The following is a 144179-nucleotide window of genomic DNA, read 5'->3' as shown; positions in this document are numbered from 1 at the left end:
TTATTGCCTGTTATTCGACTACGCTTTTGGATCCGATTTTGTACTTTCGCTGCCCAACCGTTGTGACACGGATTTCTGACAATTCCTATTGTGTTTGTTTGTCTTGTCTTTTGTTTCATGTATCCAGGCCAGTTGCTCGCTGCCATTTCAGGGCAGATTGTGGCAAGTAGGCAGGGACAGTGGGCAGGGCTGAGCTTAGGGCTCACTGTCTCTGTGTGTTTGGTGCAACTGGTCTTGACAGATCTGCTGTGAGTCCTGAAAGTGTGAATGCAGCCTTAGGCCACTTTCGGACAGGAGCATTTTGGTCAGTATTTTGCATCAGTATTTGTAAGCAAAAATTAGCATGGGAAGGATTTGAACCTCTTGTGTGGTTTTGGACTTACAGTTTTGGCTAACAAATACTGTTGTAAAAAGCCACTGGTCAAGCTATAGTCAGTGTCCCTTGTAAGAACTTGTAATACCAGGGAGTAAGTGATATTCTACCACTACTAGTCTAGGATGTTACACTGTTGACCATTACAGTAAGTAAACCACAGCAGTGGCCCAAAGCATAATAATAAACTTTTAAAATTAGGATGCGTTAATGTGAAAACAAATATGTATTCTCTTGTTCATTTAATATCTAGATATTTAGTGATGCTCAATACTTGATTGTTTTATTAGAAGGTTGAAAGACTGGTAGAGGCTTTGTAGTGGGGCCCAAAATTAAAAACCTGGTAGTAATTCTCTGATTTTCACAAAAATGTCTCAATGGAGTTGCACCTCTAGGTAGGAGGATTTATTGTACAGGCTAGAAGATGTTACTAAAAGATACTTTGCTGTGTTCATTTATCAAGCAGCAAATAGTTACAATTTTAGTGGTGTCTTTAGGCCTTTTTTGAGATGGGGAGACTTTTTGACACACAGGAACATATGGGTATTTTTTGGTGTTTATGGCCAATGGTGGGGTTTTTTTTTGCTTATAAAAAGCTGAGCATTTTTTAAAATTTTTAGGGGTATTTTATGTAGTTTATTTTACACTCAGTCTAAATAGAGTTTTTGTGGATACAAAGAATAGATCAACAAAGCAATTCTGAAATATTCCATCAAATATGATAAGGTGTTGCTAGTTATAATAAAAAGAATGTAGAAAAAACTTAAATATTTTGGAACACACTGGTCAACAAACTTAAAAATGCAGCTATTACAAATCAGTTTAATTAGGCTGGGTTCACACTATGTATATTTGAGGCTGTATTTGTGAGGCTGTATAGCAACCAAAACCAGGAGTGGATTGAAAACACAGAAAGGCTCTGTTCACATAATGTTGTAATTGAGTGGATGGCCATCATTTAATGGCAAATATTTGCTGTTATTTTAAAACAACGGCTGTGGTATTGAAATAATGGCCGTTATTTACTGTTATATGGCGGCCATCCACTCAATTTCAACATTGTGTGAACAGATCCTTTCTGTGTTTTCAATCCACTCCTGGTTTTGGTTGCTATGAGGACCTGACATGAGGACCAAATACAGCCTCAAATATACATAGTGTGAACCCAGCCTAAGGGTGCGTTCACACCTACAGGATCTGCAGCAGATTTCATTTAAATAACTGAACACAGCATCAAATCTGCTGCAGATCTGCTGCAGATCCTGTAGGTGTGAACGCACCCTAAGGGTGCCAAGTGACTTCAGGACACAAATAAAGAGTCTGCATTATTATTCTTTATTCTTATGTAACAGATGGTGACAGTCTCAAAAAAAAAAAAAAAAGTCTTTTTGGTGAATGAGTGCACCATTTACACCCGGTTTCCTTTCCATTTGTACAATTTTTTCTGTAGGGAAACATTTGTTCGGCACAGGGACATTTTTGCTTCAGGAGGGAATTATTTTATCTGCAAGACTCCCTGGTGATCAAGCTGACTTGGAACTGCTGCTAATCAGCCTGTCTGACAGGGTGACTTGAATAATACTTCCCATGATGCTTTGTGCGTTTGTCTTAATTCTTTCCTTTTGAACTCGCCATGACTTATAAGTGTCTTTTCTTCCCCTTTTGTGTGTCTGAAGTTATCCCTCTATTAGTTTTAATTGGAAAGGTACCTTTCATTCTTCTAGTGTAGTCATTGACTGGCTTCAGAACTCTCTAGACTTAAATCTTTGAGGCAGAAGTCAAGAGTTTTTTTTTTTTTAAATCTGTCCCTTCTGCCATCCTATTTCCATCTCCTACCCAATACCCTCTCTGGTCCAGTTGTTTTCATTATTTGTGAACTTAAAAGCATTGAGCAGTTTTCCATCTGTGCGGATAAATGCAAGAAAAAGACAAAAATAATACCCTCTCCTTTACTGTGGACTTAAACAATAGGTTTAAAGAAATTGGAGAAGCAACACCTTTTCTTAATAAACAAAGGGGTGAAACTGAACTAATTCCCAGGAAGGAAGCACTAACTTAACATGTCGATGTATATAAATGAGAAAAATACCACAGTGAAAAATATTGGCACTTCAGTGAATCATTTGAATAGTACCAGCATAAGAAACTAGTTATCCAAATGCAACTCAAAAAACTACCAACTGCATTACTGAACATAAAATCTACATTTTACTAACAAAAAAATAAACCATGGAATGAACACATAAAAGCACATAAAAGCAGACTTTTCATAATAGCTTCTTATACTTTAGAGCAAATGAAGAAGGAAGCCAGCAAAATTTTACATGTTTTAGTCATTTGGCATCAAATTGGAAACACTTGGAAACTTGGTACAACAAACATCTAAACAATAGCAGATGTCCAGCGTACAAGGGAAGGTTTGCCGAGCATGACCAGGAAAAAAAAAGAAGCAGACATTTAGGGCAAAAGGGTTTCCCATAAAGAAAGTGGATAGAATATATCTAAATCCAACAGAGCAGATAATGATCTACCATAAAAGAGAGGAGATAGAAGAAAAAGAGGTCAGTAAGCAGAAAGGAGGAGACGAAACTGCTCAGACATGATAAGTAAAACCCCTAAAAGATGAAGTTCTATCATTGTTAAGAGCTGATTCATGTTCAATATTTTTTACTCACCCCTAAAAATGAACATGTTGTACTAAAAGGAGAAAAAAAATCATCTTCTGTTATATACCTTATATTATTTTCTATGAAGTTGGTGACACGGTTGCCCTTAAAGCTAAATGAGGTGCAAAGATTCAAAAATTTTCTAAAGCCAAAATTTCTACAGAAGCTCTTTGTCTACATCTGGTAAAGAAATTCTTAATGTTAAATGAATAGAGCAAAAGGGAAGATAGAGATTTTTTTATATGTGTTTTTTTTTTAAATGAGAAAAGTATATGTGATTAGTAAAACTGTGTCAAAACAATATAAAGTTATAAAAGGCATAGTTTATAGCTTAACCCTGGTAAGATCGAAAATTCTTGAAATACCTATACAGTGATATGACCATCACATACATGGAAAAACATACAACTGTGTCAAATTCAGAGTATTTAAAAAATGGCAGCTCTTGTGGGAAGTTCACAGTATGCTGTGGTTAGTACTTACTTAAAGTTGTCTTAGGGTCCTATTCCACGGGCCGAGGAGGGCCCCGATAAACGATGTAAACGAACGGCGATCTGCTAGATTGCCGCTCGTTTACTGGGCCTATTCCACGGCCCGATGATCGTTGAGCAAGGGCTGCAAGGACATCGTTACTGATGTCCTTGCAGCCCTTGCAGCATCATACATTACCTGTCCAGGCTTTTTCTCTGCGCTGTCTTCATCCCCAGGTCCTGCGTGCTCTATCTTCAGAATGGCGGTCCTGGCCTGTGATTGGCTGAGCGCTCCGTCAGCTGACCGGCCATTCTGAAGATAGAGCGCGCGGGACCCGGGGATGAAGACAGCGCGGAGAAGAAGCCTGGACTGGTAATGTATGCTGCTGCTGCTTGTCAAATCATCGGTCGCTCGCCACGCACCGCTATTCAACCGTAGCGATGCGCGGTGGGGGAACGATGATTTTAGGTCTGGCCCTAAATGACACGATCATCGGCTGATTGTTCTCTCTATTTCACCAAACGATAATCGGCCAAATCGGGCCAATCCGGCCGATTATCGTTACTGTGGAATAGGGCCCTAAGAAGGAACAAATACTGAACCCACAACATGAAAAATGAGGGGCAAACCATCTGGTACACTCCCACAGAAGAGCTAAAGAGCTACCAAACACAAACTGCTGAAAGAGCTAATGTTGGCTATGATAGAAAGGTTGCCAAAACACACAGTGCATAGCTTTGTGAGTATTGGGTAACTTGGCTAAACACCAGTCCCAGTACCCATACTATCTCTTTTCCATCCTCGACACTGGCTGCTTGAGCACCAGAACTGGACCATGGAGTAATGGAAAATGGAGATCTGGGCAAAAACATGTCTTCTTTTACATCATGTGGCCTTTTAAAGCAATGTAATTTTGTAATAGTAGTGTAAGGATAAAGCATATAACCACACTGCAATGTTAATGCTGTCTCTGCTGCTGCTTTTGTGAAGTGTGTGAACATAGCCCTAAGGGTGCGTTCACACCTACAGGATCTGCAGCAGATTTGATGCTGTGTTCAGTTATTTAAATGAAATCTGCTGCAGAAAATCAGCTGCAGATCCTGTAGGTGTGAACGCACCATTAATGTGTATCAGGTTTTTAAACAGCATGAGCCACTGTGATAAATCTGGCAAACTTCTAGACTTTCCAGCCCAAGTAAAATAAAAACTTGCATCAATTGGATATCTAATTGTGGGTGCTTGGTAGCTCTTTTACTCTATTGATAAGCAAATGCAGCTTAGCTACATTTTCCTACAGAATTCAGAGATTTTAAAATGAACCTGCTATCATCAGAAGCTTAAAGGAGTTCTCCGTCAACCTGTAAAAAAAAAAGTCCTGCAGAGTGGCGGGTTCTTTCCTCTGTCCCCCCATAAGCCTTTTAATGTGCCTCTTTCTCTTGGTTCGTCTCCTGAAGCAGAGTTTTGTCCGCTCTGTCTCTGTGCCCAAGCATCTTCCTGCACACTGCTGTTAAACTACATTTCCCTGTACTCTCTTTAGGGCATGCACTCAGAACAGCTATTGGCAGCAGTGCGGGTCATGTAATGCAGTAATGTCACGCTAGAGGTGTGGCTTCCAGCCATGATGCATGGAAGTGGCATAGCCTTCCAGTATAGTTAGGCGTGATGCATGAAACAGGTGTAGTTTCCTGCTGCAAGAGCTGAAGGGGCGCGGCTTCTTGACATGAAGAATAGAAGGGCGTGGCTTCCAGTTGTGATACGTGGAAGGGATTGACATGATCTTCGTCAGTCGTCATCTTAGTCAGAGTGGATCGTATTCTGGCCAGTTTCAGTCATTTCCTGGTGGTGAGTGCATTGCCAGTGCAGCAGAATGGTGTAGAACTGATGGTAATTTATATTTTCTAGTTTATTTAACTCCCTATGTAGGGTTTAAATAGCCACACTTTTTCCTATCTGGAGTTCCCCTTTAAGGTACTTCTCTGTCTATGACTTATGCTTTACAATCCCATCTCTGCTGATTAGAAGTCAATGGAAAACTGCATCATTTATTAGAATTTTGTAGAAAACGGAGCAGGAGTTATGTACTTTTCTACATTGTTGCCTCTGGAAAAGATGGAAAGAGCCATGCAATATATGCCATAACTGTCTAAAGGGAATAAAAAATGACGTGGCTTCAAAATCTTTTTAGTGAAGCAATGTTTTTCTGTCCATTACATTCACTTGCAAGACCTAAAGCCTTTCACTATTATTACTTATAATACTGCTAGTAGATTTAGCTACATGAAACAAACCATCCAAAATGTATTGGTAAGTATTCCACCAGATTTTATAGTATATCCATGTGAATAAATCAAGTAAATGCGTAAAATGTCAACACAGATTAAACCAAGTAAATGTATAATATATATAGGCCTCCTTCAAGTTTCTACGAAAACTATTACATCTTCTTACGTTTCACCTTCTGTCGGAAGAACGCGGATAATCTGCTCCCTAATTACGCTAATGGAGCAATCTTTTTTTCCCCCTCTGACAAAATAATAGGCTGCATATTTCACTCTTTTTAATGAAGGGAACAATTGTGTCTTTCAGTAGTCAGTTAGGCCTCTCTTTCGCTATTGCCTGCAAGTGCTTTACAAAGGGTTGTAGTTGGGTTCGTGCCAACGGTCCCAATCAGCGAATTCTAAACCTGCTCTTAGAATCAGTATCTATAAAGCCATCATACTTAGACTACTAAGCTCTGCTTATCCAAGGCATAAAATGCATATCAATCTCATATGAATTCTACAGGGAGAAAAATAGTCTGGCACTACAGGCAAATGACTATCTTTAAGAAAGTCAGAGTAAAGAATGAGAAGTTTATAGTTTCATGGTGCCCCCAGTATAAACAGTACGAGCTTCAGTAAGTACACACAATAGTCTCAACAAGAGAGACAAGTCATTGATAACGTGTAGAACGTGGACCTATTCTCTCTACTTTTCATTGCATAGTAAAAATCTGAATAAATTGCAATATTTCATGTATTTTTTAAAGGAAAACATTTTTTGCTAGTTACTTAGCATCTGGTGTTTAAAAGAGTACCATTTGGTAAAAAAGCATTGGTTGGTTGGTTAAATTGGTTAAATGTCATACACATTGGCTTTGTGATGGATCAGAGTTAGATCAATAATACAACACCTATAGCCATAGCATGCAAAGCATCTTTGCTATATCGCTGAATTACTTAAACAGGGTTCTTTATTCCTCTTGGCATGGTTCATCCCATTCTGTATAATGAAGGTATTTTGATGGTGAATACAGCGCCTCATACAGCTGCTACAAGTCCTTCATTTAGATTGATAGGTACTCTATATACAGGGTCTGTTAAAAGGTGCAGTGCAATATGCAACATGGATGCAATAAAGAATGCAGTAAAGAAATCACCAGGTGAAACAGCCCACCTGCCACATCCTGCAATATGACAGGCCAGACAACCTGAAGCAAATCAGCTTACAAAGACCAAGCTTTAAAGTCGACCTCCCCTTTTAACATTTCACACCACATAAAATGTTGGGTGATATTACATACTGATGTTGAGTTGTGTTATATAATTGATGTACTCAAATCCATAGCTGCTTTTAAAATTTACTGGTTGCCAATGGGAAGAGACACATAGTTATCTCCATACAAGACATGTTTCAATGTACTGCTCTTTGGTAACAGGAAACCAATAGACGGTATCTTTAAATGTAGATGGAGAAGATGGCATCATAAAAAGGCATCATAGATCTTTGACCAACTTTTGGCTTCCTTTCCTGCTTTAATTTCATGTCAGGTTTCTGTTCTTCGGCAGCCCAAATACTAATTATTACAGTGTTTATTGTGCAGGGCAAATAATGTAATATTCTAATAGTTTGGACATTTGTATTGATAAAAATATATGATTGGGTGGTGTTTTGAATTGTTATTTTAAATTTTTTTAATTTATTTGCGGAGTGAATGTGATGCCTTAATAGTTTGCACAGTGCACTGCAATACTAATGTATTGCAGTGTGCTGACATTTTAGGGATCTCCAATTAAGTCCAGCCTAAGGTTGCCATATAGAAGTAAAATTGTGGCAGGTTTGAAGTCCTTCACTAGGCCCCTGGCTACCATGACAACCTAATGGCACCCTGCAATCACATAACACATAAACAATGACTGTTTTACTAACACTTAATGTCTTAATGCCTAGAGGCCACAGCCTATAGCGACTATAACATCTTGGCCCCTTTAAATAAAAGTAAGGTAGCAATATTAGTGCAACTCTTTTGTGCCACTGTTGCTTTATATGTATGTAAGAAGTGTTCCCAATTCTTGCCTTTGGAAAATGTCCACTGCAGAAATCCTCCATAGTATTTATGTATTTTTAACAGTGGCTATAACATCAATGATGTTTTATGAAGTTAATAAGGGTATGGTAATGACAGCTGGAAAATGCAACTTCTGTGAGATCAGTTTCCTCCTCTCATCTTTGTGATTTAAGGAACATATGCTTTTATCAGTAGACTTTCCATATATAACATTTTATTAGACTCCTGTATATTCTTTTATTTTATTCTAAGGTTGTTAAAAGGCTGTTATGAACCACAGACTGATTTAAAGCCTCAAAGAAAGTTGTACATCCTCCAAGTGAGGCTTTTCAGTACAATTACAACTATATTTGTAGTATTTAATAGTGACCAGACAAGGTTAAAACTGCTTTGTAAGGAGTTTGATTACATGACCTTCCTGTAGACAGCTTCAATCTCAGGTGTGCTATGTTGGAGAAGTCTTCCTGTTTCATTCATTTCCCAGGTAAGAACCTATCCAAACCTGCCTTTCCAGATGGATAGAACATTTTAGTTAGCCCTGGTTTCATCAGGGGATTAAGAACGGGATTATGAACGGTACAATCACTAATGGTTAGACGTCATATTTCTTGACTTCCTTTATTACACGAGAAGTACCAGGTAACAGGCTGTGTGTCTGTTCATCTAGGAGGCTAAGTTGGCGTTGCTTCCCCTGCCGCACAATGTTTTGAAGGGTGGAGCCCTCATACTCATGTATGCAGGTGGAAAGTGCCTAGCCCACTAAATACTCACTCTAGACGCTGCCATTTTACAAGTCAGATTTTGTTTGCATATTTTAAAAACATGCACAAATAGCACAGTATTATTTATGTACAACATATATAATATTATCTATCTATCCATCTATCTTCACATATATGTATACATAAGGAAGTATTAAAAATAAGGCACCCCCTACCCTAAACCAGAGCACTCCCCGAAAGTAAGGCACCCCAAAAGTAAGGCGGCCTGCTGCCACCCACCGCCACCCCTAATCCCCTGATGGAGCTTTACTTCCGGCGCTGCAGGCAGCTTAGTCCATGGCCTCCAACGTCCTCTGCGCGTCTTGCCGCACAATGCCGCCGCACGTCCTAACGTTCAACACTGCGGCATGTCCCAACGCACAACGCTGCACGCTGCCGTCAATCCCGCCAGCACGTTCCACTGCATGACGCCACCCGTTCCGCAAGCATGTAAGTATTCTGGGGAGGTGTCTTATTTCTCTCCCCCGGCCGTGGAGAGAAATAAGACATACCCCAAAATAAGACAAAGGGGGAGATTTATCAAAGGGTGTAAAATCTAGCCTGGTGCAAACTGCCCACAGCAACCAATCACAGCTCAGCTTCCAGCTCTGGTGAAAGAAAAGAGGAGCTGTGATTGGTTGCTGTGGGCAGTTTGCACCAGGCTAGATTTTACACCCTTTGATAAATCTCCCCCATAGTGCTTATTTTTGAGTAAAACTAATTTAAGGCACTGTCTTATTTTTGGTGAAACACGGTATTAAAAGTATAAAACCTTTACCTGATATATTGTAACCATGTGTGGGATGGCAGAACATCTCACCCTTAATGATGGATGAGTAGTGCTGGCATCCCAAACATGTGTAGGTGCGTTTTTTGTCTCCTCCTGCTTGGCACTATACAAAACATAAAGCCTACTTAGTTTCCAGTTCCCAGTAAAATATGCTACAAGCAAGATACCAATTACATGCATGCTGCAAAATTACCAAACATCCTCCTCAAGAGAAGGAAAGTTGAGCCAGGACTCGCCTACAATGCTTCATGGGAAGGCTTCATCAGAAAATTACTTATCGTTTAAAGTTTTTATTATTTTTTAAATAATTTGTGTTTTTTTTCTATTTGCTATTAATATTATAAAATAATTCTGAAATCTTCCAGTTTTCAGTCTAGCTTCTAGGCCTAAAACTTCCTGTGCTGTCTGTGAGTTTAAGGAAGCATTACAGCAAAAGCTGACACCAGTAGATAGAGAAATCAATAAATTTGGCTCACACCTTCCAGTGGAATGACCTCTGTAAAGGTTTCATAGTATACCCAGTAACGTTTCCCATTCATGTCAATGGGACAAGTCCTTTTCATTGTTGTCTATGTTCATGAGACTTTTAACTGTTTATGGCTTACAGCCATAGTAGGTGCAAAACAAAATACAACAGGTTATTCCAGCATACATCCCTCTGAGGGTCATAAACTAAGCAAGCCATATTTGAAGTGTTCTTCAATAAACTACATTGAAGCTTGCCAAATCTGTGGGGCCCTCTACAGCAGCAGAGTCTACTCTGATTGGACTGCATGCATTCATGACCACTAGCAACACTAAAGTGCTGAAAAGTATAATCAGAGACTTTTATTCAGGAAACCTGCTTAAAGGGATTGCCCAGAGAAAATCTTTTTCTTTCAAATCAACTGGTATCAGAAAGTTATACAGTTTTGTAATTTACTTCTCTTTAAAAATCTCAAGTCTTCCCATACTTATTAGCTGCAGGAAATGTTTTCTTTTCATTCAGACACAGTGCTCTCTGCCGAAACAGGAGCTGTCCAGAGTTAGGAGGGGTTTTCTATGGGGATTCATAGAAAACCGAGACAGAGTTCCTGTCTCGGCCAGAGATGTCAGCAGAGAGCACTGTGTCAGACTGAAAATAAACAGTTCCTGCAGGACATATTGCAGCTAATAAGTATGGGAAGACTTAAGATTTTTAAATAGAAGTAAATTACAAATCTATATAACTTTCTGGCTCCAGCTGACATGAAAGAAAAAGATTTTCGCTGGACAACCCCTTTAAGAAGCAACTACTAAAGAGTACTGTGACCTAATTCCTAACATGTATTTCAAGTATTGGAATTTCACACCCTCTGCTGTATGAGAAGTCATTGTTTGGATTTCTGCACAGTGAAGTCCAGTAAAGTGTTAAAGTTGTTTCACAGAATTCTAGTGTTCAGGAGTCTTTCCTAAAGCAACTATTTTGACAAAGGGCAGAGTTGGGCCCCCACACCACCCTGTCACGTGACACAGCATGCCCCTTTAAATAGCACAGTATTATAAACAGATAATGTTGCACAATGATATTTAAAAAAAAAAAAAAAAAGTTTTTTTTCCCCGCAAATAGATGGAATCCAATAATAACCTGGAGTTATACAGAACACTTCCCTGGGTATGCCTGCAGGATCTATCAGCAGATCATATAATGCAGTGTTTGCAAGGCATTGTAGCCTTTCAAGGCCCTGCAGACACAGGCTGTCATAAACTCAGGACGGGTTTTACATCAACCTGTTTCTGCTGTGCAGTGAGAGAATACAAACGGCCATAAATTAATCATTTTCGGCAAGCTGCTGGTTATTTTTACATTTCTCTTGCATGTAAAGGATGGCAATTCCTAAAATAACAATGTATCATAGACACTTTGCTTACAGTGGTCTATAAGAAATCAGAGCTTTTGGCAGATGAGTTGTGCAGGCAGCCAGTCACTGGTTACTCTATTGTACTGTATGAAGCAGAGAGACCAGGACAAACTCAGGACATCTGAAAATCATGGAACAGAAGTCCCATTTCAGTTCCGGTTAATATGTTTTGTATACATCTCATACAGTCAAAATACAAAAAAGAGATTGGAGTGCCTCTTAGATTTGGAACTTTTGTCTATAGGGTTTTTGGTGTGCTAGCCTTCAGAAAGATATAAAATACAAGTAAGAATCTTCAACAATTTACAGTTCTAAAATTTCCAGTGTTTGGCTATGTTCACACAACGTCAAAAATATTGAAAAGGCAGCCAATTTTCACATTTAAAAAAAAGTCAATTTTTGCCAAGATTTACCTGACTGCAATAGCAATGAATTGAAGTCAATGGGAAGACAGACGTCCAATGCAGACAGTGTATTGAATAACGGACGTTTTTGCCACGGGCGTCAAAATAATGAACAGGATAATTATTTTCGGACGTCTTTTGCAAACAGTGGACATTTTTTATTTGTAGGTCACACACAGTTTTTCTTTTGTCACCGTTCTTTCTCCGTTTTTACTATTAAATTCAATGGACTTTTCAATTAAGCCACATCCAAAGTCCAATTAGTAACCTAAACTAGTATAATGTACAAACACCAGTCATTTCACTAAGGGGAGGCCAGACAGCTAAATAACGTACGTTATTTTAGACTCAAAATGCCGGACATCATTTTAAACGGAGCTGAGCGTTGTGTGAACGTTTGAGAGTTTAAGCTTAAGTTTAACCCCTTCACGTCAGCAATCTGTATATATACGTTCCTACTGCACATACCGAGTGCAGTAGGAATGTATATATAAGTTTCTGCTCTGACGGGGGTTAATTATGTGAGCTGAAGTGCTGCAGAGAGAGCGATCTTGCTCACATCAATGTCCGGGGCCTGGAGGTAATGAGAGTCAGCTGCAATCTTGCAGCCGACTCTCATTAATCCCTAAATTCCGTGATCTATAGTGATCACCGCTTTTAAAGGTGCTCAGCGACAGATTAATTATCTGTCACTGGGTGATCAGGACCCCCACAGCGGGGGTCCCGATTGCATGTGCGACAGGCAGGGGTAAGCTTCTTACCTCTGTCCTGTCGGTTCGGTGATCCATGTATAGAGTCTGCTCTCAGGCAGGCTCTATACATAGATCGCCAATAACACTGATCTATGCTATGCTATGGCATAGCATAGATCAGTATATGCAATCTAATGATTGCATATTTTACTGTGATAAAAGCGTAAAAACAAAAAAAAGTAATAAAAAAGTTTTATACAAGTATTAAAAAACACCTTATAAACCCCCCCCCCATAAAAGTTTAAAGACCCCCTTACACATTATAAAAATATAAATAAATAAATAAACATATTACATATCGTAGCGTGTGGAATTGTCGGATCTATTAAAAAATAACATTGCAGTTCCCGCACGGTGAACGGCCTAAACGGAAAAAAAAAACGTACCAGGATTGCTGATTTTATTAAATTATATATCACAATAAAAATATTTAATTAAAAGCGATCAAAATTTTTCTGTTACACCTATATGATATTTATAAAAACTAGAGATCATGGCGCAAAAAATGACACCCCAACCAGCCCTGTAGGTGCAAAAATAAAAGCGCTATGGCTCTTAGAAGGTGGGGAGGAACATTGAATTAATTTGACCCGGACTTTGGTCTTGAAGAGGTTAATGAGAGTTTAAGTGTTTGATATCTGTACTCCTGCCTCAAAATGGTCTAGAATTTCTTCAATTCACCAGTTAGTATAAACACTAAAACCTTGTCTTCTTTAAGTTCTAGAGTAAGTAATTACATAGTGCACCTCCTTTTCTGTCATTAGTATATAACATACATAGCTGTGGATAAGGAAGAAAGCACCATACAATGGCGACTTGCAGTAAAAAAAAAAAAAAAAATACTATGCTTGCGCTGAAAGTTTGGAGGGATAGTCCTCAATATGTGACACTTTACTAGTACAAAGAATATTTCAGCATAAAATATACTTTTTCAGCAAAAAACTACTTATGTAAATCACTATAAATCATAATTGAAAATAAAACTTTAGTTTGGGGCTCACGTTTGAAAAAGGCTCAACTGTGATCATATCTTACTAGTGTTCTACAGTAAGGGCAGTATTACACAGCCAGATGTTGAGAAACAAGTGATTGACGGCACGTCAGGTCAGTGCTTACTTCCCCTCGTTCCCCATTCGCTCATAAAGTGAGTGGGAGGAGCAGGGGGGGCACAGGGATCTGCAGAAGGAGCTGCCCGGACAACACTTAGATCGTCAGAGTGACCCATTGAAGTCAACGCCACCACTCCTGTTACATGGAGCAATGTGCAGCAGACTGTCACTATCGTTATCGTTGTTTTGAAACATGTTGAAAGACAACGAACAACAGACATCGTGCATGTCGGCTGATCACTGCTTCTTGACGTATTATACCAATTAATTATTGGCCAGAACAGTAATTGGCCAATTGGCTTAAATACCGCTGGTTATATGATCATCATTGTTCAATGCTGGTTAGAAAAATTTATTATTCCCATTTTACACTTTTTAAATAATCTTGTAAGGTTGATTTCTTTTCTAACTAAAGCTACAGTGGGTAGACATGTTTATGTGCTATGTCTGTAGGGTGAAGACCTACAGACATAACACAGAGAAAGAGCCAAGTAACGATTCCTTCATGTTCATTTGACTAATACTGGCGCTCCAACAAAATTGCAGATGACAAGTTCCTTTGGCCAAAATCTGGTAGAAATTTTAATTGATATAGATTGTCTGGAACAAAAGGCTCCTTCATTGAGCCTACTGTTAATTAAAATCTCAGGATCGGCTCGGTGAAAGAAAAATGACTATGTTTACAGAAATGTTGTATACTTGGACTTGGCATACATTGCAGAGTACCATTAGTGGTTAAACTATCTTTATAATATAACATTTTTAGAACCCTAATGGATTTTTTCCCTGGAATTATTTTGATTAAGTTAGGTAAAGCAATCCAAGTTTATATAGCTTCCCTGAATTATATATTCCTAATAAATCTTTGTTTTTCCATTTTAAGAAAAAAAAAACTGTTTTAAGAAGTATTTTATGTTACTTTTAACAAAGTTTATGTTCCTTTTCTCCTCAACAAATTTGGCTTCCACAGTATGCGTAGAATAGGTATGTATACTCTCATAGACCAATTACCCAAAAAGATAACAAAAAAAAAAAAAAAATTTAATGCTGATTGGTGGCAACAAATACATTGCTGTGAAAAATCCATTTGTGCATATATTAGACCAAAATAACCAAGTAAACACAAAATGCTATTCTTATATGATGACTTCAGTTATTAAAGGTAAAATGTGGTTCAGCCCTACTTGGTCCTATGTGAAAAATACTTAGCTCATTAGCTGTTAAATCAGCCAGTTAACCAAATTCAATTGACAACTGGGTTTAATTTTACCAGCCACATCCAGGAATGATTACTACCAGACCCATTGAATCTACACATCTCTTACTGGAAACCTGTCATCACTTCATTCTGTCCAAACCACAAGTCATGAGGGGGCAGTCCCCAGTGGTTTCTCTCCATCCCACCGGCCGTGATTGATAGACTCTCTCTGTTTGTGTATAAGCAGAAGCCACCCCAATGACTTATAGTTTAGGCAGTATGAAAGTGATGACAGGGTTCCTTTGTAAAGGACCTGTCGGGCAATGTGATGCAGACTATAAGGTCTCAAAATTTCGAAATAGAGATGCTAAATAAAATCATGGAAATCTACCAGTCTTGAAAAGGTTACAAAGCCATTGCTAAGGCTCTGAAGCTCCAGTAAACCACAGTCAACTTAAAACACTAGTGAAGATTCCCAAGAGTTGCTGGCCTAGAAGCACTTCTCCAAGAGCTTTTTGACAATTCAAACAGAAGAACCCAGATGGCTATCTAAAAATTTGCAAACCCCATCGCTGCTATTTAAGTCGTTCGTCTCTCAAACGACTTACTACTCAAACTCAAACGACTTACTACTAGGCAAACTACTCCAACGATCAGCCGACATCGTTCATGTCGGCTGATCGTTGTCTTCTATTACAAAAGATGATTATTGGCCGTAACGGCCGATATTGGCTGCCTACGGCTGATAATGGTTTCGTGTAAAAGGACCTTTAGTTAAAGAAGCATTGTCATGGAAAAAACAAACTGTCCCCCGACAGGTCAAAGTTTTTTCTTTAAAGTCAATGTCCTCCAATTTACAATAAGACATTTTGCAAAATAGCATCCAAAGGAGAGTTGTAAGGTGCAAATCACTTATAAGCAAAAAGAACACAAAGGCTTGTCTCACATTAACAAAAAAAAACAAAACTATCTTTAGGAGAATATTCTGTTGACTGATGAATAAAAGGTGGAAATTTTGGAAGACAAAGGTCCCTTTACATCTAGTGTAAATATACATGCATCACTCTCTGTATGAGGAGAGAGGGGTTACAGCTATGAAGAGATTACCTCAACAGTCCTGTCCCCTGATGTAAGCCCCAGCCTGATGTGGATTCTGCTATTATTTGGAAGGTGGGGGAAACTTCCTGGGTCAGAGTACAGGGCTGTAGACCCCGCTATGCAGCCCATGTTCCTCCCCAACTTGCGGTCTTACCTAGTACAGGGAGCTCTAGAACCAAAGCAATGCTCTTAAACCAAGTCACAATTTAGAAAAACTGTGAGCTCTTAAACTAAAACGCTCTTAAACCAAGTTACTCTTAAACCAAGGTACCAATGAATATATATATATATATATACAGTGGTGCCTTGGATCATGAGCATAATTAATTCCGGGACTGTGCTTGTAATCCAAATCCACTCTTAAACCAAAGCAAATGTTCCCATAAGAAATCATTGAAATGCAGACAATTGTTTCCCCTCCAAAACAATGATTTTTCATTCTGAAAAACATGTAAAACAAATGAAACAAAGATTTAGAAACAGCTGGATATTATAAGTTACTGTACAGTATAGCAATCAGCATGTGGTATATATTGTATAGTAAGTGCATAAACCTGAAAAAACAGCAGCAGTTTGTAGATACAGGATGGAACTGCAGATCCCCATAATGGAGAGGATGGAAAACACAAGGACTGATAGAGACTGCAGGGAGCATGAAGGAATGAGCAGGTTATAGGGTGGGCACAGTATAACAGCACTCTCTGTCCGGGGAGAGAGGGGTTACAGCTATGGAGAGATTACCTCCACAGTACTGTCCCCTGATGCAAGCCCCAGCCTGACATGGTTCTGATATGATTTGGAAGATGAGGGAGACTTCCTGGGTCGGAGTACAGTACTGTAGACCCCGCTATGCAGACCCTGCCCCTCACCCGCTCGCCCTCCTACCCAGTACAGGGAGCTCTTAAACCAAAGCAATGCTCTTAAACCAAGTTACAATTTTGAAAAACTGTGAGTTCTTAAATCAAAACGCTCTCAATCAAAGTTACTCTTAAACCAAGGTACGACTGTATATATATATATATATATATATATATATATATATACCGTGTGTTATAGTCATACAGATAGATATATACCGTGTGTTATAGTCATACAGATAGATATCCAGGAATAGAGTTCTCTCTGTTGCTAAATCTTTCTCAATGGCAAAAAGTGTAATTTCCACAGGGGTATCCCCCCAAAAATCATTTTTTGAATAAAAGCTTTTCATCTTTTCAATATAAAAGCTGGGTGACCGCCATTATACTGACTACTATACAAGATGCTGGGAAAGCTTGGTGACCATCAATATACTGATTACTATACAAGATGCTAGGAAAGCTGGGTGACTACCATTATACTGACTACTATACATGATGCTAGGAAAGCTGGGTGACTACCATTATACTGACTACTATACATGATGCTAGGAAAGCTGGGTGTCCTCCATATACTGACTACTATACAAGATGCTAGGAAAGCTGGGTGACCTCCATATACTGACTACTATACAAGATGCTAGGAAAGCTGGGTGACCTCCATATACTGAATACTATACAAGATGCTAGTAAAGCTGGGTTATCGCCATTATACTGACTACTATAGAGGATGCTAGGAAAGCTGGGTGACCTCCATATACTGACTACTATACAAGATGCTAGGAAAGCAAGGTGATCCCTATTATACTGACTACTATACAAGATGCTGGAAAAGCTGGGTAACCTCCATTATACAAGATGCTAGGAAAGCTAAGTGACCTCCATTATACTGACTACTATAAAACATGCTAGGAAAGCTGAGTGACGCACAACTGGCGTCACTGCCACCTCAACTCTGCTACGTCACAACCGCCTCAACTCTGCTACATGACTGCCGACTCAACTCTGCTACATCACTACCTTACTACCTCAACTGTGCTACATCACTACTTAAGTACCTCAGCTCTGTTATGTCACTATCTCAACTCTGCTACCTTAGTTATCCATTAAAAGGAATGAAGTATTTTACTCTCTTTTTTTACTCTCTTTTACACTCATTTTGCTGTCATTTTTAGAGCCAAATTTTCTTCACTAAGTTGTTCTATGTATCCAGTTTATTCTTCTGGATGGTAATTCCAGCTTCTCCTCACCTGTATTGGTATAAAAATTTACCTGAACATCTCCCATTGACTTTAATGGGGTTCGAGTTCGAGTCGAACCTCGAATCGAACATCACTACTGTTCGAGGTTCGACTCGATCTTGAACATTTTACTGTTCGCTCATCACTACTGTTAAATTATGTGATTTGGGTTTACATAATATAGCAACATCCACACAGAGATGCAAGCGCCACATAACAGATGATGGTTATTTCATCATGGCCCTACAAGGGCACACTTTTACCGGTGCCGTATCAAACCATCAGACACCTCACAATCATTTACCATTTTACATGGAATCTTGATAAAATCATATATATCATATCATATATAGATATACATGAACATACTGTCAAAAAAGGAATGCAGGCATATAGCAAGACGCACAGCAGTAGGTTCATTCACTTAATAGAGACAATTGTATGTTATTTTCTTCACTCTCGACAACCCCTTTAATTCGACCTCTATTGGCGCATACATCTAAATTCCTTAGCATGCCATATAGTCATCCAACCATATGGTGGCAGTATTTTGGTTACAAATTGACACAGGAAAGAACATTTTTCATATATATATATATATATATATATATATATATATATTTATATATATAAATTAAATTACCAAGCAAATCTGGCTATATTGCTTTATGGCACAGACCTAATGGAAATAAATTTAATGTAGAATTCTTTTTTTCCTGTATTTGATTTTCATTTGTTTTTATTGGCAAAGTAACCTAATAAAAGATTTACAGTTTAACACAAGGAAGTTTGCTAGTTGTCTTTGGACAGAAAGAAGCTTTTCATTTATTACTGTTATTTCAAGAACATTGCAGTGTTAGTCCCTGGAGTTTGGTTATATGTGGAAAAAAGTGGAGCCCTGCTATAAGTACTTCCTAATCATCCTTCAATTTATGTGCACCAACTATCATAGCGAGTTATTACTTGGTTAACTTGGACAGGAAAATACGTCAGTGTAAATGCATTTTATCTTAGCACCAACATAAAAGAATAAGACTTTTTTTTGTGAAACTAGAACTACTTCTGTGTGTCTGTAGTAATTGATCCTCTGTCTCCACATTGCTAATAATGGCTTTCCCTGGTTTAGGCAGGTCCCACATTCAGGGTCGGATATAATAGCCCTGCAAGAATACACAGACACTATCACAGTAAGAGACGTATCACATGGCATGATCTTTCCTGCTCGCTGCCTGTGCTATTACACACACAGACACCGAGTGGGGGGGAGGGGGTGCGGGGAGCTGTGGGATGGGCTGCTGGCGCCACTGCCAATACACAGAGAGATGCGCAGCAAACCGTCACTGTGGTTATTGTGATTTTTAAACCTGTTGAAAGACTATGATCAGCCACAGTCGTACATTTCGAGGTCTTTTAACAGGCGCCATTACACCAAATGATTATCGGACGGTAATTGGCCAAGTTAGACTGTTCAGTGCTGCTCTGAGAACTTTTAAAGTTTTTTTTCGAGTAAGGTAGGATTACAGGATCCCATTTTTAGGCCATGTTCCCACGTAGTAAGACACCGTCCATTCCGTGACCCGGCCGTTCTTCACTGACACTGAATTAGGATGCAGGCGTCAGTGTGCGCCCGCATCCAAATTCCCCGCTGCACACAATGGAGCATGCGGCCGCAGCAGCACGCTCTATTGTGTTCACTGACATGTCAGTTTTTTGCGGTGCAGCTATGGTCCCGGCCGGAGCGTATACTATGTGTTTACACTCTGGCCAGGATTCCATAGAGGGCAGCACCACGTAAGTTCCGTAGTAATTATGGTTGTTGTCACAACAACGGCCGTGATTACTATGGAACTTATGTAGTGTGAACATAGCCTTAGTGTGTATATAGTGTACAGGAGCCAACACAAAAGCTAGTCTGCATCAACACTGCAGATCAGCATAGGGAAAGACAACAGAGAAAAAAAGTTTGCAGGGTGGAAACTAGGGCACAAACTAGTGATAGAATTGCCAGATATAGTCCTGCTTCTAATATACATACACAGGACAGCTTATGCTGGAAAGTCCCCTTACATGAATGTTACACTTTAAATAGAAATTACTGTCACTTACTCAATAAAGTTCCTGTTGTGATAGTGATACACCCACCCCCTGACGACAACCCAGAATAGGCTGACTCCTTTTACATAGTCAAAAGGTTGAAAAAGTTCAACTTATACTTTACTATGTTTATCCAGGGGAAGGCAAAAACCATCATGAGGCAGGTGCCGATTGCCCCATCACACGGAGAAAATTCCTTTTACACTCCAATGGCAAACAGAACAATCCCTGGATCAGTTTCTTGTCACATGTAATCTATTGCCCATAACTTGTAATATTATATTTTTCAAGAAAAGCATCCAGGCCTCCCTTGAACTTATTTAATGAATCGGCCATAATAACATCATGTGGCAGAGAGTTCCACAGTCTCACTGCTCGTACAGTAAAGAATCGGTGTCTGTGATGATGGTGATTAGCACAGCAATGCCTCAATAAAAGTAGTCTTCTGGCTGAAACATGGATGGAAGTAGTGTGGATAGCACTGACACAAAGGCTCTATGGCGGTCACATTTAGGCTATGTTCCCATAATAAAAGCGATGCCTTTATCATGTTCTTTACCCCCCACCCCACCCCTTCAAAGGCTATTATTCGTGGGATACATCCATAATGCGTTGATAACGCATCTTACCCTGAACAAGAGACTCCCTGTCCTGGGCCTACATCGATAGCGCACCCCCGCGACCTCACTTAGTAGAGCAATAGTGTATCCCCCCCCCTCCCAGTCCTCACTCAGCAGGGCAAGCAGCACTAGTCGATTACTGCTACTCTACAGAACGAGGTCTGGGGGGGATGCTATAGATCGACTGCCAGGACAGGGAGCCTCCAGTTCAGGGGTCCCCTAGAAGGGGCACAGCAGAACAGGGGGCATTAACTATGGAGGCATAGCAGGGCAGAGCAGCCAGTTTTGACAGTATTGCCTTAATAATCTATAATACATTTTTTTTAAAGCTGTCATTAGAAGCCTTATTCTATGTGGTGAGACTAGAATAAGCCATCATGGGTCTTGTCTGCTGAAGATAGTAAGGAGCAGACTAGACCAAGCAGTCTTCTATGTTTCTAAGGCTGTGTTCACTCAGTGCAATGATTTTCTGTGATTTGGGAGAAATTGCGGCAAAAATAGTTATATTTATCTGAAATTGTGGCAAAATCACAAAAACACCAGGTGTGAACACAGCCTAATTACAGGAATTTTTTGATTTTGGCAGGATCTCCTATCACCTATGGCACCTATTTGCTGTTCGCATATGGTGCCATAAAAAACGATAATGTACGTGACTGTCAGGGTGTACACATAGCTGGTCACATACATAGCTCTATGTTATTGCTTTGTTAACGTGAGAGGTTTGGCACTGGCTACAACTGTGCATGTAGGGTGGGCCACTAACATATTCCTGGTGGACCCAAGATACCCTAGTCCGATGCTAGCTTTCTGTCTGCAGGGCCGTCATCAGAGCTGTAAGAGGCTGCTAGAACTGCCCACAGATGCATTTACCTCTGTATTCCCCAGCAGGGCCGTTCTTTAGAAAATCAATGTAGCCTCCCCCATCAGCAAACTCACAGGTCGGCGGTCATGCCGCTGACGGACCCTCCCCCTCCTCTGTTTTGGTGAGATAATCTGCATATCCCTGTTTGATGAGAGGAGGTGGTACAGCACATGTATAATGGTGAGATAATCTGCAGAGCCCTGTGTGATGAGAGGAGGAGGTAGATCAGATGTATCATGGTGAGATAATCTGCATATCCCTGTGTGATGGGAGGAGGCGGTAGAGCAGCACATGGATGATGGTGAGATAATCTGCATATCCCTGTGTGATAGGAGGAGGGGGTAGAACAGCACATGGATGATGGTGAGATAATCTGCATATCCCTGTGTGATGAGAGGAGGAGGCAGACTGTGTGAGGGGAAGTACAGAGAAGAATTTCCCCCCCTACACATACCGCAAATGTTTTTCACCTGTTCCTCACATTTCCAGTGTGTCTATCCTCCTTCTCTGCCCTTCTCCCCCAGAGTCTTTAGTCATCCCCCCTAAACTACTAATTCCTTGAGTTACACAGTGGTTTGGGCTATAAATTGCTGTGTCGCTATGCAGAGGATCATGTTTTGTTAATGTTAAATGGGCACTGTCACAACAAATAACTGAGGGGGGCGCAAAACTGAATGTTTGCCCTGGGTGCAGGAAAGGCTAGCTACGCCTCTGCAGTCAATCATTAAATTTCCGCCATGGACAGCAGTGGACCTTGGTTGATAAGCAGTGTAATATCAATTTTCTCCCAGGACAGTAGTAGATATTGGTAAATGAGCGGTGTAAAAGGACAGTAGATGCTCTTCGACCCTGAGGCACCTAGCACAGACAGTTGGCGGTGGTAACTTTAGGGGGACGTTCATTTTTTCTTTAAAATATAAGTGATAGGAAAGCATGCCCACAATGAATAGACACACACAACCTCTTTTTTTTTTTTTCAACTTGTCAAGTAAAATTACTGTTATCTGACAGTTGAGCTGAATGGGCCATCTAACCAGGCTCAGACTGGTCCACAGGAGATCAGGGGAATCCCCCGGTGGACGCTACCCCTTGGTGGGACTCTGGCAGGAGGTGGGCCTCCCTGTCTGACTCTTTCTACCAGAAAACAAAAACACAGTGTCAGCAGTTTGGAACATGAATTACAACTGACAAAAGTCTCGTAACAAATGATAGTCAGGCAGTGGAGTGCAGGAATATAACAAAGAAACTATACTCACCAGTCCCTGTGCTCCTGGACCGTTCTCTCTCCCATAGCGACTGGAAGTAATTTTCAGTCATTTTCGACCAGGTTCTGTGTAAGTCATGGCCCCAGCTTAATGTCACATACTCGGTTGATGTACTGCCTGCTCAGCCAGTCAATGACTGCAGCGGTGTCCAACCCCAGTCAGTGATTGGCTGAGCAGGCGATCCATCAGCCGAGTATGTGGTGTTGCAGCTGGAGGAGTTGTAGGAGGCTGGTGGCAATTGGATATCATTAACGAAGAGCTTCGGTGGCACAGGGATGGGTAAGTATACTTTCTTTATTATGTTCCTGCACCCCCTGCCTGCCTGAGATTTGTTAGTTTTATGGGATGTCTTCTTTCAAGAAACTTAAGTGGCAAGTTATGCTGTTCGCATAGAGTGACTGACAAGTTACTATTAGTGAGCTAGCATCGCTGGTCACGTACAAAGCTCTGTGCAAAGTTGTTATAGTAATGTAAAAGTAAAAGTTTTGGTGCTTGTTATATCTGGTGTAAGTAGTGTGGGCCCCAAGAATCAAATTCCCAGGTGGGCCCAAGGTACCCCAGTCTGACACTGGCAAGCTGGTGCTCCCCCTAAATTCCATAGGATAGGGGATATCAAGCAAAAAAAAATCTTTCAAATCAACTGGTGTCAGAAAGTTATATAGATTTTTAATTTACTTCTACTAAAAATTTTCTAGCCTTCCAGTACTTATCAGCTGGTGTATGTCCTGCAGGAAGTGGTGTATTCTTTCCAGTCTGACACATTGCTCTCTGCTGCCACCTCTGTCCATGTCAGGAACTTACTTTGGAAAGTTCCTGACATGGACAGAGGTGGCAGCAGATATCACTGTGTGACTGCTTCCTGCTGAACATACAGCAGCTAATAAGTACTGTAAGACTGGAGATTTTTTCGATAGAAGTAAATCACAAATTTTTGGCACTAGTTTATTTGAAATAATTTTTTTATGGTGTTACTCTTTAATACTGTGGACTAATTTCCTTTTAAACAACTAGAAGACCCCTTTTGTACAGTCAATGCTGTTTCTCCATTGATCAACTAATCGGGTGATCACTGATTTCCTATGAAAGCCTGGGAACTGTAGTTTAACATGCCACCCATACTTCTTGTCTTTACTCTGGAGGATTTCCAGGTGGAGATCCCCTCCTTTTCTATTCATTTCAGAAGCTTTATTTATCATACTCTTTGGCCGCCCTTTCCACATACAATGAAATCAGAATGTCATCAGTCTCCTTCATGTTAACAAACCCGCCATATATAACCGTATACCAGTGGATTCTAAACCGAGTGACCAGAAATGCTGGGAATTGTAGTATATAGAAATGTCTGTGTTCCTTTCAAAAATTTGGGAGGTATGGAGGAAGGGCTGACTTCAAAGCATTATGGGGAAGCTTGATGTAATGTGTTTTCAGTCATCATCATCATAATCAAACTTTACAGCAATGGTACAGTCTGATTTGCCCATAGCAACCATTCACAGCTCACCTTTCATATCTTAACAAGCTGTTATAAAATTAAACGTAAGCTTTGATTGGTTGCTATGGGCAAGTTAGACTGAGTTGCGCATGGCAACCAATCATAGTTAAGTTTTTAGTTTACAAGAGTAATTTGAGAAATAAAAGCTGAGCTGTGATTGGTTGCTACATCAAACCATATTATTTCGTGTTCTTAGTGTGGCCTAACCATAAGCTGTTTGCTTGGTCATGAGTGTGTTTAGTGACCTCTGCAGTAAAGCACATCGCCAGTCATTATTGGGTTAATGCTGCAGATTTGTTTGCCTGCAGTAACCATGGCAACCGTGCACTGTGATGACAAGCGCTTATGTAATAAAGAAGGTTCCATAAAGTAATGCACCACGCCCTGATCAGTGCCATCTTGGATGCGCCAGAGGACCTTGAGCTTTACTACTTTACTGTCCCCTACCCCTTGGAGGTTCTAGCAGGGGAAAGGGGTGGTCTGCATTAGACTACCCCTTCATCAAGTCTCCACCTTCTTGAGAAGTGGACCTGGATCTGTGAAGAAGAGATACAGCCGCCTAGCCATCAATAAGGTGACAGATATTGTAGCCAGATCTCTCTCACATCCAGTTTATTATATTTAAAGTATGGTAATACCCTCTAAGCCCAGGGGAGGGGCAACTCTCCAGCCATGGCTCCCTCAAGGTTTCCCCCACAGGGGGTTTTTCCTCGCCTGAGTGCTGGAGGGTGACTGTTTGTGAGTCGGGGGTCTGCCATTTTCAGTGTCATGTAATTTTAAATAAAATTGGGCCCCTTTGACACCTGATTACAATGTGTTGTGTCTTTATTTTGCGTTCTTTAGTTTAACTTATTATGATTGGGAGTTGGGGGTCCATTAGGGCAGAGTCATAAAGCTGGACATCTGCCTGCTACACGGCTCCATCACCTGCACAATGAGCGCAAGTAGGATGGAGCAGTGGATAGTAGAACTCCTGCATGGATGTGTGTATCCCTGGATTAAAGGGTTACTTAAATCTTGAAGAAAAAACATGCATCTCAAGAAGTAGCAGATTATAATAGGCTCCTGGAGGGCCCATGGTCACCCAAAAAAACTTATACTTTCAGTGGTGTATTGTTTCTTGGCCACAATTCTGCCATGATTTGCATAAATCGCTGCTTTTTTATCCCTATTTTACACGAATCAGGGCATCATGACATTATCTATCCCGTACTATGAACACCATGCTAGTGCTGCCATAGTTACAGAGGGGTTTGGGGCCCAGGCTTGGTAAACAGCCCGGGGCCTATGGTAAAGTTAATCTACCCCTGATCTCAAGGTTTATACCTACATCTTCAAGGCTTGTCAAAAGTTTTTTTCAAGTGACAGGGTCACAGTAATAATCGGATGTCATAGCAACATGGACACCACCATAAATATACATCATATATACACAACCCAGTGGTTTGTGTGTGTGGGCAGCATCAGGGGCAAGGCAAAGTATTATTACCCCCACACACACATGCAAACACACCCATACATGCAGGTGTGGGCTAGGTAGCTGCCCCCTCCTACCCCTGCTAAATCTACAGGATTGGAGATATCAAGCTGATATGTAGGGGTCCCAGTGGTCATGAGAATGTGGGGAACGTGTCCCCCTCAAATGAAAAGTGGGGACAGTGCTCCATTAATTCTCTATAGGTCTTGTTACTCTTTATCCTATGAATAACTGTGAGAGAGGGGTATGTTTTTATGTACTATATGGCTGGATTCAGTCTAGGTGTATTTTAGAAATATGGCATATGGTATTTTTGGGGTTCAAAAACACAAAGACCAGATGTTAGCTGATAGTTAGTGGGGAAAGGCGAAACACAACACCCATAGGACATTTTTTTGCTATGGTGTTTTTTGTTTTGTAAAATCATAGCAGGCTGTGTGTTTGGTGTTTTGTCACAGGCTTCTATGGGGGGGGGGAAATTGTCATGTCTATATGAAAATTAGTATTTTTTCCCCAGTTCTTTAACAGCAAACCTGGAATCACATGATAAAGAATCATATGACTTGTACTGGAAAAAAAAAAGCCACAGGGGATAAACCCATAATAGTACTTTACACTAAAATGAGAACATGGCAGAAAAAGTGAAAGAAAAAACACCAAAAAGCAGGAAAATGTGCAACAGTCTTAATCTTGGTTCAGATATGTAGTAAATTGAGTAGAATTAAAATGGGTACACCTGCAATTTTTTTTCTTTCAAATCAACTGTGTCCGAAAGTTATAAAAATTTGTATTTCACTTCTATTACAAAAAAACAGTACTTATCAGCTGCTGTATGTCCTGCAGAAAGTGGTGTATTTTCCAGTGGTGTCCAGTCTGACACAGTGCTCTCTGCTGCCACCTCTGTTCATGAGATGAATTGTCCAGAGCAGTAGAGGTTTTCTATGGGGATTTGCTACTGCTCCGGACAGTTCCTGTCATGGACAGAGGTGTCAGCAGTGTCAGCCTAGAAAGAATACACCACTTCCTGCAGGACGTACAGCAGCTGATAAGTACTGGAAGGCTTTTAAATAGAAGTAATTTACAAATTTATATAACTCTCAGACACCAGTTGGTTTGAAAAGAAAAAAAGTTTTTGCCAGAGTACCTCTTTAAATTAAGGAAGCACTATGAGGGCACAGGAATGGATAAGTATACTTTTGTTGTTATGTTTCCACCTGTCTGAGATTTTTCAGTTTGGGACTTCTCCTTTTAAGAAACTTATGTGGCACCCTATACTGTTCGCATAGAGTCACTGACAAGTTACTAGCAGTGAGCCAGCATTGCTGGTCACATACACAGCGCTGTGCAAAGTCTCTATAGTGATGTGAAAAGTTATACCTGGTTATATCTGGTATATGTAGGGTGGGCCCCTAGAATTAAATCGGTACCCCAGTCCGACACTGCATCTAACTGCCAAAGAATGGAAATGAAAACCTAGGGGGACATTTATGAAGTCCAGCGTTTTTTTTACGCCAGGCTTACAAATGTCCCCGCAGCTCCTGAGTTCAGGGGATTTTTTTGAAACCTACGTCAGCTGCTTTTCCACCGAAAAAATGATAAATGCGGCGCACGCAGAGGCCGCGCCCCCTCTGCATGCAGCTGTAGCCCCTGTAACGCCCCTTCTCTGCTCCACTGGCGAAGGTGGCGCAGATGGGATAGATGGGAAAAAAATATTCGCAAAAAAACCCATTTGCAAATATTTTTACATCGAACTGTCCCATCTGCGCCTAAAAAAGGCATTTATGCCTTTTCATACATGTCCCCCATAGGCAATAGGGATACACTTAAAAAGACCAGAAAACCCCACCCACAAAAGCACTTACCGTGTGATGGAGAATAGAATAGAGAAAAGCCCAGATTCAAGAAGGCTTTACACTGATTATAGTAAATGAAAGAGTGGCAAATTTTCCACCAACAACCTAAAAAAACCTGAAAAAATAAAATAAAATAAAAATAATGTGTTCAAAAACCTTGTTGAATCTGGGCCTCAGGCTTTTACTACCACGTGCCTACATATCAACACCGAGTTATTGATTCGACAAAGTGCAAGACGCAACCCATGCATGCATCTCTTGGATTTTTGGATTCTGTCCTTAACCCCTTCACATCAGCCATACGGCTCTATACTTTCGTGCTGCAGATACCCTGTGCAGCAGGATCGTATATATACGTTCCTGACAATGAAGGGGTTTTATTGTGTGCGACGCCGCTTCAAAGCGATCAGCGACACTCACATCAATGTCCCGGAGCTGGGCATAATGACAGGCAGCTGCTCTCTGAATGTCAGCGCACAGTGCGGGGATGGTTGACAGGCAGAGAGGTCACTAACAGGCCTTTCTGACTGTCAATCATCCCTGCACTGCGCACCAACAGGAAGAGAGATGTGATTAGTCCCTCTGTCTTTCTCACGTGGCAAAATAAAACTTGTTTTCCTGCAGCCGCGGATGGTATGAGCTGATTGGTTCCTTTTAAGGGGTTAACCTCTTAAGGACCCATGCTGTACCGGTACGTCATGGATCCCTGTCACTTAAGGACCCATGACGTACCGGCACGCAGGTCCTTTTAAACGACCTAAGTGGTGATCGCAGGAGGATGGCTGCTGTTTTCTACAGCAGGCCATGTTCCCTTTACACGGAGGGAGAAGTTTGACCCCCCCCTGACGCCGATCGACGTGATTGGCTGGCCAGCCAATCACGGCTATGCATGTGAATTCATGTGATGCTGCTGACCCGGAATTCAGTGGTGACACTGCCATTCACCATCATGCCTGGAGGGGGTGAGTTGCCGATCTGCGGGGTGCCCGATCGTCCGGCAATGTGATTCATTGATCCGTCCCTGCTCGACGATCCTTAGGCGAGCAGGGAGGGATCAATGAATTACATTGCCCTGTTCGGGTTCCCAAAGTCTGCCCCTTTGCCGCTCCGTGCCACCCCCATGCGGCTCCGTGCCGCCTTTGTCGTTGGTGGCATAGTGAATGCAGGGAAATCCTTCTGGTGCTGCTAGCAGTATCCCTGCACTTCTTCTGCCCCTTCTGCCATCCAGCCTGCTCCCCTCTACCATCAACCCTGCTCCCCTCCTCCCCGCTGCCATCCGGCCTGCTCTCCTCCTCCCCTCTGCCATCCAGCCTGCTCCCCTCTTCCCCTCTGCCATCCGGCCTGCTCCCCTCCTCCCTTCTGCCATTCGGCCTGCTCTTCTCCTCCCCTCTGCCATCCAGACTGCTCCCCTCCTCCTCTCTGCCATCCAGCCTGCTCCCCTCCTCCCTTCTGCCATTCGGCCTGCTCTCCTCCTCCCCTCTGCTATCCAGCCTGCTCCCCTCCTCCTCTCTGCCATCCAGCCTGCTCCCTTCTGCCATCTGGTCTGCTCTCCCCCTCCCCTCTGCCATCCGGCCTGCTCTCCTCCTCCCCTCTGCCATCCGGCCTGCTCTCCTCCTCCCCTCTGCCATCCAGCATGCTCCCCTCCTCCCCTCTGCCATCCAGCCTGCTCTCCTCCTCCCCTCTGCCATCCAGCCTGCTCCCCTCTACCATCAACCCTGCTCCCCTCCTCCCCTCTGCCATCCAGCCTGCTCTCCTCCTCCCCTCTGCCATCCAGCCTGCTCCCCTCTACCATCAACCCTGCTCCCCTCCTCCCCTCTGCCATCCAGCCTGCTCTCCTCCTCCCCTCTGCCATCCAGCCTGCTCCCCTCCGCCATCCAGCCTGCTCTCCTCCTCCCCTCTGCCATCCAGCCTGCTCCCCTCCTCCCCTCTGCCATCCGGCCTGCTCTTCTCCTACCCTCTGCCATCCGGCCTGCTCTCCTCCTCCCCTCTGCCATCCGGCCTGCTCTCCTCCTCCCCTCTGCCATCCGGCCTGCTCTCCTCCTCCCCTCTGCCATCCAGCCTTCTCCCCTCTACCATCAACCCTGCTCCCCTCTGCCATCCAGCCTGCTCTCCTCCTCCCCTCTGCCATCCAGCCTGCTCCCCTCCGCCATCCAGCCTGCTCCCCTCCTCCCTTCTGCCATCCGGCCTGCTCTTCTCCTACCCTCTGCCATCCGGCCTGCTCTCCTCCTCCCCTCTGCCATCCGGCCTGCTCTCCTCCTCCCCTCTGCCATCCGGCCTGCTCTCCTCCTCCCCTCTGCCATCCGGCCTGCTCTCCTCCTCCCCTCTGCCATCCGGCCTGCTCTCCTCCTCCCCTCTGCCATCCAGCCTGCTCCCCTCTACCATCAACCCTGCTCCCCTCCTCCCCTCTGCCATCCAGCCTGCTCTCCTCCTCCCCTCTGCCATCCAGCCTGCTCCCCTCCTCCCTTCTGCCATCCGGCCTGTTCTCCTCCTCCCCTCTGCCATCCAGCCTGCTCCCCTCCTCCCTTCTGCCATCCGGCCTGCTCTCCTCCTCCCCTCTGCCATCCGGCCTGCTCTCCTCCTCCCCTCTGCCATCCGGCCTGCTCTCCTCCTCCCCTCTGCCATCCAGCCTTCTCCCCTCTACCATCAACCCTGCTCCCCTCCTCCCCTCTGCCATCCAGCCTGCTCCCCTCCTCCCCTCTGCCCTGCTCTCCCCCTTCCCTCTGCCATCCGGCCTGCTCTCCTCCTCCCCTTTGCCATCCGGCCTGCTCTCCTCCTCCCCTCTGCCATCCGGCCTGCTCTCCTCCTCCCCTCTGCCATCCGGCCTGCTCTCCTCCTCCCCTCTGCCATCCGGCCTGCTCCCCTCCTCCTCTCTGCCATCCAGCCTGCTCCCCTCCTCCCCTCTGCCCTGCTCTCCCCCTTCCCTCTGCCATCCGGCCTGCTCTTCTCCTACCCTCTGCCATCCGGCCTGCTCTCCTCCTCCCCTCTGCCATCCGGCCTGCTCTCCTCCTCCCCTCTGCCATCCGGCCTGCTCTCCTCCTCCCCTCTGCCATCCGGCCTGCTCCCCTCTACCATCAACCCTGCTCCCCTCCTCCCCTCTGCCATCCAGCCTGCTCTCCTCCTCCCCTCTGCCATCCAGCCTGCTCCCCTCCTCCCTTCTGCCATTCGGCCTGTTCTCCTCCTCCCCTCTGCCATCCAGCCTGCTCCCCTCCTCCTCTCTGCCATCCAGCCTGCTCCCCTCCTCCTCTCTGCCATCCAGCCTGCTCCCCTCCTCCCCTCTGCCCTGCTCTCCCCCTTCCTTCTGCCATCCGGCCTGCTCTCCTCCTCCCCTTTGCCATCCGGCCTGCTCTCCTCCTCCCCTCTGCCATCCGGCCTGCTCTCCTCCTCCCCTCTGCCATCCGGCCTGCTCTCCTCCTCCCCTCTGCCATCCGGCCTGCTCTCCTCCTCCCCTCTGCCATCCGGCCTGCTCCCCTCTACCATCAACCCTGCTCCCCTCCTCCCCTCTGCCATCCAGCCTGCTCTCCTCCTCCCCTCTGCCATCCAGCCTGCTCCCCTCCTCCCTTCTGCCATTCGGCCTGTTCTCCTCCTCCCCTCTGCCATCCAGCCTGCTCCCCTCCTCCTCTCTGCCATCCAGCCTGCTCCCCTCCTCCTCTCTGCCATCCAGCCTGCTCCCCTCCTCCCCTCTGCCCTGCTCTCCCCCTTCCTTCTGCCATCCGGCCTGCTCTCCTCCTCCCCTTTGCCATCCGGCCTGCTCTCCTCCTCCCCTCTGCCATCCAGCCTGCTCCCCTCCTCCCCTCTGCCATCCAGCCTGCTCTCCTCCTCCCCTCTGCCATCCAGCCTGCTCTCCTCCTCCCCTCTGTCATCCAGCCTGCTCCCCTCCTCCCCTCTGCCATCCAGCCTGCTCTCCTCCTCCCCTCTGCCATCCAGCCTGCTCCCCTCTACCATCAACCCTGCTCCCCTCCTCCCCTCTGCCATCCAGCCTGCTCCCCTCCGCCATCAAGCCTGCTCCCCTCCTCACCTCTGCCATCAAGCCTGCTCCGCTCCTCCCCCTGCCATCAAGCCTGCTCCCCTCCTCCCCTCTGCCATCCACCTGCTCCGCCATCCATCCTGCTTCCCTTCTCCCCTCTGCCGTGCCACCCTGTTCCCCTCTGTCCTGCCACCCTCTCCCCTCTCGGCTGCCACTCTCTCCTCTTGCCACTCTCTCCTCTCTCATCTGCCACTCTCTCCTCTCTCCTGCCACCCTCTCCTCTCTCCTGCCACCCCCCCCTTCATCCTGCACCCCTCTCCTGCTGCCCCTCCTGTCATCCTCTCCCCTCCACCCTGCCTCCCCTCTCCTGCCACCCTCTACTCTCTCTTGCCACCCTCTCCTCTCTCCTGCCATCCTCTCCCATCTCCTGCCAACCTATCCCTTCTCCGCTGCCCCTCTCTCCTCTTACCCTCTCCCCTGAATGGGTGGTGATATAATGTCCCCTGCTCTGTAAAAAAAAAAGAAGTCAAAAACACAGACACACAAAAAGTAAAAACAGTACATAAAACACACACTAACACTTAAACGTGTAAAAGCATAACACTTACACAACCCCTCTAAGGGTACCTTCACACACGCCGGATCCGCAGCAGATTTCAAGTTGCGGATTCGCAGAAAAATGTGCTGCGAATCCAGTGTCAGTGCATCCCTATGAGAATACATACACGTAGCAGGCTGGACCCCCGCTGGCCAGAGCATACATCTCCTCCTCCCCGCTCCGGTTTGCTTTGGGGGTTCTCGGCAGGATGTCCCGCTCAGCCAATCAGTGGCTGCGGCGGGCAGCACACTGATTGGCTGCGTGGGATGAGCAGACGTTGGAAACCCCCAAAGCAAACCGGAGTGGGGAGCAGGTGGTGAATGCTCCGGCCAGCGGGGGTTAACTTACATACACGCAGCAGGATGTCAATCCCGCTGCTTGTATGTATTCTCATAGGAATGAACTGACACTGGATCCACAGGGGATTTTGCTGCGAATCCACAGTGTGAAATTTGCTGTGGATCCGGAAAAAAAAACAAAAAAAAGGGCCCACAGGTTGTTCTCGGCTGAGGAGGCATATGCCTGGATTGCCTTAGATACTGAGACAACCAGTGAGGGAGAAGAGGAAGATCCCTCGTTCCTTCTTCCTTCCTCTTCTTACTCATAGTCATCATCATTTAGTGATAAGCCCCACAAGCCCCCTTTAGTGACCCCACACCGTATGAACCACAGATTCCTGAGTTCTTTGGGGTCACTTGGACATACTATGTATTTGCAGCTATTGATAGTATACATTTACATTTTACAAAGGTCCATATACAGTCCACTGATTCTTCAGGACATTCTGCTTTTGGGTCCATCCACGTGGGTACAGTGAGTACACCTGCCTTTACCATTTCCCCAATTCTCAGATGCCAATATTCCATTACCTCTATCATGGCTGGATTGTTTTAAGGGCTCTGATGGTCTTCATATCTATCATTGTTTACCTCATGTACCTTCTTTAGTGCACCTCTGACCCCTGATGACGTCACAAACACGAGTGACAGAAACGCGTAGGGTGTAGGTGACGGTACCATTAGTGACAGGACACACTGTGACACATATGGGATTATATATCCCTAACAGACAGTGACCTGTATGACATATACACGTACCGTAAGACACGCTGTGATATACTTGGGACTGACACGTTCCTTAAACAGACAGTGACCGGTACGGACCGCATTCTAACGATACCGACATAATAGGACATAGTGGTATATCTTAGCTACTGTGATCTTGTTGGTCCTGTGGTATTGTTCATTGTTGGAGAGACAGTGCGTCATGCACATTGTATATATTGTATAGTATTTTTTGCACTCTTTTGTATACCGCAAATATCTTATCCTGATATCAATAAAAGTTACTTTTTAGCTTATTTCCCCTTCCATTTTTTTTGTGGGGTGTTTACAATGTTTTGGCAGCACGGGAGTTCTGCGAACCCAACATGGCCTTCGTCCTCCATTCTGGCCAAATCCAGCTTCCAAAATCTAAATTGCGCTCCTTCCCTTTGGAGGCTTTCCGTGCACCGTCTTTGCACTTTGTGTCCACATGTGGGGTACTCCTGTAATTAGGGGAAATTGCTCTACATGATTAGTGGTTTATTTTTTCTTTTAACCCCTTGTGAACATGAAAAGTTCAAAGTTACACCAATGTTTTAGTGTAAAAAATAAAATTTTTCATTTTCACAGCACATTGTACCTGTCACCAGTGGGGTCTATATGCCCACTATACCCCTTGTTACATTCCTTGAGGGGAGTAGTTTCCATAATGGGGTCACTTGTGGGGGGTTTCTGTTGTTTTGGCAGCACATGACCTTCGTCCTCCATTCTGGCCAAATCCAGCTTCCAAAATTCAAATTGTGCTCCTTCCCTTTGGAGGCTTTCCGTGCACCAGCTATGCACTTTGTGTCCACATGTGGGCACATTACTCCTGTAATCGGGGGAAATTGCTCTACATGATTTGTGGTTTATTTTTTATCTTTTAACCCCTTGTGAACATAAAAAATTCAAAGTTACACAAATGTTTTAGTGTAAAAAAATGTATTTTTCATTTTCATGGCACATTGTTCCACATTTGTGTCTGTCACCAGTGGAGTCCATATGCTCACTATACTTCTTGTTACATTCTTTGAGGGGTGTAGTTTCCATAATGGGGTCAGTTGTGGGTGGGTTTACAATGTTTTGGCAGCACAGCATGCTATGTTGTAAACATGACATGGCCTCCGTCATCCTTTCTGGCCAAATCCAGCTTCCTAAAGCCAAATGGTGCTCCTTCCTTTTGGAGGCGTGTCCTGCGCCCACATGGTACATTATGTCCCCATGTGGGGTATTTTTGTACTCCTTGCCAACCTGAAAAATTTAAGGCTAGACCAAGTTTTAGTCTAAAAAAATTAAATTTTTGAATTTCACGGCACATTGTGTCTGTCACCAGTGGGGTCCAAGTGCTCACTATACCCCTTTTTACATTCCTCGAGGGGTGTAGTTTCCTAAATGGTGTCTCTTTAGGGGTGTTTGTTAGGTTTTGGCATCCCAGAGCCTCTGCCAACCAGAAGTGGTACTTTGAAAATTGGCCATTTGTAAGGAGGCTTCAAAATTCACTAGGTGCTCCTTTACATCTGAGGCTTGTGGTTGCGTCAAATAGTGCAATAGGGCCACATATGGGGTATTTCTATAAAATGCAGAAATGGTGCAATAAAAATTTTGGTGCATTTCTCTGGAAATAGGTTTTCTATTATGAGAGATATTGGATCACAATATAACAGTTTGGGGGGTGCAGTTTCTAAAAGGGGGTGCTTTGTGGGGCTTCATAAAATACAGCCCCCTCAAATACACTTTCAACTGGTCCCTTGAAAAATCAGATTTTGAAATTCTTGTGAAAATTTGGAAAAATGCTGCTAAACTTTGAAGCTTTCTATTGTCTTAAACAATTGAAGGTAAGTTTAATAAATGCCGCCAACATAAAGTAGACATATTGCTAATGCTATTTCATATATAATTTATGTGGCATAACCATTTTCCTTACAAGCACAAAATTTCAAAATTAGAAAAATGGCATTTTTCTAAATTTTTCACGTTATTTGGGAGTTTTTCATAAAGATAGGCTGTAAGTATCGACTCAATTTTTCCAGAAATATAAAGTATAACATGTCACGAGAAAACAATCTCAGAATCAGCAGGATAGGTAAAAGCATCCCGAAGTTATTAATGGATAAAGTGACACAGGTCATATTCCTGAAATTTGGTCCGGTCCTTAAGGCCATTTTGGGCTCCGTCCTTTGTAATTGGGTTTATTAGCTGAAAAATGCATTTTTATCATGAAAAAGCAGTTTGAAGCTCTCCCCCTGTCTTCATGGTTTTCTATGGAGAGGGGAGGGATGGAGGGAAATGAGACCAAAACAGGACAACAAAGAGTTAATTTACAGCTACATCACCGGGCTATCTCCTCTGAAGTCAGCACTGAGCTCTCTGACCTCTGAATACTAGCTTTCACACAGCTCCCACTGTGTTATCCTTTGTTCTCTGCTGGCGACTAATCTCCCTCCTCCCCCCTCAATAGGTTAGACAGGGCTTGACTGATGTAAAAGAGTCGAGATTTCCTGAGAATGAGCAGTAAATGAGAGTGAGGAGGGAGGGGGGACCTGGAGAAAGTCTTTTTGAAGGCAGCACATAGCTTTAAAGGACAACTCCGGCAGGACCCCCCCCAAAAAAAAAAAAAACACAGACACACACAGACACCATACTCACCATCCCTCCGGTGATGATCGCCACTCCATTCGCCCGCCGTCCGCCTCACCGTCACCTGCCTCCGCCGTCCAGCGATGTCTCTTGCTTCCGGGTCCATGAGAGAGAAAAGGCTGCCAGTGCGCTTACGCACCGGCAGCCTTTTCATTGGCTGGAGCGCATCACATGGCTTCCAGCAAGCTCAGCCAATCAGGGCTGAGCAAGCTGGAAGCCATGTGATGCGCTCCAGCCAATGAAAAGGCTGCTGGTGCGCATGTGCACCAGCAGCCTTTTCTCTCCCATTCACTCTCAATGAAGACGCCGAAGAGGAAGAAGACCCGGACCGCCCCCCAGCTCTGACGTCACCCGTCACCAGATGCCGCCCGGGAGAAGAGGACCGTGACGACCGTAATAGGTAATGTATACATTCTTTAACTTCCGGGGTGGGGGGTCGGGAGTCGGAAAGTGGGGGAAGGGGGCCAGACCGGGTATTTAACCACATTACAAAGTTATATAACTTTGTAATGTGTGTTAAATAAGCCAAAAAATTTTTTCGACTGAGTTGTCCTTTAAGTGTACCTGTCATGATGGTCCACTTCTGGATCAGAGGCGAGATCCACTGCTAATCCGGAACTTTGGGTCTCCATGGTACGTTTTAAAGTACTAGCCAAATGCCCCCTTCCTTACCTGTGGGATGGCAGATGAGCGCTTTCCTGGTTTAATGATGGCAATGGAACTTTGTCCTTGCTACCCTCACAGTAACATGTGAGAATGCATATACAGACATTGTGCGTTGTACACATAAGAATGCACTACTATGCAAGCTGCAGGTACAAATGCCGGTCCTTGCTACCATCACTAAAACACCAGCATCATCATGATGGCATTTACCTTATCCAGGAGCCTCCTGTATCTTCTGGGATGGTGGACAATCGTATTGTATCAGCTGAAGCCTTGTTTAGTAATACTTGTAATATCTTATATGATTCTATTTCCACCTTGACCACTAAAGAGTTAATACGGGATAAGAGGAAGGAATGTAACGTTTTATCACCTGTATCTACACATTTGTTAGCACATTATAACTATAGTGTGAGCAGAACCAGGATAGGGTGTGGTGTTATAGAAAAATAACATTAATATTACAGGCACGTTTGATAGAAGTAAACAGGGCCATATTTTTTAAATTAGCGTTGGCCTAATAGCAAGATTATTGTATTTGGAATGAATCCAGAGTAAAATATGGCTCCAGATTTATCATGTGCTGAGAAAATACTCTTGGAGAAGAAAATATTCAATGTTTTCATATAGAAGCGTTTATTTAGAAACACAGGTTTTTCTTTCTCAAGTTTATGGCACTTTTTCTACATAAAAATGGACTTGTCTGTCACTACAAAATATTCTGGCCTTTTCATAGTTGCTGATGTGTATAATGCTAAAACTTGCATTGTTTTCATGAATTAATGCAGGGGTCCAACCTCTGTAATCCCCCCCCCCCCATCTCCGTATTGGGCCCCCGGTTTCTGTGTAATGAATAGAGCTGCGGGTACGGAACTTGATCTTGGCTCTTTCCGTCACTCCACAGGAATGAATAGAATATTTATAATACAGAAGTTGGGGCCAATACAGAGATCAGTGTGGAGGGGGGGTGTATAGAGGTCAGACTCTCCTACGATTTTTAACTTTCCTGGATTAATCCTGGAATATCCCTTTAAGAAAAATAATGAACTGCAGATCACATCTAAACTGATAAGCAAAAAGTTTTACTAATAAAGGTCTTCCACACATGCATGCTCAGTTCAGCTGCCCATGCCTGTGTTCCCTAAGCGGAAAGGGGACTACACTGCCTAACCTAAATATGCATTATCCTTCCCCACCTCTGATATGTGGAAGAATGTTGCCCAAACATCTCTTCATACACATAAGACTGACAACTGGTCTCACCTAAATGTGCAAGTTCTCTTCATCTACTGGGTCTGGGTATTCAAGTGACTAGGGTAAAGCTGCCATGCCAGACACAGCCTATAGACAAGAGAGGTGCTGTTTGTAGAAAAAAAAAAAAATCAAAAACATCTACTGTATTGTAAAACTCCACAATAATTCTCACTTCAACAATAAAGCTTATGACTTTTTTAATAGCATTTTCCCATGTTTACAAATCTTACATATTATTTATGTAAAAAATGTATTATAAATCACTTCCTATCTGGCCACCTGATTAGACACATGCCCTCGATTATATTATTAAACAGACCAATCCATATTGTAAACAAGGGCCGATCTGCTAGATCAAAAGTTTTGAGAATGACACAAATATTATATTTTCACATGATCTGCTGCCCTCTGGTTTTTAAGTGTGTTTGTCAGATGTTTTTTTTTTATCACATACAGAAATATAATTGCAATCATATTATGAGTAACAAAAGCTTATATTGACAGTTAGAATGAGTCAATGCAGCAAGGCAATATTTGCAGTGTTGACCCTTCTTCTTCAGGACCTCTGCAATTCTCCCTGACATGCTCTCAATCAACTTCTGGACCAAATCCTGACTGATAGCTGACCATTCTTGCACAATCAATGCTTGCATTTTGTTAGAATTTGTTGATTTTTGTTTGTCCACCCGTCTCTTGATGATTGACCACAAGTTCTCAATGGGATTAAGATCTGGGAAGTTTCCAGGCCATGGACTCAAAATCTCTATGTTTTGTTCCCTGAGCCATTTAGTTATCACCTTTGCTTTATGGCAAGGTGCTTCATCATGCTGGAAAAGACATTGTTGATTGCCAAACTGCTCTTGGACGGTTGGAAGAAGTTGCTCTTGGAGGACATTCTGGTACCATTCTTTATTCATGGCTGTGTTTTTAGGCAAGACTGTGAGAGAGCAGATTCCCTTGGCTGAGAAGCAACCCCAAACATGAATGGTTTCAGGATGCTTTACAGTTGGCATGAGACAAGACTGGTGGTAGCGCTCACCTCGTCATCTCCGAATAAGCTGTTTTCCAGATGCCCCAAACAATCGGAAAGGGGATTCATCAGAGAAAAAGACTTTACCCGAGTCCTCAGCAGTCCACTCCCTGTACCTTTTGCAGAATATCAGTATGTCCCTGATGTTTTTTCTGAAGAGAAGTGGTTTCTTTGCTGTCCTTCTTGAGACCAGGCCTTGCTCCAAGAGTCTCCGCCTCACAGTGCCTGCAGATGCTCTCACACCTGCCTGCTGCCATTCCTGAGCAAGCTCTGCACTGCTGGTAGCCTGATCCTGCAGCTGAAACTTTTTTAAGAGACGTTCCTGGCGCTTGCTGGTCTTTCTTGGGTGCCCTGGAGCCTTTTTGGCAACAATGGAACCTCTCTCCTTGAAGTTCTTGATGATGCGATAGATTGTTGACTGAGGTGATATCTTTCTAGCTGCGATACTCTTCCCTGTTAGGCCATTTTTGTGCAGTGCAATGATGACTGCACATGTTTCTTTAGAGATAACCATGGTTAACAGAAGAGAAACAATGATGCCAAACACCAGCCTCCTTTTAAAGTGTCCAGTGGTGTCATTTTTACTTAAAGGGACTGTACCATCAGGCCTGGGCTGAAGCACTGGAGGCCGGTTGACCCACATTTGTGTCTGTCACCAGTGGAGTCCATATGCTCACTATACTTCTTGTTACATTCTTTGAGGGGTGTAGTTTCCATAATGGGGTCAGTTGTGGGTGGGTTTACAATGTTTTGGCAGCACAGCATGCTATGTTGTAAACATGACATGGCCTCCGTCATCCTTTCTGGCCAAATCCAGCTTCCTAAAGCCAAATGGTGCTCCTTCCTTTTGGAGGCGTGTCCTGCGCCCACATGGTACATTATGTCCCCATGTGGGGTATTTTTGTACTCCTTGCCAACCTGAAAAATTTAAGGCTAGACCAAGTTTTAGTCTAAAAAAATTAAATTTTTGAATTTCACGGCACATTGTGTCTGTCACCAGTGGGGTCCAAGTGCTCACTATACCCCTTTTTACATTCCTCGAGGGGTGTAGTTTCCTAAATGGTGTCTCTTTAGGGGTGTTTGTTAGGTTTTGGCATCCCAGAGCCTCTGCCAACCAGAAGTGGTACTTTGAAAATTGGCCATTTGTAAGGAGGCTTCAAAATTCACTAGGTGCTCCTTTACATCTGAGGCTTGTGGTTGCGTCAAATAGTGCAATAGGGCCACATATGGGGTATTTCTATAAAATGCAGAAATGGTGCAATAAAAATTTTGGTGCATTTCTCTGGAAATAGGTTTTCTATTATGAGAGATATTGGATCACAATATAACAGTTTGGGGGGTGCAGTTTCTAAAAGGGGGTGCTTTGTGGGGCTTCATAAAATACAGCCCCCTCAAATACACTTTCAACTGGTCCCTTGAAAAATCAGATTTTGAAATTCTTGTGAAAATTTGGAAAAATGCTGCTAAACTTTGAAGCTTTCTATTGTCTTAAACAATTGAAGGTAAGTTTAATAAATGCCGCCAACATAAAGTAGACATATTGCTAATGCTATTTCATATATAATTTATGTGGCATAACCATTTTCCTTACAAGCACAAAATTTCAAAATTAGAAAAATGGCATTTTTCTAAATTTTTCACGTTATTTGGGAGTTTTTCATAAAGATAGGCTGTAAGTATCGACTCAATTTTTCCAGAAATATAAAGTATAACATGTCACGAGAAAACAATCTCAGAATCAGCAGGATAGGTAAAAGCATCCCGAAGTTATTAATGGATAAAGTGACACAGGTCATATTCCTGAAATTTGGTCCGGTCCTTAAGGCCATTTTGGGCTCCGTCCTTTGTAATTGGGTTTATTAGCTGAAAAATGCATTTTTATCATGAAAAAGCAGTTTGAAGCTCTCCCCCTGTCTTCATGGTTTTCTATGGAGAGGGGAGGGATGGAGGGAAATGAGACCAAAACAGGACAACAAAGAGTTAATTTACAGCTACATCACCGGGCTATCTCCTCTGAAGTCAGCACTGAGCTCTCTGACCTCTGAATACTAGCTTTCACACAGCTCCCACTGTGTTATCCTTTGTTCTCTGCTGGCGACTAATCTCCCTCCTCCCCCCTCAATAGGTTAGACAGGGCTTGACTGATGTAAAAGAGTCGAGATTTCCTGAGAATGAGCAGTAAATGAGAGTGAGGAGGGAGGGGGGACCTGGAGAAAGTCTTTTTGAAGGCAGCACATAGCTTTAAAGGACAACTCCGGCAGGACCCCCCCCAAAAAAAAAAAAAAACACAGACACACACAGACACCATACTCACCATCCCTCCGGTGATGATCGCCACTCCATTCGCCCGCCGTCCGCCTCACCGTCACCTGCCTCCGCCGTCCAGCGATGTCTCTTGCTTCCGGGTCCATGAGAGAGAAAAGGCTGCCAGTGCGCTTACGCACCGGCAGCCTTTTCATTGGCTGGAGCGCATCACATGGCTTCCAGCAAGCTCAGCCAATCAGGGCTGAGCAAGCTGGAAGCCATGTGATGCGCTCCAGCCAATGAAAAGGCTGCTGGTGCGCATGTGCACCAGCAGCCTTTTCTCTCCCATTCACTCTCAATGAAGACGCCGAAGAGGAAGAAGACCCGGACCGCCCCCCAGCTCTGACGTCACCCGTCACCAGATGCCGCCCGGGAGAAGAGGACCGTGACGACCGTAATAGGTAATGTATACATTCTTTTAAATATGGCTCCAGATTTATCATGTGCTGAGAAAATACTCTTGGAGAAGAAAATATTCAATGTTTTCATATAGAAGCGTTTATTTAGAAACACAGGTTTTTCTTTCTCAAGTTTATGGCACTTTTTCTACATAAAAATGGACTTGTCTGTCACTACAAAATATTCTGGCCTTTTCATAGTTGCTGATGTGTATAATGCTAAAACTTGCATTGTTTTCATGAATTAATGCAGGGGTCCAACCTCTGTAATCCCCCCCCCCCCATCTCCGTATTGGGCCCCCGGTTTCTGTGTAATGAATAGAGCTGCGGGTACGGAACTTGATCTTGGCTCTTTCCGTCACTCCACAGGAATGAATAGAATATTTATAATACAGAAGTTGGGGCCAATACAGAGATCAGTGTGGAGGGGGGGTGTACAGAGGTCAGACTCTCCTACGATTTTTAACTTTCCTGGATTAATCCTGGAATATCCCTTTAAGAAAAATAATGAACTGCAGATCACATCTAAACTGATAAGCAAAAAGTTTTACTAATAAAGGTCTTCCACACATGCATGCTCAGTTCAGCTGCCCATGCCTGTGTTCCCTAAGCGGAAAGGGGACTACACTGCCTAACCTAAATATGCATTATCCTTCCCCACCTCTGATATGTGGAAGAATGTTGCCCAAACATCTCTTCATACACATAAGACTGACAACTGGTCTCACCTAAATGTGCAAGTTCTCTTCATCTACTGGGTCTGGGTATTCAAGTGACTAGGGTAAAGCTGCCATGCCAGACACAGCCTATAGACAAGAGAGGTGCTGTTTGTAGAAAAAAAAAAAAAATCAAAAACATCTACTGTATTGTAAAACTCCACAATAATTCTCACTTCAACAATAAAGCTTATGACTTTTTTAATAGCATTTTCCCATGTTTACAAATCTTACATATTATTTATGTAAAAAATGTATTATAAATCACTTCCTATCTGGCCACCTGATTAGACACATGCCCTCGATTATATTATTAAACAGACCAATCCATATTGTAAACAAGGGCCGATCTGCTAGATCAAAAGTTTTGAGAATGACACAAATATTATATTTTCACATGATCTGCTGCCCTCTGGTTTTTAAGTGTGTTTGTCAGATGTTTTTTTTTTATCACATACAGAAATATAATTGCAATCATATTATGAGTAACAAAAGCTTATATTGACAGTTAGAATGAGTCAATGCAGCAAGGCAATATTTGCAGTGTTGACCCTTCTTCTTCAGGACCTCTGCAATTCTCCCTGACATGCTCTCAATCAACTTCTGGACCAAATCCTGACTGATAGCTGACCATTCTTGCACAATCAATGCTTGCATTTTGTTAGAATTTGTTGATTTTTGTTTGTCCACCCGTCTCTTGATGATTGACCACAAGTTCTCAATGGGATTAAGATCTGGGAAGTTTCCAGGCCATGGACTCAAAATCTCTATGTTTTGTTCCCTGAGCCATTTAGTTATCACCTTTGCTTTATGGCAAGGTGCTTCATCATGCTGGAAAAGACATTGTTGATTGCCAAACTGCTCTTGGACGGTTGGAAGAAGTTGCTCTTGGAGGACATTCTGGTACCATTCTTTATTCATGGCTGTGTTTTTAGGCAAGACTGTGAGAGAGCAGATTCCCTTGGCTGAGAAGCAACCCCAAACATGAATGGTTTCAGGATGCTTTACAGTTGGCATGAGACAAGACTGGTGGTAGCGCTCACCTCGTCATCTCCGAATAAGCTGTTTTCCAGATGCCCCAAACAATCGGAAAGGGGATTCATCAGAGAAAAAGACTTTACCCGAGTCCTCAGCAGTCCACTCCCTGTACCTTTTGCAGAATATCAGTATGTCCCTGATGTTTTTTCTGAAGAGAAGTGGTTTCTTTGCTGTCCTTCTTGAGACCAGGCCTTGCTCCAAGAGTCTCCGCCTCACAGTGCCTGCAGATGCTCTCACACCTGCCTGCTGCCATTCCTGAGCAAGCTCTGCACTGCTGGTAGCCTGATCCTGCAGCTGAAACTTTTTTAAGAGACGTTCCTGGCGCTTGCTGGTCTTTCTTGGGTGCCCTGGAGCCTTTTTGGCAACAATGGAACCTCTCTCCTTGAAGTTCTTGATGATGCGATAGATTGTTGACTGAGGTGATATCTTTCTAGCTGCGATACTCTTCCCTGTTAGGCCATTTTTGTGCAGTGCAATGATGACTGCACATGTTTCTTTAGAGATAACCATGGTTAACAGAAGAGAAACAATGATGCCAAACACCAGCCTCCTTTTAAAGTGTCCAGTGGTGTCATTTTTACTTAAAGGGACTGTACCATCAGGCCTGGGCTGAAGCACTGGAGGCCGGTTGACCCACCCCCAATGGGAGGAAACCTCCGCTCCTCTATGACCCTGCTCCATTAGAATCAATGGAGCTGTATCATAGAGGAACAGGGGTTTCCTCTGATTGGGGGTGGGTCAGCCCGCCTCCAGTGCTTCAGCCCAGGCCTGATGGTACAGTTCCTTTAGTCATGACAGATTGATCTCCAGCCCTGTCCTCATCAACACCCACACCTGTGTTAATGGAGCAATCACTGAAACAATGTTAGCTGGCCCTTTTAAGGCAGGGCTGCAATGATGTTGAAATGTGTTTTGGTGGATAAAGTTCATTTTCTATGCAAATATTGACTTTGCAAGTAATTGCTGTTAAGCTGATCACTCTTTATAACATTCTGGAGTATATGCAAATTGCCATTTTAAAAACTGTAGCAGTAGACTTTGTAAAAATTTTTGTATCATTCTCTAAACTTTTGGCCATGACTGTATAAGGGCCATTTACACAGAAAGAGTATCTGCAAAAGATTTGAAGCCAAAGCCAGAATCAGACTATAAACAGCAATCAGATCATAAAGGAAAGACTGAGATTTCTCCTCTTTTTAAATCCACTCCTGGCTTTGGCTTCAAATTTTTGGCAGATAATCTGTCAGATAATCTTTCTGTGTAAATTGACCCTTACACAGCCTGATAATCTTATGGCTCTACTAGGCATTGCTCCCACCTAGCCAGAATCCTGCTCCACACTGATAAGGGGCAAGACCTTGAAACAGCTGTATGTGGATGGTTACCTAGCCTTGGTTTATCCCTTGTCATTACACTAACTTATAGGGCCACTTAATATGGTGGTTTTGGTGGTTTCCTAACAGGAGCTGCCCCTTGGCTGGGTCCTTCCCGGAGGGATATCTGGCTAGTCCTGTGTTTTGAGACTCTTCAATGAGGCTCCACAGGCTCCTCTTTTGCACAGCCTGATAATCGTTTAGCAAGGGCTGCATGGATGTCTGTGCAGCCCCTGCGCAAACAGTAAATATATTACCTTTCCACGCTTCTGGTCTTCTTCTGAGCTCTGCATGCTTCCTGGTCCCATGGCTGCAGCTTTGAAGCGGTCTCTGAACTGACAGGCTGCTCAGCCAATCGTAGAGAGGTAATGTATTAACTGTTTGTTCAACTGTCAGCCGTTTATCGCTATTACACGTAACAATGTGCGCCCGACGATTTTAGGTCAGGGTCTAAACAAACAATCAGTCGATTCTTTCCTTGCGGTTCTGCCATCAAGAGCCATATAGCTCTGTATACTAGAAAATTTACCTGGCACTGCCTGGGTATAAAGTGTCAGTGTGTTAGATTTGTTCCAAGGGTGCCCAGGAGGCCAATTTTGCCCTCATTTTTTTGTTTACGGGGAAATTGCCAGGAGCCCTATATACCCCTTAATACACTATATTCCTGTGGCAGTTCAGCAGTTTATGTATATTGTAGCTTATGCACATTAGAAAAACAAAAAACTTAACATCGTAACTACCTAATAGCCAAACTGAGATGTCATGTTATAAGACTTTATACAGAGCCTGGTTATAAACATTGACAGTGTTATACAGAGCGTGGTTATATACAACATTGGCAGTGTTATACAGGGCCTGGTTATATACAACATTGGCAGAGTTATACAGAGCCTGGTTACATACAACATTGGCAGTGTTATACAGAGCCTGGTTATAAACATTGGGAGTTTTATTGCCAGCTGCAGAGACACCATAGTGCACGTTGCTAAGGCTTCATTATACTTTGCCAACTACCATTATTGTGTGTGTGTGTGTTTGAGGAGGGGGTGTGGTCAGACACTGACAATCTTTGTGATGTAAAATCTGATCTCCAGAACATTCTATCATTTATTTCTATGGGTGTTTTCCCCAACCCCCTTCTCTGCAAATTGAACAGCTGCATGTCTCCTCTTCTTGCTCACTCATCTTTCTTGATCCCCCCCCTCCATACCGTGTTTCCCCAAAAATAAAGTATCCCACTAAAAAACACACCTCAACTAGTCTACTAAGTAGCCCAAAGTAAGGTATCCCCCCAAAAATAAGGCACCCCCACCCCAAAAGTAAGGCCGTCCACCAACACCCGCCCCTCCCTCCCTTTGATTGTTCCGTGCCGCTGACATGAATTCCTCCCTCCCTATGCTGCTCACATGAATCTCTCCCTCCCTGTGCCGCTCACTTGAATCCCTCCCTTCCTGTGCCGCTCACATGAACCCCTCCCTCCCCATGATGCTCAGATCAATCCCTCCCTCCCCGTGCCGCTCACACGAATCCCTCCCACGTCCTGACGCAGGCCGCCGCCCGTCATGTTGTTGATGTCCTCTTGAGGGTATTCTGGGGAGGTCGGGGGGATGGATTTCACAGAAAAGAAGTGATTAGTCATAAAACCTATAAGAGTTTAATCACTTGTACTATTGATTTCTGCAGAAAAAAATGACATTATCAAAATTAAAGGGTAATTATCACATTTAAAACTACTTTTGAGATGCCATAGTAACATGTCAACAATTTTGGTCTCAGGGCCCTCACCTATTGACAAAATGACAAAGAAGTGCTTTAGACATGTGGACTTTTTGTAGAAAAAGTTCTAAGAACATTTCCAAGAAATTTATTTTCCTCCAATACTGGTGCAGGTAAGGCCTGATGCATACAACATAGTACATCTGGTCTGAAATTACAGACCTTTTACATTTGGAGTTATCCAACCTAACTAAAATAATATTATGCTATTCCTAAGTGTTCCTTATCACTTATACACACAGAATTATACATCAGCATTTTCAGCAAAAAGCTGTAGTTAGTCAGAAAACAGTTAACTGCCTAGTGTATGTAAATAACATGAACACGTTCTGGCAGGTAACGTAACCCAATTTAAGTTTGGCCTCTTGTCAGCAAGGGTAATTTCATTCCCTTACAGCTTTTCCTGTTTTAAGAAAACAAAGCCTTTGCGTCATCTTCATGAAACACTGCCCCATTGTGGTCACATTCAGAAATTACAACACTAAGGATCTCACATTCCAGCCAAAATCCTCATTTGTAGCCATTTATTCAATAAGCACATAGAATACTTTATCTGAGTGGTATACATCCATTATTGCTGCTTGAACAGATGCTAGTTTTATAGACATGGACTACTCTGCCCTTCCTCTCCAGTACCTTAACATCCTAATGTGAACGCAGTTGTCCGCAACCTCAACTACTCCAAGAGCTCATGGTGCTGAGATGTACATAGTTGTGTGGTGCCATTGTTTTAAATGAATTATGCGCCAGAGCTCACACCAAACTATGACACATTTATTAAGGTCTATATAAAAATACAAAAAGCAATAACAGCAAATGAAGACTGAGGCATGGAATTTTAGATACAACATCTATTTTCTTCAAGTGTATATTGTCTGTGCAAAAAAGTGATTGGAAAGTCAAGACATGAATAAGCCCCATTGCAAAGGGCTGATATGTGGCAAAATACACAGCCAGATTTAGTGGGGGGTTTATGAACCTAGTCCTAGCCCACCTAGCTCTTTCCTAGTGAATTTCACAATCTTTATTATAAAAACCTTGATTGCATCATACCATACTTTGTATAGTTATTGTTGTGATCCCTAAAATGACTCTTTTGAACAAATGTGACAAAAAGAACTGTATACAGCCCACATCACTGTAGCTAGTATGCATGAACACCATTCAGAAAACAGTGCTTTTATATAGGTTCTAATACAGAATGATGTATATGCACCACCTGCTGGCTGTGTATCAAAATGCAAAAACAACCGTGCAACAAAAAAATAATGGTAAAAGCTTCAGTTGTTGCTAAGAAGAAATGGTTGTTAAAGTGACTCTGTACCCACAATCTGACCCCCCCAAACTGCTTGTACCGTCAGATAGCTGCTTTTAATCCAAGATCTGTCCTGGGGTCCGTTCGGCAGGTGATGCAGTTAATGTAATAAAAAACAACTTTTGAATTGGCAGCCCCGTGCCCTTTAGCCGTGGCTTACATTGTGTATGCATTAGGCTGGCACAACCTCTCTGTCCCTCCTCATCATTAGGAATGCTCCAGGCAGATTGTCTCCTATTCATCAGCTATGAGAGGACGGCACATGGGCTGGATTGTTAAGGCACCTGTGTAGTTTCCACTGCAGATGAATAGGAAAAATGGGGAAGAGGGTGGGGAGGAGGGACAGAGAACTTGTGCTAGTCTAATGCATACACAAACTAAGCCCCGGGCAAAAGGGCACAGGGCTGCCAGTTTAAAAGTTGTTTTTTATGACTAACTGCATCACCTGTCGAACGAACCCCAGAACAAATCTTGGATTAAAAGCAGCTATCTGAAGGTACAAGCGGTTTAGGGGGGTCAGATTGTGGTTACGCTTTGATGGAATGAGGTCATTGCCACACTTTCTACTCGAAATATGAAGGTAGAGACACTTACAGCTGTGGCATGGACATGGCCTCTATACATTCCAGGACTTCTTTTACACCTCTGATCCTATCAGCAGCCAAACTTTAAAGCGTAACTGTCATTTCAGGGCCATTTTTCTGAAAACATTAAATATCAACAGTACAAGCGATTTTAAGAAACTCTGTAATAGGTTTTATGTACTAAAAGAGTTTCCTTCTGTACTGAAAAAGCAATCTCCCAGCCTCCCCCCTCACATCAAATGAAGCAGGATTTCTGTCTCCATTATGTGGCTATGGAGAGGGGAGGGGCTGAGAGGAGTGAGTGAGCATGGAGGATTTCTGCAAAGCACAACACCCTGCAATCTTCTCTCAGTAAGTTCATAGATAAGCACTGACCTTTCTGACACCTGAATTTAGCGCTTTAGGTGCCCAGAGAGTCTACAAACAGCTGACCTTCATGTCACCTCTTCCTGCTCCCTCCTCTCCCTCGGCCCCTCCCCCCTTCATAGGCTTACAATGGAGAGAGCAGAGCCCGTCTTCACTGGCTTCTCTGTAATGAAGACGTGTTTGCCTGATAATGCACAGATAAGAAGTCAGGGGGGGAGGCTGGGAGATTGTTTCTTGAGTACAGAAGGAGGCTTTTTTGGCCGATGAAACCTATTACAGAGTTTCTTAAAATCGCTTATACTACTGATTTCTGCAATAAAAAAAACATGACAGTTACACTTTAACACTGGGTTCACATTTAGCATTGTGGCATTTGTAGCCAAAACAAAGGATGGATGCAAAAAAAAAAAAAAAAAAAAAAAAAGGAGCAAAACCTTCAGACACAAACTTTTGTTGTTTTGGGCTGAAAAAAAATACCATGAATAACATGCATGTACTCTGGTAGTTTTTTGGGTGTTTTCTCTTTTTTTGTGCCATTTTTCAGCACTCCCCCCCCCCCCCCCCCCCCCCCCTCAACAAAATGCCAGAAATGCTGCAAGCAGTTTTTTCTGCATTTATGTGGTTTTTTATGGCGTTTAAATGCATAGATGTTTTTCATTTCTAATGTTTTATCCCATGTTTTTTTCATTACAAATCATGTGATTCGTTTATCCTGTGATACCAGAATTTCTATTGAGATCGGTGTATGGAACCTAGGAGTAATCCTTAAAGCAGTTATCCAGTGCCACAAAAACATGGCCACTTTCCCCCCTCTCTTGTCTCCAGGTCAGGTGTGGTTTGCAATTTAGCTCTATTTACTTCGATGGAAATGAGTTCCAAACCCCACCCAATCTGGAGACAAGATAGGAGAAAAAGTGGCCATGTTTTTGTAGCACTGGATAACCCCTTTAAGTCCAAGGAGCATCAGTGGCGCTTGATGGACAGTAAACAGCAGGAGATTTCAATGTTTAAGATCAGTTTCTGCCAAGAAAGGGACTGACCTGCAACCAGATATAGTTGAACCTCCTAGTTAGTGTTTGAGCTGTGGTCTAGGGGTAAATCACCTGACTATCTGCCCATCTGCAGGTGTTTATTTGGTTCAAATCCCCTGATGGAAATGAAATATAATTTAATTTTTTTTTTTTATTATTGTATCATTATGCAAAGAATTCCTAATCAGGTCCAAGTTAGAAAAACGTAACTAATACAATGATGTGTAAAATAAAAATAAATAACTTTTTTAAATTTTTCACATCATTGTATTAAAAAAAAAAACGACTTTTAAAACTAATTTGGACCTGATTGGGAATTCTTTGCACTTTTAAAAATGATACAATAATAAGAAAAAAAAGAGAAAATAAAGACATATTTCATTTCCATCAGGGGATTCAAACCAAAGAAAGAACTGCTGGTGGTCTCTAGACCAACACATTTGCGCTCAGAGAATAAACTATATCTCAGTATTTCTTTCAGAAATAAGCTGTCTACAGAGGACTGATCTGCAATCAGAGACACTGGCTGACAGCTGAGTGAGCAGGAGGCCAGGCAGCATTGATTATTTATGAAGAAGACAAAGGAGGAAGCAGTGGTGAGGTGTACTAGAGTGTTGTACAAACTCTGAGCTACAGCTCCTGTTTGACTCTTGATTATAGCAGGAGACGTGAGGTTGTACATAATCCACTGCATGGAAAATTTACCAAAAGGTAACATGCTGACAAGGGGACTGCCAACTACAGCACGCTGTCAGCACCTGAGATAGGTCTAGGGTACCGGGGGTTCCCTTTAAATATTCAATTTAAAGGCTTTATTCAGACCCCCCGGATTAAGAGTATTCCGTCTGTATATCCAGAACCTCTCCCTACATTTTAAAGTTTGGAAATATCCAATAACTTCCATAACAGAGGAGTGAAATGTTTTGTACATCTATATTCCAATGCACTAGTAGATGTAGAGCGCAACCTGCATAGGTGAGTTGGTCCTTCACTCACCATGTCTCCTACTATACCGTAAGATTTACTCAATGGTGCGCCTTCTGTTACCTTGACATGTCGCTGTTTCAAACAAATTAAGGAGAAATGGAGGTAGAATTTAATGAGTGCAACTCAATACTATAAGTGCAACTTAATATGCCCCAATTCTGACTTGACTCAACCACAGGCCTCAGACATAAAGGAGGCCATAATGGATTTTGGGGCCACCTTTTTCTTAGGATATTTTGTAGGCACCATTTCAGGTTTGCAGAGGCCTTGGGCTACCAAGACATAAGAAACACCCCTAAAAGAAACCATATTGGTAAAAAGGACAACCCTCAAGGAATTTATTGAGGTGTTTGGCGATCATTTTGAATCCAGATTTGTTTTGTAGAATTTAAAGAGAACCAATCACGGCCGAAAATCAAAAAATTTTTTTTTCCTTATTGGATGTATATTGTAACTTTAAGAATATTTGTAAATATAATCAATCATTTTTATTGCCGCGTTTTCTAATTACAGACGTTTTACTTTCCTGCCTCGCGCCGGCTCTTTTCAAAAGAGCCGGCTCGAGACAGGAAGCTCCCGTCATGCATAGAGGCAGCAGGGCTGGGCGCCGCCATCTTGATTACGTCACTTGCGTTCCACCGCTGGAACGCAAGTACTGTAATCAAGATGGCGGCGCCGGACTTGCTGCACCAAACAAGAGGATTAGGTAAAGTATAAGAAACATACTGCAAAAGCACTCTATTTATGAAGATACAGACTGCCTTTGCAGTCTGTATCTTATACTTTACCTGATCCTCTTGTTCAGTGCTGGAAGGCCGGGCGCCGCCATCTTGAATACGTCACTTGCGTTCCAGCGGTGGAACGCAAGCGACGTATTCAAGATGGCGGCGCCGGCCTTGCTGCAGGGATCAAGAGGACCAGGTAAAGTATAAGATACAGACTGCAAAGGCAGTCTGTATCTTCATAAATACACAAAATGAAGATACAGACTGCCTTTGCAGTCTGTATCTTATACTTTACCTGATTCTCTTGTTCGGTGCACGAAGGCCGGGCGCCGCCATCTTTAATACGTCACTTGCGTTCCAGCGGTGAAACGCAAAGTGACGTAATCAAGATGGCGGCGCCCGGCCTTCGTTCATCAAACAAGAGAATTGGGTAAAGGGATAAGATACAGACTGCAAAGGCAGTCTGTATCTTCATAGATAGACATAGGGAGAGGTTACCTTTGATAATAGGGACAGTGATTTTTTGGTGATTGGTTCTCTTTAAGTTTTAGGCTATATTTCCACAGCCATTGTTCAATACATTGTATGAACAAGGGCAGCTGTTTGCATTGACTTCAACACATTTATTTATGGCAAGAAAGGCTTTTTTTTTTTTTTTTTTGTACACATGGTTTTTACCCTAGAAGTTTTCTTTCTTTCTCACAATGAATACAGAATAAGCAGAGCAAAATTAGTTCTGACATTTCTCCCGAGTGAGCCAATACTCCACATATGGATGAGGGGTATTATTGAATGCATGGCAGAGCTCAAAATGGGCTTTTGGCTTTTTCAGTGCACATTTTTCTGGAATGGTTTTAGGGGTGCCATGTCACAGTTGCAGAGCCCCCCATGGTACCAGTACGGTGTAAGCTTCCCCCATAAGTGCCCCCCTTTTGGAAACCACACCTCTTAAGGAATTTATCCGGGCATGTACAGTGTACTAAGCATATTGACCCCATAGGTGTTTAAAGGGCAATTTCTGGTGTCAGAAAGTGGCAGAGATATGTAATTTACATCTATTAAAAAAAATCTCAAGTCTTCCAGTACTTATCAGCTGCTGTACATCTTGCATATCTATGTCTATGACATATAAGTCTTGATTTGAAAGAAAAAAACTTCACTGGAGTTGCCCTTTCACATTTTCATGACCAAAGGTCATTGATACACAGACGTCCAGGTCAAATTGAAGCAATGTTCCTCCTTGGCTTCTAAGAGCCATAACATTTTTATTTTTCCACCTAGGCTAGGGGGCTGGTTGGGGCGACATTTGTTGCAACATGGTTTATATTTTTTATTGGTATATTGCTGTAAAAGTGAATTTTTGATGACTTTTTATTCATTTTTTTCTGATATATAATTCTTTTTTCATATTATAATGGTCTTTTTCGGACAATTCCTCACACTACGATTATTTTTTTCTTTTACATATTTTTATTTGTATCATAGGAAAGGACGATTTAAACCTTTATTGGGGGAGGGCTTGATGTACAAATATGCTAATTCGAAGCGGTGGGTGCGCCGAATTGTGCTCTGGAGGAACAAGGAACGCTCGAGTGCTCCAAAGGATCGAATTTGACTATTTTATACAATCAAATTTCACCAAAACCATGGGACTTACAAGCGTTAAGAGGAAGTAAGCAGCTATTAGAATCTCAGCAGGTTCATGCATACAAACCTGCTGATATTGTTTTCCTTTAAGTTTAGTTTTCTGTTCTAACACAAATCTCTGCATAAGAACTTTTCCATTGCCATATACTGTATATATTGTGTATCCCTTTCTCGCAGCTTTCAATATCTCTGTATGTACAGATTGTTTACTCCCGAAGAATGAAAATCTGTCCTGGTCACTTAAAGGGGTTATCCAGCGCTGCAAAAAAAAATGGCCACTTTCTTCCAGAGATAGCCCCACTCTTGTATCCAGCTTGGGGGGGGGGGGGGGGTTGCTGCTCAGTTCTATAGAAGTGAATGGAGCCTTATTGCAATGAAGCACTGGAGGCGGGCCCGCTGGCCCCCAGTATGCAGAAACCCCCTCCCTTCTGTGACAGGGCTCCATTAAAATCAATACAGCTGCATCACAGAGGGGAGATTGTCACACTGGGGGCCGACAGGCCTGCCCCCAGTGCTTCATGCCCAGCCGGTGGTCGGTAACAAACCAGCTCCAGGTGTGGGAACCAGGCAGTGGTTGAAAAAAAGGACCGTGGGTCTGGTCTGTTCATGTAAAAAACTGTGGTACAGTGTTACATTGGCTTTAACATTTTATAACTTCTGAGAATAAGCTTTACTTGCATAAAACCAATAAGTACATTGCCAAGAGCCAATAGCTTCTTAGGAGGAATATAAAACACTATGAAACCAAGTGTGGCTAAAGTGCATAGTTTCACCTCTTTATTGAACATGATTATGCACAGGATATGTTAAGGTAGCCATATTGTGTGATATGCTGACTGAACATTTGAAACTTCCTCCTATAAGAAAGCGAAGCTAATGTGATCCTGACATACAAACAGCAGCTGAGGTCAGTGCAGGTCGGAAGACATGATTCTTTGGTAAGGGAGTTGCGGAAGACTCTTTGCTCTCCGTAAGTGCTCGAGGTTGGTGAATAAACACACTGAATTTAACACCCTGGTTATTAGCTGACCTTACAAAGCCACTATTAGCAGTCATGGTAATTGCCTTCAAAGTGTCCCCTGTCCCAAATATGGAGACTGAACGGCTGTTGATTTTGGAGCTGATAGTAAGTTTTAAGGCACGCTCAGAAGGTTGATCAGGCACTACAGTAATTCTCTGTAGCAGTGAAGCAGCTCGTTCTCTCTCATGCGCTCCTCCTAAAGTCTCCAATATGGACTTGAAATCCCTCACAGCACACTCACAGGCAAAGAGTTCCTTGCCCTCCATAAAGGAGTCTAGCAAAGGTAATACTTTCTCATGACTTTCCTGTGCTGCCTGCTCTGTCAAAACCTTCTCTTTAAAGATAAAATGGTAGCCCCCATGACTGAGAGCAGATACGTAAGTTATTAGAGTTGTGATGTCCAAGTTCACGCGCTTGCAGACTTCTACCTTAATTTCTCTAGGAAAAGCCACACTGGCAACTATATTTTCCCTATCTACCTTGTCAATATGTAGAAGCTCCAAGTCCTCATCCTCATCAGATTCGCTACAGCTTAAATAGTTTTCTTCTTGAACAATTCCCACAGATGAGTTAACAGCGACTATATCACCCCGTACAGATATTCCCATCTCTTTTAGCTTTTCAGCCATAGGCTTGGAGACACTATTGTAAAAGGCAAAAATGATATGAGGACTGCTGTACTGTACAGGCTGTTGACTGCTAGCTTGCAGGTAGTCTTCTGCTTGTTCTATGATACTTTTGTCGCCATACTGACCACGTCCAATCCATATATTATGAAGAGCCTCTGCCTTTCTCCCTATGGCTTTAACCCATGTGTGGCCGCCATTGGCAACCACATCAACCACCAGTGTCTGCTTCTCACCAAACTGGTCATTGTAGCTGAAGACATGGAGAACACTGACCACATCTTCTAGGCTCTCCGCTGACTCGATGATGGCTTGTAGGTGAGTGAGATTAGTGCTTTTTAAATGGGACTCCTTAATGGCTACTTTCCCAGTCTCCACTTTTTGTAAGAACTTTAGTTCCGCCCTAAGTTTGCTGCATAGTTTTGCTCCACCTTCAACACCTCCAGCTCGAGACTTGGAGAGGAGTTCTGCCCTCTTTATTAGTTCTTTGGCAATTGTTATACGATCACAGAGCATAGTATCCACAGACATGTTGGCAGCATTATTTCTAAAAAGCAGAGAAAAAAAAAATGAAAACACAAAATGCAGCTGTTAAATTTCATTGTATCTGGTGCAAGCTTCCATTACATTACACATCAACTACAGCGGATATAAAAGTCTACAACAGTCCTGTTAAACGCCATATATAAAAATTAGACCAAGATAAATTCCAGATTTGTTTGCACCTTCAGGGTAGAAACACACACAAACTGAATTGCAACGGATTTCCCACTGCAAATTCCCTTGCCTGTCATTTTCAATGAGAATACATACACTGGCATCCTGCTGCGAGTAAGTACGTGACAGCCCCCTTAACCCCCCTCCGGCCAGTACTTACATTACCAGCTGCACGCTCCAGCTTGCACTGTGATTTTGGCAACATTGTGGCAAAAACAACACTGCACATCACCAAAAGAACACCATACCCATAGTAAAGGATGGTGCAGGAAGCATAGTACTTTTGGGTTGTTTTGCTGCACCTGGAACTGGGGCTTTAGGGTCCTATTAGACAAAAGTCATTTCTAACCATTAACTATCACAAACAAAGATCCTTCAGCCACTACAACAGTACAAAGCACACCTCCACATCAACAAAAGAATAGCTTTGCTAAAGGGAGATCAACCTTTTGGAAAGTCCCAGACATGTCATCAGTGGGATGACATAAAGAGTTCACAGGAGATGCCATCTCACTGATTTGGAGCATTTTCTGCAAGAAAGAGTGGCCAAAGATTGCAGTCTAGATGTGCCAGGCTGATAGACCTCTTCCTAAAAAGACATCAACCCCAAAAAACAGAATGCTGTCAAATTCAAAGGGACCTTCAACAAAGTATTTTTCACACACAGAAAAATACAGTGGTACCTCAGTTCTCAAACTGCTCAGTTCCCAAACTGCTTGGAACTCAAACTGTATTTTCTAGGAAAGATTGCTTTGGTTCTCAAACACTTTTCGGGCCCCCAGTCTAAGTTCTCGGCATCTGTACGTTTTTGCAAGTGTGGACGGTGGGTTGTAACTGGTGAGTTTAGCACTGGCGAGGCTTCAAATAGAGTACAGTACTGTATAAGACTGCTGGAGTGCATATACAGTACAGTAGTAGTACAGTCAGTGCACCACCATCTCCCATACTTTTAGAGTGCTGGGATGGGGGGGACTCAATACAGTAAAGCAGTGCTTCTCAAACTTTTTCTACTGGAGCCTCACCCAACAGACCAAGGCAATGCCTGGGCCTCACCATCTGTGGTGAAAGTCCTTTTAAAAGCTGGGCTACCTTTCACCCATCCCACAAGCACTAGGTACTAATAAATTAAGTACAGAATAAATTAATAATGTTGCTAAAATGGATATTTTTGGAAACAGAAAAAGGACTGTGCAGATCATAGTTACTTTGTGCAAACTGCCTCCCCAGCTGGGCCTCACCAACAACTAGGGGGCGCCTCACAGTTTGAGAAGCACTGCAGTAAAGGATAAGTGACGAGTTAGTGACTGCTGTACTATAATTGCTGGTTTTGTTGAATATTTCTTGTGTATAATGTACTGTACAGTATAGTGCTATTCTGTACTGTACATGTTAAACTGGGCACTTTGCAATGTAATATATGGGTACTGTAGGGAATTATTGGTGGCTGCTGAAACCAATTACACACATTTACATTATTTCCTATGGAAAAACGCTGCTCGGTTCTTAAACTGCTTAGTTCTCAAAATACCTTGCGGAAACAATTAAGTTTGAGAACCGAGGTACCACTGTAATACCAAAACACTGCTGTAATTTTAAGCGGAAATAAAACAATGTGTGAACAGGTGAAAAAACTGTTGTAAAAGCAGGTGGTAAATACTAAGCATACTATACTAAGCATACTATACTAAGGGTATATTCACACAAACAGGCTCGCAGCGAGATTCTCGCTGCGAGCCCGGCAGGTCCTGGCAGTTCCCATACACTACATACTTGCTGCGGTCTAAACGACCGCAGCGAGTATGTAATTCTGCCGCCCTTAACCCCTTCTGCTCCCGGCCGGCTCCCCCGCTGTAAGCATACATTACCTCTCCTCGCTGCATGGGTCCGGCGTCCTACTCTCCCGTCCGCCAATCAGTGGCTGCGGCTGGGCAACACACTAATTGGCCGGACAGGAGAGCAGGACGCCGGACCCATGCAGCAAGGACAGGTAAAGTATGCTTACAGTGGGGGAGACGGCCGGGAGCAGAAGGGGTTAAGGGCGGCAGAATTACATACTCGCTGCGGTCGTTTAGACCGCAGCAAGTATGTAGTGTATGGGAACTGCCAGGACCTGCCGAGCTCGCAGCGAGAATCTCACTGCGAGCCCGTTCGTGTGAATATACCCTAAGCATACTATACTAAGCATACTATACTAAGCATACTATACTAAGCATACTATACTAAGCATACTATACTAAGCATACTATACTAAGCATACTATACTAAGCATACTATACTAAGCATACTATACTAAGCATACTATACTAAGCATACTATACTAAGCATACTATACTAAGCATACTCTGCACTCACACTGCAACTCTGACTGCCAAATTTTATCAGGCACTGACTTATCGAACTAGGGTAAAGTAGATTTGGCTCAGCAGCTTCTGTTTAATATCCTACATGATCCTGGGGTGACTACTAAGGGAATAAGGCAAAGATATAAAGCAGCTTCTCCTGTATGTGTAGTGGATGCAGCCAGTCTCCAGCCCCCATGTCCTGAACAACTGAAAACTAGACTAGATGGAGCAGGTGGTCTTTTCCTGCTGACAAACTTCTATGTTTCTACCTAAATATTCACAATACCCAAAGAAAAACTGCTAACAATGGCAGATACTTGTGATATAGAGGGGTCAGCCATAGTGATATAGAGGTCAAACAGTGATCAGCTCTCTCTCAACACCAGTGCTCCTGAATCACAGTGGCAGGAACTACCCGCTCAGCCAGTCAGTGACTTCAGCTGTGTACCGCCTCACTCACTGATTGGCTAAGCGGGCATTTCTGAGTGGGGCTGTGACTTCACAGGATCCGGAGCCCGGCTTGGAACCGTGAGTCATGATGCTGCACTATGTGGGCAAGGAATGGGTAAATAGGATTTCTTCATTATGATCCCACCACTCCCTGTTCCACCTGGATTTTTCACTGTTGCCCAGAATGCCCCTTTAATTTCCACCTCTCTAACACACACAGCCTGCTGCAATCATAGCATACACACACACAGCTTGCTGCAACCATAACATACACACAGCCTGCTGCAGCCATAGCACACACAGCCTGCTGCAGCCATAGCACACATACACACAGCCTGCTGCAGCCATAGCATTCACACACACAGCTTGCTGCAGCCATATCACGCACACACAGCCTGCTGCAGCCATAGCTCACACTATATTACACTGCTGCTCATATACAATTATCCAGCAAGAGAACAGCACAGATCTCTCCCCCCCCCCCCCCCCACACACACACACACACACACAAACACAGACACACACACACAATGGATTTTTGCAGCTCAGAAGCAAGCTGCCAAATAGTGACTGATGACGTCCCCCCGACCACCCTTATCTACTAAGGCCAGTGCTTTATTATTGATATATGAAGGAAATGCTTCACCCCTGCTAACTAAATGTTTGCAAAAGGGTTTTTCTGGTTGTTATAAAAAGGGTCTCTGAGTGATAAAACTAATTATATTCATGAGAAACATTTATAAAATTTATGTGAAAAAATAACATTTTAAAAGTTTTTTTTTTTTAAACTGGAGTCGGTTTATTTTTCCAACTCCACAGCCCTAGAGCATATTCATTATTTGGACAGTCTCCCTTAATTACAGCCGTTATCCTATACGGGGTGTGCCCGGCAGGCCAATTTCCCATTGATTTTAATGTAGCGCAGTATTACATTAAAAATAAGTATTTTTTACCTCAAATTTACAGCCAAATTTTGCTTTGGACACTGGAGAGTCTGAAATCCCCACTGCAGACATAAACAGTCAATATAAAGAGCATCCAGTGTCCACACAGCAAATGCATTACCTGATGTGCACAGACTACGGCTATACCCTGCACATCATGCAATAAATGTGCTGTATGGACACCATACAAATACAGCTGGATCTTCTCTTTATATTCATTCACCTTAGCAGACCAAACAGTTACTATGTTCAGTTCATTTCCCGCATGTTTATATTGGGGGACCCCAAAGCATGTGCTGCACGATTCCTGGGAGATAAAGTTACATAATCAGGAAATGGACTGAACACACTCACTAGTACACTATGCTTGGTGCATTAAAGTCCATGATGCCATTTTTGGTACGTCGCACTATACACTGACATACTTTTTTGATAGTATCTATGTATCCCAGTTACATGGAGCCTCGGCTCCTGAGATCGCTGTATACTAAAAATGTGTATATTATGGCACCCATAAAGAGCACACAGCTGTGCCGTAAACATACAACACGTGTCATTAAGGGGTTACAGGGATTGGGTTCGCACTCACACTGCTCATACCCCTTTGGGCTGGGTTCGCACTCACACTGCTCACACCCCTTTGGGCTGGGTTCGCACTCGCACCCCCTCGGGCTGGGTACGCACTCGCACCCCCTCGGGCTGGGTTCGCACTCACACCCCTTTGGGCTGGGTTCGCACTCGCACCCCCTCGGGCTGGGTTCGCACTCGCACCCCCTCGGGCTGGGTTCGCACTCGCACCCCCTCGGGCTGGGTTCGCACTCGCACCCCCTCGGGCTGGGTTCGCACTCGCACCCCCTCGGGCTGGGTTCGCACTCGCACCCCCTCGGGCTGGGTTCGCAATACACTTTTCTGTCTGTTTCGCGGTTTCCATACATTTAATTGTAACATACAGTATAACGTGCAGAACACGGCCCCCGCCCCCCTCTCTGCCATTTCCTATACAGATGTAGCAGAGCTGAGACTGCCACATGACAAGTGTCATCACTATGAAGCTTGCATCAGCGTTGCCCTGGTGCAAGCTGCTCCATGTCCACCTATCAGCCCCTACTACAGCAGCTGCTCCGCTACACAGCATACAGGGCCGGCCCAGCCCTGACATACACACTGCCCAGTATGACTGGCACATTGGACACTACAGTACATGGGTGGCAGAGTGGTCAGGCCCATAACGAGCAGACAGTACTACCACATGACTCCGCGTTACCGTCACCTGTCTGTACAGTCACGTTTCTCACCTTTGCAGTAACTACAGAAGGCAGCACAGGAGCAACCAGCTGTACACTGCTGGCATCCGGAAACCTACTGCGCATGCGCCACCGCAGCCGCTCTGCCTGACGGGAGTGATATTGCCCGGGTGGAGTCCTTGCTGAGTGGGAGTGTGTGCTCTGCAGTAGGGGCGCCCCCTGGCTGCCAGTTGTGATATACGGGCGCGCGCAGCTAGGATCCGTGTGCACGGTCACTGATGCGGATATGGACCGATGTGAAAGGCTGTCCGCACCAGACTATCACACGGTGTATTGCTAGGGTCCATACAGCGTAAAGCGCTCACAGCTCCGGCGTCCTACCCGTTCATGCGGCAAACAGGCTGAAAATTCCGCCCCAAAATCCGCGTCACACATCTGTGCAGCTTGTAAACGCGGGATTTCGTGGTCCGTTTTTTGTTGCATTTGACATACGTTTACCATCTTGATTGGGGAACTCCAAGTTTTAAAATGACAACACAAAGATGCATGCCAAAAACGCAGAGTGTGAACATATCCTGAAGCAGATTGCACACCAAACAAGTGTCTACTCTGTACTGAAGCCTCTGAATAGTAACATGTCCTTTATCATGGGAAATATCAGTGAGATTTCTCAGCCTTGTGTATTTTCTGTTGAAGTCCGAGAGTGAAAAGATGACAATTTAAAGGGGTTCTAATAGGGGATGTTGCAAAGTGATACTGGTACATGGTACCTCTACCACGGCGTTTCGATGCACCATATCTATGTAGATGATATTTTACTGTTGTGCCAGTTAGCCCATTGGGTGCACTGGGGGCAGTACTTTACCCCACAACTCAGTATTCAATAGGGGGCAATACTAGAGGGGCAGGCGGGTGGGTATTTTGGTGCACCGAAGGGCCATAATATTGGAATCAGTGGTATAGGATGGCCTTTATTAGGCACAAATTCAGCATCCACATTTAGGCCAGGTTTACATTCACCTGGCATTTCCCTCTGGCGCAGGAGTGAAGCCCAGGAGGGAAATGGATCTTTGAGCTGATCCCATTCATTTCATTGGGAGAGTTTAAAGGGGTACTCCGGGCAAAATGTGTTTTTAAATATGTTATTACATAAAGAAAGTTATACAAATCCCTAATATACACTAATTATGGGAAATGCACATATTCTGCTATTTCCCTCACTTTAGTAGGTCAGGCAGGCTCACTTCCTCAAAAAAATGTGATATCACGTCTCAAGTGTATGCAGCAGTAGGGGTCGCATGTAAAAGTATAGAAGGGTAATAGACGTCTATTCTCCATCCCTCCCTGGGCTGGTAATGTCCCCCTCCCTCTGTCCCACCCCTCTGCCCGGTCCTATTATACTTGCTGCAGTGGCTCACCCCAACTAGGTGCCCCCTCTGAGCCCATCTCTCCCCTGGCCGGTCCCCGTGCAGAGCACTCACCTGCCGCCCCATCCCGGCAGGGTGAGTGCTCACGCACCTCTTCCCAAGCAGCTGTACCTTCTCCCAAGCAGCTTGCTTCACCGTGCACGGAACCAGGTGGCCGGGTGAGCGCTGAGCCTGGCTCAGATTGCTTCATCTCAGCTCTCACCCGGCCGCCCGGTTCTGTGCACGGTGAAGCAAGCTGCTTGGGAAGAGGTGCATAAGCGCTCAGCCCGCCAGGACGGGGTGGCGGCGGGCGAGCGCTCTGCACGGGGCCAGGCGGCGGGCTGTGATTGGAGGGGAGCAGAGGAGGAGGAGGAGGAGGTGCATGAACGACCCAGGGAGGGAGGGATGGAGAATAGACGTCTATTCCCTTTCTACACTTTTACATGCGCCCCCTGCTGCTGCATACATTTGAGGAGACGTGATGTCACATTTTTTTGAGGAAGTGAGCCTGCCTGACCTACCAAAGTGAGGGAAATAGCAGAATATGTGCATTTCCCATAATCAGTGTATATTAGGGATTTGAATAACATTCTTTATGTAATAACATATTTAAAAACATATTTTGCCCGGAGTACCCCTTTAAGGCATCAGTCGTGTTAACGCAGTCAGACACACCATACATCAGATCGCTGCTTGCAGAGTTTCTGCCATACCACCTTGATATTTTACGTAAAAAAAAAAAAAAGCTAGGACAACTGATGGATTTCTGCTATCATTTGTCACAAAAGGATGCCGGACCGCCGGCTATATGTACACCCAGCCTTACAGAGGGTTGCCATGTCATAGGGTCTAAATGTGCAAGGAGAACTGTCTCTGTGTACAGCTCATACCCTGCTACCCGCTAAATAATAGTAGATTGCCCCCATAGTGCAGCTTTATGCTGGAGTACAACTCTTTACTCACTATGGGGCACTTATGTACAGTAGGTGTCCCCAGTAACTACATAAGAATGGTTTTATGAGTATTTAGCACACTAAAGACTTAGGACATGGGCCCGCTCTATACACAGACTACCAGCTGCTACAAGAAGCAGGTGGGCACAGTTAGTAACCGGCACAGAGCAATTCTCTGTGCTGGGTACTTAAAGCACATCTGTCCTGGACACCACCCAACCCAAACCGTTGGTACTATTTTCTAGCCTTGTGGGACAGTAATATGCATTAAACAAATTTTAACTTGGCACTGCGGCATGTCAATGAGGGTGTGGGGGCTAGAGCATCCCTGCCAACATCCAGCCCAGGGGAGTGGTGAAAAGGGAGAGAGATGGGAAGGTGGGATTGTTTCTGGTTTAGTGACCCTGTTTGGCTCACAATTGCACTTATAAGCAATCATGGCATTAATCCTGGACAAAGCGGCAGCGAAACACGGAGTGTGGAGTCAGGAAGCATGGCTACTGGGTCGGTATAGGGTGATGAGGGGGGTGAGCTTGGGTGTGCCGATTTGTATATACATCATTCTTTATTGCAACATCTATATTAATATTTTAGATAGTTGGGTTAATGTGCAATACACCTTGTTGCTGCTCCCTTATTGTACGGTGCTATGGTAGTCTGCTGCTAGTATTTATTGATATTTATTTATTTATAACAATGTATATTAACATCTGTCCATTGTAATCCCCATAATTCTACCTCATCTGTGATTTGAGGTTCCTGATGCTCTAGGATGTTTCTTAAATGTCTACCGTGTATGTGTTTTTATGGGGGGACTTTTTTTTTTGTCTAAATAAAATATATGAACTATTCAACTGACTTTGTTGTGGACAATATATATATATATATATGGGGTGGGGGGGGGGGGGGTTGTAGGTATTATTCGAATGTAAAAATCTCATTTTGTGTTATCTTAGGATAAGTTTGAGGTTCTTATGCAGGTTTAATCTTGCTCATAAAAGTCCCCTAGGGACAAATAAAAATTTTGTAAAGCTGCCTGCAAAATCACCCAAACTATTAAAATTATTACATTGCTGATATTGCACAGTAGACTGCATAAAATAACTGATTTTAGCCCACATCACATGCAGAAAAAAAATTGTGATTAAAAAGTTGCACATACAAAAGTGTGATACTAATAAAAATTACAGATCATGGCGCGAAAAAAAAATTACACCTCAAATGGCCCCATACACCAAAAAATTATTGCTGTAATCGTACTGACTTGAGCAACATCGATAACACGTCAGTTTTACCACACTGCGATTGGCGTAAGGACTCCCTCACGCACTCGAGCAGTGTATAGGCAGTGCAATGTGGGGCAGCCTCAAGGTAAAGGAAATAAGAGGCAGATGGGGGCCCTGCACTGGGAAATCTGTTAGCTCAGAATTCAGGTATGTTCAGACTGAGGAATACGCACTCCACCTGTTCTCCTGGATTCCGTCGTTCTTTCCCCCATCGCATCTCTGTCTGTCCCATAGACCCAATTCTATTGGCAGACGTCAATGTTAATTCTTTCAGCATATGGCGAAATCCGCCTGTGCATATAATTGAGTCTATGGGGACAGACAGATGCGCGCGGCCATGAGTGGGAACTTCTCTGCAAGGATTCCTCAATGTGAACCCACCCTTCCCCTGGCTTGTGACTATATACAGAAATTGTACACACTGTGAAAGGACGGAAGACAGTAGCTGACAGTCTGTTTCATATTGTTTATTGTGATTAGATCCATGTCATTTTTAAAAAGATCTGTTGGACAGGTAGAAATAAGAAAGTATGCAAAAAAATCTGCAAAGAAAACCATTTTGTATCCTTAAGTGGCAGAAAAAAAAACTACATCAATCGACCTCCCCAACTGGAAGCCATTTATGCTATAGCTGACAAGTAATCCTTGACTTCAGCAGGGGTAAGTCGCTTAAATCCAGCTTCATTGCAGATACCCACTTCAATGTTGTCTTCTGTCATCTGCCCTTCAAAGCTTTCCTGGAGAAATAAAGGGCAGTATTATTATAGGTTACTGTGCTCAGGACACAATAATATTTCTTGTCTCATGTAGAACACCGTACCTTCAGTGTTAAGATTGCTGTGTGAATGGCATCTTCCAGTTCAAGATCTTCATTATATCTGGGGGAAAGAAAAAAAACACAGAAATATTACACTAGAATAACAGAACAGCAGCAGTGTCCCTGCAGGCACAATCTCTAGCCAATAGGACCTCAGTTACTGAGGCAACAATCTGTTATCCCACAGGCATTCTCTTACAATGGGGTGCTGGTATCTGTGCTCAGACAAGCATGGGCCCCATTCAGTTAGATGATAATAAAATACACTCATGATAACATTGAAGAATACTACAAATGGCTATATAAAGACAATCAGACCTGACAATAAACCAAGTAGCCCTGTACACAGACCAAACTAAATCAGATCAGCGTAAATCCCTATGGGATACAAAACCACACTTTTCCGTTGAACAGAAACTCATGTATGGAAATCAACCCAAAAATAGTCACTTGAATGAGTTTGTCAGCATCTGACTGAGAGGATACCATGTCTCGGATGCCCAAAATGCAATGTACTTTGTGTGTACTAAAGTGTTTACACTGGAAAATTTAGGACCAGTTGTCCAGATTAGCCAGCATGTAGTTCATCGCAGAGGGCAGATTCCCGCAGCTAAACCATCACTGAAGGCTTTTTAACAACATTTAAATGTTTGTCAGTTTTGACAGCAGCATTTAAATTGTTAATTAGCAGACACTGGCCAAGTAACCATTTGAGTGCCACGGATAACAGCCAAGAAAGAGCATGGCATTATGAACACTCTCTGTGGCCCTCAGGCGAAGCCATGATATACATATATGTTATGAGTTGCTAAGGGGTTCAGGCTCCTACTTTAAGCACAAAATAGTTTTTCTTGATTTAGGGTCTTTTTTCATTAAACAGATTGGCGCTATTAAAGCGACTCTGTACCCACAATTTGACAGGTGATGCAGTCATTGTCCTAAAGAACTACTTTTAGGGTACAAACCCACTTGACGTATTTGCTGCGTGAATCAGTCTTAAAAATAAGCAGGCAAAACGCAGGTTGGCTTTATACGATTGTTCTGCGTTAAAATACGCAATTGCGTATTTTTGAAGCGTGAAGCTTGTTGTTAGCAAAGCATCAGTTGTTAAAATACGCATTCGCGTATTTTTGAAGCGTGAAGCTACATGCTTTTTTCGCACAGGTTGTTAACAACTAATGCTTTGCTAACAAGCTTCACGCTTCAAAAATACGCAATTGCGTATTTTAACACAGAACAATCGTATAAAGCCAACCTGCGTTTTGCCTGTTTATTTTTAAGACTGATTCACGCAGCAAATACGTCAAGTGGGTTTGTACCCTTAAACTGGCAGCTTCCGTGCCCAACGGGCGTGGCCTACATTGTGTATGCATTAGGCTGGCACATTAGGAATGCTCCAAGCAGATTGCCTACTATTTGTCAGCTGTGTGAATACTGAACATGGGCTGGATCGTTAATCACCTGTGCAATGTTCAGACAGCAGTAAATGTTCCAGTGGCATTCCTAATGACGAGGTGCGTGGGGAGGGGGGACAGATGAATGGTGCAAAGTTAGGGCACAGATACTCCCGTTTAGCACGGGCTGCAAGTTCAAAAGTTGTTTTTAGGACCATAACTGCATCACCTGCCGAACGGACCCCAGACAGATCTTGGGATTAAAAACAGCTATCCGAAGGTACAAGTGGTTTGGGGGGGAACAGATTGTGGGTGCAGAGTCGCTTTAAACATGCGGCAGGGCCTCACAAACAATTATTGCATCTTGTGCGGCCATTTAAATATATTACTATCTGCCGCACATTTCCTTTTTACACAGGAGGATGTGCGGCCGATATCGCTAAAATATGCCGCCACACAAAAGGATGCAGGCATTTCCCCTGCACCTTGGCTGAGGAGGGCTGTGTAAAAGGGGCCTTTCTGTTCTTACATTATTTAAATGTTATTCCTATATGCCGCTCACATTTAAAAGGGTACTCCTCAGAATTTTTTTTTTTTTTAATAAACTGTCACAAAGTTACAGACTTGCAAAATTATGTTAGAAAATCTCAAGTCTTCCAGTAATTGTCAACTGCTGTATTTCCTGCAGGAAGTGGTGTATTTTTTCCAATCAGACCCAGTGCTATCTGCTGCCACCTCTGTCAGTGATAGGACCTGTCCAGAGAAGTAGCAAATCCCAATAGAAAACCTCTCCTGCTCTGCATAGTACCCCTTTAAGACTGCTGTATCTAACAAAAAAAAAAGAAAAAAAAGCAATATACTGACAGTGTCATTATTCCAATGAAGTAAACATTGCTCCTCATCTCACTGATTTTATTTACCATACTGATTTACAATTTTCCTTATTGTAAAAGACTTGCTATGATTACTTTGATACTTGCAACTGCCTATGTACCTTATATTAAAGTATGATACACAAATCCATTTTTCATTTCTTTTACATATACAGTCTTATGGAAGTGTATGAAGAAAGTATATGATATTCATATGTATCAACACGTATGGTAGAGAGTCCAGCAATGGAACATGTGTCCACTGTACAGTGAAAACACAAACTGCGCACAGAGGCCCCACTAATTTATAAATCAAAGATTTTTTGAGTTTCTGTCACTTTGATTCTTTCCCTCTGAGTTCCAACGGACTCTGACTGAGGCCTCTAAGGGAAGTGCGAGCACAGCCCAAAGCAGTACATTCACAATCTACCAAGTTCATTCACCAAAAGAACTCATTCCCTTCCTGCCTTCTAACTACCCATTTTTACATTCTTTGAACACTTTATGAAGAATCATTTGTACCTTTTTTCAAGGAAAGTCTTTCCATTTACATAGTTCTTTCCCATTGCCGTAGCCTTCCATGCAAAATATGCCCCCTAAAAAGGTGAAGGAAAAAATTGTTTATTAAATGGAGAAAAGGCTAAAGAAAACTATTTACTACAAAATGCAGTAATCACAAAAAAGCATGTACATTTGGGCCTCTTTTAAACGTTTCCCAGTGTTGCACATCTCCATAAACTCTTTTTTTACTTCAGGTCAAACATTAAAGGGGAACTCCAGGTAGAGGTTAAAAAAAGAAACATCTGCAGAAGTATTAGGCATTACCTATCCATTCCATTTTTGAAACTACCAAAAATCCATTTGTTTGGGGGGGGGGGGGGGGGGGGGGGGTTTGTTCTGTTTAGTGTTTCTGCACTTCCTGGTTTATCAGCTGTACACAGTACTACAGGTTCCAGAATGCAATGCTTTCCCTCAGCTGTTCATCACAGTCCTCCACCCTGCCCATTCCCCACCCAAAGCTGTTACAGAACATCTAGGCTGTGTTCACACATTGTAGTTTCATTGTGTTACTGAATTATTCGCAGTAATTTATGATTTCATTGTGGGCCCACCCGCAAAGCACGCTGTATTCTCTACCTGTAACACCACACAGCACGCTGTATTCTCTACCTGTAACACCACACAGCACGCTGTATTCTCTACCTGTAACACCACACAGCACGCTGTATTCTCTACCTGTAACACCACACAGCACGCTGTATTCTCTACCTGTAACACCACACAGCACGCTGTATTCTCTACCTGTAACACCACACAGCACGCTGTATTCTCTACCTGTAACACCACACAGCACGCTGTATTCTCTACCTGTAACACCACACAGCACGCTGTATTCTCTACCTGTAACACCACACAGCACGCTGTATTCTCTACCTGTAACACCACACAGCACGCTGTATTCTCTACCTGTAACACCACACAGCACGCTGTATTCTCTACCTGTAACACCACACAGCACGCTGTATTCTCTACCTGATACACCACACAGCACGCTGTATTCTCTACCTGTAACACCACACAGCAGGCTGTATTCTCTACCTGTAACACCACACAGCACGCTGTATTCTCTACCTGTAACACCACACAGCACGCTGTATTCTCTACCTGTAACACCACACAGCACGCTGTATTCTCTACCTGTAACACCACACAGCACGCTGTATTCTCTACCTGTAACACCACACAGCACGCTGTATTCTCTACCTGTAACACCACACAGCACACTGTATTCTCTACCTGTAACAGCACACTGTATTCTCTACCTGTAACATTGATATTGGAATAAAGTTTCCACGCACATATGATTAAGCATCTGTTATCTTTGAATTTGAGCCCCACAATAAGGCTCTGATCCTCTCTGCCGTTTAGCATCATTTACTTGTGTTACTGCATCATTTTTGTGAATACGCTGCAGTACGCTGCAATGACACTCCAACATGTGTGAACACAGACCTAATTTCACAGCACACTTCTGCACAATTAGAGAAATTAGTGCAGCAATGCTTATGGCTGGTCAGAGATTGTGGATCACTCAGGGGATTAGGGGGTCCAGCCAAGCCTCCTGTGACATCACACCCTGCCCACTGTCTGCATCATCAGCCTGATCTCAGCAAACACACACAATGTGAGACAGAGGCATGGAAGATTTGTCTCCTAAAGTGGGAGAGCAGTGAGCAGGAGACAATGTGGATTTGTACAGAGGCCATTATTCTTCACTTCCTGCATTTCTATCAGCTACCAGTGTGGCAGAACCACACAGATACGGTAATACATTATATAGACACATATTTAACTTTTAATGTACTTTTAATAGAAAACACGTTTTTTCTTATCCGGAGTTCCCCTTTAAGCTTAAAGGGGTTTTCTGAGCAAAAAGTACTACGGGATAGCTCATCAGTAACTGATTGGGCATGGTGCTGTTCGGAGCTGCTCTACACAGTGAATAGATTTTGCCTCAGTTATTTGAGCTGCAGCGGTGAGCTCTAACCGCAGCTCAGCTCCTATTCACTTGAATAAAAGGAGTGTCCAGGAAAAAGAAAAATTGACCCAGGAGGTGGTATACAAATAATGAATATCCTATACTGTCCCCTCCTGCTGTGGCATGCAACTGGCACAAACTCTTCCAATCCTCAGCCGGTCTTGGTTTTTTTCAGGTTCTGTATGGTCAGGACCTTCCTGCTCAGCCAATCAGTAGCTGAGGTGGGACAGTGGGACACTAATGTAGCCACTGATTAGCAGAGCATGCAGGTCCTGTAGAGTCTGTAAAAACTAAAAGTACTAAAACATACTTTTTTGTGTCACTTGTGTGACCTATAACTTACCTTTCCTTTAAAAAAAAAATGACTGTTCTTTGGTTTGCATTGTGTTGATCTAACACCCTAGATGCCATGGCCTTTAAGGGGTTAAACTGTTGCATCACTTGGTAGTTCAGTTATGTATACCAATAACGTCCTGCTAGTGATCTTGTATATGTAGTGGTAGTACCCACAATGTCAGGAAACCAGGCCCTATACATCAATCATGCAATGCAGGGAGGAGTGAGGAAGGAGACATGCTTGCTGCAGTTTGGCACTACCTCCTTGACGCTTGAATGATGAGCATGATATGGAGCTGACAGATTCCATTTAACCAGGGCTCACCTGTGATTTGATACATTCTACAACATTGAACGGTTAACAGTTTAAAGATGTGGATATAAAACATAGGGAAAAGAATATTTATTGTTGTTACTTACAGAAGGATCAGACTGGAACAAATATGGTCGATCTTCATCCCAACCTGCGATTAATAATGAGACTCCAAACGGACGTACCCCACTAAGGATTAAAGAAATGAAACATTAATTTATCTATTTTGTGTGTGCTGCAGCTGGGACGATACAAAACACCATATTGTGTCTACAGACAGACATCACTGCAAACCTAAGAAGCTGGCAGTCAGCATTTGATCCTATAATGGACAGGGCATGTATAAAGTGAAGTAAGTACTTGGTATTCCAATTCAGAATTAAAAAAAAAAAAAAAAAAACTTACGTAATTGTAAAAAAAACAACGGAAAAATAATGGGACTTACCCAGACTGTGTATACTCCTGCATGACTGACGCCACTCTCTGTACTAACTGTGCTGTTGGAATAGGTTCCTGATACACAAGGTAATATTGCTGGGCAAGTTTCCGGGCCCTCCGAACAAGGACTCTGAGTGGGGAAAGAAAAAAAAAAAAAGAAATGACTACATAGGATCATATTGTGCGTACTTATTTACTAGAGAAAGAAAGAATGAGTATAATACCTGTAATCTGGGCCCATGCCACTATACACCATGCCTATGTGTTTAGTGATCGGTTCCACTTTATGTACACTCTGCTCATCATACAAGATAGATTTCTGTTTTTTCTCAGTTGCCAAAACTACACCATTTGCAGCTAAAAGAAAGAAAATAGAAATGTTACCAAGGCTGCTGCAAATAGACATATGTTCACATAAAAGGGTACTCCAGAGGGTATTTTTTTTGTACATTTCTTTAATAAAGTTTTTGTAATAACTTCATTAAAATAAATGTATTCTGTTATTCTTACACTAGTTTACATTGAGTGCTAGAGGAAAGGGGCAACATGGGCCTCTGCTGCCACCAACGTTTGTGTCAGGAACTCTAGGGCTGGGCAAGTTAGTGGCTCTTGGGGTGATAGTAATCAGCGAACTTTCTACAGAGTGCTTGGGCAAGCCTGCAGTTCCTCCTACAAGGGTTTGTGGCAGCAGAGAGGCCCATGTCACCGCTTATTGCTGCCACTCAAAAAAAAATATCCATCTACACTCTTTTGAATACCCATTTAAAGAGAACCTGTCACCCTTTTTTTTCCAACATTAAATCCCTAAATGCAGCTAGTGTTTAGGGTCTAAACTGGGCCTCTATAAGCCCGTCTGGTCCCACTGACCTATATTTAAACTTCTTACTCACTGGTAACAGAGTCCAGGAATCCCATCTCACAGCTTTTGAAGCATGCACGTTACACTGACATAGCCAAAGTGAGTACACCCTGGTACATTACATGTGTACTCTCCTCTGCTTCTTTGTCACATGCACCATAAGCCATGGGAGGAAGTTAGAATGTTAAGTAGTATAAGAAAGTGAGAAGGGCTAAAAGGGGTATCCCCCCCCCCCCCCCAAATCTTTTTTACACTATGTAAAAGCCCACCCACAGATTCACATATGGGCCAATACAAGTTATTTTGACTTCTGTGTCCTTTTGCTGCTTTCTCTGCCTACTCACCCCCCTTGTATGCAGAGAATGAGCTCAGTCCAGTCCACCCCAACACGCTCCTTCCTTCTGGCCCCCACCCTCTGAGTCGGGTGACGTGTCCTCCCTCCCTCCCTTCAATAGGCTGAAGTGAGGACAACTGACAGCCCCAGCTGCCGAAGTCTGTCTGCAGCTCCCTCAGTCTCCTCACTGTGTCGCCTGGTCTGGTCTCTGTTGGAAAACACAGCCGTACTGATCTCGGTTCTTGGCAGCTGTCACTTCCTCCACTGTGCTTACCACTGTTTCCTTATCTCCTCACTCTGTAGCTCCGTCCTTAGCAGCTCTCACACCTCCTCCCCCCTTGGAGATAACTTTCTCCCTCACTGTGTGTAGCATGGTCCCGGGCAGCTCTCCCCCCTCCCCCTGGCTTTTATCTCTCTCAATCTCTGACTGAACCCGGACTCTCTGTCATTTGCATAAAGCTGTGGCTGTCAGGGACCTGACTGAAGGAGACCAAGGGAGAATGAGAGTGAGAAGCATGGGTCGGGGGAGGGGGTGTTTGCCGTCATGGACTGAGCGGCCCAAACAGTGATCCTGCAGCAGGGCTGGGAAGGGCGTCAGCTGTCAGACAGACCTGACCAGGAGCTGCTGCACATCAGTCTCCCTCTCTGACTGCTCTATGGCAATGACACCTAGCCCCCCTTCCCTCATCCAATGTAGTAATGAGGAGCAGTTGGCAGGAAAGAAAGCTAAGGGAGAAGAACAGCATGATGGGAAATGTAGTTTCCTGGCCGGCACCATCTTGGATGTAAACAGGCCTTTTAGAAAAACTTTAAACCCAGGAATAGCAGCAGCTAGAAAGACAGAGGACAGCTCAAAATACTCAGGGGGACTTTGTAAGTAAGACCAGTTAGGTTTAAGAGCATTTAATTTTTTAGCCCTTGGGGGGAATACCCCTTTAGGTTACAAACACACTTGCCGGATCTGCAGCCCGCCCCATTAACCCCCCGGCCGCCGGACATTATACATTACCGGGTCCCCGTTCCTGCTTGCTTCGGGGCTCCCGGTGTCTTCACGGCCCGCCCGGCCAATCAGTGCGCTGCGGCGGGGCAGCGCACTGATTGGCCAGGCGGAACGTGTCGGGAGCCGCTGAAGCAAGCAGGAGCTGGGATCAGGTAATGTATATCCTGCCCGCCCGCCTGCAGCCCCGATCACCCCCAGCCGCATGATCGCCCCCAGCCCCGCAGCCCCCGGCCGCACAATCGCCCCCGGCCGCACAATCGCCCCCGGCCCCGCAGCCCCCGGCCGCACGATCGCCCCCAGACCCCCAGCCCCCGGCCGCACGATCGCCCCCAGACCCCCAAGCCCCCGGCCGCATGATCGCCTGCAGCCCCGGGCCGCATGATCGCCTGCACGATCGCCCGCTGGGGGGCGATCGTGCGGCCGGGGGCTGCGATGCTGGGGGCGATCGTGAGGTCGGGGGCTGCAGGGCTGGGGGCGATCGTGCGGCGGGGGGCGATATACATTACCTGATCCCGGCTCCTGCTTGCTTCAGCGGCTCCCGACACGTTCCGCCTGGCCAATCAGTGCGCTGCCCCGCCGCAGCGCACTGATTGGCCGGGCAGGCCGTGAAGACACCGGGAGCCCCGAAGCAAGCAGGAACGGGGACCCGGTAATGTATAATGTTCGGCGGCCGGGGGCGGGCTGCAGACAAAATCGCAGCAGGGATGTACATCCCTGCTGCGAGTTTCTCTGCTATTGAAAGTATAGGGCCGGGATCTGCAGAGAGTCTCGCTGCAAAAACGCAGCAAGGAGACTCGCTGCAGATCCGGCAAGTGTGTTTGTAACCTTAGGGTATAAACCCACACACCGTATACGCAGCAAATACGCAGCAGATGTGATGGTGAAGATTTGATGCTGTGTTCAGTTATTTAGATCTAATCTGCTGCGTATTGCAGTAGTAAATACGCTGCATATGCGGTGTGTGGGTTTATACCCTTAAAGTGGTTATCCAGTATTAGAAGGAAAAAAAAAAAAAAAAAAAAAATAGCAAACCATCTGCTCTTAGGTAGATATTACAATTCAGCTCTATTCCCTTCAATGGAAGAGTGATGCTGCTCCTGGAAAAAAGCAGCCATGTTTTGTAAGCTTGGATAATCCCATTAATAGGGCCAGTTTTAAAACACTAAATCCTAGCTGCATACACATGTCAGTTATTTAGTGTCACAATGTTCGCTGACAGGTTCCCTTTAACAATGCTTATCAGTTAGTGATATTCATGCTTATACAGCAATTCTTCACCGGAAATAAGTTTCCAATATCCTTGGATAATGGGAATACCCCTTTAAGGGTAAAACCTATCTCAACTAACACTTAAAGGGGGTACTCCAATCTCTGTCAGAAAATGAAAGAGATTTGTAATGTACTTCTATTAAAAAATCTGTATTCTTTCAATACTTGTCAACTGCTGTATGTCCTGCAGGAAGTGGTGTATTCTTTTCAGTCTGACACAGTGCTCTCCGCTGCCAACTCTAACTGTCCAGAGCAGTAAAAAAATCCCCATAAAAACCTTTTCTGCTCTCCAGACTGGAAAGAGTACACCACTTCCTGCACAACATGTAGCAGCTGATAAGTGCTGGAGATTTTTTCAAAAGAAGTAAACAACCAATCTCTGGCACTAGCTGGTTTTAAAGATTTTTTTTTTTTTGCTAAAGTATCTGTTAAAACTTAAAGGGCTCATCAAGTTAAATATTTTAGCATTTACACTTTTTGGCAAACTTGCCTCCTTCTCTTTCCCTCCCCTTGTTGACAGCTTACTGTCTAGGTTACTGACCACCACTTTGCTTTAAAAGCAGTGGCTTGGCTGAAGTATATACTTAGATAATATATATCTACATGGGCAGCAAATTTTCCCCCCCCCCGAGAAGGTTTTTATGACTTCCCTTGCTATCCACACAATCTAATACAACTGCTGTAAGAATAATTTGGTCTTTTCAGAACCCAGTGGAGAAATGTATCAGAGAATGCAGGTATATGATAAAATTCTTCATTCTGAGTAAGCAGTAAGTATACAACACACCTGGACAATAGGGCTTCACATAAGATCTTTTTAGTCATCTCAAAATAGCACATTTTATCAGGGAATGCAGTTCCCTCTACTTTTTTTTTTTTATTGGATCCTATACTGCAGACTAGATGACGTACCTTTGATTCCAACAGATGGTGCCCCTGCAGCTACCGCAGCCAACGCATATTCAATCTGTACAAGTTTACCTGAAGGACTAAAGAAAGACATGGTTTTTAGTAGGGGAAGTCTGTAAATTGGTGAAAAATTATTGCAACATGGATGTTCTACAAGACACACAGCAGCTGATAAGTACTGGAAGTACTGGACTTGAGATTTTTTCATAGAAGTAAATTACAAACCAGTTGATTTGAAATATTTTTTTCCCCTTTTTTTCTAGAGTAAGCTTTTAAGTTAAAAGAACTTAAAAGGTTAATTCAGAAGATGGGAGGGAAAGTGAGGAGGCGTTTCAGCTTGCTGCACTTCAGGGGCTTCAACACTTCTTAAAACTTTGCATAGGAGAATACAGAGATTTTTCTATGTTGTGGAAGTACAGACAGATATACAAAAAGCCCATGTGTCTCTCGACCTAACAGCTATTAGTGACAGCAGTTAGAGATGTGAACTGCAGCTGACACATTTCCCTTAAAGGAGAAGTCTGGCCAAAAGTATTTTTCAATATGTTATTACTTATGAAAAGTTACTTATTTCTAATGTACTTTAACCCCTAGACAACCCAGGGCGTATAGTTACGCCATGGAAGTCTGTCCCCAGACGACCTAGGGCGTAACTGTACGCCCTGAATGTTTCTCCCGCTATGAAGCGTGCTCCGGAGCGGAGCGCGCTTCACAGCAGGTGGGGGCCGGCTGCAATCAGCAGCCGGGACCTCACCGTTAATGACACGCTGCAGCGATCGCGCTGCCGCGTGTCATTAACTCCTTAAACGCCGCGATGGCGGCGCGTATGCGGCGTTTAAGTGTAAGTGACAGGGGGAGTCCCCTGTCACTTACCGATCGGGGGTCACACTGCGGGGGTCCCGATCGGTAAAACGGGCTGCCGGAGGTCTCTTACCTGCCTCCGTGCGGTCCGATCGGCGATCTGCTACACTGAGCCTGCACAGGCAGACTCAATGAGCAGATCGCCGATAACACTGATCAAGGCTATGCCTATGGCATAGCATTCATCAGTGTAGAAATCAAACTAATCTATGTAAAAGTCCCCCAAAGTTAAAAAAGTTAAAAACACTAACACACTACCCCAAAACCCCTCCCCCAATAAAAGTTGAAATCACCCCCCTTTCCCATTATATAAATAAAACATATAAAAATAAATAAACAAATAAACATATAATATACCGTAGCGTGCGTAATTGTCCGATCTATTAAAATATAACAAGCGTCATTGCGAACGGTAAACGGCGTACACGAAAAGAGGGAAAAAAGTGCACAGATTACCGATTTTGTGTTACATTATATATATAAAAAAAAATAAAAAGTGATCAAAACGTCCGATCTTCACAAATATGGTATTAATAAAAACTAGAGATCATGGCGGAAAAAATGACACCCCATACAGCCCCGTAGGTAAAAAAATAAAACCGTTATAAGCGTCACAATAGTCCCATTTTATTTATAATTAATTGCCAAAAAAAAGGATTTCATTTAAAAAAAATATATAACATTAGAGAATCTGTGTAACCTGCATATGGTTGTGTTCGGCTGACCTATAGAATAATAGTATCATGTCGCTGTTACCATATAGTGCATTACGTAGACACAGGAACCCCCCAAACGTTACCATATTGCATTCTTTTTTGCGATTTCACCTATTTATATCTTCATAAATAATATATTTGGAATTCCATCATACATGTTATGGTAAAATGAATGACGCCATTACAAAGTACAACTATTCCTGTAACAAATAAGCCCTTACATGGCCTTGTAGATAAAAAACTGAAAGTGCTAGAGCTCTTAGAAGGGGAGGAGGGAAAAACGGAAACACTAAGATCAAAATTTGCGCGGTCCACTGGGTCATTTTGGGCTTGGTCCTCAAAGGGTTAAAGGACAACTCCCACGACATTTTTTTTTTAGCTTATTTAACACACATTACAAAGTTATATAACTTTGTAATGTGGTTAAATACCCGGTCTGGCCCCCTTCCCCCACTTTCGGACCCCCGACCCCCCCGATGGTGTCTGTGTGTGTCTGTTTTTTGTTTTTTTTTTGGGGGGGGGGGGGGGGTCCCGCGGGAGTTGTCCTTTAATTATGGGAAACGCACACATACTGCTATTTCCCTTAATTTATTAGATCATGGAGTGTTAGAATTCTCTCAGAAACCTTGACGTCACGACGAAGGGTGTAATTCCTATGGAGTGTCCAGCAGGGGGCGCACTATACATAGAAATCAATGAGTACCATTGACTTCTATATATAGTGTGCCCCTGCTGGACACTATTGAATCAATGGATGTGTATGTAAATGTTATGTACAGTCCGTTTTGATTGAATACATTTATGGAATACTTTGGGGAGCAAGTGTCCTTGCTCCCCAAAGTATCCCATAAATGTATTCAATGAATACATTTGGAGGGCACTGAGCAGGGAGGGAGAGAGGTGCCTATACATCTACCTCCCTCCCTGCTTGGTGCTGGGCACATATACACAGTACTACTCCCATCATCTGCTCATAGTATAAGCAGAGGATTGGAGTAGTAGTACCTGTGCTACCCCCAGCACATCGACGCCACCGCCCGCGCCGCTCCTCACACAAGGGGTCGCTTTATCATGCCCCCTTCAAATGTGTAACTATCCGCTCCTCACACTAACCCACCGCTGACTCCCTGCCGCTCTCGGCTCCCAGCCCGCACTGCATGCAGGCAGTGTCAGCCCTCCCCCACCCCGCAGGGAGCACGGCGCTCCTGGTACTTCCTGGTGTCCCTGGCCTCCCTGTGGGGTAGGGAGGGCTGACGCGGCCGGCATGCAGTGTGGACCAGGAGACAGTATGTAGGAGCAGAGAGCGGCGGCGGGGAGTCAGCGGCGGGATAGTGTGAGGAGTGGCGGCGGGATAGTTATATGTTTGAATCCGGGAGGAGGAGGGGGCATGATGAAGCGACCCCTTGTGTGAGGAGCGGCGCGAGCGGGGACATCGATGTGCTGGGGATACCACAGGTAGTATGAGCAGAGGATGGGAGGAGTAGTACTGTGTATGTGCCCAGCATAAGTAATAACATTAAAAAAATACTTTTGGCCGGACTTCTCCTTTAAGGGTATATGCACACAGAGTAAATGGGGTGGATAACTCCACAGAGATTCCACCCCTGTCCCCGCCCATCACGTAGACAGGTAACACACATACCTTCCCTCCTAAGCATTCCCGGCGCTATAGGGGGCTATCAGCAGGGTAGATTTGTCTAATCTGCTGATAGTTCCCCTTTAAGGATTTATGAGACAGTACAATGCAGTGTCGTCACACAGGGGCATGTTTCATCAGACGTCACTTGCCAGGCCTGTTAGAAGCATTTACCTCAAAGACAAATTAACTTTAAACAGTCAAGACCGGTAGAAAGAGGCCAAAACATGGAACAGTAAGGCCTTGTTGACATATTCAGTAGTTTTAAGAACCATATATTATATCTGCAATCTGTAGTGCAGCTGTAATCTGCTTTTTCTTTTTTTGCAGATCCGTAAAACAAACAGAATGGTGTAAAAGTAGCTTTTGCAGACATTATGGATGTTTCCCGTTATTGCAGACCCACAAAGTTGCGGACACTCCCATTCCACGGGTAAACCCGTCCCACAATTATGCCTGTACTAGGACAAGTCCTTTTTTTTTTTGCGGATTATGGATCCATAAAACTACGAACAGTATGAATAGCCCAATAGAAAATGTTCCCTAAATGAGACCATAACTGCAGACCTGAAAGTTGCAATACATTTACAGAATGTGTTAATAAGACCAAATAGCAGTAAACTGTACCCTGTAGTAGCACTTCAGCAGCGTGTACAAGTAATGGCAAACAATAACTCTCTAGATTGTTCAGAAAAACAGCAAATGTTAAATGTATTAGAATTAAAATGTACAAGAATACAAGTAAAAAGCTGTGTCAAAAGTCTGAATTACTGAAGGATTCATTAACTCTACAAACAGCAGTTTTGCTTTACTGCTCAGTCATCTCCTCCCTGCACAGAGTGAAAGTGAAAGCTAAAAAGCTGTGTCATGCCTGGGAGGGTCATTCCAGTAAGCACTGGCTTCTAGTAAGTACAGTGGTGACTTGGATTACGAGCATAATTCATTCCTGGACTGCACTTGTAATCCAAATCACTTAGGGTAATATTACACAAAGCGATTTTTAATGATAAACGACTAACAATAAACAATTGCAAACAAGATTGTTTATCGTTAACCTGAAATCGGTCACCATATTACACAGAACGATAGTCGTTTGTTACGATCGTTACTATGATCGTTTATTCCTTCTGATCCCAGCAAAACAATGGATAAGGTGCTATTACACTGAACGATTAATGGAAAAACGCGGAACTTAAGCGAACGAATGTGGAATTAAAGCGACCGATTAACGATGATTTTAGGTTCAGATCTAAATCAACGACATACAAACGATTTTTCGATCATTGCCTGCATGTCCCCTGATGTAAGCCCCAGCCTGAAGTGGATCTGCTATGATTTGGAAGGTGAGGGAGACTTCCTGGGTCAGAGTACGGTACTGTTGACCCCGCTATACAGATCATGCCCCTGCATCCCAGCACAGGGAACTCTTAAACCAAAGCAATGCTCTTAAACCAAGTCACAATTTTGAAAAACTGTGAGCTCTTAAACCAAGTTACTCTTAAACCAAGGTACCACTGTATATAGGTGTACATGTCTTGAAGGACTTCTGACATGTCACAAGGCAGCCCCTTCTACTGTCAATCATTTCTACCAGCAGCTCCACAGACTTATAAAGGAGCCACTGGATGGAGATCACTGCGAGTCGGGTAGTAAAACGTGTCATCCCCTGCTTCTCCCGGCATGTTCTTCCCAATAATGGGGCACGTTTCTGGGATATCAAAAGATTTTCTAATGGTGACCATTTAAAGGGAATTTGTCCGCACAGTACCTTTTGTAAAGCCAGTCTGTGCCTCCAGAAGGTAGAAGAATGCTTTTATTTTCTTGTACAAAGTGTCAGGAAATACCCCCTCCTACCTGCTGACGTAAGACCCCACACGCCACCTTCTGAGGGCTGCATGCTCTTTTAATGCATAGGACGGCTGCAAGTGCTCCAGTGGTTAAGGCGGCCATATCCTGTTCCCTGCAGTACATGTCAGGAGCCCCCCAGGACACAGACCTCCGACCACCACTATATAGTGTACCTCCCTGATGACCTATCAGTACAATGCACAGATATACAGACGAGAGGGGCTCCCTGTAACGAAGTCCTAGCCAAAAACATAAAATCCACATGGAATCTGCAGTGTAGTTTTTGGTGCAGATTGTCATGTTTCTCTCAAGCTCCCATTGAGTGTAATAGGAGCCGTCACATAAAACGGCACCGATAGTGACAGCGCTTCTCCGCCCCATGGTTTTATGTTATATTCCCCAGTGAAATCAATGGCAGGAGACATCCGGGCACTTTATGACCACCTGAGCTATTTGCCCCTAGGAGTTGCCCCAAGATCAGCAAAACTACAAGAAGAAGAAAGTACATGAAGGGGTCAGAGCCCATGTGCAATCTAAGGAGGCAGGCTGCCAGGCAGGACACAGGGCCTACTGTACCCGAGCAGTGGTGTACGGTCGCAGTTATACGGCCTCCAGTGCCAGCAGCCCCCACAGCCTGTGTCCTGCTCAGCCCCTGTGCCATAGCCGTGTGTCCACCGCTCCCCCTCCCATCGGCACCACCTCCCGGCACCGATATAGCCGCGCGTCCACCGCTCCCCCTGCCATCAGCCACATCTCCCGACACCGATATAGCCGCGTGTCCACCGCTCCCCCTCCCATCAGCACCATCTCCCGGCACCGACATAGCCGCGTGTCCACCGCTCCCCCTCCCATCAGCACCATCTCCCGGCACCGACATAGCCGCGTGTCCACCGCTCCCCCTCCCATCGGCACCATCTCCCGGCACCGACATAGCCGCGTGTCCACCGCCCCCCCTCCCATCGGCACCATCTCTCGGCACCGATATAGCCGCGTGTCCATCGCTCCCCCTCCCATCGGCACCATCTCCCGGCACCGATATAGCCGCACGTCCACCGCTCCCCCTCCCATCGGCACCATCTCCCGGCACCGATATAGCCGCACGTCCACTGCTCCCCCTCCCATCGGCACCATCTCTCGGCACCGATATAGCCGCGTGTCCATCGCTCCCCCTCCCATCGGCACCATCTCCCGGCACCGATATAGCCGCACGTCCACCGCTCCCCCTCCCATCGGCACCATCTCCCGGCACCGATATAGCCGTGTCCACCGCTCCCCCTCCCATCGGCACCATCTCCCGGCACCGATATAGCCGTGTCCACCGCTCCCCCTCCCATCGGCACCATCTCCCGGCACCGATATAGCCGTGTGTCCACCGCTCCCCCTCCTATCGGCACCATCTCACGGCACTGATATAGCCGTGTGTCCACCGCTCCCCCTCCCATCGGCACCATCTCACGGCACCGATATAGCCGTGTGTACACCGCTCCCCCTCCCATCAGCACCATCTCACGGCACCGATATAGCCGTGTGTACACCGCTCCCCCTCCCATCAGCCACATCTCCCAGCACCGATATAGCACCGCTCCCCCTCCCATCAGCACCATCTCCCGGCACCAATATAGCAATGTGTACACTGCTCCCCCTCCCATCAGCCAGCACCGACATAGCCGCGTGTACACCGCTCCCCCTCCCATCAGCACCATCTCCCGGCACCGATCGCCCCCATCCCCCCAGATGCCGGTGGTCACTATGAGCCCCGGGGCCATCTCTCCGCAGGAGCCGCTCATCGCTTCACACGCTGCCACTCAGAGGCCGGGCAGACAGCAGGGTGACTCGGCAAAGTACCGGCCGAGCGGGCACACAAAGGGAAAGCGGGGCGTAGAGGCACCGGTGCCGGGGGGGACGCTGCAGAGGGCCGGCGCTGAGAAGGCGGGTAGGTGACGGGGCAGTCCGGCCTTACAACAGCATCCCGCTCACCTGAAAGTGGTCAGAGAGAAACTGTAACCGCGTTCCGCCATCTTCACTCCGCTCCTCCTCTATGAGAGCAGCACGGCGAGCGCGTCAAACGTCACCACGCCATCTGTCACACACTGCCCGCCTTCCCCGAGCGCGCGCTGCCTGATGGGAACAGTAGTTCTAATCAAGACAATAGACTGACACGAGAACGAGGCTACGCCCGCAGAATGCGCTTTAGCTATTCAACCCGCATGCGTTACGTTACTGTATTACGATTCAAATGTAATTCCCAGTAGACTGCACTTCAATACGTAGACACAGAGTTTAAATGTAGCGTGGTGCGAAGTGCGCATGTTACAGCGGCCATATGTCGGTTGGCAAACTCACGTGGCGTTTATGTATAGTGCACATGCGCATAACATCCTCTGGGTGACAGCCAGGAGGTCACTGGAAAGATGGCGATGTCTAGCGGACGGGCAGGAAGGTTTTTTAGTTTACTTCTAAGATGTTGTTTGCGAGCAGAAGAAAGTGTACTGCGAGCGCTAGGAGTGCAGCCTCTCCATCCAGGTGAGAGGCCATGTTAGCGGGTGCATGGGGGATGGGCATAGAGGATGGCAGCCCTCCCTGCAGCATCCTCATTGTCCTCCAGTCCTGTGTGTATGGCTGCAGGAGGCTGGATGGCAGGTCACTGATGGACAGCCTGCTCCCATAGGGATGCCTGCAGGAGGGCGCCCACCAAGGGAACACGGGGAAATAACATGCAAGCTCTGCTGAAGTGCCTGTACCGTGCTGTCCATAGACTGCACGTCTGCCATGTTACACCTCAGACCCTGTGCACACAGAGCAAGAGCAGCGGAATCTGTGTCATAATGACAGTCTATGGGAGGCTTGAGCGCTGCATCTCTCCGTGCTGTAGAATGAACATATCCTTCTTCAGCGCGGAGAGAGGAGCCGCGGTGCCTCCATAGACTGTCATTATGACACGGAGGCTGGCGGGATTCCGACGCTCTTGCTCTGTGTGCATGGGGTCTAAGAGAAGTCCAGCGAAAATTTTTATTAAAATATATTATTACCCCTCAAATAGTGCGGCGGTAAAAAATTATTCATAGACTAACACACATTACAAAGTTATACAACTTTGTAATGCATGTTATGTCTGTGAATGGCCCCCTTCCCCGTGTCCCACCACCCCCACCCGTGTACCCGGAAGTGTGGTGCGCTATATTCACCTGTCACATGCCGACACCCGTCTACGATCTTCAGCGAGTGACGTCTTCTTCGGGCGGACAGCGAACAACTCCGACTGTCCCGAATGCCGGCCGCCCTCTGCAGCGTCATCCGATGCTCAGCCGCGATTGGCTGAGCATAACTGTGCTCAGCCAATCGCGGCTGAGCACAGTTGTGACGCGGCGGAGGGGGGACGGGCAGCAGCGACTCGGCCGTCCGTCCGAAGATGACGTTTGGCACAAGATGGCGGACGGCCCTCGACACGGATCAGGTAATGTATAATGCACCACATTTCCGGGTACACGGGCGGGGGTGGTGGGACACGGGGAAGGGGGCGATTCACAGACATAACATACATTACAAAGTTGTATAACTTTGTAATGTGTGTTATTCTGTGAATAATTTCTGAGCTCCGCACTACCCCTTTAAGGAAAATGCACATAAAGTGCTTTTTTTCCTGCACTTAATACTGCATCAAGACTTCACTTCCTGGATAACATGGTGATGTCACTTCCTGGATAACATGGTGATGACACCACCCGACTCCCAGAGCTGTATTGGGCTGTGGCTGCTGGAGAGTATGATGGCAGAGGGGTGCTCAGTGCCCTGTGTCCCTCAGTTTCCCTCTGCCATCAGCTTCTCCAGCAGCCACAGCCCGCACAGCTCTGGGAGTCGGGTGGTGACATCACCATGTTATCCAGGAAGTGACATCACCATGTTATCCAGGAAGTGACATCACCATGTTATCCAGGAAGCGAAGCCTTGATGCAGTAGTAAGTGCAGGGAAAAAGGCACTTTATGTGCATTTCCCATAATAAGTGTATATTGGTGATTTGTATACTTTTGGGGGGCAATACAATACTATAATAAAAAAAATTTCCGGCATTCTGGGTCTCGAATACCCTCTTCAAGTGTCCAGTAAGTAGGCACAGGGCTGGAGCAACAGTGGCATGCAGTTGCTCTGCCTCTGGCCACTTCCCAATCATCATGCTTGTTTGGAATCATGAGTGCTGGGAACTTATTGATGCCAATCAAGCATGGTGGCTGGAAGGAGGGCAGAGGCAGCATGACCCCATCCTGCTGCACCCCTGCGCCTGCTTACTGGGCCTCAGGATTGAAGACCTATATATTCAAAATGCCAGCACCCTGGGCCAGGCAGCTACAGCCAATAATCATTTGGTGTAATAGCACATTTTAAAAGGCCACAGTCAGCCGACATGCACAATGTTGGCTGATTGTGGTCTTTGTTGAAATGTAGCGATCAATACAGCGATGGTCTGCTGCTCGATGCCCTATGCAGTATGAGTGGCGGCAGCAGACCGCTGCTTATTTCAGTGGGCAGCCCCTCACGCTGTTTGTGCATGTAATAGCACAGGCAGCAAGCAGGGAAATATCTCACGTTTATAGATTTTCTCTAAACCTTGAATCAGCCTTTCTGCTTATTTACTGTCAAGGCTCTTTCTGCTGTGGTATCCGTTTCAGTATGTTTATAATTTTAATGAACAGAAAAACATGGTCAACCGTATCTTTGTGAACCTGCAGCATCCGTTCTAACCATCCATTTTGCATCTGTGAATCTAGCCTTACCTCTTCACTCATCACCACCTCCCATTCACATCTATAGGTTTTCTTTCTGGTTGACTCCATGCTCTGAAACCCTCCCTCTCAAGCTTGCAGCATTTGATTACTGGTGGCTGCAGAAGTTGGAGGCAGCCCTAGGGAGTCCTGGAAAACAAGCACTTGGTCTATGGTTGTATCCATGTTTTCCAGGACTCCTTAAGGTAATCAAATGCCGAGATTTTGGACAAACCCAAATGTGCACGAGGTTCTCTCATCTCTAATGGCCGATAATAAGCAGATGCTCAGGACCCACCAATTCACTAATGTGACCCTGTTTTCCATTCTGTGGTAACTGCACCTCACCTCTTGGACTGAATACTCCTTTTTGGTAGGGATTTTTTCCCTTTATACATCTTTGTGTCCTTTACATTTTTCCTGAATATTCTAAATCTGTTTTCATCCTCTACTGTCATGTGCAGTGGTGTGTAAATTGTTGCCATTCTATAAACACTTTTTTTTTTATTTTACAATTCTACTGAATAAAATTCTATATGCCAATGCATTTCTTCTTTGTTACAGCTCTAGCTTTTCAGGCTCCACTGTCTTGTCCGTCTGAGTTGTCTGATGAAGATGCCTCTGATAATGTTCCCAGTTTTCTGGATAGCATCTTTTGGATGGCTGCTCCTAAGTCCAGAAGAACAATAGAAGTAAATCGCTGCCGAAGAAGAAATCCTAATAAACTCATCAAAGAGAAGGTATTCTGATGTGTACAGTTACTGTCTTACATTACCTGCCACAGCTGAAGCCCCTGGGCCCCCATTTTCCCCAACAGCTTTTATGTTACACCGTATCACTTATATATTGAGTGGGTTTTCAAGCTAAAAGGTTTTGCCCAAGGAATATATTAATGGTAAGCTGGGGATGCTTGAATCATGTCCATAGAAATAAAAACATTCAGAACATATATTTGTTCCCTGTTTCTTACTTTTATAAAACAACACTTTTATTCAGTTCCTTCTTAGTGCCAAGGAGGTGGGGCCTATTGTTTCCTGGGTTGTTGCTCTGCTAAGCTTCTCTATGCTGTATGCCCAGCCCTCTGCATAATCAGCATCAGGAACTGTGCATACAATGCAATGAAGCTTAAAGCGACTCTGTACCCACAATCTGACACCCCCCCCCCCCCAAAACCGCTTATACTGTCAGATAGCTGCTTTTAATCCAAGATCTGTCCTGCGGCCTGTTTGGCAGGTGATGCAGTCATTGTCCTAAAAAACAACTTTTAAGCTCGCAGCCCAGTGCCCAATGGGAGTGGCCTAGATTGTGTATGCATTAGGTTGGCACAACCTCTGTGTCCCTCCTCCCTGCCCTCCTCATCTTTAGGAATGCTCCAGGCAGATTGCCTTCTATTCATCAGCTGTGTGAGCCCGGCACATGGGCTGGATCGTTTAGCAGCTGTGCAATGTTCAGCATGGAGAAAATGTTCCATGGCATTCCTAATGATGAGGAGGGGCGGAGGGGTGGTGCAAAGTTAGGGCACAGATACTCCCGTTTGGCATGGCGCTGCAAGTTTAAGGGTACCAACACACACACCGTATACGCAGCAGATCTGCAGCAGATTTGATGGTGAAGATTTGATGCTCTGTTCAGTTATTTAGATCTTATCTGCTGCGTATCGCAGCAGAAAATACGCTGCGTATACGGTGTGTGTGTTTCTACCCTTAAAGTTGTTTTTTATGACAATAACGCCATCACCTGCCGAACGGAACCCAGGACAGATCTTAGTTTAAAAGCTATCTGAAGGTACAAATGGTTTGGAGGGTTCAAATTGTGGGTACAGAGTCGCTTTAAAAGAATTATCTAGGATTAGGAAAAAAATCAAAGCTACTTTCTTGCAAAAACAGCATCACCCTGTCCTTAAAGGAGAAGTCCGGCAAAAAGTTTTGTTATAGTATTGTATTGCCCTTTAAAAGTTATAAAAATCACCAATAAACACTTATTACAGGAAATGCACATAAAGTGCTTTTTTTCCCTGCACTTACTACTGCATCAAGGCTTTACTTCCTGGATTAAATGGTGATGTCACGACCCGACTCCCAGAGCTGTGCCGGCTGGGGCTGCTGGAGAGGATGATGGCAGAGGGACACAGGGCACTGGAGGGACACTGAGCATCCCCCTGCCATCATCCTCTCCAGCAGCCACAGCCCACACAGCTCTGGGAGTCGGGTTGTGACATCACCATGTTATCCAGGAAGTGAAGCCTTGATGTAGTAGTAAGTTCAGGGAAAAAAGCACTTTATAAGCATTTCCCCTTATAAGTGTATATTGGTGATTTGTATAACTTTTGAGGGGCAATACAATACTTTAATAAAAATTTTCGCTGGACTTCTCCTTTAAGTTGTGTATGGTATTACAATTCAATTCCATTCCCTTAATGGAAGAAATCAGCCATGTTTTCTAAGCCTGGATAACAGTGCTAGGGCCCAGGAAACCCTTGGTCTCACTTATCTGACACTATTCACAGCCTGAATAAAGGCATTGTTCTGAAAAACTAAAATTATGGACATAGGCAGCAAAGGTATGCTATGAATGCTTTTTACTGGTATCTCGTGGTGCTCGGTAGACAGTCAGAGTGTGACAGATTTGCTTAGGGCCCTATTCCACCGGACGATTATCGTTAGCATAATCGTTAACGATTAACGATCTCAAACGACCACTATTGCGAAAGACCTGAAAACGTTCACTCATTTCCATGGAACGATAATCGTTACTTATGATCGTAATTGCGATCGTTTCTTCCGTATTTCTTCGCTATTGCGTTCGTATCTATTGCGAACGACCGAACGATGTCTTATTCAATGCGAACGATTTGCGAACGTTTTGCAAACGAGCAACGATAAAAATAGGTCCAGGTCTTATAAAGCGATCAACGATTTCTCGTTCGGTCGTTCATCGTTACTGCATTTCAACCGAACGATTATCGTTTAGATTCGAACGATTTAACGATAATCTGAACGATAATCGTCCGGTGGAATAGGGCCCTTAGAGTATACTGGTATTGGGATTTGAGATTTTCGGTCTCTTTTGTAAAGGCATCCATGAGTGTAAAGGGCTGGCTGGTGTTTTCATGTTCCTGGCATCTAGCTTTAGAAAAGGTATGATTATAGGGGTCTGAAAGGTTGTTTGTTTGTCATCAGTATATGACATATTTGTAATTCACTTCATCAAAATGCTGTTTTCTATGTGTGACATTGGCCACTAGGTGTCACTGTTATAGCTCCACTGAACATTGTCAGTAAATGATCACCAATAATAACAGGAAGTGAGAGTGGGAGATGCAAAGCTCTGCTCACTGCTGAACTCGCTTCATTGAGGCGCTGGCATTATTGATGTACATGTATGTCATGGGTCCATAAGTCATCGCCCATAACGGGTTAAAGAAAAATAAGGCACTTTTATTTTTTGTTCCTTTTAAATTCACGTTTTCCTTTTTTTTTTTTTTTTTTTCTCAGAATAACATTGACACGTGTCCAGAATGCGGGCATTTAAAATTGAAACATGTTCTGTGTGGATTCTGCTATGAGAAAGTTCGACATGAAACTCATCTTATTAGGAAAGAAATACAAGCAGTGGAAGGAGGGCCTTTTAGAGCTCCTACTGTGGAAACCGTAATTCTCTATGAAGGTGAAAAGCCACATGCTGAAGATGAGGGGAAGAGGATTATTGAGCGGAAACGGAAACGCCCATCCTGGTTTTCCTATTAATAAATTTGTAAATTTTTTTCCATGCAATATCGCTTTCAAGGTGAACTTAGCAGTATGCAGTAAGATTTGGTTACCCATGCCTCATACTGGGACATATTTCTTTTGGCTGACTTTATAGAATTCAAAGGTACACTTGCACAAGTTCAGATTTTTATCAGAAAGTTTAAAATAAAATATTAACTGTAATAACCAAAAGACAAAAAAATTGGTCCCTTACTTTATTAGTGAAGGGTTGGGCTTCATTCTGGCATTCTGCTGCTCAGTACATTAGACAATTCCTAAAGAGCACTGGTTTAATGTTAAAGGGGTTGGCCAGCATAAACTGAAAATCTACAATCCTGCGAGGGACACAACAGTGCAGTATACTTACCTGTTCTGCTCTACCATGGCTGCTGGTTTCCTGCAATAACTGACATAAGTGTTGGCAGCAGCAGTGAGACCTGTGTTTCCCCTTATTGCTGCCACCAATGTTTGTGTCAGGAACTGCAGCGCTGTCTAAGGGCTGATTCACACATCCGTTGTTCTATCCGCAATTGCAGGCACGCAATCGTGGACAGAACATGAAACCAATGTTATCCTATGGCCCCGTTCACACGTCCGTACGTGTATACGGGGCTGCGATCCGTGCTGCAAAAAAAAATGTGAAACGTGAAGCACGGAGCACTATGGATACGTCCGCGGCCACGGACTGCACTACGGGTGTGTGAATGTGGCCTAAATCATGTTTTGCCAGTTGCTGCTCATCAAGCTCAATCTTAGAAAAAAAACACTTTTTTTTTTTTTTTTTTTTTTTTTTTTATCATTTTCTCTGCAGTTTCCAAACAGAAATGTGGCAACAGCCTAAAACCTTAATAGCTTATAGTGCTTAATATACACTCACCGGCCACCGGCTTTATTAGGTACACCTGTCCAACTGCACGTTACCACTTAATTTTTAATCAGCCAATCACATGGCGGCAACTCAGTGCATTTAGGCATGTAGACATGGTCAAGACAATCTCCTGCAGTTCAAACCGAGCATCAGTATGGGGAAGAAAGGTGATTTGAGTGCCTTTGAACGTGGCATGGTTGTTGGTGCCAGAAGGGCTGGTCTGAGTATTTCAAAAACTGCTGATCTACTGGGATTTTCACGCACAACCATCTCTAGGGTTTACAGAGAATGGTCCGAAAAAGAAAAAACATCCAGTGAGCGGCAGTTCTGTGGGTGGAAATGCCTTGTTGATGCCAGAGGTCAGAGGAGAATGGGCAGACTGGTTCCAGCTGATAGAAAGGCAACAGTGACTCAAATAGCCAACCGTTACAACCAAGGTAGGCAGAAGAGCATCTCTGAACGCACAGTATGTCGAACTTTGAGGCAGATGGGCTACAGCAGCAGAAGACCACCCGTTACTAGCATGGTGTACCTAATAAAGTGGCCGGTGAGTGTAGTATAAGTAAGTTAAAAACACAATTATAGTTGGTAAGTTGCACTTAAAGTGGGGAAAATAAGTATTTCATACACTGATCATTTTGAAAGGAGAAGACTGGTAAAGGACATCAAGGGCCACATCATTGCAGCTGATAAAGCAGTAGGAGGAGCATTCCCAGTACAAGCAAGTGTCATTGGATAGTATGGCAGTCAAGAGGGAGGTTGTCAGACAGTAAGGGTGCACGTCTTGCTGCTATGGGGAAAGGAGACATGCCAGGGGTTGATATAGGGAGCCATGCAGGGGGCCAGGGATGAGATCCGTAACCTTGCTGGGGATTATAAATCAGATAATACCGGGACATGAAATAAGAGATCCCTCTGGAGACAATGTATGAGGTGACAATGATGCTGAGGACCAGTAAAAGACTAGCTTTTATGGCTCTTTCATCATCATTTTTGTACTGTATGTGCTTGCTGAATTAAACAATCTAGCCTACATTCTGTAAACATTTTTGTTTGGAGGGACAGCGCCCAGAAAAGACCACTTTTATGTGCAAATGTTATTGGTTGACTCAAAGTGCTATTTATTGTTATATATGCCTATGTGATCTTCTTCCAAGAGACTTTGATATCTCTGCACACCAGCGCTTCTCTTTTTTTTTTTTTTTTACTGGAGCCTCACCCAACAGACAAAATGATGCCTGGGCCTCAGCAGACTCACCAGGAGGGTGTCTGGTATCATCTATGCTGAAAGTCCATGCAAATATAAAAACTATTGCTCAGTCTACCCTCGTTTTGTCTCCTAATCTCTTTATAACATTAACTAAGTACAAAATGAGTGAATAATGTTCCTAAACCAGAGATGATTGTAGCCAGGGGAAAGACTGTGTAGCTTATAGTCACTTTTGTGAGAACTGCCCCCCCCAGCTGTGCCTCACCAACAAATAGGGGATGCCTCAATGGCGCAGATTGAGTAGCACTGCTGTACACCAATGTTTTCTTCCTCCCCCAGCAGATTCCACTGTGAGTTTGAGTGAGTCAAATCGGACCGATATTGCTCTGTGTAGTAAAGACAATGAAAAGCCAAGGAGCGAGCAATTGTTCAATCATCGGCTGAAGGTTGTCTTTTAAACATATTTAAAAATCATGGGCCGCACATGGCTTCCTGTAATAGGTAATGTGTGGCTGATGGCTGATTTTCGCCATATTAAAAATAAAGAGGTTATTCTTACCTCTCAACACTTCCCCCAGTATCACCCTGTTGTATTTCTGTGCACCCTGCTAACTGCAGCCTAACTGCAGCCGAACAAGTCTCTGCCCTGACAGCCCACTCAGCCAATCATTGACTGAGACGGCACGTCACACCAGTGGGAGAAACTGAGCATGGAGAAATAAATGGGGGTGGCACAGCACTTGCAGGGGTTTTCTGGGTGCTGGCTTTCCCCTTATAAATGATATGCGGTCGCACACCCCTTGAGCTGGCCATGTATGTAGTGTATCGGAGTGTGTCAGTGAGTGTATGTATCTACTGCATCTGTGTCTGTCTGTGTCAGTTGTGTGTTTATGTATACCAGTATGAGGGCGCTCTCATAGAGATGCTTTGGAGACCCTGGGGGAGATTTATCAAAGGGTGTACAATTTAGACTGGTGTAAACTGCCCACAGCAACCAATCACAGCTCCTCTGTCATTTTACCAGAGCTGAAAGCTGAGCTGTGATTGGTTGCTGTGGGCAGTTTACACCCTTTGATAAATCTGGGCCCCTGACTTCCGGTCTTCAAAATCAATGGGTAAATAAAAGAATCAGTAGAGCTGTGACCTCAGCGCTAGTGGGACTACTGGAATGAAGCCACGTCGCTGATTGTCAATGGTGAGTGTACATATCAGCCTTCAGCAGGGGAGGAAATACATTTTAAAAAGTGCACTGCTTCTTAAAACATTAACATACAGATATGAGGATCTGAAATGCAACCCGATGAAGTAAAAAAAGACAAAACAACACAAAAGTGAAAGGAATATTTTTTTTAAAAAAGAACTATATACATATTTTTTTTTAAAAAAGAACTATATACATGTGTTTTTTTTAAAAAAAAGAACTATATACATGTGTTTTTTTAAAAAAAAGAACTATATACATGTGTTTTTTTAAAAAAAAGAACTATACACATAAATAAAGCTGCTGTAAGGATGATAACACTGCAGCTTGATGTTAACTTCTCTTCACATAGTTATGCTCTCCCAGCACAGAGTATGGTGTCATTTCTCTGGCTTTCCTCTTCCTCTTCTTTTTCTCTGGGTTAAAGGCTCTAAATAAGAGAAATACAGAAAATTTTACAAATGTGTAATGAAGAAAATTGTGAAAATTAAAAACATACAGGTAAAGGGTGATAAGGGTAAATCCACATCTTGTCTTACCCATTTTTAGGTGATACTGTCATCTCCTCTGCAGTAACTGATCCCTCCTTTGCAGTCACTGCATCCTCCTCTACAGTCACTGGATCCTGCTCTACAGTCACTGGCTGCTCCTCTACAGTCACTGGATCCTCTTCTGCTGTCACTGGCTGCTCCTCTGCTGTCATTGGATCATCCTCTACAGTGACTGGTTTCTCCTCTGCTGTCTCTGGCTCATCTTCTTCGGGCTTATAGGAAGCTGTCGGCATCAGCCCAAGGTAGGCCATAAATTCTAATCTATGAAGTGAAGGTAAAATATGACTGGTTAAAATTAGGGATGGTCCGAACCTGCCGAGGTTCGGGTTCGTACGAACCTGAACTCTCTGCAATGATTCCTGCTGTCTTCCACCTCCGTGGAGAGGGTGGATACAGCCGGAGGACCGCCTGAAAAACTGGGATACAGCCATAGGCTCGTACGAACCCGAACTTCGGCAGGTTGAGACCATCACTAGTTAAAATGTAGGATGAATCTGCAGGTCAACCATCACAAGCCAAAGTCACCTCTAAATAATCTTATCCATCTTACAAGGCCTTAAACTATGAACTTCCTCCCAACTCCTTTTGACGAAAATCAGTAACAATGCACTCTAATTTATATATTGTACATAAAAATGTTTTTGCAAATATGTTTTTGCAAAAAACCGATGCAATTGTGTGCATCCGTTTTGATTCATTTTTCCATTGACTTCCATAAAATAAAATGGATACGGATAAATTTAACGTATACGAAAACAGTCAACCTCATTTTTGTGTCCGTTAAAAGAAAACTGATCTGTTTTGATCTGTTTTTTTGTTTATTTTTTTATGGAAGTTAATGGAAAAATGGCAGATACACACAATTGCATCCGTTTTTTCATCCGTTTTTGCAAAGATGGATGAAAAAAACTGATTGCAAGCACGTAGTGTGAACCCAGCTTATGCCATTTACAATAACAATTTGTGCAGAGCTTGGTTGGCTCATGGCCGTGCATGCGCTCCTGCCAACTGACATCTATGGAGGGAAAGCAAAGTAACAGAAGATGAAGCAACAACCTCCTTACTTTATTATAGAAACCATTGGACATTATTTCAACAGTGAAGACAAGGAATGAAAGCCTTCACAAAGCCCAGGTAAGAGGCCCAAACATTAGGGGAGAGCTGGATTTCATCTTATTTGGCCTTAAGGAAATTATTTTCCTCTGTCAACAAGTTATTCTAAGAAATGGGAATCACAATTAATTAATGAGGAAAGGATTGACTTACTTGGTAGGAGGTCGGCGCTCAACCGGCGGCTCCACGATCTCCGGTTCCTCATTATGTCGTTTCAAGGCTAAAAAAAATAAAAATAAAAATTGGTATCATTATGATTATTTGGTGAGCAATGTTTAAACCAACATAATCCTATATACTAGTGGTCACTATATAGATGTAAGACTAAAATAATGTGATGGTGACATGAAGATGATAGAGAGTGAAGATGGGTTGGGTCAGTATTTTACACTTACTTTTCAAATATTGCCAGTATCTGTTTCCTCTGGTAATTCTAAATGACCTTCTCGGTCTTGAAGGATTAGGCATCCTGTTAAAAATCTCCAAATTTCTCCAAAATTGGTACAGAAAGCACACCCACTACGCTGTAGTACCGCTGTGGATCTGTGGCTATGGTCTCAGTCCATAGAACAATTGTAACAACGCATCATAGCAACAATCTCTTATGACATCACACCCTGGATACTGCATTAAGTATTAAGGGGCAATTTGTAAAAGGATGTTTTAAACCTCAAATTTGTTACAATAACTTCTAATACAATGAGACCAATTAACCAATGCTGCTTACTTTACTTTGTGTAAGCTTAGGTAGTCTAAGGATGTGTCAGAGTGGAGCGTTTTTGTGCATGTACGCCAAGCCCGTTCCATTTCAACCACACTTCTTCATTTTAACCAATGGCTTTTGTCACATGAGATGTGGGAAATGCTTAAAACTCATCATAAATTAGTTTTGGATGAAAACGTGGCAAAATGCAACCTGTATTGATGCATTTATGTGAAAGTCAAGGTTTGCTGACAGTAGTACATCTACTACAGCAATACTTTACAATTATATAGTCATGTATAATAGAAAGTATAAGCTTAATTAGTTCTATGTTTTTATTGATCAGAAAGTCATATTGTTAAAAAAGGAAACAGGTGGGTGTGTAATGGGTGTGAAGGGGCCACATAGGCGCATGCGGACCCTAAGTCTAATGTGTATTACATGTTTTATATGTATTATATGTTTTGTATGTAGGTGAGGTTTTGGACTAACCGTTCTAGATGTTTCCTCTCCAGGGCCGGTTTCCAGGCAAACTTCAGGAGGCGGGATGCTGATTGCCCAGTGCATTTTCGGCAGGAAGTTGCAAGTGATATATAAGGAAGAGCTTATACAAGTTTTGTGCAGAGCTTCTCAGTCAAGCAGGAGCATCGGGTCAAGGCAGATCTTTATGGCAAGCTGAAGAGTGAAGAAGGCCCGCTCTGCCTCCTGTTTATGCCAGTAATGGACTTGTTGCTGTGTTTTGCTTGATGGCAGGTCACGCAGCTAAGACTGGGGTGACAGTTTGCTGATGCTAGAGAATTGATTGGAAAGTTTTATTGCTGATTTATGGATTCAGTATTATTTATTTATCCATGAATAAAACACTGACTATGACTATTTTCAGCAAAGTTGAGTGTTGTGTATTTATTTATTTAGGCCATTGGTAAGTGGTCCAGTATGCACCCATGATTTAGTGTATTGTATTAGTAAATATACACATTGCATCTATGGACAATTCCTTCCTGCCCCATAGTACTCAGAAATTCCTCCCCCATGCTGTGCTGTCCTGCTCTGTATGCTGAATGGTGATCCCCTCCAAAATATGGCTGAGAAAGAAGGGACAGTGAACTTCCCTCATCGTCCTTTATAGACATATACAAGCTCAATGGAGGACATAGATGGAGGGGCATTGTCACATTTTCTTACCTTTATTCCTCATGCAAAAGAGGTAGTTTGGTGCACTGGGGGTGAGACTACTGTCCTTGGTGCATCAATTCCCCCATGAATAATGGGGTAGGGCTCTCCAGTGATGTCACTCTGGTGCTCATCAATGTAGAGCGCTGGATAAATATTAATTGGGGGCTGGAGTAGTGCCGTGATGGTGGTAGTCCCACCCGCCAGTGCACCCAACAGCCTAATTTGCATATGGAGAAAAGTCAAGATTAAAAAAAAAAAAAAAACTGCATCAGGGTAAAAAAGTTACTTTGGTCCTCAGTGCCTTGTTTGCTATGGAAACATAAAAGCAGGTTAGGTACTCCCAAACTGCTGTTAGTTTCCCTTTAAGTTTAAATTAAATACGCCTATACTACTTTGTTCTGTTTTAGATATCATGTCTAACGTGGTAGAAGCACTTTGCTCTGTTTCAGTTAATTATGTGTTTCCAAATTTGCATTCTGAATGCATATCAAATGCCACCAAAAGCATAACCACCCACCCCATTTCTTAACTAATAGACATGTCAATTCTTTGGCGCTATGGGACGGGCGGAACTTCTAGCTTAGGCCGCTCGGCAGAATTTGCTTTCAGTCTTCACGTGTGTTCCACAGTGTGAATGTACCCTTACTTGGTTTAAACTGAACCAGAAGCTTGCACCATGCACAATTTTGGTGTATAATGTCTCATCTTAAAGCGTCTCTGTACCCACAATCTTCCCCCCCCCCCCCCCCCAAACCACTTGTACCGTCAGATAGCTGTGTTAAATCCAAGATCTGTCCTGGGGTCCTTTCAGCAGGTGATGCAGTTATTGTCCTAAAAAACTTGCAGCCCTGTGTCAAAGTGGCGTGGCCTATAGTATCTGTGCCCTAGGATTGTGACGTCCCTTTGTCCCTCCTCATCATTAGGAACGCCCCCCAGGCAGGATTTTTCCTATTCATCACTTGTCTGAACACTGCACAGGTGCCTTAACGATCCAGCACATGTGCAGTGTTCAGACAAGTGATGAATAGGAGAAATTGTTCTAGGGGTATTCCTAACTGTTAAGAGGAGAAGGGACAGAGAGGGGGTGCAGACCTAGGGTATGGGTACTCTAGGCCAGACCAATTTGACACAGGGCTGCAAGTTTAAAAGTTATCTTTTAGTAAAATAACTGCATCACCTGACGAATGCACCCCAGTATAGACATTGGATTAAAAGCAGCTATCTGATGGTACAAGCGGTTTGGGGAGGTTAGATTGTGGGTACAGAGTCGCTTTAAAGGGGTTATCCAGTGCTACAAAAACATGGCCACTTTTCCCCCTTCTGTTGTCTCCAGTTCAGGTGCAGTTTGCAATTAAGCTCCATTTACTTCAATGGAACTGAGTTTCAAAACCCCACCCAAACTGGAGACAACAGAAGGGGGAAAGTGGCCATGTTTTTGTAGCGCTGGATAACCCCTTTAAGCCATTAGCTTTGTTGTACAGGGGAAGGTCCTCTTACCTGTTTTAGCGTTATTTGTCTTCCAAGTCCATCGTAGATCACTGGATCCTTTGTGCACATAGTGACCGAAGTAGGACTACAGCTGTTCTTGCCTGGAGAGATCTATTGTCAAAAAAAAAGCAAATTTTCGATAGTGGTGCAGTTCCTTCCATCTGAATAGAGCTCTCCACAAAAATAGCACTTACACTTTGGGAGTGGTGTCTTAACACAACAGTGAAAAACACCCAACTAGCAATAGATCTGGTCCGCTCCAATCCTTCCAGATCTTGGCAATCTTCACTGGTTTAACAATATGCCAAGGAAAAAAGAAGAAACAAGGGAGAGCAAATACAATTCACGTGTAACACATGACAGATGTGTACAGCTTGCGGGCAATTCAAGCCGATTACTCACATCTTTGGAGGGGAGTATATCCACACTCCCCCCCCCCAGGCCACGATCGCGGTATTGAATATGAGCGTCTACTCTGATGGATGGAGGAGCTGTTGTGCAAAGACACTGAGACGATACACCCCTGTTCAGCTGGATCCTACAACAACGAGAATGGCTGTATGCAGGACATCAATTCCAGGTAAGAAACTTTTATTCTATAGTCCTATATGGAATAGAATAAAATAATAATAATAATAGTAATAATAATAATGGAATAAAAGTTTTTTAGCTGGAATTGATGTCCTGCATACAGCCGTTGCATTCTCATCGTTGTAGGATCCAGCTATACGGGAGTGTATCGTCTCAGTGTCTTTGCAGAACAGCTCCATCTATCAGGGTAGATGCCCATATTCCATACTGCGATCCTGGCCTGGGGGGAGGGTGGCTATACTCCCCTCCAAAGACGTGAGTAATCGACTTAAATTGCCCGAAAGCTGTACACATCTGTCATAGAATTGTGTTCGCTCTCCCTTGTTTCTTCTTTTGCCTTGTCTGGACAGAGACAGAGAGATAAGGCCTTTTTACAGTTCTGTCAATTTAATCGACCCATATGTAGTATTAGGATACAAAAGTGTGATATATGGAGGTACCCATACAAATGACTCTTAATAGGTTATCCCAGGTGTCCCCTGTAGTGTAGTGCAGAATAGCAAAACACCGAGTTCAGAGCACTTATAGGGGTACTCCTGCAAAAAAAAAAAAAATTCTTTCAAATCAACTGGTTTTAGAAAGTTATATAGATTTGTAATTAACTTCTATTTAAAAATCTCAAGGCTTCCCATACTTACCAGCTGCTGTATGTCCTGTTTGTAGTGATGTATTCTTTCCAGTCTGACACAGTGCTCTCTGCTGCCTCTTCTGTCGAAGATAGGAACTGCCCAGAGCAATAGCAAATCCAATTTTATATCTATATAATATACCGAATGTTATTCCTGTTGTTTCTAAACGTTAACTATACTGTTGGCACTAAAGTCAGTGCTTAGAGATTTTCTCTTTTGTAATTTGTTCTTAAAAAACCTAATAAAAACATTGAACCAGAAAACCTATACTGCTCTGGACAGTTCCTGACATGGACAGAGGTGGCAGCAGAGAGCACCGTGTCACACTGGAGAGAATACCACTTCCTGTAGGACATACAGCAGCTGATAAGTACTGGAAGACTGGAGATTTTTAAATAGAAGTAAATTACAAATCTATATAACTTTCTGATACCAGTTGATTTGAAAGGAGTACCCATTTAAACAGTTGAACAACTTTACTGGCAGTCTTCTTAAAGGAACAGTCAATGTGTTTTTGGTAACAAGTTCAGATAAAACATTTTGCACTTGAGAAGGAGATTTCCAGCATTTTCTCTTTAAGGCTGGGTTCACACTACGTATATTTCAGGCAGTATTTGGTCCTCTTGTCAGGTCCTCATAGCAACCAAAACCAGGAGTGGATTGAAAACACAGAAAGGATCTGTTCACACAATGTTTAAACTGAGTGGATGGCCGTCATATAATGGTAAATAACTGCCATTATTTCAATATAACAGCCGTTGTTTTAAAATAACAGCAAATATTTGCCATTAACCCATAGCTGCACCAGGACGTTACTGAACGTCCTCGTGCCGCTATGGGAGTTCAGAGGGGGGTCGCGCGGCGACCCCCCTCTGAACTGCCGCGATCCCGGGTGCCGCATGTAGCCCGGGATCACGGCTATAAGTGGGCACAGTCCGATCGCCGTGCCCGCTAATTAAGTACTTAGAAGCAGCTGTCAAAGTTGACAGCTGCTTCTAAATACTTGCTCATATCCATCCCTGGTGGTCTAGTGGGAGGATCGCCCCCCTGCGGCGCGATTGCGGGGAGGCGATCCCCGCATCCATCCCGGGCCGGGGCCTGCGCCGTAATGGCGCTGATCCCGACTCGGCATTCTATTGCTTTTGGCTGCAGCAGCCAAAAGCAATAGAACACCGATCTCATGGATTCATGCAGTATAACTATACTGCATGGGGGGCTTCTAGTATATGTGTAAAGTAAAAGAAAAATGTATTTTTAATAACACTAAATCCCCTCCCCTAATAAAAGTCTGAATCACCCCCCTTTCCCCATTTTATAAATAAAAATAAATAAATTAATTAATAAACAAACATGTTTGCTATCGCCGCATGCGTAATCGCCCGAACTATTAATTAATCACATTCCTGATCTCACACGGTAAACGGCGTCAGCGCAAAAAAATCCCAAAGTGCAAAATTGCGCATTTCTGGTCGCATCAAATCCAGAATAATTGTAATAAAAAGCGATCAAAAAGTCATATATGCGCAATCAAGGTACCAATAGAAAGATCACATCATGGCGCAAAAAATGACACCTCACACAGACCCATAGACCAAAGGATAAAAGCGCTATAAGCCTGGGAATGGAGCGATTTTAAGGAACATAAATTTTCTTTAAAAGGTTTTAATTTTTTACAAGCCATCAAATCAAATAAAAGTTATACATGTTACATATCGTTGTAATCGTAACAACTTAAGGAACATATATAACGAGTCAGTTTTACCCCAGGGCGAACGGAGTAAAACAACCCCCCCCCCCCCCCAAATTAAAAAAAAAAAACATTTTTTTTTTCAATTTCACCACACATATAATTTTTTTCTGTTTCCCGGCACATTTTAGGCAAAAATTACATCTGCCATAGCAAAGTACAATTAGTTACGCAAAAAATAAGGGCTCATTTGGGTCTCTAGGTGGAAAAATGCAGGCGCTATGGCCTTATATACACGAGGAGGGAAAAACGAAAACGCAAAAATTAAAACTGGCTGTGTCCCCTAAGGGTTAAATGGCGACCATCCACTCAACTACAACATTATGTAAACAGATCCTTTCTGTGTTTTCAATCCACTCCTGGTTTTGGTTGCTATACAGCCTCAAATATACGTAGTGTGAACCCAGCCTTAAACTGATGAAGGTGCTTTTTAGCGGTATAGACTTTGGAAGAGTAATACTTGGCTTGCAACAGAAAAGTCTCTTGTTAAGTTTCAGATAAAAAGGTAGTCATGTACAGGTGTCAGAAACATCTCACAGTTTATATTACTGACAGTCAGATGAAATAATCTAACACAGATGCACAGTTCTTGTTCATAGTTATAAGCAAGACTTAGCTGTTCACAAACAAAAGGTTACCCAAGATGTGTGTGTCTTGTCCTAGTCTCCCAGGAGTTGGCCTACCCTTACTTTAGCCCTTCTTCGTACGTCCTATGGCTTTTTCCCTATGGCAGGCCGCAAAATGCCTTGCTCAAAGTTCCTGTATGCTCTACTACAGAGCTCAAAGGTGAGGAAATACATCTGTTAGAGAAAGGTGTTATACTAAAACGTGGCCGGTGTGGATTAAAGTTTAAATTTACTCACCAAAATTTCTTCTTTCTATGAGTCCGTAGGCAGCACAGGAAGGAAACCACACAAGTTAATTATGCAGCAATAACACAAATTTAATAGGGAGGGATGCTGTGCTGTCTACGGACTCATAGAAAGAAGAAATTTCGGTGAGTAAATTTAAACTTTCTATTCGTCCTACGGCAGCACAGGAAAAACAATTGGGATAGAAAAGCAATCACGAAAAATAGGGAGGGTCATAAAGAAGCAGCCACTTCCAGCTCTCTTTTGCCAAAGGACGCCTCCTTGTTGGTGATCACATCCACTTTATAATGTTTGATAAAGGTGTTGGGAGTTGACCACGAAGCCGCCCTGCAAATGTCCTCCAATTGCGCCAGGTGAGCCCACGAGGTTGCAGTGGATCTGGTCGAGTGAGCCTTGATACCTGCCGGAGGTTGAAGCCCTTGGTTGGTATAACAAAAGGAGATCACATCTTTCAACCATCTAGCCAGGGAAGCTTTAGAAGCTGTTTTACCCTTATTCGGGCCTTGAAATTGAATGAATAAAGAATCAGATAGACGAAACTGTTGTGTCTTTTCAAGGTAGGACAAAATCGTCCTTTTTACATCCAGGCGATTTAATCTTTCTTCCTCTGTTCCTTGAGGATCTTCACACAAAGATGGCAGGAACACTTCCTGAGATATATTAGATGCTGATGGTACCTTTGGAAGAAACCCTTGGGAGGTGCGCAGTATGAGACAACCTTGACTGACTCTCAAGTACTGAGGTTTGCAGGAAAAAGCTTGAATTTCCCCTATGCTTTTTGCTGTAGAGATAGCGACTAGGAACAGAGCTTTCCACGAGAGGAATTTAATGTCCATTTCTTCTATGGGCTCAAATGGATGTAATGTTAGGCTATCCAACACCAGTGACAGATCCCAAGCCGCAATTGGCTTCTTGACTGTAGGGCGTAAGTTCTTTATTGCCCTGAAAAATCTCTTAATCAAGATCTGATTAGAAAAACGACCTTCATACATATAGTTGATTGCCAAAAAATGTACCTTTAAGGTATTAAATTTCAAATTCCTCTTAAAGCCCTTTAGAAGAAACTTTAGCACCTCCGGTACTGAAGGTGTAGATACATTATTTTGTGAACACCAAGATCTGAAAATGCCAGCGATTCTGTCGTACACTTTAATGGTAGAGGATCTTCTGTCTTTTAGGGTCTGCCTGTCATCTCCCATACCGTGAGTTTCAAGGTTTCCAGAGAGGGGTGAAGCAAGCCGTTCTGGCTGAGGAGATCCCTGCGAAAGGGAATTTCTTTGTATCTCCCTCTCGAAAGCTCCCACGCGTGCTGAAACCAAGCCCTCCTGGGTCAGAATGGGAGTACCACGATTGCATGAGCCTGATCTTCCTGAATCTTCCTCAGCACTCTCGTCACTAGTGGAAGTGGTGGAAAGATGTAAAGAAACTGGCTGGACCATTTGAAGGAGAGACCGTCTAGCACATCCGGAGAGTCCTTCCTGTTGAGAGAGGCATAAACTGGTAGTTTCTTGTTGACTGCCGTTGCCATAACATCGATCTCTGGAAGACCGAAATTCTTCACTATCCATGCAAATGACTCCGGATGCAGACTCCACTCTGCAGATTGAATTTGATGCCGGCTCAACCAGTCCGCTGTTATGTTGGATGACCCTTTGATGTGGACTGCATGGATGTCCAGGAGATGTTCCTCTGCCCAACGCATCAGGACTTGACATTCTTTCATCAACAGGGGAGATCTTGTCCCTCCTTGCTTGTTTACAAAGTAAACAGCAGCAAGATTGTCCGATTGCACCAGGACACTGTGATGGGAGACTAGATGAGTCAGTTGAAGTAGAGCCCTGTGGATGGCCCTTAGCTCTCTCAGGTTGGATGAACACCGAGACTCCTCTCTGGACCAAGACCCCTGAACCCAAACATCCGCAACATGGGCTCCCCACCCGAGTTTGGACACATCTGTGGTGAGTATCACTTGGGGAGCCCTGGACAGACTGTTCCCGCAAGAAATCTTGTCTGTCCGTAACCACCACCTTAGGTCTTTCCGTGTTGCAGGAGAGAGAGAAAACGGGCTGTCCAGAGAAGATTGGCAACGATCCCACTGAGAGAGCAGGTCCTGCTGAAGGAGCCTCATGTGCGACCTGGACCAACGGATTGCCTCCAGAGATGAGGTCATGCGACCCAGGACTCTCATCCCCACATGAATAGAAGGCTGATCCGCGTGGAGAAGATCCCTGACGCTGCTGAAGAGCTTCACTTCCCTCTCGGTGGATAAGAAGATCTTCATGGCTACTGAGTCCAGTCGGAAACCGAGAAATTTGCACCTCTTGGATGGCTGAAGATTGGACTTCTCCAGATTTAGAATGAATCTGTGATGTTGAAGGACTGATATAGTCAAGCTGATGTGTTGACGAAGAAGCTCTTCTGACTGGGCTTTGATGAGCCAGTCGTCCAGATAAGGGACTACAAAAACTCCCTGAAGTCTCAGATGAGCCGCTAGAGTGACTACTACCTTGCTGAAGACCCTGGGAGCTGATGCAATCCTAAATGGTAGGCAAGTAAACTGGAGGTGGCGAAGTGATCTTTCCTGCCATATGGCAATCCTGAGGAATTTGCGATGTGCTCTCAGGATGGGGATGTGCAAGTAGGCATCCTTGAGATCCAAGGTTGTGGCCCAATCGTTCTTTTCCCAGAAGGCTGTTACAGACTTGATTGTTTCCATCCTGAAATGTTTTGCGACTATATATCTCTTCAGAAAGGACAGGTCTATTACGAGGCGCCAAGAACCCTCCTTCTTGGGAACCGCGAAAATCCTTGAATAAACCCCCAAGCTCTAATTGTTTGTTTCTTCTGCCTAGTAGGATGAAACTCATGATAACCCAATTGTTTTTCCTGTGCTGCCGTAGGACAAATAGAAAATGATCTTTTCTATTTGGAAGGAATCTTAGAGGGATACTGCACAGATCAACTAGAAAAGTAAACTTTGCTTCAGGAGGACCTGATCATTTATCTAAATAGCAGCAAAGAAAAGACCCCTCTGCTTTTCCTTAAAGTCTTTTTTATCTCGGCTGTTTGGGCGTGATGGGAATTGTAGTTTTGCAAGAGCTGGAGGGCCTGAGTTTGACAGCCCTCTCCCAGAGTATGTGTGTAATACATTATTCATATCATTGTCAGGAGTCAAAGTCAACTTACAGGCATGTTTTAATGTATGCATATCCTATTCTTCTAGCTCCTATTGTCAAGTCTTCGATGATTGTGTATTGCAATAGGCAATAAGCTCTTGGCGTAAGAATCCTTTGTATAGAATGTGCCTGTAATCCTCTCAATGTACTTGTGAGATCACAAGGCACCCATGATTTAGTGAGGTAAAGGGATGAAAGCAATACAGCAAATCAGAGGCATTACAAGAGCAGCATCTGTCAAGTGGCAGCTGCTGAGGATGGCTCTGACAGTCTGCTGAAGGCTGCCATGGTGGACAAGTGTGCATGTGTGTGGCTGCAGCCCTCCTCCCCTGAGCCTGTCCTACCCACTGGGCCATGTGTGTGGCTGCAGCCCTCCTCCCCTGAGCATGTCCTACCCACTGCTCCATGTGTGTGGCTGCAGCCCTCCTCCCCTGAGCATCTCCTACCCACTGGGCAATGTGTATGACTGCAGCCCTCCTCTCCTGAGCCTGTCCTACTCACTGCTCCATGTGAGTGGCTGCAGCCCTGCTCCCCTGAGCCTGTCCTACCCACTGCTCCATGTGTGTGGCTGCAGCCCTCCTCCCCTGAGCCTGTCCTACCCACTGCTCCATGTGTGTGGCTGCAGCCCTCCTTCCCTGAGCCTGTCCTACCCACTGGGCCATGTGTGTGGCTGCAGCCCTCCTCCCCTGAGCATCTCCTACCCACTGCTCCATGTGTGTGGCCGCAGCCCTCCTCCCCTGAGCCTGTCCTACCCACTGCTCCATGTGTGTGACTGCAGCCCTCCTTCACTGAGCCTGTCCTACCCACTGCTCCATGTGTGTGGCTGCATCCCTTCTCCCCTGAGCCTGTCCTACCCACTGGGCCATGTGTGTGACTGCATTCCTCCTCCTCTGAACCTGTCCTACCCACTGCCCCATGTGTGTGACTGCAGCCCTCCTCTCCCGAGCCTGTCCTACCCACTGGGCCATGTGTGTGGCTGGATTCCTCCTCCCCTGAGCCTGTCCTACCCACTGGTCCATGTGTGTGACTGCAGCCCTCCTCCACAGAGCCTGTCCTACCCACTGGTCCATGTGTGTGGCTGGATCCCTCCTCCCCTGAGCCTGTCCTACCCACTGGTCCATGTGTGTGGCTGGATCCCTCCTCCACTGAGCCTGTCCTACCCACTGCTCCATGTGTGTGGCTGGATCCCTCCTCCCCTGAGCCTGTCCTACCCACTGCTCCATGTGTGCATCACTGGAGGGAAGACAAATTGCACACAGCACTTCCATAGACAAAGGCTGGGAGTGGGTTATTGAATAGGAAAGTGTGTGAAGGGCTGTCCTGGTCTTCTCAGTGCAAGATGAATGCATGAGTGAGGGGGATAGAGCAGCTGCTGCTATACTGTATACTGCTGCTACATGCTGCTATACTGTATACTGCTTCTACACTGTATATTGCTGCTGCTCATGTGTCTGAATAAAGGCCTGACAGCTCTGGACCTGGCTGCTTCTCCTGTCCTCTTGCACTGAAGCAAAAGTTAAGTAGGGTTGATATGAGGAGCTGTAGGGGGATTTCAGGAGCTTTAGGGGGGATGTGAGGAGCTGTAGGGAGATATAAGGAGCTGTAGGGGGATATGAGGAGCTGTAGGGGGGATATGAGGAGCTGTAGGGGGATGTAAGGAGCTGTAGGGGATGTAAGGAGCTGTAGGGGGGATATGAGGAGCTGTAGGGGGGATATGACATGAGGAGCTGTAGGGGGTATGTAAGGAGCTGTAGGGGGTATATGAGGAGCTGTAGGGGGGATATGAGATGAGGAGCTGTAGGGGGATGTGAGGAGCTGTAGGGGGATATGAGGAGCTGTAGGGGAGATGTGAGGGGCTGAAGGGGTATATGAGGAGCTGTAGGGGGGGATATGAGATGAGGAGCTGTAGGGGGATGTGAGGAGCTATAGGGGGATATGAGGAGCTGTAGGGGGGTATGAGGAGCTGTAGGGAGCTCCTCATATGGGGTGATATGGGGTGATATGAGGAGCTGTAGGGGGATGTGAGGAGCTTTAGGGGGGGATGGGGTGATATGAGGAGCTGTAGGGGGATGTGAGGAGCTTTAGGGGGATGTGAGGAGCTGGGGGGGATGGGGTGATATGAGGAGCTGTAGGGGGATGTGAGGAGCTTTAGGGGGATATGAGGAGCTGTAGGGGGATATGAGGAGCTGTAGGGGGATATGAGGAGCTGTAGGGGGATGTGAGGAGCTGTAGGGGATGTAAGGAGCTGTAGGGGGGATATGAGGAGCTGTAGGGGGATATGAGGAGCTGTAGGGGGGATATGACATGAGGAGCTGTAGGGGGGATGTAAGGAGCTGTAGGGGGTATATGAGGAGCTGTAGGGGGGATATGAGATGAGGAGCTGTAGGGGGATGTGAGGAGCTGTAGGGGAGATGTGAGGAGCTGAAGGGGGATATGAGGAGCTGTAGGGAATATAAAGAGCTGTAGGGGGATGTGAGGAGCTGTAGGGGGATATGAGGAGCTGTAGGGAGATATGAGGAGCTGTAGGGGGGATGTGAGGAGCTGTAGCGGGATGTGAGGAGCTGTAGGGGGATGTGAGGAGCTGTAAGGGGATATGAGGAGCTGTAGGGGGGATGTGAGGAGCTGTAGGGAGGATGTGAGGAGCTGTAGGGGGGATATGAGGAGCTGTAGGGGGATGTGAGGAGCTGTAGGGAGGATGTGAGGAGCCGGAGGGAGGATGTGAGGAGCTGTAGAGGGGATATGAGGAGCTGTAGGGGGATATGAGGAACTGTAGGGGGATGTGAGGAGCTGGAGGGGAGATGTGAGAAGCTGGAGGGGGGATATGAAGATCTGTGGGGGGATGTGAGGAGCTGTAGGGGGGATGTGAGGAGCTGTAGGGGGGATATGAGAAGCTGTAGGGGAGATGTGAGGAGCTTTAGGGGGGATGTGAGGAGCTGTAGGGAGATATGAGGAGCTGTAGCGGGAATATGAGGAGCTGTAGGGGGATATGAGGAGATGTAGGGGGATGTGAGGAGCTGTAGGGGATGTAAGGAGCTGTAGGGGGGATATGAGGAGCTGTAGGGGGGATATGACATGAGGAGCTGTAGGGGGGATGTGAGGAGCTGTAGAGGGATGTAAGAAGCTGTAGGGGGTATATGAGGAGCTGTAGGGGGAATATGAGATGAGGAGCTGTAGGGGGATGTGAGGAGCTGTAGGGGGATATGAGGAGCTGTAGGGGAGATATAAGGAGCTGAAGGGGGATATGAGGAGCTGTAGGGAATATAAAGAGCTGTAGGGGGATGTGAGGAGCTGTAGGGGGATATGAGGAGCTGTAGGGAGATATGAGGAGCTGTAGGGGGGATGTGAGGAGCTAAAGGGTGATGTGAGGAGCTGTAGGGGGATGTCAGTAGCTGTAGAGGGATATGAGGAGCTGTAGGGGGGATGTGAGAAGCTGTAGGGAGGATGTGAGGAGCCGGAGGGAGGATGTGAGGAGCTATAGGGGGATGTGAGGAGCTGGAGGGGAGATGTGAGAAGCTGTAGGGGGGATATGAGGATCTGTGGGGGGATGTGAGGAGCTGTAGGGGGGATATGAGAAGCTGTAGGGGAGATGTGAGGAGCTATGGGGAATGTGAGGAGCTATGGGGATGTGAGGAGCTGTAGAGGGGATATGAGAAGCTGTAGGGAGATATGAGCTGTAGGGGGATATGAGGAGCTGTAGGGAGATATGAGGAGCTGTAGGGGGGATATGAGGAGCTGTAGGGGGATGTGAGGAGCTGTAGGGGGATATGATGAGCTGCAGGGAGATATGAAGAGCTGTAGGGGGATATGAGGAGCTGCAGGGGGATGTGAGGAGCTGTAGGGGGATGTGAGGAGCTGTAGGGGAGATTTGTGGAGCTGTAGGGGTGATATGAGGAGCTGTAGGGGGGATACGAGGAGCTGTAGGGGGATTTGAGACGAGGAGCTGTAGGGGGGATATGAGATGAGGAGCTCTAGGGGGATATGATTTGCTGTAGGGGGGATGTGAGGAGCTGTAGGGAGGATGTGAGGAGCTGTAGGGGGGATATGAGAAGCTGTAGGGGAGATGTGAGGAGCTATGGGGAATGTGAGGAGCTATGGGGATGTGAGGAGCTGTAGAGGGGATATGAGAAGCTGTAGGGAGATATGAGCTGTAGGGGGATATGAGGAGCTGTAGGGAGATATGAGGAGCTGTAGGGGGGATATGAGGAGCTGTAGGGGGATGTGAGGAGCTGTAGGGGGATATGATGAGCTGCAGGGAGATATGAAGAGCTGTAGGGGGATATGAGGAGCTGCAGGGGGATGTGAGGAGCTGTAGGGGGATGTGAGGAGCTGTAGGGGAGATTTGTGGAGCTGTAGGGGTGATATGAGGAGCTGTAGGGGGGATACGAGGAGCTGTAGGGGGATTTGAGACGAGGAGCTGTAGGGGGGATATGAGATGAGGAGCTCTAGGGGGATATGATTTGCTGTAGGGGGGATGTGAGGAGCTGTAGGGAGGATGTGAGGAGCTGTAGGGGGGATGTGAGGAGCTGTAGGGGGGATATGATGAGCTGTAGGGGGGATATGAGGAGCTGTAGGGGGATATGAGGAGCTGTAGGGAGGATGTGAGGAGCTGTGGGGGCACTGGGAGAACTTGTCTGTCTGAATTAACTTGGATGCTGGCCAGCTGTGTCTCCCAGCTATGGATGTGAGCAGGAGTACTAGCTGGGTATATGAGCTGCTAGCTGACTATGATGGAGCCTGTAGTGCACTAGCTGAGCATGAAGGAGCCTGTAGTGCGCTAGCTGAGCATGATGGAGCCTGTAGTGCGCTATCTGAGTATGATGGAGCCTGTAGAGCGCTAGCTGAGCATGATGGAGCCTGTAGAGCGCTAGCTGAGCATGATGGAGCCTGTAGTGCACTAGCTGAGCATGAATGAGCCTGTAGTGCGCTAGCTGAGCATGATGGAGCCTGTAGTGCGCTATCTGAGTATGATGGAGCCTGTAGAGCGCTAGCTGAGCATGATGGAGCCTGTAGAGCGCTAGCTGAGCATGATGGAGCCTGTAGTGCACTAGTTGAGCATGATGGAGCCTGTAGAGCGCTAGCTGCGTATGATGGAGCCTGTAGAGCGCTAGCTGAGCATGATGGAGCCTGTAGTGCGCTAGCTGAGTATGATGGAGCCTGTAGAGCGCTAGCTGAGTATGATGGAGACTGTAGAGCGCTAGCTGAGCATGATGGAGCCTGTAGAGCGCTAATGGAGTATAATGGAGCCTATAGAGCGCTAGCTGAGTATGATGGAGCCTGTAGAGCGCTAGCTGAGCATGATGGAGCCTGTAGAGCGCTAGCTGAGCATGATGGAGCCTGTAGTGCACTAGCTGAGCATGAATGAGCCTGTAGTGCGCTAGCTGAGCATGATGGAGCCTGTAGTGCGCTATCTGAGTATGATGGAGCCTGTAGAGCGCTAGCTGAGCATGATGGAGCCTGTAGAGCGCTAGCTGAGCATGATGGAGCCTGTAGTGCACTAGTTGAGCATGATGGAGCCTGTAGAGCGCTAGCTGCGTATGATGGAGCCTGTAGAGCGCTAGCTGAGCATGAATGAGCCTGTAGTGCGCTAGCTGAGCATGATGGAGCCTGTAGTGCGCTATCTGAGTATGATGGAGCCTGTAGAGCGCTAGCTGAGCATGATGGAGCCTGTAGAGCGCTAGCTGAGCATGATGGAGCCTGTAGTGCACTAGCTGAGCATGAATGAGCCTGTAGTGCGCTAGCTGAGCATGATGGAGCCTGTAGTGCTCTATCTGAGTATGATGGAGCCTGTAGAGCGCTAGCTGAGCATGATGGAGCCTGTAGAGCGCTAGCTGAGCATGATGGAGCCTGTAGTGCACTAAATGAGCATGATGGAGCCTGTAGAGCGCTAGCTGCGTATGATGGAGCCTGTAGAGCGCTAGCTGAGCATGATGGAGCCTGTAGTGCGCTAGCTGAGTATGATGGAGCCTGTAGAGCGCTAGCTGAGTATGATGGAGACTGTAGAGCGCTAGCTGAGTATGATGGAGCCTGTAGAGCGCTAATGGAGTATAATGGAGCCTATAGAGCGCTAGCTGAGTATGATGGAGCCTGTAGTGAACTAGCTGAGTATGATGGAGCCTGTAGAGCGCTAGCTGAGTATGATGGAGCCTGTAGAGCGCTAGCTGAGTATGATGGAGCCTGTAGAGCGCTAGCTGAGTATAATGGAGCCTGTAGAGCGCTAGCTGAGTATGATGGAGCCTGTAGAGCACTAGCTGAGTATGATGGAGCCTGTAGAGCGCTAGCTGAGTATGATGGAGCCTGTAGAGGGCTAGCTGAGTATGATGAAGCCTGTAGAGGGCTAGCTGAGCATGATGGAGCCTGTAGTGCGCTAGCTGAGTATGATGGAGCCTGTAGAGCACTAGCTGACTTTGAAGGAGCCTAAAGAGCGCTAGCTGAGTATGATGGAGCCTGTAGAGAGCTAGCTGAGCATGATGGAGCCTATAGAGTGCTAGCTGAGTATGATGGAGCCTGTAGAGCGCTAGTTGAGCATGATGGAGCCTGTAGAGCGCTAGCTGAGCATGATGGAGCCTATAGAGCGCTAGCTGAGTATGATGGAGCCTGTAGAGCGCTAACTGAGCATGATGGAGCCTGTAGAGAGCTAGCTGAGCATGATGGAGCCTGTAGATCGCTAGCTGAGCATGATGGAGCCTGTAGAGCGCTAGCTGAGCATGATGGAGCCTATAGAGCGCTAGCTGAGCATTATGGAGCCTGTAGTGCGCTAGCTGAGTATGATGGAGCCTGTAGAGCGCTACCTGAGTATGACGGAGCCTGTAGAGCACTAGCTGACTTTGAAGGAGCCTATAGAGCAATAGCTGAGTATGATGGAGCCTGTAGAGAGCTAGCTGAGCATGATGGAGCCTATAGAGCGCTAGTTGAGCATGATGGAGCCTGTAGAGCGCTAGCTGAGTATGATGGAGCCTGTAGAGCGCTAGCTGAGTATGATGGAGCATGTAGAGCGCTAGCTGAGCATGATGAAGCCTGTAGAGCGCTAGCTGAGCATGATGGAGCCTGTAGAGCACTAGCTGAGTATGATGGAGCCTGTAGAGCGCTAGCTGAGTATGATGGAGCCTAAAGAGCGCTAGCTGAGTATAATGGACCCTTTAGAGCGACAGCTGAGTATGATGGAGCCTGTAGAGTGCTAGCTGAGCATGATGGAGCCTGTAGAGCGCTAGCTGAGTATGATGGAGCCTGTAGAGCACTAGCTGAGTATGATGGAGCCTGTAGAGCGCTAGCTGAGTATGATGGAGCCTGTAGAGGGCTAGCTGAGTATGATGGAGCCTGTAGTGCGCTAGCTGAGTATGATGGAGCCTGTAGAGCACTAGCTGACTTTGAAGGAGCCTAAAGAGCGCTAGGTGAGTATGATGGAGCCTGTAGAGAGCTAGCTGAGCATGATGGAGCCTATAGAGTGCTAGCTGAGTATGATGGAGCCTGTAGAGCGCTAGTTGAGCATGATGGAGCCTGTAGAGCGCTAGCTGAGCATGATGGAGCCTATAGAGCGCTAGCTGAGTATGATGGAGCCTGTAGAGCGCTAGCTGAGCATGATGGAGCCTGTAGAGAGCTAGCTGAGCATGATGGAGCCTGTAGATCGCTAGCTGAGCATGATGGAGCCTGTAGAGCGCTAGCTGAGCATGATGGAGCCTATAGAGCGCTAGCTGAGCATTATGGAGCCTGTAGTGAGCTAGCTGAGTATGATGGAGCCTGTAGAGCGCTAGCTGAGTATGACGGAGCCTGTAGAGCACTAGCTGACTTTGAAGGAGCCTATAGAGCAATAGCTGAGTATGATGGAGCCTGTAGAGAGCTAGCTGAGCATGATGGAGCCTATAGAGCGCTAGTTGAGCATGATGGAGCCTGTAGAGCGCTAGCTGAGCATGATGGAGCCTGTAGAGCGCTAGCTGAGCATGATGGAGCCTGTAGAGCGCTAACTGAGTATGATGGAGCCTGTAGAGCGCTAGCTGACTATGATGGAGCCTGTAGAGCGCTAGCTGAGTATGATGGAGCCTATAGAGCGCTAGCTGAGTATGATGGAGCCTATAGAGCGCCAGTGACTATGATGGAGCCTATAGAGCTGCTGCTGCGCTAGCTGAGTATGATGGAGCCTGTAGAGCGTTAGCTGAGTATGATGGAGCCTGTAGAGCACTAGCTGAGTATGATGGAGCCTGTAGAGCGCTAGCTGAGCATGATGGAGCCTGTAGAGCGCTAGCTGAGTATGATGTAGCCTATAGAGCGCTAGCTGACTATGATGGAGCCTGTGGACAACTAGCTGACTATGATGGAGCCTATAGAGCGCTAGCTGAGTATGATGGAGCCTGTAGAGCGCTAGCTGAGTATGAAGAAGCCTGTAGAGCGCTAGCTGAGTATGATGGAGCCTGTAGAGCGCTAGCTGAGTATGATGGAGCCTGTAGAGCGCTAGCTGAGTATGGTGGAGCCTGTAGAGCGCTAGCTGAGTATGATGGAGCCTGTAGAGCGCTAGCTGAGTATGATGGAGCCTGTAGAGCGCTAACTGGGTATGATGGAGCCTGTAGAGGGCTAGCTGAGTATAATGGAGCCTGTAGTGCGCTAGCTGAGTATGATGGAGCCTGTAGAGCACTAGCTGACTTTGAAGGAGCCTAAAGAGCGCTAGGTGAGTATGATGGAGCCTGTAGAGAGCTAGCTGAGCATGATGGAGCCTATAGAGTGCTAGCTGAGTATGATGGAGCCTGTAGAGCGCTAGTTGAGCATGATGGAGCCTGTAGAGCGCTAGCTGAGCATGATGGAGCCTATAGAGCGCTAGCTGAGTATGATGGAGCCTGTAGAGCGCTAACTGAGCATGATGGAGCCTGTAGAGAGCTAGCTGAGCATGATGGAGCCTGTAGATCGCTAGCTGAGCATGATGGAGCCTGTAGAGCGCTAGCTGAGCATGATGGAGCCTATAGAGCGCTAGCTGAGCATTATGGAGCCTGTAGTGCGCTAGCTGAGTATGATGGAGCCTGTAGAGCGCTAGCTGAGTATGACGGAGCCTGTAGAGCACTAGCTGACTTTGAAGGAGCCTATAGAGCAATAGCTGAGTATGATGGAGCCTGTAGAGAGCTAGCTGAGCATGATGGAGCCTATAGAGCGCTAGTTGAGCATGATGGAGCCTGTAGAGCGCTAGCTGAGCATGATGGAGCCTGTAGAGCGCTAGCTGAGCATGATGGAGCCTGTAGAGCGCTAACTGAGTATGATGGAGCCTGTAGAGCGCTAGCTGACTATGATGGAGCCTGTAGAGCGCTAGCTGAGTATGATGGAGCCTATAGAGCGCTAGCTGAGTATGATGGAGCCTATAGAGCGCTAGCTGAGTATGATGGAGCCTGTAGAGCGCCAGTGACTATGATGGAGCCTATAGAGCTGCTGCTGCGCTAGCTGAGTATGATGGAGCCTGTAGAGCGTTAGCTGAGTATGATGGAGCCTGTAGAGCACTAGCTGAGTATGATGGAGCCTGTAGAGCGCTAGCTGAGCATGATGGAGCCTGTAGAGCGCTAGCTGAGTATGATGTAGCCTATAGAGCGCTAGCTGACTATGATGGAGCCTGTGGACAACTAGCTGACTATGATGGAGCCTATAGAGCGCTATCTGAGTATGATGGAGCCTGTAGAGCGCTAGCTGAGTATGAAGAAGCCTGTAGAGCGCTAGCTGAGTATGATGGAGCCTGTAGAGCGCTAGCTGAGTATGATGGAGCCTGTAGAGCGCTAGCTGAGTATGGTGGAGCCTGTAGAGCGCTAGCTGAGTATGATGGAGCCTGTAGAGCGCTAGCTGAGTATGATGGAGCCTGTAGAGCGCTAACTGGGTATGATGGAGCCTGTAGAGCGCTAGCTGAGTATGATGGAGCCTGTAGAGCGCTAGCTGAGTATGATGGAGCCTGTAGAGCGCTAACTGGGTATGATGGAGCCTGTAGAGCGCTAGCTGAGTATGATGGAGCCTGTAGAGTGCTAGCTGAGTATGATGGAGCCTGTAGAGCGCTAGCTGAGTATGATGGAGCCTGTAGAGCGCTAGCTGAGTATGATGGAGCCTGTAGAGCGCTAGCTGACTATGATGGAGCCTGTAGAGCGCTAGTGACTATGATGGAGCCTGTAGAGCGCTAGCTGAGCATTATGGAGCCTGTAGTGCGCTACCTGAGTATGATGGAGCCTGTAGAGCGCTAGCTGACTATGATGGAGCCTGTAGAGCGCTAGCTGACTATGATGGAGCCTATAGAGCTGCTGCTGCTGAGGCAGACATTGTGCTTTGTCACCACCCCCTGCACCTCAGCATCTCCCGACATGTCACATCACTGATCCCCTGACAGCGCACATACCGCACAACTGCCGCTATCTCCATATAGTGACAGGGAGGAGGCAGCGCCACGTGTGCCCCATAGAGGAGATGCCAGGCGTTCCATGTGGCACTGAGCCCGCCTGGTGAGGGAGGAGGAGCGGAGGGTGACTGGGACCGGCACGGAGGGCTCCGGGCACACAGCTCAGCCGCCGGGACGCGTTGTGATAATTGGCTGGGTGTTTTGTCCCTGCCGGCTCGCGGTCGGGGAGATGGGAGAAGGCATGTCTAAGCGGCTGAGGCTGCAGTTCGGCGGGGAGGCGGAGATGGAGGAGCGCTCGTTCGGCAACCCGTACCCGGACTACCGGCCCGGCCCTGACACGGCAGAGCAGGCGGAGGAAGAAGAAGAAGCCGCCTCGGCTGATCAGGGGGAGCTGGACCTGCCCTTCGACAGAGATGGAAAGGTAAGCTCGTCTGCCGTGCGCAGTGCTGCTACGTGTATTACTGTTTATGGCGTATATTGTGGGCACTGCCACCTGTGGGCCCCGGCACTGGTATGAGAGGAGCTCCGCCCCGTCATCTGTATGAATAATACTGACTAATGGAGAACTGGCACCAATAGAAGGGTGATATCTGGTGCCCTCTTCCGAACAGAGTGGGGAGCAGCACCTTTGGGATGATGGTGTAAAAACGCACTGCAGTGTGAACGTGGCCATTACCTTTATAAGGGGCCTGGCAGCTGGAACACTTATAGGCTGGGCCCCCCTCCACTAAAATGAATAGAATCATCTCACCCTTTACTGGTGTGCTATTCAGACTCTACCATTACATCACAGAGGGGGAACCTGCTGCTCTCCAGTCCCCATCTTACCTGCTTCCCCTTTAGATGCTTATAATGAGGCAGATGTGGCTGAGCAGCCAGCACACATCCTAAAGCTGTACCAGTATGGCTTCCTGGTGTACGTATGAAGCGTATGACTATGGGGGAGGGGCGCTCTTTGCCATGTGTGGACGTTGTCACATTGGCCGTCCAAAATGATGGGAGGCTGAAAACTGGGGAAATACAGAAAGGACATAACTTGTGGTGCTACCCCATATACACAGCTCCCACTAACATCATGAGATGTTTATAGCACATTGTGTGGCTGTGCCATTAGTATCCAGAAGGAAATGCCCCTTTATTACATTTTACTAAGGGTGCCTTCACACCTACCGGATCCGCAGCAGATTTGACTAAATGAATGAACACAGCATTAAATCCGCACTGTAAAATCCGCTGCGGATCTGGTGTGTGTGAAAGCACCCTAAAACTGGTATTCCTCGACTATTACTCCTGGCAATGTATAAATATATTGACGGGCCTCCTTTCCTGTCAGTCACCCCCGCAGATCGTGCAGACAGGCAGAGAGGAATGACTAGTCACGGCTCTCCCCCTGCACTACGCGTCGAATTAAACAGACATATTGTAAAAGTGACCGATCCTCTTTACTGCACTACAAGGAGCAGCAGTCGGACCCTTGTCTTAGCTGGGGTGAAGATCAGCCACTTATAAGAGAAGCACTTGTCTCATCACAGGGCCAGTGACCAACATTTTATATTCCTGTTCTTTGCTTTTTTTTCTCCTTTAAGAAACTCTACCTGTAAAATCCTACATAAATGTCTCTTTATTTTGCTATTCCCTGAAGTAGACCTAGGTATTCCGCTGTTAGATCAGCAGCATTTCATCACGTTTTGAACCCTATAAGAGAAGTGTTTCTGTGCAGATCTCTGAATATTATTACCAAGGATGAGCGGCTGACAGATCAGCGACTGTGGGGAATATACTGTGTGTCATTTATTAATGGCAATGTATTTCCCTGTGCGGCGAGTCGCTATTCACTCCCATTATACTCATTGTCTACCAATCCTAATATTATAATAGTATCATACAAACTGAAGTCCTGACAAAATGGAATTGATAGGAATAGCGCTGGCAGAAGATCTCTAAGGGATGTGTGCTCCTTCCGAGGAGTATTGTAGTGTGCTTATAACCCAGTATTATTCTATTAGATTGCACCATATACTGGCAGTGTTGATTGATGGCCTATCCTTAAAATAGACCAATATCTAATCAATAGAGATTCAATACCTGGCACACCCACAAATCTGTTGTTTCTCAGAGCCATGGTGCCCACATACACTGTGTATGGAACAGGAAGCAGACCGCTCTGTACACTGTGTAGTGGCTGTGCTGGATTATTGTGGCTAAGCTGTAATTTACATCAGTGAGAGATGAGCTCCTGTAATGCAGCATGGCTACTACACAATGTACAGGGCTGCATATGTGTGCTGCTGCTGATGTGGGATTGATGGTGGTGCCAGGTATTTGAAACCTGCTGATCACACAGAGGTCTATCCAGAGGATACACCGTCAACTAAAAGCTCCCGGAAAACCCAATCTAATGGTTTTAACTGAATAGCCTAGCTGGCATGTGGCACCAACCAATTTATGCAGAATGTACAATACCTTTGGATTGTATAATGTTCATATCATTGAACTTCATGCAAATTCTGGTGCATACTCCATGTCGAAGTAATGGTTAATTTCAAAACTGGATCTAATCCACGCCATAGTTCATACGCCATAGTTTATATGTCCCTTTTTGATAGGGCTCCATTAGGATTTTCATTGGGTGAAGCTAATCTGTGTTTAAAACCGCATTCATAGTCAATGTCTGTCAGAAATCCGAGGTTATGTCAGCAGACTTCCAGCAAAGATAAGTATTGGGGTTTTCTAGCAGAAAAATCTGTAATGTTCATGCAATTTTTGTGTAAAAGGAAACTGTCAGCAGGTTAGACAAACCTAATGATAGCTCCCTATTGCGCACGGGGTGCTGAGGATGAAGGTATGTCTGTTATCTTCATCCTCTGCACCGTTCCCGTGCAGTTTGTAGTTTAAAAGGGTTATCCAGCACTACAAAAACATGGCCACTTTTCCCCCTCTTTTGCCTCCAGATTGGGTGGGGGTTTCAAACTCAGTTTCATTGAAGTAAATGGAGCTTAATTGCAAACCACACCAGAACTGGAAACAAGAGAGGGGGGAAAAGTAGCCATGTTTTTGTAGCACCGGATAACCTCTTTAATCCTGTGTCTAATTAAGCCATTTGGAGTCCTGGGGACAGGGCTACCACCTCCAGAGCAGCGATCTGCCCCAGAAAGGCCTTGCCCCTCTAATGATTATCAGCGGTGTGGGCCAGCAGGGGGTAGGCCGGATCAGTGCTCTGAGGGTTGTAGCGGCCAGTGCTCCAAGCGGCCTTCCTAGACATCACATTAAACTATAAACTGCACATGAACGGTGCTGAGGATGAAGGTAAGAGACATACCTTCATCCTCAGTGCCCTGTGCCCACTAGGGAGCTATCCACAGGTTATGGTGGTAGGTGTATGGTATGGAGAAGAGGTACTAAAGCTTTTTATCCAGGCTTCCAGTCCCATGGAGGCCAGGCCTCTTGCACATAAGTCATGGGAGAGTGACAACAAGGCACTGTTTCTTTATATGTATATTTTTTATTCTCTTCACCTCTGTTGTTTTCCAATGATGTGTGCCTGCAGATGTGGCCACAGAACAAGATGAATAGGTAGAAACTGGTGGACACCTTTTTAATACTTTATACACCATAGGGAAGAGGTTATTGGAGTAGAAAGAGAGCGGCTCTTGAATAGTAACATTCAGGGCTTCACCCTCGGTGAGGCTTTTATCCTGGCATCTTTACAGCTTGACAGATCAATAGGATTCCAAGGATGAGCATCTGTGAAATGAAACCACTCTGACTTCCTGCTATCCCAGGAGGGATTCTACCCTTGTAGCTGTCTTTCCCAAGAAATGAACGTCATCATCTACAGGCTCTGCTGTCAGCATCGGGGTCTTTATCCTGTCCTGAGAAAGAACACTTCCTTTATTAATATAGAGCAGATAGCAGGCACTCATAAATGCTTACCATATTGTTTAGAGTAGACAATAAGAGGCATTGGACCATATGAAGCACTCATTAAACGCATAAAAAAGAAGAAAAGAAGCTACTCACTGTACATTTCCTATGGGCAATATTTGTTTTATATAGTACAGACATTGCAGGGCGCTTACATGTGCCGTCATCAGAGTTATTGATGATTGATGCAGCAGATGAACAAATTTAGATCTACTTACCAGTGTTGGTCGGGCAGAGGAGGCATAACATCTACAGTATATATGTCCTCAATAAGTGATCTGGGCGTTATCCACCAGCAGCCGAAGGTCTGGGCCCGGATTTAGATACTTGCCAGAGAGAAGGAAGGAAGGAAAAATGATGGTTCTAGTGGTGCTAGTGTATAAATATCGAGATAGGGTTAGTGACTTCGGACAAACACACACCAGGAGCAGAGTAAAAGTAGATTTTATTTGTGTTTTGAAGGTGTACTACCTTCTTCCTCAGATCCCGCCTATACCATTATATCAATATATAAGTGGTAGGTTCTGAGGAAGAAGTAGAACACCTTCAAAACTCATTATCTGTGAATAAAAGCTACTTTTACTCTGCTCCTGGTGTCTGTTGGATGTCACTAATCCGATCCTGATAGTAGACACAGCAGCTGGGCTGAAGCGCTGCTAGAAATATAATTTTTCCTCCTCTCTGGCAAGACATTGTTATATGAAAGCTCCTACCCTGAAAGCAGCCACAGCACCCCCATCCCTATCATCCTTACACTAAGCATCTTCCTCTGAGCTTATGAGAGGCAGGATATATTGGGGTTGTCAGCATTTGGGGTGGGGGGGGTATGGATCATTGCTATACACTGCACAGGTTTACTATTCTACACATGTCTTGGTTATCTCCCTGTACGCACTGCCAGGAGCTTAGATACACAAAGTCTCCTGCTGTCTTCCTTCAGATGCAACAGCAGATTGCTGCACAGTATTATGCAGAAACGTGCATCTAATAGCCTGAAAAATATGGTAATTTAGAAGAATTCATTAAAATTACCAAGTGAACAAATATCATTAAAAAGAAAAATTAGGCAAATGAAACTGATGGTATAGATTTTCTTTTGGAGATAACGTTCCGTTCCCATTTAGTCTAAATAACTATATTGACCCTGAAAATACATTGCATAGTCTAATGTATATGGGTGGACATACTGACATTTAATCTTCATGGCCAAATATTGGCAAGTGCCCCACTGTCACTGGCAAGATGCTGTGTTACAAGTCTGTTCTTTAGATGCCTCCTCCTCCTATTGAACTTTTCTCAGTTACATATTGGACAGGTCCTTCTTTTATATAATTGTTATGTATTTTTTTTATTATTATTGAAATCCTTATATTATGTATTCTTATAGATTACAGGACGCTTTTCAGGGCGCATCCAGATGAAAATTAGTGACTTGCTACAACAAATGGAAGAAGGTCTAAAGACTGCTGATCCACATGACTGCTCTACTTATACTGGATATACTGGTGGGTGCTATGCTGAATACAGACGCCAGCATTTACATTTTGTGTTGTCATGTATATACAGAGACAAGTCAAATACCCTTTTGCTCCCTCCCCATGCTTATCAGTCAGGCTACCATCCTGATGACGTACCCCTCCTGTTTCTGATTGGATGTAGTGAGACATGGATGGGTGAGAAGAAAGAAGCAAAAATCACATTTATGAGCTATGAAAGTGCAAAACATAGTAGAAGGCCTGTTCTTAGCTATCTCTGTTACTCCAATAGCGAGTGAATTGATTGGCAGTGCATAAGTTTGATAGGGAAAAAGGGGGCTCTGTTGTGGGTATCTCAGCAGACAGACTCCCTCCAATCAGCTTTCTCCAGGTTACTTTTTTAAGGAAATCTGTCAACACTGTTCGATAACTTTCATGACAAGGTACTAGAGATGAACGAACCTGGAGCATGCTCGAGTCGATCCAAAGCCGAACTTTCGGCATTTGATTAGCGGTGGCTGCTGAACTTGGGTAAAGCCCTAAGGCTATGTGGAAATCATGAATATAGTCATTGGCTGTATCCATGTTTTTCAGACAACCTTAGAGCTTTATCCAAGTTCAGCAGCCCCAGCTAATCAAATGCCGAACGTTCGGGTTCGGATCAACTCGAACCCGAATCCGGTTCGCTCATCTCTATAAGATACCTTTCATATATCCATCTGTGCTTTCAGAACATAGAAAAATACTTTTTTTCTATAGTAGTGAGTCAACTGTAACACCTCTTTACTCCCTCCCGTACCTGATCCTGCAGGTGTCAATCAAGCAGGGAGGGGGAGAGAGGAGACATTCCAGTTTGCAACTAGTGAGGAGCCTCTTTGACTCTTTGTACCAGCGAATTAAAGCATTTTTTTACATTTTGGAAACACAGCTTGATATATGAAAGGTAACGTGTCTCCTTGATCCAACAGCTGTTTAACAGTGTCAGCTGTTTGGAATGTGAGTTACAGCTGACAGACTCCCTTTAATCCTGGGGTAACTACCTTAAGTTGCTGCAAAACATGCAATTATATATATTCAATGTAAATGATGTCAGACAGGCACTGCAGTTCACATAAGGTACCCTTTTTGTTGCTGTTTTCTTGTAGGCATAGCCCTTCTCTACCTGCAGCTGTATCGTGTCACTGAAGAGCAGGCTCATTTGCAGCGTTCTCTTGATTACGTGAAAAGGATTCTGCGGAACCTGAATGGCAGAAGAGTAACATTCCTGTGCGGTGATGCCGGGCCTCTTGCTGTTGGTGCTGTCGTTTATCACAAACTTCAAAATCAAACTGATTCCAAGGATTGTATTACAAAGTAAGGACCGATGGTCAAATTTTAAGGAGAGCAATAAAATACAAACATAATACAAAGTGCAATCTTAAACAGCTGTATTTTAGTCTATAGGCTATGTGATTCTTAACATACTTTTATATCACTTAATTTTTCAACAATCACTCCTTACCTGAAGAAAGTCATAAAGTCTTGGCCACTAGGGGAGAGATTTATCAAAGGATGTAAAGTTTAGCTTGGTGCAATCTGCCCACAGCAACCAATCACAGCTCAGCTTGCAACTCTGATAAAATGAAAGAGGATCTGTGATTGGTTGCTGGTAGAAGTTTGCACCAGTCTAAATTTTACACCCTTTGATAAATCTCCCCCTAGGTGTCCTGTTTCTCTGCATTCACTACCTGTTGTTGGGCTCAGTCCATCTTTAGTAACAAGTCTGGGTACAGCAAGCAGGGACAAGTTGTAGCTACTGTTTTGTGCAGGAGAGGATAACCAGATGATTATCAGTCTGAATACAAGGTAAATCAAGGCTTCCCTCTTATCTTTGACCACCCATAAAGTTAATTGCAGTTGTCACGTGTGTTATTACTACACTATGTACAGTCAGCAGCATTTCAGTTCTTAGTGTAACCCCCTTACTTTGCACCTTGCTAAGCTAGTAGATCAGTAGCCCCTTTTGTGCAGTGTGTATTATTGTACCCAGCACCTTGCCAATCTTGTTTACAATAGTGTCATGACATAGCAGTAAGGAGTTGGTGCTGTACTGACACCTTTGTGTGTACTACTGGCAAACAACTCAACTCTGGCCCAGCCCCCTAAAATAGTACAAGAAATAGCTGTGCACTGTGGAAGGTACTCTGGGGGCTGAATAACAGCACTACAAGCACAAAAATCATTGTCACCACTCTGAATGGTTTATATCACAAAGCCATGCAGGTTTCTGAAAATGTTTTCTAATGACAAGTGTGCTTTCAGTATTAGTAAGCTAAATTGAGGAGTGGGACCTGGAGAATAAAAAAACATATTGGAATGATAGGCTCTCCTAGAGTTGCCTTACAAATCCGTGCATATTTCCCGCAATGTCATCTGACATCAACAAGTTGATTTTGAAATCAGGAAACAATAAATTTTATATTTACATTTCCATAGATTTACCTCTTCTGCAATATCAAGTTAATATGTATACATCAATAAGGAGTCTGAAAGCTCAATCTAATAGCCATAGCAAATCCTGCTGACACAGACTCATTGATCAGTCACTGATTGATAACTATGCAAGTTGTCCTTTGGCTGACAATGCATATGTGCTCGCAATAGACTGGGGTGTAGTGTGTGTGTGTGATATATATACATATATATATAATTATTCTTATTTTTCTTTTTTTCACTTTTCATTTTCTGGCCTAAATATACTAAGGCAGCTGTATGTGTTGTTTTCATGTTTTTCAATCCTTATCTTAACCATTGGTATCATTTAGGGATCACCATTTTAGTATCGCCATATGGATAGAGCAGGCTTCTGCCTGTTTCTGCTGTTTTGGCTGTAATAATGCTGTTTTGGTTTATCTGGTAATCGTAAGTGACTGCGCTTGTTTATTTGTTGGCGCTGCTGATTATGCTTGTAAACTTATTCTTGTCCCTAGTGATTCCCTTTCTTGAGATGCAATTAATTTCATGGACATCCCATTTATATCCTTAATGCAAATCCTTAGTTACATTAAGGCAAGTTACCACATATTAGGTAACAGCTAGGCACGTTTGTTCTAGCTAATGGAAATGTGAGGTGAAGGATGCTTTTATTTAGGAGACAACCATGTCCCTGGGGGAAGAGGGATTTCAGAGTCTGGCATGTAAAGGCGTGTTGGTTTAAAGTGGCACCTGGCACTGAATCACTTTAAGTCTTAACTATTTCACTGTCTCAGGAATATGATTGTCATTTACTTTTATTATTTCATATTATTTTACAAATATAGATTGCTATATGAATAGGTTTAAAATTGCTAATAATTCTATATAGAGGTTCCGAGATCAGAATTTCTCTGACTAAGGGTACAAACACACACGACTTATACGCTGCGTATTTACTGCTGCGATACGCAGCAGATACGCAGCAGATACGCAGCAGATTAGATCTAAATAACTGAACACAGTATCAAATCTGCTGCGTATCTGCTGCGTATCTGCTGTGTGTGTTTGTACCCTAAGCAGCAGAACATTTGCTTCTCTTTGCACAGACATATATTTAAATGATAAAATAGCCCCAACAACCTGAATGGTGTAAAGCATACCTGTCATTTCAGGATAAGCTGCTGTGTGCTTACAAATGGAGTAGCACTATTTCTGCCCTTTACATAACTTGTCTAAAGCATTTTTCACCAGATTCCTGCTCTGCGGGCTTCATCTCTAATTTTCAGCTGTTCCTGAGCTAATGAGTTGAGACTAGCTACTATCATGTCTTATGCTGGGTTTACCCGAAACAATAATTGGCCCGATCGTATGATTAACGATGTTGGAGTAACGATTTTTTTTCATAACGATCAGCGTTTAGGCGGTACGATAGATCGTACAGAAAAATCGTTTTGCAATCGTTTTAAGATCGCGCGCCCGCAGCCCGGCCCCCCTCCCGCAGCCCCCTCCGCTGCTCCGATCACCACCCCCGCCGCCGCCGCTCCGATCGACAGGGGTTTAATAATAACCAATTTATAGGCCAGCATAGTTTTGACCCCAATACTTAAAGGGGTATTCAAACACCCCCCCCCCCCCCCCCCCCGCCCGCAAAGACTAACAATTCCCACCATTCATGTAATTCTTTTCCTTTCCCCAGTTCAGAGCGTGTGAGCTGTTCTCTCTGCCACTCCTCGCCCCTCCCTTATGAGACGGCCAGGGAGGCTAATTACATGTGTTTAGATGTGCTGTCTCGGAAGGGAGGGGGAGAGGGAGAAAGCAGCTCACACAGTTTCCTGTGTCTTCAGCACAGAGCAACTGACTCAGAACTGGAGAAAGGAGACTGAAAAGGTAATTGTTTGTACCTCATGAATTATTGTATTTACATCTGCCACCTAAAATATAGGTCTTTGTCCTCTTACTCACTACAAATTTGAGTATTAGCTTGTTTATGCATCTTATTTATCTCCCCACCAACGCAAAAATATTTATAGGGTTGTTTAGGCTGCACAGGGCACAGTTATATAGAAAAACAAACCTATACTTCCTCTCCTGACTCCATTGCTATTTCTGTGCCTGTCCCCCACTGCACTGCACTCTCTTGTGTCTGTGTGGTACGAGGACATTACTGATCCACCAATCAGTGGCTAAGACAGCACACTGCTGCAGCCGATTGCTGAACATCTAACTTAGCACTTTCACCAAGGGCCCTATTACATGAGACCACTATGGTGCAAAAAATCGGTAGAATCTAACCTGTTGGTTAGCAGGGTTTCTTTTGGCTACGTAAATAGATGGTGCTTTATGATGAGCTATCAGTAAAGCATATTGTAGCTGCACTCGCCAATTAAAAAGTCCATTCTTTATTGCACACTTCCTGGCAGTCAGAGGAGATAGATCACTGGCCTATGGTCATTTCACGCACTGCTGCGCTTTGTCAAGGCCTAATGGGTAACACCACCTCTCGAGCTTAAATACACCAATAGAACTTCACATATATATAATATATTACACACTGAACATAATTACAGAATGGAACATATTCTTGCCTATCAATTATTCCCAGAGGTCCCAGTGTATCATCTTATTTCCAACTGCAACAGTTTCTGATCTTTATCCACCCCCTCAGCATTTGTAACCCTTAAAGTACTGAAAAGGTTAAATAATTAAGCACCTCTTTGATATGATTTATTAATCTAGAACATAATTTTTTCTGTTTTCAAAACTATTCTTAGTTACAAAATGGATTGCTTCCAAAATACATTTTTCACTGGATTTATAGGATCATCATGCTTTATGTAGAGTATAAGCTTACTACATCAGTCGATACCAGGCTACATCCACCCTGCACTTGTAATAGGATAGTGGGATGTTTTAAATAAAATTTTGCAAAGGTCTCCGGGAACAATCCAGGAACTAGAAGAGAGACCCACAGTGATCAATGATCGATCCACAGCCAGCCACAAAAGGGCAGACCTGAGGGTCAATAAAAGTTTTATAAATGTTGGGTAAATAAAGTACCAATCCAGGTTTAAAGGGGTACTCCAGTGGGGGGGGGGGGCTATTTTTGGATCTGGCCGGGGAGGAGGTGGCTGAGAGAAAAGACGTCCACTCACCTCCCCGGATCCAGCGACGGGTCCCGTATTGCGGCGCTCCAGTCCCCGGTTCCCGGTCGCTTCCTGGTGTCTGATGCGGGCTCGAGACGAGTGACAGAGGCGGGATCTGAGCGGACTTGAAACTGATCCCGCCTCTGTTACTGACAGGCTGAGTGGACTTGAGACGTCACGTCTCGAGCCCGCGTCAGACACCAGGAAGTAGCCACGGACTGGAGCGCCGCGATACGGGACCCGCCGCTGGATCTGGGGAGGTGAGTGGACGTCTTTTCTCTCAGCCACTTCCTCCCCGGCCAGATCCAAAAATAGCCACCCCGCTGGAGTACCCCTTTAAGTCTTTCTGTCAGTTTTCTGAATTGGTCCCTTAGGCCTTTTGTTGCACTTGCTGGGTCATGTGTGAGCTGTATCACATTGCCTGTAACTTTCTCATTGCCTTTCTCTCTTATAATATTATTTTGTCATTACAACTACATTTCCCCCTTAATCGGCACTTTTAACTTAAATAGGAACTGTCCTGTAGTTACACATCATCACAGCTACACAGTGAGCGGCGGCAACCTCTATTCATTGTGTAAATTGGTGCCGCTCATTTAGCGCAGAAAACCCCTTAACCATTTTTGCCCTGTCTGTTTTTTTCTGTCTGGTATATTTAATTCACACTGTAGATTAGGGGTGGGTGATATAGGCAAAAAATAAAATCTCCATATATATATATATATATATATATATATATATATATATATATATATATATATAATTTTTTTTTACATTAAAGATGATTATTGATTTTAAATCTCGATTTTTACTCCCCCTTTACGAAGACCCACATACTCACCTGTTTCCTGGGCAGTACTCTGGTGTTTCTTTCTCCAAGAACTTTCCAGAGCAGGAGAGGTGTTCTATGCTACTTTTCTGGACAGTTGCTGTCTCTGCCAGAGATGTCAGCAGAGAGCCCTGTGTCAGACTGAAAAGAATACACCACTTCCTTTCATGACATACAGCAGCTGATAAGTATGGGAAGAATTGAGATTTTTAAATAGATGTAAATTACAAATCAATATAACTTTCTGAAACCAGTTGATTTATAAGAAAAATATTTTCGCTTAAAAAGAAATGACACAAACTGTCCACAAACGGAAAAAGAACTGTATTTTAATTTTGGTAGAAACATTGCAAATCTTTGAAGATGTTCTAGATTAATAAAACATATAAAAGAGGTGCATTATTCTAACAGCAATGATAAATCTTTGCAGTGACTATTAAGGGTTACAAATGCAGATGGAGTGGATAGCCATCGGAAACTATTGCAATTGGAAATAAGATGTATCTTAAACAGTCATGCATTGGGACCTCTTGACTGAATGGAATTTGTTCCATTTTGTAATTATGTTCAATGTGTAATATATTTCTTTATATGTGAAGTTCACTGGGTTAAGCTCAAGAGGTGCAACAGTGTGTGAAATGGGGATTCATCTCATCTCGCTGCCAGACTGTTGGAGTTGTGCAATGAAGACTAGACTTTTTAATTGGTGAGTGCCGCTACAATATGTTTTTCTGATAACTAATCACAGAGGAGGCAGCTGTAGCGACTTGACCAGCAGTGCTGCCTCCTCCTCCTTACCTGCCTCTGCAGATAGACCTGCAGCTGTCTGCTGTACTGCAGCTATTAATCCAGTCTAGTAGACAGCCACGAGCCACACGCTAGGGGCTCCTGAGTGATTGCTCGGACATACCTGCTCCGTAGGTTGTGGAGCGACATTGATTTAAAAAAAAATAAAAAAAAATAAAAAAAATATATATATATATATATATATATATATATATATGTGTATGTGTGTATATATATATATATATATATATATATATATATATATATATATGCCATTTTCAGTTGAAGTCAATGGGAGGTAGTTTTAATGCAGAAAACATGCTGATTTGGGCAATGAATTGGCATGAATTTCATGTCTAAATTGGTGCCTGTTTATTTTGTGGCCTTATGGTGCCTTTACACAGAGAGATTTATCTGACAGATTATTGAAGCCAAAGCCAAGAACAGATTTGAGAATAGAAAAGATCTCAGTCTTTCCTTTATTACCTGTTCTCTGATTATAGTCTGTTCCTGGCTTTGGCTCTAAAAATCAGATAATTCTTTCTGTCACACCATTAGGGATAGCATAGTGTGGAGATTGGGGAGAATATACCTGGAAGGCAGTTCATACAAGCTGTAGATTTATCAAAGGGGAGGAAATAGAAAATGGTGCCCACAGCAAGGGGTAAAGAAAAAAAAGATTACAGACTCAAACCTAATGCACCATTTTGCTTATAGTGGTGTAAAGTTTGTTTTTTTTTTGTATCAAATGTGTCCATAGCCTTAAAACCTGTTTATATCTGATAGCAGATGTGTAAGGTTTTGGATAGTGTACCCATCTCTGGGAAAAACAGAGCATAGATACATTTGTCATCTGAATGCTTCTCATTTTAGTCTCTATTGTAATTCTTTGCATTTAGGTTATTAGCATTACATCGGGGGGTGGTTAGCTCGGACTCCGAACTCCCAGATGAATTGCTGTATGGAAGAGCTGGTTATCTTTATGCATTGCTTTATCTAAACGCTGAGATCAGTCCAGACACGGTGCCTCAAGCTACAATCAAAGAGGTGAGTAGTTGTCAGTAAATGACCAATGATCTAGCATTTCTCATTTTTATTGAAATTGATGTGAATTGCTGTCTGACCCTTTAAAAATGTTTCCAGTGCAAGATCAAGGTCATATGGGATAACAGAAAGGTCAAAGAAGAAAGAGAATTAATTGAAATTCTATGAAACCTTCCTCTGTTCCTGGGTTATAATCACCCACCATTAGCAGGGATTTATATCTCCCTGGCATAATTCTATATAAAACCAAGGTCATCAGAAGAGGTGGGCCGAAATACAGAATGAGTAGACCTAACATAGGTAGAGCAAAAGTACTGTATGAACATTATATCTATGTACTGTATAACTGTCTAATATCTGAATTACCTAGAGCTAATATCCCACTAACGCACTTGGTAAGGCATATAATGGCTTTTATATGTCAATAGGTTGTAGATGCCATCTTGGAATCTGGGAAGAATTTGTCCAAAGAAGAGCACAAGACAGATCGCTGTCCTCTGCTGTATCAGTGGCATAAGAAGCAATATATTGGGGCAGCCCATGGATTGTCTGGGATCTACTACATGCTGATGCAGGTATGCAATAAATAGGTGGATATTACAGTACACTATAAAAAAGGAATGCTCACATACACTTTTTATACCCCGTCAGACTGCTAATCATACCCCCATAGCCTAGCATTCGCACTTCATTTTGCAATAAAGTTCCCACCCATCTGATCATTCAATGAAAAGTACAAATACTTAACTAAATAGTCAAACTCTATATCTCGGGAACAGGGGGCATACCAAGAAAATAAAAACAGTGATGTAATTGGAGAACAAAAGATAAGAAAATTAAAAGAAAAAATAAAATCTTTTGACTGACCTCAGGTGCTCTTTAATAAACATTGCCTTATTGTTTCAATTGATATGTATGATTTATATTTAAAAATAATGTATTTTGTGTGCCATTGTAAAATTGTGCTTTAAAGGAAACCAATCACTATTATAATGCATATAACGCTGTTAGCGGCTTCTGATAGAGTTGCTAAAGTGTTCTCTTTGGGGGCCTATCTGAGAAAACACAGTGTTATTCTGCCGCGCACTGCAGAGGGCCGGAACTAGTCACCTGGGCCCAGATGACTTGTTGCGGTGTCTCTCCCTGCAGCTCAAGCCAGAATTAAACAATGTTTTCTCCTGTATACCTCCTAGGAGGATGAGACACCAAGTATGACAAGAAAATGCTTTAGTAACTCTTATCAGGAGCCGCTAACAGCGTTTTATGCATTATAATAGTGATTGGTTCCCTTTAAGTTGTATTTCATTTCAGCCATTAGCCAAAGTAGACCAAGAAACATTGACTGAGCTTGTAAAGCCATGCATTGACTACGTACGCCACAAGAAGTTCAGATCTGGGAATTATCCATCATCTTTAAGCAATGAAACTGATCGGTTGGTACATTGGTGTCATGGAGCACCAGGAGTCATACACATGCTTCTTCAGGCCCATAAGGTACACTTAAGCCATGTATTGGTGTTTTTGGTGTTGCATGTCGCAAAACTTCATCCATAAATATTATCTCACAATTTTTCCATACAAACAAGACTTAGGTGTGTACACTAAAGCACCCTTTTTCTTTTGCTCCCAGCAGTAAGCTTTGGTACATATTCACCTGGGCTGATCATGTTCCACCAGCGCTGTGTTATTTATTATAGCGATGCATAGTGACAGTGATTTACAATCTTTTTAAAAGCTTATGGATTTGGGATAGTCACAATAGAGGTCATGTGGACACCCAGCAGAACCTGAAAGGCGTCAGGACATGTAAATAATGCTGAAACATGGGAACAGTATCAGCCTGGGCGAATATGCAAGCAGGTTTACTGTCGGGGGTGGTGAGGATTGGGGGGATAAAAATCAAAACAGAGTGCTTTTTTAAGGGGTTTATCTGTTGTTGTTTTTTTTGTTGTTTTTTTTAATGGGTAACTAAAGAGCTACTGTAAGAAGGGACGGCTTTGGGCTCATAAGGAACTACTGTAGGCTGAACCCTGCTGGCTACAGACTCTATGTTAGAGACCGGCTGGTATGGTGAGAAGGGTGCAGCTGTGCTCTGGCTAAGGGGTTAGAGGAGAGGTTAAAGGGAACCTTCGAGTCCTGATACCAGGCCAGAACCCACCCTACCCCGAGATACTGCAGTGGACATTTACCCTCCCCTGGCAGTCCCACTCCAAATGCCGGTCCCGCCGCATAGAAATCTCTGCCACGCTCATTATGAAGATGAGCAGAGAAGAGTAAGTATCCATTGCTGTATTCTGGGGTAGGGTGGGTTCTGGCCCACTGCCAGGGCTGACAGGTTCCCTTTAAACTAGAGAGTTGGGGGAGAGGTAACTACGCTATAAAAGGGAAAGATAGTGTACATGGGGAACTGGGACGAATGTACCTGGGAGTGGGAGGATCCAGATTATTTAAAAGGAATAGGCTTAATAGAAATAATACATGTACACACCTGAATTACATGCTTACAAATGCTAGAAGTCTGAGCAATAAAATTGACATACAGGTCTCACTTCTCCCCACAACCCCTTACAGTTCTCCCCTCACCGGGGATCACCCCCGTCGGCCTCCCACAGCTTCCTGTCCCCCTCCCCGGCTGCCGGACTAGCGGTGCTGGGGGCCGCCAGCACAGAGACATTTGCAGGGAGCTGGGGGAAGATGGAGGCGTGATCCCTGCTCAGGAGAGAACTGTCAAAGTTAGCTGGGAGCAGAGGGAGCTGGCATATGGACAAGTAGAGAGAGGTACAGGGAGCTGGGGGAGGATGGAGGGGGTGTTCCTGCAGGACGGACTGGAGAAGGAGGAGCCACCAGCGCTGGAGCAAATGAGACGTGACGTCACCAATTTTTACAGAGATATGAACAGGAAATGCTGTAGTAAGTGCAGGGAAAATGGACTATAGGTGCATTTCCCATAATAAGCATCTATTAGTCATTTTTAAAACTTTTGTTGGGCAGTAACATATCTTAAAATAGATTTTGCCCGGAGTACCCCTTTAAGAGTAATAATTGGAAAAGGAGATGAGTTTGCCTCTATGTTAAGTCTTGTTTAAGGCTTACACTATGGGAAGAAATATGTAAGGGAAAACACTGGGTAACACTTACATAAGAAAGGACTTATGGATTTTAGTTGACAGTACATTTAGCAACCAGTATAAGACAGCTGTTGTGAAGGCAAATACCATCATGGGTTGCATCAGAAGGGGTATAGATGCATGTGATACAGAAATAGTTCTACCATTTAAATCACTAGTCATACCGCATACAATCACTTTTAGCACAAATAAATTAGTATTTTTATTTCTATCCATTGTATTAAAGTACAATTCTAAGTATCATAGAGAATTCTTGTTGCAAGTAAACAAGGCTTTTAGATATTAAAGAACAGTAACACAATGGTGAACACTTATGGTTATGCTTTCATTTTATTTTATTTTTAAGCTTTTTAAAGAGGATAAGTACTTGAAAGATGCTGTAGAATGCAGTGATGTTATTTGGCAGAGAGGCCTTCTAAGAAAAGGATATGGCATCTGTCATGGGACTGCAGGGAATGGATACGCCTTTTTATCGCTCTACCATCACACCCAAGATAAAAAGTATCTCTACAGAGCCTGCAAGGTAAGGTAAAATGGACACTACTTGTGGTATCATGTACTGTTTCTCAGAAGTAAAGATTATTCTTATAATAAGTGATGCAGAATCACTAGCCAGCACCCTGCTCTGTACTGACAGGAGCCCCAAAACAGCTGTCAGTAGATGAGTAACTATTATACATGCATATAAACCATTGATGGGGCTAGGGGCATAAAGCTCTATCATTATGTAGTGGCTATGCTGAATTACTGCAGCTTATCTCCCATTGAAGTGAATAGGAGCTGAGCTAAGCTGCAGTAACCCAGCACAGCCAGTACACAGCCAATGTATTATATGCCATAGCCATAATCGGCAGGCAGACATTGATAGCCTATCATGAGCATAAGCCAATAATGTAAAAGTCACAAAAACCCCTGTTAAAGGAAACGGGGCGACAGGCTCCCGACCCCCCGTTAGGAGCGGGACCCGGCGGGATTAGGTGAGTATAGGGGGCTCTAACGAGGGGTCGGGAGCCTGTCACCCCGCCACGGGGGGTGACAGGTTCCCTTTAAAGCTTCCTTCATTATTCAGATAAAGCTGAGTGGCAACCATAGACATATTTACTGGGTTCCATTTCCCATATTTAATTTTAGGAAACCCAAAGCATAAAGATGTAACAAAAAACATGTAAATAAGAATTTTAACCGCATAGTCTTCTGTTTAAATTTTTCAAATAAAGTAAAACATTACGCTCTTTTGACCTGTATTTTTTTGGCCTTTCGACTCCCATATTCCCATACTTGTAATGAGTATCTTAATGTTTTGCTGCTCTGATGTACTTCATGGTGCTTGGCAGATGTAAATTGCACCTGAAAGCTCATACAATATATTTTATGATCAAGGAAATAACTCTGTGGGGAAATCCTGATCTTTCATGATGCTTTTGTGTCTAAAAATTCCCACTTTAGTAGTCGATTTGTGAAATTGAGTTACATTAACCTATTCACAGATAGTACCATGCTATTAAAAATGCAAGATGTTTTCCTTCAGGTACTGTCACTTAAAAGCAGAGGCATCATAAGGCACATGAATAATTTCGCAAAAGACAGCCAGATGCAGCGTGGATTTATGCATTGTTTCTTTTGTTATGTATTTTTGGTTTCTTGTCAGGATTTGACATGTTTTTTTAGATATCCTGCAATTTGCAGTGCACATCTGTTTGGTCATATATAGGAGTCCTCTGTTGTGTTTTTTAATTTTTTTTATTTACAGAACAGAAAGAAAAATACAGCACCTTGGGAACAATAAAAAACAATCTCTGTGCATTTTTATTTTTAAAGGGAATCTGTCAGCACTCGGACACGCCCGAAGTTGCTGACAGTGTTATAGAGGTCTCTCTAGCTCTTTCATGCCTCCTCCCTGGTTCCTCCTTTTGTGATTCTTTTTAGTCCACCACTATTGTCCCCTAACCTTACCGTTCGTTGCAGAGCAACTGCATGTAGGACATGAAGACGCCACCTGTTGCCAACCCCAATGTTCCCTTCCGCGGCCGTCGTTTGTATATGTGCAGGCAAGGTATCAAGAGGCCCGTTGCCTGCCACCATCCCCGTTGTCCCCTACTGCTATATGTAGAGCTGCACACAGTCTGCTGTTATCCTGTCGCCTGCTGCCATAATGTGCTCTGTCCCTGCTGTGCTGTACAAGTGTGCTGTGGTGATCTCCCTCTGGTGGCTGGAAGGCGCCATACCGTACACTCTGTCCCTGCTGTGCATGTGAATTCTTCTTCATGGAAAATAAGACATCCCCTGAAAATAAGACCTAGCACATGTTTGGTAACAATGCTGTCTTATTTTTGGGAAAACGTGGTAGATAGCAGCTCTGCAGCCTATACAAATGATGACACTGCACTACTATCTAGGGATTCACAGGTGTTCACTTTCTCTGCAAAATTTGCCAGAAGAAGACATTAGGTTCCTTGCTTTAGCACATATAGTATTCGGCCTCCCCTGTGCTCCCATTTAGTAGTTAGGCCCCACTGTGTCCCTATATAGCAGTAAGGCTTTCTCTGATCATCCATATGGTAGATAGGACCCCTCCCATATTGTAATTAGCATAATCATTATGATGGCAGGGGGGCCCTGACACTTGCCGGAGTTCACCATGTGCTGACGCCAGCCCTGCCACTGACAGCATGAATGGGTGAGTAGCTCTATCACTCATCCATCCCAGTATTGCCCCCTAAACAGTCTTCGGGCTGGCTTCCTGTGCAACCGCACTGGATGCACATAGCTATGGCCACAGTTGTACAAAATCAAGCACTAACCAGTCGGTCTTCCTTTACAAACATTGGTAAAAGAATGGGTCAAAAGAGCTTATGGAATTCCTGTGTGGTACTGTGGTAGGACGCCACTGATGCAGTCCATGAAACATTGTCCTACCTAAATCTTCCATGATCAGTTGTGAGTGATATAATTAAAACATGGAAGTGTTTTAAAGCCTCAGCAACTCATCCACAAAGTAAAGAGCATGTAAAGTTGCAGAACGCGGTTGCTTTGTGCTGAAGCACATTTAGTGCATACAAGTTGTCAATGCTGTGCTGACACCATAACTGCAGGGCTCCAAACTTCATCTGCCATTACCATCAGTACATAAACTTTGTGTCCGGAGTTCATGGCATGGCCAAGCAGCTGCACGCCTGTATCAAGCACATCACCATTTTGTAAATGGTGCACAACATGAATTTGACAGTCTTGCTTTCATGAATTCCACAAAAATGTTACCTGTGTAAACAGTAATATTTGGTGGAGGAGTGATAATGCGAAGGGGCTGTTTTTCTGAGGAGGGACACCACCCAGAAGCTGGTAGTGGCTGCACAGCGGGGACAGAGTAGCATAAAAGTGGTGACGCTGCAGGAATCATGGAGGTGGAGGCAAGTTATTCTTTTTATAGTTACTCCCTCCCCAGTCATATTCATAAAAGTTCTCCTGTCTGGGCAACCCTTTTATTGCTTCAGCATACCAAGACATTTTAAACAATTGTAAGCCTCCAGCTTTGTGGGAACAGTAAGGGAAGGCCCTTTTCTGTCCTAGCGTGATTGTGGCCCAGTGTACAAAACAAGCTCTATGAAGACATGGCTGGGTGAGATTAAAGTGGAAGGATTGTCCCATACTTAAAATTTTGTAATAGGAATAGGAATGTTACTGCTGTTTAAGGATAGACAGTATATGTGGTCTGCTGTATATTGTACCAACAACTAATTATATGTATCTTAACTAATACATTCTTTTTTTGCAGTTTGCAGAATGGTGTTTAGATTATGGTAAACATGGATGCCGAATCCCTGACAGACCATACTCTCTCTTTGAAGGTAACCCATCTATTTACCCCTTTGTGATGAATACAAGTTGTACTCATGCAAGGGGAATACAGACATGTTTATTTTGCCACAGCAAAGCTCAAGCAGTACTGTGAGTGCAGGGTGAACTGCTAGGTCACACCTTCTTGTCCCATATGGTTCTGGTACCTATTCTTCAGGGATGGTGTGCTCACAGGAGTTAAAGGGGTATTCCCCCCAAAATCTTTTTTGCAGTGTTAAATAGCCCACCCCTAGCTCAATATATTGCTCAAAGCAAGTAATTACCTGTTTTGAGCCGTTTTGGAGCTGATCCTGCCTATTCACCCCCTCAGTATTTACAAAATGAGCTAACTGGAGTCCAGGCCGACACGCCCCTTGCTTCTGGCCCCCACCTTTGGAGTCGGGATCTTGTGTCCTCCTCTCTCTTCAATGGGATGACAGGCCCGCTTCCTCGGCTAGCTCTGTGACAGGGAAGCAGTGTGTGTGAAGGGAACACCACAGAAGGCCGACCTGTGTGTTATCAGGTCATAAATCACTCAGTGTGTGTCAGCTGCCGAGTTCGGCCGCTTCCTGGGCAGTGTGGTGACCTGTGACCTCTGTCTGGCCATGTGCGTCCTCCCTCCTCAGCCTCTCCTTGCAGTGTCTCTGCCTCTGCTGTAAGCTGGATGATTCTTCTCTCTCCTCTAGCTCTGTATCCTCCCTCCCATCTACCTCTCTCCCTACCTTCAATATATCAGGTCACACAGTTTTTGATTTGGACTGATAGCAGCTTGCTGGGACCTGTAGTTTTACAGAAGTTCTGTGACCTGATATATTGTGTAGAACTACAGGTCCCAGTAAGCTGTTATCCATCCACATCACAATATATCTGGTCACAGAGCTTCTGTAGAAATACAGGTCCCAGCAAGCAGCAGGAAGCAATGCATGATGGGAAATGTAGTTTCCTGGCCAGCACAATCTTGCATGTATATATCGGCTTTTAGAAACTTTTTCTCAGGAACGGCAGCAGCTAGAAAGACGGGAGACGGCTCAAAATAATCAAGGGGACTTGGTGAGTAAGACCAGCTAGGTTTGGGAGCATTTCATTTTTTTTAGCTTTTTGGGGGAATACCCCTTTAAGTTCCCACTATACCCATCTAGCTCCAGTTGTGAGGCGAAGGGGTTACAGAGCAATGGTTGATTTGCAATCAAAGACCAAATTAGGGCCTCGACCTTTGCTGTGTATGGCCTGATGCGTCCTGTCTGGCACTGGTTGTCTGTATCTCCTAGAGCAAAGATAGGGAACTTTTGTCCCTCCAGCTTTTGCAGAACTGTCATGCTCTGGGAGAGGGGGGATTAAATAATGTCACATTTTACAAAAAAAAACAAACAACTTTTTACTTTAGAAAAAAAGGTTCAATCTCCGGAGGCGACAAGCCTTCTTTACCATGAGAACTGTGAATCTGTAGAACAGTCTACCACAGGATCTGGTCACAGCAAAAACAGTAGAGGGCTTCAAAACAGGGATAGACAAGTTCTTAGAGCAAAATAATATAAATGCATATGTATAGAACCTATCACCCCTCCCCCTTCCCTGTATCCATCCCCTCCTTGGTTGAACTTGATGGACATGTGTCTTTTTTCAACCGTATTAACTATGTAACTATGTAACTATAGCAGTGTCACCCTCTTGTAAATAGTCAACCAAATGGTAAAATCCCTATCTTAGTATAAACTTTTTTTTACACTGACTACTGTTCCTATTTAAGGCTTAATTAGCAGTGTTACATTGATATATAATTTCTACATATAAAATAAAAAATGTAAATTTTCTTACACATATTATGGGAGGACACAGAAGACAATGGGTATAGGAGGCAATGATAAGCCAAAATTGTTAGCATCTCCTGCACAGGCTTTACCCCTCCTACAGGCACTGAGCTAATCAGTTTTAGCTTTGTATTTGTAGGAAGCAGACACTCTTCTGCATTTTCATTTAGCTTTTTTTCTTTATTTTCCTTCACAGATGGTTTTTGTCTTCGGCTTGGGGGTCATCAGCATGGGCTGTGACAGTGCTTATATCTAATCGTGCTAGGAAACCGGACAGTCCTCTGTCCTGCACTTCCTTCACCGCAGGTCTCCCAACCTCTTTCTTTGCTACTTCAATAACCCCACTCTTAATGTGAGGTTTCCAAAGGAATCACCCTACACCCACCTGAAGATGGGTAGGGAGCATTGCAAGCAGCAATGCACATTTTTTAGTGTACATATAGGGGAGAATTTAGGACGACCGAGTCGTACACTGGTCTTGAATTGGGCCCCGACCCCTTTTCCACAGCCCGATTCACTAATAGTCGCACGCCGCATAGTGAATCTGGTTGTCCGGACACCTAAACCTGCACTCGGCGTACGAAATCCAGCAGGTGTACATTTAGATCATGATTTACACCTGCGATCAGTCAGATCTCTTCTCCTGCCTAAGCATATTTCACTCACCTCCAACCAGCCATAGTGCTCCACTCAGCCACATCCCTACATTTAGGCTCCTTTTATACGGGCTGATTATTGGCAAGGAGCATTGCTAGAAACACTCCTGCTTGTTGGCTGATCACATCTTTTGTGCAGCTTCAAAATGTATTGCTATCAGCCACACATGTCCCTGTGAAAGCAGGAGATATGCGGCCAATAGCAATATATTTAAATGGCTGCACAAACAATACAGTGATAGTTCACACAGCCTGCTTGTGTGATTAATCATGCCATCTGAACGCACTGCAAACAAGTCACTTGAGTCCTTACACAGCCCCATATCAGGCCCTGTAAAAGAACCCTTAACTTGGTTTTAAACCTGAAGACTATGTGGGACATTTATTAAGTCCGACGTTTTTTACGCCGGACTTATAAATGTCCCCGCATCTCCGGCGCTACAGAGATTTATGTAGAGGCGGACTGCCTCTACATAAATCCCGTGCGCGTCGGTGCACAGCCGAAAACCTACGCCACCTGAAAGGTGGAGTAGGTTTTCGGCGTATCTTTTAGTTAAAAAAATGATAAATTGCGCGTACTCTGAGTCCGCAACCACCCTCTACACGCAACTTACTGGACATCAGTAGGTTACCACAGCAAATGTACCGTCCATCGTGAGCCCCATCTCCCGCACTGATCTTTGCAGAACAAGAGGCATAGTGCCTAAAACATAACTTTTATTCTGGCTATTTAAGATACACCAATGACAGTGTCCCCAATACCAAAAAATAATAAACTATTTACAAATATAAAAACATGTAATATTTTCAACAATGCAATGCTAAATTCTATCTGCCAACACCTTTCTGCCACTTACAGTGGTGTCATTAAGGGAGTAGGAATGATAGTCCACAAGAATGTAATCCTTGGATACAGTGATATTTAGTACAGCACTGCCACTGCAGATGGCAAATACATCCTCAGTCCAAGGATAACAATACATTCTTGCATATGCAATTCTTCTGCATACAACCACATACGGCCATATCAGGGCCAGTGAGTAGCCGCACAGTGGCATGATGTTATATGTAACTCAACCTGCCCTAAGTTTGCATGAATATAGTGCATATGCAACTGAAGGAACCCTAACCATAGGGCTTATCCTAAGTGAAACAGGGTGTAATCATTACTATGAAGATGCTATAGTGCTGTGCTTAATATGACTGTATCCAAGAATTACTTACTTTCTTGTGGACTGTCATTCCTACTCCCCTGATGACACTACTGCTATAAGTGGCAGAAACACATTGGGAGATTGCATTTATCATATATCTATGGAGGATATTATAGAAGTAGGTCCCCTACTTGGGACCACCCTCTATTCTAAAAACCATGGATTAAAATCCTGCAGGGCACTCAAGGTTGGCCTGCTCACGCCTGCACATGTCCAGGCCCTTTTGAAGTTCGCCAAAGTTCATCTGGATGATCCAGAGGAGACATGGGAGAAAATCATGTGGTCAGATGAGACCAAAATAGAACTTTTTGATACCAAGTCCTCTCTCCATGTCTGAAGGAAATATGAGTACAACCCCAAGAACACAGTTCCAACCGTGAAGCATGGGGGTGGAAACATTATACATTGGGGGTGCTTTTCTGCAAAGGGGACAGGACAACTGCACTATATTGAAGGGAGGGTGGATGAATCACAAGAGCATCAGTAAGAGCATTAAAGATGGTTCTTGGCTGGGTCTTCCAGACCTGGTACACACAGCCAGTGACTTCGGAAGAGGCATTTCAAGGTTCTGGAGTTGCCAAGCCAGCCTCCAGATCCGAACCCAATAGAATATCTCTGGAGCGAGACCAGTGACAGACTCAAAACCTGAAAGATCTAGACAAGATCTGTATGGAGGAGTGGGAAAACATCCCTGCTTCAGTATGTGCAAACTTGGTCAAGAACTACAAGAAACTTTTGACCTCTGTAATTGCAAGAGGTTTCTGTACCAAATATTAATTAAGTTCTGTTCTTCTATTGTATCAAATACTTATTTAAAGGGGAACTCCAGGTAGAGGTTAAAAAAAATTTAATTTCTGCAGAAGCATATAGCATTACTTACCTGTCTATCCCAGTTTTGAAACTACCAAAAATCCATTTGTCTGGGGGGGGGGGGGGGGGGTTGCTCTGTTTTGTGTTTCTGTTCTTCCTGGTTCAGCAGTTCCCAGAATGCAATGCTTTTCCTCATGTGATCATCACTGCCCCCACCCATTACAACCAGTGAAATTAGTGCAGCAGCTGCTTCTGGCCGGTTAGAGATGGTGAATCAGTCAGGGGATTGGGTTATCCAGCCAAGCCTCCTGTGAGATCACACCCTGCCCCCTGTATGCATCATCGGCAAACACACACAATGTGAGACAGAGGCATGGAAGATTTGTCTCCTAGGGGGGGAGAGCAGCAGGAGCAGGAGACAATGTGAATTGGCACAGAGGCCATTTTTTTAACTTCCTAGATTTCTATTACCTACCAGTGGGGCAGAACCGTACAGATACAGTAATACATTGTATAAACACATCTATACAACTTTTAATGTACTTTTAATTAACGTTTTTCTTATCCGGAGTTCCCCGTTAATGCAATAAGATGCAAAATAATTATTTAAAAATAAAAAAACTGTGATTTATTTATTATTATTTTTTTTTTTATAGAATCTGTCTAACACACTTGAAATGTACCTATGATAATAATCACAGACCTCTCCATTCCTAGGTAGGGAAAGTTGCAAAATTGGCAGTGTATGAAATAATACTGTATTTATTTTCCCCAGTGTATATGTATATGCATGTGTATGTATGTGTGTGTGTGTGTGTGTGTGTGTGTATATATATATATATATATATATATATATATATATATATATATATATAAATAAGTCCTAGCTTCATTTTGCAGGCCCTTAGGTGACCCCAGGGCCGCCTACATGTGTTCAGAGCTAAAAAAGTAATCTGATGCAGCTGTCAAAGTTGACAGCTGCATCCGATTACTTGAATGCAGACATCCCTGGTGTCTAGTGGGGTGGATCACTCTTCCGGGACAACATCCACACATCCTCCTCCGTCCGGCACTCGATTGCCTCCAGCTGCAGCAGCCAGAAGCAATCAAAGTGGCTATTTCATCGATCTATGCTGCATATCTATGCAGCATAGATCTCAATGAGAGATCAGTGTACTTATACTAGAAGTCCCCCAGGGGGGCTTCTAGTATAAGTGTAAAAGTAAAAAAAAAAAGTGTTGTTATTAATAAAAAGCCCCCTCCCCTAATAAAAGTTTGAAACACCCCCCCTTTTCCCATGTTATAAATAATAATAAATAAATAAACATGTGTGTTATCGCCGTGTGCGTAATCGCCCGAACTATTAATTTATCACATTCCTGATCTTGCACGGTAAATGGCGTAAGCGTAAAAAAAATCCCAAAGCGCAAAATTGCGCATTTTTGGTCATATCAAATGCACAAAATTTGTAATAAAAAGCGATCAAAAAGTCACATATGCGCAATCAAATTACCGATATAAAAAAACACATCATGGCGCAAAAAATTACACCTAACACAGCCCCATAGACCAAAGGATAAAAGCGCTATAAGCCTGGGAATAGAGCGATTTTAAGGAACATATATTTGTTAACAATGGTTTGAATTTTTTACAGGCCATCAGATACAATAAAAGTTATACATGTTACACATGTAACCCCCCTAATAAAAGAAATGCATTTTATTTTTAATTTCACCACACAATGAATTTTTTTCTGGTTTCGCAGTGTACTTTATGAAAATATTCAGCTATGGCCTTTTAAGTACAAGGAGGGAAAAACGAAAACGCAAAAATTGAAATTGGCCCAGTCCTCTAAGGGTTAAAGTCAGATCCCTGGCTGAGCCGTAGAGAGTAGGGTCCAATAGCACTAGATGGTCTTTTAGACAGCACAATGTGGGGATGCACGCTGGGGCTCACTATCTAAGGAAGTGGGTGTGCATACAGGAATGAAAAATGAATCAAACAGCATCCAATCTTCCAAAGAATCTTTAAATCTTTATTTTGCTCACAAGCAGATAGTATTTGCTTGTGATTACAATAAAGAAGATTCTTTGGAAGATTGGATGCTGTTTGATTCATTTTTCATTACTGGGTGGCTGAGCATCACCAACCAACACCAGACTTGTTATGCTCCGCTACAGTGAAGGGGCATACCATGTTACACAAAAAAAGACCAATCCTGAAAATAAGCCTTGGTCATTTTTTCCAGACAAAATATTAAACCTGCCTCAATCCTGTGACCACAAGTGCTATAAGAAAAACATGTTGGCACTCCAACAGATGGAATAACAAAAACTCTGTGTTTACTGCACCCAAAATACGACTTTTCGAGTTTTTCAAATTCTAAATTTGCATTTCTCTCTCTTTCTACAGGCATGGCTGGCACGGTTCATTTCTTGTCAGCTGTGATGAAACCAGAGACTTCACGCTTTCCTGCATTTGAACTTTGACCGGCTGGTAGGAGGCTATGGAGAGGAGTATTTGTCAGCATTTTCAGAAGATGAAGAGTTCAGACATGTTGCATTTGGTGCCTGCACCTCATTCTGTCAACCCAGATGTATCACCACTTTTTACAGAAAAGCAGTCATGGGGTTTTCTGGAGACACCCCTGAAAAATATTGGGCTATTCTGAAATGTGTCACTAATGTTGAAGCTGGGAGATTATTTGTTCTGTGTTTTATGTTAATACATTTTGTGCTGAAAATATTTTCAGCATTTGTTGATCTTTTTAGGAAAACCTGTTGAAAGATATTCAACTTTGATTTATATTGTCTATTGTAATCCAGCATAACATTGATTTATGCTATGAATCCAGCTCTTATAGTGCTTACTGACACTGATACTGATATTGGCTTGGTGAGAGCTAATGGCCTAACATGAGTTAAAAACACAGGTTGTAGTAATAGAGGAGTAAGCCTGCCAAAGCCCCAGATGTCCACAGTAATGCATAGAGGTCCGTACATTTCCAGTAGGAGTAATTTGGACTGGGCAAGGATTATACTTTAAAGGGTAAAATCTATGGATAAGCTACTTTCTAATAATACAAGAAACTTTAATTCAGGTTATGTTTTTGCTTAATGCATTGTCTGTGTAGTTACACATACATTGTTATGTGATATAATACAGTATAGTTTACACAACAAAAACTCATCACTATACATATGCTTGTAAGAAGGGCAAGCAGTTTTCACTTTTCTACTAATATATATTACAACATTTGCTATGTGGCTTTATGAACAGACTACAATATACCATAGACAAAGCTTGCAATATCTCTGTTGTGTTGAATTGGTCAAGATGGAAACTGCATGGTTAGTAAATGTATGTGTAAGGATCATCTGCCTATATGTTGGGCGGGCTGTGCAATGCACCTTAACTTCATGACAGATCAGATGAATACTTGATCCTTTGTCTTATAGCTTCATGGTGTCACAAGTTAGTAGCAAGCAGGAATGCTAAGTTTTATTTTCTGCAATAAGTTTACAGAGACAACTTTAGAAGAGCAGGCTTTCACTCTAAAGGATTACACAAATGACTGCCTCATTTATCACATATTCTGAAAGAAAGGGGTTCCAGCCATGAATAAGTAGAAGAACCTTAAACACTCTCCATGGCAAACCCATTAATGTTGTGCTGTGACATACATAAATGACATGTAAGGTAATATGACATCCCTTTTAAACTACAAGTACTTCTATGCATTATCTACATGCACATGTGGTGTCTAGAAAAAGCAGTTTTTATTCTGTTTTCTACAGAATTGCGGAACATAGAGATGTGAAGCACAACATGGATAACTGATAAAATTATCCTCCGTCCTCCCTAACTACAGACTGCTGTGCCAATAAGTACTGCGAGGATGTGACTGCATGCACAATTTGTATTGAGCTTATGTAGAAAGAGGGCTTTGTCTTCATGTGTTTATTTGTAATCCTGTAATATGCAGCTTGTATGAGTGCCTTGTGTATGTCTATGGCAGGGACTTAGGACTGAGCATTCATTTGGGGTAAGTGTGTATTTGTAATAGTTATGGTATAGATAAGACTTTACAGAATAATTGTCCTTGAATTACATGTGACATGACACAGAATGAGTGTGTGGAGGCTGTATACACAATTTTCATATCTTCTGATAAGTCATTTAATACTTGTTAAAATAGTAGATATTCGGGGAGCCCTGAGCTTACACCCCCTCTGACTGAATGAAAGGGTCTCTGCACTTCATTCGCCTCTGGTGGGGGATTTTAATGCAAATGATTATAAAGCTCAGTGGCTTTTGCTGGATGGGACTGGTTGTTTGTTATTGGTATACATGTGCATTTGTGGTGCCTGGTATTTCATGGAAATGTTAGAGATTAGTTACCTGCAATCCTGTCTTTTCCATGTTTCATTGTTTTCTCTGTTTATATGTATGTGACCTTTTAATTCTGTGGTCAGTATATAAAAAGCTGATAGCAATTGTGTGTGACTCTTAATTCAGATATTTTGCTCAAACACACTTGAATTGTGCAAATGCATAATTTGAAAATAGATTTAGCCCATATGGGGTAATTAGACACATGGTTAAATGGTTGCAGAGGAAAAACTAATGTCAGCACCTGGGCCATACTCAAGGTGACGACAGTGTGCTGCAGTTGACAGGCCC

At 44.2% G+C, this 144179-nt stretch overlaps 5 protein-coding genes across 7 annotated transcripts; 2 read left to right on the top strand and 3 right to left on the bottom strand.

Moving 5' to 3' along the window:
- Positions 1-53833: 53833 nt before the first annotated feature.
- On the bottom strand, positions 53834-60559 carry C2H7orf25 (chromosome 2 C7orf25 homolog). The gene is made up of 2 exons (XM_069960333.1): positions 60480-60559; positions 53834-55278 (listed from the first exon to the last, which is right to left on the bottom strand). Exon 2 carries the CDS (start codon positions 55260-55262, stop codon positions 53958-53960), a length of 1305 nt encoding a protein of 434 aa, XP_069816434.1. The 5' UTR covers positions 55263-55278; positions 60480-60559; the 3' UTR covers positions 53834-53957.
- A 3966-nt stretch (positions 60560-64525) lies between these two features.
- On the bottom strand, positions 64526-82318 carry PSMA2 (proteasome 20S subunit alpha 2). The gene is made up of 8 exons (XM_069958399.1): positions 82192-82318; positions 75157-75233; positions 71007-71139; positions 70790-70912; positions 70452-70533; positions 67679-67752; positions 64894-64951; positions 64526-64810 (listed from the first exon to the last, which is right to left on the bottom strand). Exons 1-8 carry the CDS (start codon positions 82230-82232, stop codon positions 64694-64696), a joined length of 705 nt encoding a protein of 234 aa, XP_069814500.1. The 5' UTR covers positions 82233-82318; the 3' UTR covers positions 64526-64693.
- MRPL32 (mitochondrial ribosomal protein L32) lies at positions 82312-89843 on the top strand. 2 transcript variants are annotated; one of them, XM_069958401.1, is made up of 3 exons: positions 82312-82737; positions 85537-85712; positions 88467-89824. In XM_069958401.1, exons 1-3 carry the CDS (start codon positions 82626-82628, stop codon positions 88716-88718), a joined length of 540 nt encoding a protein of 179 aa, XP_069814502.1. In that variant the 5' UTR covers positions 82312-82625; the 3' UTR covers positions 88719-89824. The 2 variants fall into 2 exon arrangements, with proteins under 2 accessions (XP_069814502.1, XP_069814503.1); XM_069958402.1 differs by lacking the exon at positions 82312-82737 and adding an exon at positions 83598-83668 and having other exon boundaries at positions 88467-89843.
- A 2424-nt stretch (positions 89844-92267) lies between these two features.
- On the bottom strand, positions 92268-94261 carry LOC138784678 (uncharacterized). Its single transcript, XM_069960332.1, has 4 exons — positions 94060-94261; positions 93818-93884; positions 92540-92812; positions 92268-92430 (listed from the first exon to the last, which is right to left on the bottom strand). Exons 1-4 carry the CDS (start codon positions 94130-94132, stop codon positions 92334-92336), a joined length of 510 nt encoding a protein of 169 aa, XP_069816433.1. The 5' UTR covers positions 94133-94261; the 3' UTR covers positions 92268-92333.
- A 20132-nt stretch (positions 94262-114393) lies between these two features.
- On the top strand, positions 114394-143979 carry LANCL2 (LanC like glutathione S-transferase 2). 2 transcript variants are annotated; one of them, XR_011361713.1, is made up of 10 exons: positions 114394-114812; positions 119703-119820; positions 120936-121143; positions 127902-128049; positions 128475-128621; positions 129358-129540; positions 131521-131697; positions 134947-135019; positions 140153-140213; positions 141909-141993. XR_011361713.1 is itself a non-coding variant. In XM_069958398.1 (9 exons), the coding sequence occupies exons 1-9, from the start codon at positions 114621-114623 to the stop codon at positions 141983-141985; spliced, it is 1323 nt and encodes a 440-aa protein (XP_069814499.1). In that variant the 5' UTR covers positions 114395-114620; the 3' UTR covers positions 141986-143979. The 2 variants fall into 2 exon arrangements, 1 of the variants encoding a protein (XP_069814499.1); XM_069958398.1 differs by lacking the exon at positions 140153-140213 and having other exon boundaries at positions 114395-114812; positions 141909-143979.
- The last annotated feature ends 200 nt before the right edge of the window (positions 143980-144179 follow it).

The sequence above is a fragment of the Dendropsophus ebraccatus genome, chromosome 2 (genome assembly GCF_027789765.1).
Source record: "Dendropsophus ebraccatus isolate aDenEbr1 chromosome 2, aDenEbr1.pat, whole genome shotgun sequence".
NCBI classification, from domain to species: domain Eukaryota; kingdom Metazoa; phylum Chordata; class Amphibia; order Anura; family Hylidae; genus Dendropsophus; species Dendropsophus ebraccatus.
Note: the sequence above shows the minus strand (reverse complement) of the source record. Positions and strands in the feature narration are given on the sequence as shown.

Bases quoted from the DNA above. Each gene is read 5' to 3' on its own strand.
- C2H7orf25 (XM_069960333.1), bottom strand. From the start codon at position 55,262: ATGTCTGTGGATACTATGCTCTGTGATCGTATAACAATTGCCAAAGAA.
- PSMA2 (XM_069958399.1), bottom strand. From the start codon at position 82,232: ATGGCGGAACGCGGTTACAGTTTCTCTCTGACCACTTTCAG. The intron at 67,753-70,451 runs GTAAGTAACAAC...TCACCTTTTTAG, and splicing joins TGTTCCAGTCTGATCCTTCT to GGGGCATATTTTGCATGGAA. The intron at 64,811-64,893 runs GTACGGTGTTCT...TTATTTCTCCAG, and splicing joins CAGCAATCTTAACACTGAAG to GAAAGCTTTGAAGGGCAGAT.
- MRPL32 (XM_069958401.1), top strand. From the start codon at position 82,626: ATGGCGATGTCTAGCGGACGGGCAGGAAGGTTTTTTAGTTTACTTCTA. The intron at 82,738-85,536 runs GTGAGAGGCCAT...TCTTTGTTACAG, and splicing joins AGTGCAGCCTCTCCATCCAG to CTCTAGCTTTTCAGGCTCCA. The intron at 85,713-88,466 runs GTATTCTGATGT...TTTTTTTCTCAG, and splicing joins ATAAACTCATCAAAGAGAAG to AATAACATTGACACGTGTCC.
- LOC138784678 (XM_069960332.1), bottom strand. From the start codon at position 94,132: ATGCCTAATCCTTCAAGACCGAGAAGGTCATTTAGAATTACCAGAGGA. The intron at 92,813-93,817 runs GTAAGTCAATCC...TTCACTTCATAG, and splicing joins GAGCGCCGACCTCCTACCAA to ATTAGAATTTATGGCCTACC. The intron at 92,431-92,539 runs GTAAGACAAGAT...TCTCTTATTTAG, and splicing joins ACAGTATCACCTAAAAATGG to AGCCTTTAACCCAGAGAAAA.
- LANCL2 (XM_069958398.1), top strand. From the start codon at position 114,621: ATGGGAGAAGGCATGTCTAAGCGGCTGAGGCTGCAGTTCGGCGGGGAG. The intron at 121,144-127,901 runs GTAAGGACCGAT...CTTTGCATTTAG, and splicing joins TCCAAGGATTGTATTACAAA to GTTATTAGCATTACATCGGG. The intron at 128,050-128,474 runs GTGAGTAGTTGT...ATATGTCAATAG, and splicing joins CTCAAGCTACAATCAAAGAG to GTTGTAGATGCCATCTTGGA.